This window comes from Centroberyx gerrardi, chromosome 17 (assembly GCF_048128805.1).
Source record: "Centroberyx gerrardi isolate f3 chromosome 17, fCenGer3.hap1.cur.20231027, whole genome shotgun sequence".
Lineage (NCBI taxonomy): Eukaryota > Metazoa > Chordata > Actinopteri > Beryciformes > Berycidae > Centroberyx > Centroberyx gerrardi.
The window spans coordinates 17,621,243-17,765,421 of record NC_136013.1 but is presented as its reverse complement, the minus strand read 5'-3'; the positions used below and the strand labels follow the sequence as shown (position 1 = coordinate 17,765,421).

At 44.7% G+C, this 144,179-nt stretch overlaps 2 protein-coding genes across 4 annotated transcripts; one reads left to right on the top strand and one right to left on the bottom strand.

Moving 5' to 3' along the window:
• The first annotated feature begins 34,931 nt into the window (after positions 1-34,931).
• On the top strand, positions 34,932-135,508 carry ralgapa2 (Ral GTPase activating protein catalytic subunit alpha 2). 3 transcript variants are annotated; one of them, XM_078289366.1, is made up of 41 exons: positions 34,932-35,125; positions 57,070-57,180; positions 58,432-58,481; positions 66,008-66,065; positions 67,496-67,539; positions 67,793-67,973; positions 68,206-68,321; positions 69,092-69,230; positions 70,350-70,558; positions 72,606-72,863; positions 73,158-73,340; positions 74,746-74,883; positions 75,874-76,022; positions 76,281-76,392; positions 77,016-77,253; positions 77,401-77,580; positions 80,632-80,754; positions 81,333-81,418; positions 81,521-81,611; positions 81,740-81,922; positions 84,240-84,410; positions 85,372-85,565; positions 85,778-85,876; positions 86,524-86,679; positions 90,865-90,993; positions 91,665-91,793; positions 92,113-92,171; positions 92,688-92,796; positions 95,493-95,603; positions 95,876-95,944; positions 96,273-96,410; positions 99,034-99,211; positions 100,683-101,526; positions 102,208-102,279; positions 103,238-103,361; positions 103,477-103,632; positions 106,522-106,680; positions 108,397-108,524; positions 127,864-127,988; positions 131,309-131,350; positions 134,138-134,267. In XM_078289366.1, exons 1-40 carry the CDS (start codon positions 35,020-35,022, stop codon positions 131,311-131,313), a joined length of 5,910 nt encoding a protein of 1,969 aa, XP_078145492.1. In that variant the 5' UTR covers positions 34,932-35,019; the 3' UTR covers positions 131,314-131,350; positions 134,138-134,267. The 3 variants fall into 3 exon arrangements, with proteins under 3 accessions (XP_078145492.1, XP_078145493.1, XP_078145491.1); XM_078289367.1 differs by lacking the exon at positions 131,309-131,350 and having other exon boundaries at positions 74,749-74,883; positions 134,138-135,508; XM_078289365.1 differs by lacking the exon at positions 131,309-131,350 and having other exon boundaries at positions 134,138-135,508.
• Positions 135,509-139,110: 3,602 nt separating this feature from the next.
• Positions 139,111-141,691, bottom strand: insm1b (insulinoma-associated 1b). Its single transcript, XM_071900170.2, has one exon. The coding sequence runs from the start codon at positions 141,582-141,584 to the stop codon at positions 140,130-140,132; it is 1,455 nt and encodes a 484-aa protein (XP_071756271.1). The 5' UTR covers positions 141,585-141,691; the 3' UTR covers positions 139,111-140,129.
• Positions 141,692-144,179: the final 2,488 nt, after the last annotated feature.

Sequence of the window (144,179 nt, the reverse complement as noted above, 5' to 3'; positions counted from 1 at the left end):
CACTCCTTTGAGGCTGGCTTGGTACAATGGGGCTTTTTGTTCATGATTTTCCGTGTCTTTTCCCTTGTTGTTCTTTGTTTCCTGGTTTCCCCATCTCTTTTCCCAAAACAGAAAAAGCACCCTTAAGGGCAGGGTTTTCAATGCACCATCTTTTAATTCCCCTTCCGACACCATCTTTATGCTTCCACAGTATCTCTCTCCAGTCCCAGCCCCCAGTCTCTATCCTCGGCCCAGCCCTTCCCTATCCCCACTCCCTGCCCCGGCCCTGCCTGTCCTGCAGCAGATTTAGCCTTTGTTGGCTAGCGTTAATAGGATTAAAATGGGTTACTAGCTCAATCACAGAGAGCTTCAAACCATCCCTAAATGTAAGTATCTCATGGGGGTCGGGGGGCATTGTGGCTCTGTCTTTCCCCCCTCCGGCGGCCCTCCTGGTCGGAGGAGAAACCCCGGGCCTGATGGGGGTGGCCGGGGTTTGGCCTCCAGGAAAATCCGCAGGATTATGTCAGCACTCATTACAATGTACACAAAGGCCACAGGATCAGTGGAAGCACAAACGGAGCAGTTAAGTCAAATAGGGTGGGCCAGCGGATTCTCTGCTTCTACCGCAACATTGATTAGCCTTTGTGCTCTGTGACTCCCCACATTCAGGCTGCAGCCACCGGGCTACGGATAGGCAATGTGTGAAGTCAGTGCTACACTAGCTCTCATACTGGCTAGTCTTACATCTAGAGCTTATTGTTAGACTTCACTATGGGGGGAATTATAGAATTAAGCTGACCTCTTACTATAAAATGCAGCATTTAGCTATACAGACTGATATTGCATCCAAATTCACAGATTTTCTCTAAGCAGACTAAAAACATTCACCCACCCATGATGAAATCAATTCAACCTTGGCAAGGTGGATATTGTGGGTATAGTGCACCGTGCCCAGCGCCCATACATGATTAGACAGTGGCTGAGAATAGTGGGGGATCTATTGTGATAATGTGAGGTCACATTGCTCTTGAACATCCATGATAATGACAGTATCCAATGAAGTTGTATCCATTAGGCTCGCTGAAGTGTCCAGTACCGCATTCACACAGCCCTGAGACTCACACACACACACACACACGCATGCACCTCATTTGCATAGCGCTTAAAAAAAAACGGAAAAAAAAAACACAGCGAGACAGGATTAATATTCCGCCTGTCATTAAAACGCCACAGATGCATCCTGGGAGGAGCGTGTGCGTGACCACTACAGTGTGACCCTCCAAGGCTGAAAACATGAGGGGCCAGCCAACGATTGATGTTTGTGTTCATTTCAATAGGTACTCAGGAGCGGTGTTACCCCCCACACTCAGCACACACACTCGTAGGTGATGACAACACACTCTCATCCATACACACGCACACATACACACTTGAAGACAGATAAACACACTGGCACGCACACACCATCCTCCACCCTACGGAAACGCTTGTGCGGATCTATGTGCACGCTGGTGTTAAGCTATGCAAAATGGCCACATTCACAATTCACCACTAGTGCTTGTGCATGCTAAAAAGGGCTGATGTGCCAGCAGCGTGTATGTTTGTCCACTATGGAGGCAGCACTGCAGTCATATTACAGAATCGGCACCAATGCCGAATAACAAGAACATGGATTCATTTTACTCACCGACAAATATAATACAATCTCCATGTAGCCCATATTCAACCCACTGCACAAATGTTGCATTGCCAATATGCCTTGGTTAAACAACAGGACGTGATTGAAGGGATTTTATTTCCAATTCTGCTGCATCAGGTTATAAAACAATGCACTTGGTCCCACACATACAGTAGATAGTGCTTCCTGTTAAAGTAGCTTCTCAGTAAAGATTGCTGAGGTCCTTTAAGAATATTACAGCCATATGGGTTTTCCCTCCACACATATCTGTTTATTTATTTACCTAGATTAGATCATAAAATCATGAAATTACCCTCAAATTGCTTTTTCGAGAATGCACATGGCATATATATATATATATATATATTTTGCCCCTATCCTCTCCTGTCAGCGTATTCATAAATGTTGCTGGAAAATTTCTTATTTTAGCAATCCTCCAGATAGCCAGAGCCCATTTCCATAGCTTTAAATAATGTCAATCTGGGCAAACCCTGGATTGAAGCCCCTGAGCCGGAAGGCACAATTTCTCCTTTGCCTACAGTCTGATAATTTTCGGAGCTATTGGCAACTTGGGAATTTTGCAGCCTTATCACTTGGGCTCAGCGAAGTTCACTGCCACTAATCGGTGCGGGGATCACTCATTCAAGGATTGCATGATCATGTTTTTTTTTCCGGGGCAGTGACAGCTGTCTGCACCGGGGCATTAGCAATGCAGATGAGGCAGCCTAATAGGTTAATGCGTAACACACGAAAATTAGGTTTAATCCCCCAGCGAAATAATCTAACATTTTCAAATTCCTTGATGTGGGAATAGAGACATTGCCTGTGACTCAATTAGGTGCAATGCGGATCAAAGCAAATTTACCTAGAGCATGTGCCCTAGATCCCCAACATGCAGGCATGTGTGTGTGTGCATGTGTGTGCGTATGTGTGTGTGCATGTGTGTGTGTGTGCATGTGACAGTGAGGGATATGGCAATGTGCCTGTCCTCATAATGCCGCAGGCAAACCCAGGGCGGCAATAACATCATCATGACAGGACCTCTGCCTGCTTATTTATTCCCTTTACTTACCCCACTGCTCAAATAATGTCAATACACACATGCACACGGACACACGCACGCACCGGCACACACACACCGGCGCGCTGACACACCGACACACACACACATTTGAAAATGAATAGCCCTAGCCGTGGAACCTGCAGAGAAGTGATAACTGAGACGGTGTGAGCAGCCTCCGTCACAGCGGCAGTGTTTTCAGCCTAATTGGAACTAAGTACCAGACGCATGTGGGAGCAAATATATGTGGCGATTCATATGCATGTGGTCAGGTTTGGATATATTTCTTATTCAAATCTAAATTGAATGGGGGTCGGTTGAATCCATTCCAAATGTAGCACTAATGTTGGATGCAATCCTGCATCATGCCCCGTGATTACTATTAATAAGCTCCTGCCATGTGTACATCGGAGACCCTATGCAGTGTCCTGTAATGGAAATAGAGCATCGGGATTGTGTGTGTGTGTGTATGTGTGCGTACACACATGTGTGTATGTGCTTGTGTGTGTGCGTGCACTTGTTTGTGTGCGTATCATTAGCAGGGTGCAGCTGGCCATTAGGGTCCTAGGGTGGGTGTTGTTTTGCTCTTCTCCACACTGTATCCCTGCCTGTGATTCTCTAATGTGTTACTCTGAACACCGGCACTTTGTTAGAGGACAAAAACATTTCCTCATCGCCTCTCACACAAGAGTGTGTGAGTGGAGGTCGAGACTGATTTCTCAAAGCAGGTAGCGAGTAATGAAAGACACACTCTAAGCCTCCACGAATTGGCAATCGAGAGAGGAGAGAAGACTTCAGAAATAAGCACTGTTTGGGGATGGGAAGCGTCAAAACGCACCAATTACTATCCCCAGACAGTACCCTTTTCCCCCAAAAACCACCCTGAAATCAATGAGGACACAAACGGAACAATCAGCTGCAACTAGCTATCAACAATGGAGTGGAATATGCAAAAATGCCAATTAAATGTGTTAGCATACGCACAGTTTTTTTTATGATATCCCAACATCTGTGGCATTAGCCGTGGCTCTCTTTATGTAAAACAGAGGCAGGGAAATGAATACGCAATCTACCACTGTGTTTTCATCATTAGTGCGCTCCAACTCGCGGCTCTGCTGCCTCCCAAGCCGCCTGAGTGGGGAGCGAGAGGAACATTTGTGTGCCCTCGCTTGCCAAATTAATTCTTGTCTTGACATCTTAATTCTCAGTTCTTGTGTGTGGTCAAATCAGTCTACTATAGAAAAGCAATCAAGCAATTATTCCCAAATTATATTTGCCCAACACACACTGATTGGTTATTCTTTTCTTATTGAGTAAGCTCATTAATTCTGAGCAGCTTGCTTGTTATGCCTCTGCCATTACTCCTTTCCCCTCTCATCCTCTCCCTCTCTCTCTCTCTCTCTCTCTCTCCCCCTTCTCTTCATCATGCACACTCACTCCCAGCTCTCACTCCCTCTTTCTCTCCCTCCCTCCCTCTCACCCCCCACCCCTCTCTCTCTCTCCCTCCCCCCTCCTCCACTCCTCTTTCTTTCTCTCTCTCTCTCCAACAGATGCAGCCTATCTTCCAGCCCCAGCCTGCTGATGTTTTGGAGATGACATACACTACAAAAGCCCCATGATCTGTGGCATTGTCTAGTCGGCCAATTACCATTCCCATCTCTGATTAACTTTGATGTGGAACCTAATGAGATAAGGCCGCTTATCAAGGCGGCCGCTGATAGTGGTCTCATTTATTCCCGTGCCTGGCACCCAAGCAAGTGACACACACAAAAAAAAAAAAAAAAAATACTAATGAGGAGGAGTTTGTGTGGAAGCTCAGGTCTAAGGGAAGTGAGAATTGTTCATCTGCAGTTCATCAGCTCCTATCTGAAAAGGCCTGGGCACCGGCAGCGACTGGGCAGCACCGAGACACTCCACATAACACAACACACTGCAGAACAAGAGCCACCGAGTTTGGAGGAGATAAGGAGCAATCTCTCTCTCTTTCTCTCTCTCTCTCCCTCTCCCTCTCTTCTCCCCAGCATCTTTTTCTCTTAACAGCTCCTTCTCCCTTTAATGGCGATGCTAATTGCTTGGGTTGTTTAGGTGTGAGGAATTTTGCAGGAGTGTGTGTACGAGGCTCTTCCCTTTGCCTTTATCTCCAAGAGCTAAAATCTTAATGTTACACCTCTAGCATCTTTATCTGCTTTGTGTGTGTGTGTGTGTGTGTGTGTGTGTGTGTGTGTTTTATTTTTCCACAAAATGAAACTCAGAGACAATAGTGAGACAATTTGATAATATTTTCTGCCATTGATTGGATTTCTCTATATATTTTTTTATTGTTTCAAGGACTAATTCTTAATTCATGTTCTGTCAAATAGATATATGTTTGAGATTTCAATGAGAAATTTGAAAATTCCAGACACATTTAATTATGGATTACAAAAAAAGGAATAAAAAATATATTTTTCATTTTCACATTGATTCCAATAAATAATAGTCAGTTGAGTAGAGGTAAAAAAAAAAAGAAAGAATTTATTTTTCCTGCTGAAATTAAAATGCGGTAGCTCTTCACTAGCGCCTGCTTTAAGGCAATGTAATAATTACTGGCCTTAAATAATAAAAGGGCTGTTAATATTTTCTTATCAACAATACCAAGTGTGTTATAATGAAACAGTCCTTTTAAATAATACTTTTGTTGTGAAGCAGCAGCACATTCTCGTAACGCGTTTGAGGCAGGAGGAGGAAAGGGAGAAAAAAAAAAAACACTGAAGTGAATTGAACTGTGAATTCTCCTGCACGGACTGTGTGTAGAGTAGGAGGAAGTGTGTGCCTTTTGATTTGGAGTATAAAAGTAAATAATATTTGTACATCTAACACATACTCGAAGTGAATGAGCAGCCCGTGAATGTGTTTCTATGAGCAAGTGGAGAGCTCTACAGACTTTAAAGCCGGAGCCCAATTAAGCCTCGCCTCATCGGGAGAGGGAGAGGAGCTGAAAGCTGAATACATAAGATAATGCAGCCGCACTAAAGCAGCCGGCTCGCTCAGTGTAAAATTAGAGAGGGAAGAAAAAATCTTGATAAAGAGAGAAGAAAAAGCAGGGACAGACAGTAAGGGGGAAGAAGAGGAAAAGAAGTTCCTTTGGGCCAATTCCCTTTGAAACTGGTTAACCAAATACAGCTATTCATATTCAACACAATTAATAGTGTCTCTTTCTTGTTCAGACGGCACATCATAACGGGCAGAGGGGAAGAGAGAGAAGAGGATTTCTTTCTCCCTCCAAATTGTAGCCAATTTAAGGACAAAGCAGTACCCTCTAGCTCCCCAGAATAGGAGTCGCACTCATAAAAGAAGACTGACAGTCGACATCCAAATCTCATTCAAGGACGCAATTTCCAAATGCTAATCATAATCTGCAGATGTTGGCCACTGATACATCCATTTATTTATTTATTTTGGAAGCATGTCTGGGTGCCCATTTGGAAAGGCGTGTGAAATTTGAAACAAAGAGGGAAAATCCCTTCTTTCTGAGGCATGTTGAACACAGTCAGTGTGCAAGACCAGCCACAGTGTGGACATCTGCACCATCTTCAGACGTTCTGTGCTTGCAAACGCACACACACACACACACACACACACAGAAAAAGTCCCACATTAAGGCACACGCACAGAGGGAAACGCACACACATACACACACACAGCCATCTCCCTCCTCTCTTTACCTCTCTTGCTCTCTCTTTCTCTCTGGGTCTTTTTAGAGTACCTCAGATGTGTCATCAGACGTTGGTTTCCATCTGAACTTGAGGGGAAAAAAGAAATACTTGACAGAAAGGTATATAAAAAGAGGGCACTGTGGATTTTTGACATTCTTTGCGCAGCTGCTTCAAAATGAGTAGGATGGAGAGGCAAGGAAAAGCAACTCCAAGATGTGTTTTTGTTTATCTGCTGCCTTTTCTCCCTCTCCTTTTTCAGGGGGATGGAGGCTAGCGCGAGGCCACAACTCACTCATCCTTGTATAGAGGGACTCAGTGCAGGGCTGTGAAAGAGAAATAAGCAAGTCTAAATGAATTCGGGGATCTGGTCTATTCAGACAAACTCAATAAAAAGGGTAACCCCTTTTTTCCATTGAGACAGAAAATGCAAGGTGAAATTTTCTATCAGCTCAACCTGTCAGTGAAGTTACATTAAATGTGATAAGTGGATAGATACATTAACAATACTGCACTCCCGTATGTAAAAGTTGAGCAAAAATCAGTTGATCGCCATGTTTGTTGATATGTATATGTTGATATGGCTTTTCTTTCTTTCTTTCTTTCTTTCTTTCTTTCATGTTTGTTTTCTTTTCTTTTGTAGGTAAATATACTGTTCCGTTTCCTTGATATTCTGTATGTTAATGCATTAGAAAAATATCTAACATTATCCATTTTTATTATTACTTTTCTACCATTCAACCACATTCTATTCACTTTTAAATATGAATACTGGCAGACACAAGAAGTCATAAATGCCTTAAGATTTCCTTGAGAACATGGTGACCTGTAGTTGTCACTGTTGTCAGTACCAACTACTTCAGCCTATAATGAATATTTATACTCCTCTGCATGTGAACCAACCTTCTGATGGCTATTTTTCTGATGTTATGGACCCATTCTGGCTAATGCTTTGCTACAAAAGCCATTGATTAGGGTGGCATTGGAGAGATGAATATTCTGTTGCCATTTTCTGTACTTCATGGTGGCTTGGAGGTGCTGTATAGATGCTTGTTTCCTTTGAAGACTGTCTCTGGACGTTCCCAGAGCCACTGCTGGCTCCTGACTCTCTTTGTTGACTTTGTCCTGCCTCTCCCCCAATAAACAATCCTCCCAGCTGATAGCATGCCAGGTTCTGTTTGAAACAATCGGCACTCGTGCCCCTCTCGAGCGTGCCAGGCCAATCAAAAGGCAGGGGAAGACAAACAGAGCCGTGCAGCTGTCCTCCCCAACAAAATGAAGCACTTCCGGGGGCCAGCGAGGAGGACTGGGATGCAGCCTAAATGGACCATTGTGCTCTCCCAGAATAACCTTCGGGATGACACAGCACTCGATTGTGGGCCGAGTGACACCCCCCCCCACCCCCCTACCCCTCGTCACCCCACACCCCCATCGCCATACCTACAAATCACACATCTACCTCCACCCCCGCTGCCCGTTTCTCCCTTATTCACCCTCTCCCTCTCTCTCCTGGTCGAGCCTTGTCTTTCGGGGAGGAGGAAAAGGCCCACCCTGCTGGAAACGGACGGAATGGCTCCGGTCCTCTCTTCAGCCCCACCCCACCCATCCAGGCCCCCCCATACACCCGCCCCCCCAACCCTCCCCTTCCCCAGTCAGCAGTAGACTCTGGGTGAGGCAGACTCCGCATGTCTAGCCGCCAAAACACTCAACATGCCACAGCAGTCTGACGGGGTGCTGAAAGCGGGTTTGCATTTTAATATTCAGTGCACCAATTCATTAACATTCTATTCTAGCCCACAATGGAGACTGGAGAGGCTCTGACCCTCCAGTTTCCCCGATCAAGGTCAGTAACTAAGAAAATAAAATCTGCATTCCAGCCTGGCACACAATTGGATCTTCCAGCCCTGCCATATCCCCGCTTAAGAAAATAAAATTACCCCCCGCCCCCCTCCCACATGATGAACGCATTCATCATGTTCTCAATAGAGGCACTTTGGAATGAAAAGAGTGTGCTTCAAAAGTAAAAATTATTATTTTGATCTTGCAATATGAAAGGCAATTTCATCTTCAGGACAAGCGTTTTGCACAGTACTTCTGTCGTTACAGTGACCCCTGTAAATTACAGATTTGTTAAAGGTTGAAGCTTTCTATTCAGACTCCGCCATGCCCGTTTACACACACAGACACACACACACACACAGGGGTCTGTAAAGGCTCTCTTTAAAGCTCCATGTGTTTGCGGAGTTCACCCCAATAGACGTCTGGTTTACAACCAATGGCAAACCACTGCTATGCAGTGTCCCACAAAGGTCTTTCTTAATAGTTACATCCTTGCACATATGGACACACACACATGGAGTCAAGGGAATAAATCTAGGCGACTGGTCGATTATGTGATTGGGTGGAGTGACAAAGGGCGAGCATGTTGCTAACACGTTCCCTGTCAGTAGAGGGGCTATATGTGGGCAGACACAAAGCCTCATTAAAATACATACAGAGCCGGTGCTGCTCCGGTGGGTGGGAAAGATGCTCCATCAAGATGTCGTTACAACAAGGCTGTCTCCACCCACTGGCATGTATCTCCCTCGCACTGTCCTCCCCCCATGCCTGGACGGCACAATGGCAAGCTCCTTTATAGCCTGTGTGGGCCATTCCCTCCATTCCCTCCGAGGTCAGGGCCTAATCCTCGGGGAGTTCTCACATTGTGTTTTAGGGAACCGGGGGTCAAACTGTTTGAAACGAGGGGGTTTAGTTAAACATCTATTAGGCAGGCACTGTGTGTTGGGGTGCGCTTGATTTATGTGCAAAGCTGTTGTGCTCAGCTGTCCCGCTACTCCACAGCGTATTGGGCTGCGTGTTCCACAAGTCTCGTGTGTCACCGCGAAACAAAAAATCCCACGGCGGACGTCATCCTGTATAATACGCTCTGACCCGCCGTTCACCTTAACACATGTCCGACCGCACACATCATGTGTGTTATCGTCCCGCACGGACAGAGGGAATATGTTTCGGAAGAGTTCGTCGGCTTCGCCACTGAGAGGCGCTGTGCTGGCCGGTGCTTAGCAAAAGGGAGAAAAAGAAAAAAAAAAAGAGTAAGGAATAAAAGTTGAAAGTGTAGCTGTGTTGTCCGTGGTGCAGTGCGGACCAACTGCCCTGTTAGCGAGGCTGACATTCAAAGAAAGCAGGGATGCCGACAACAATCCCACAGCCCCCTGCTGCGAGAAGACATTTCGCATGGTGGCCGAGTGCTTTGATACGGCTCTTGTGATCCTCGCTGGCGTGGCTTTGAGAAAGCTCACACACAGCACAGAGCACAGGCCATCGCCATTATATACCATTTGAACACCCTGCTTTTTATATATTCCAGAATTTCCCATTATTATTGTCCAGAAATCACCCTCTCTCAGCTGTGCGGTAAACGCGTGCTTGTATGGAAATTTGGCTTATTTGGGGGGGCTTTGTTGTCATCTTCACACCAATATTTGGTTTGATCTCTGTTGTCCATTTCTGGAATGCATAACAAATACATTACCTAGCAGTCATACATGAAAATGCAAAGTCTCAAAATACTTTTCCACAGAAATCCTTCCAGTGGCAGTGAATGTTCCCTCTTGTCTTGTTGATGCAGTAATTGTCCTAACCAAATAGAAAATAATCAAAATATGGAGCCGTCCTCACACCACCCATTAATTGCAAGCCTGTCTCTATAACAGTGAAATGTGACTGCGAGCAATAAGCAGTAATTCAGGTTAGTGAATATACAACCCGCTCTCAAGACTAAAGGCAAACAAGCTCCACTAATTACTGAGGCACTATACAGTCATTTTTCTGAGCAAGGGCTACAGAATGGTTGCCTATTACTTCACTCTCCCCGCACCAAATGCTTAAGATAATGACCAGTTACTAATTGGTGCTTATACCTTATATCAGTTTGTGCGGAATATAATTGCAGCTATTATGGTACTAAATAATCATTGGAATTAGCATCTTTTAGCAAAAACCGTGCTAAATAGAAGTATGGAGCATTTTCCAGGAAGAGGTCTCAGTGTCGAAGCACCGCCGGTTGATTCATCATTAACTAGAGGGTTCAGGGCAGAGGGAATGCCTTTCCCATCATATTGTGGTGTCAGTGCATCTTCTGTACCAGCTAATGGAGGCACTGATGTAGCACATTGACGTGTGTGTGCATGTTTGTGTGTGTGTGTGTATGTGTGCCTCCTTCAGTGGTATATCCAGGCATTTTTATGTGCATAATGTCCGTGTGGGTGCATGCGCGTGCTCGCAGAGATGTTTGTGTGTGTGTGTGTGTGTGTGTGTGTCGACGTGAAGTGCCCAGGCGCAGGGAGGGAGGCAGCTCTATATTCCATGCAGATCACGCTCCCCATGCTTCAGCAGCTCCCTCCTTTGTGTTGGCTCTTCCGTCAGCTGTTGACTTCCTAAGTGTCTCAGACAGCCGTGTTTCTGTCTGCGCCTCTGTCCACTGCCTTGTCCCGCTCACATTTCTGAAGTCCGCTGACTGCTAATGGCCGTGTCCAGACAAAGAGCCCACTCTGTGGCCACTCTGCGGGGCCGGGCCGGGGGCCAGGGACCACCAGGAGGAGGAGGAGGAGGGGGCCCAGGGAAGAGGAGGCTCGGGGAGGGCTGGGCGTTGGGGAAGAGGGAGGGCTGGAGCCGGGCAGAGCACCCGGCACTGCCTGCCTCTCTGCACCCATGTCACGCTTGTGTGACAACCACTCCTCTGTGCTTGTTTGAACTGTCCCTCCCAATTAGCGCTAATAAGTCGCTCTGTAAGGATGAGCAAGCATAGTGTGCCCAATCACCCCCAGTTCACGTAGGCATAAACACATTTGCACACAACGCGCAACGCACAAACACACACACATTCTCTCTGCTCCCCCCCCCCCCCTAAGCTTAGCAGCCCATGAAAATCCCAGGAGCACAACCCCGCTAATAGACACAGAAAGCCCAAAACGCATCTCGTTCCCGGCAAACAAGTGCCAGTAAAGAGGCAAATTAATGGCAAGTCGTTTGAAGGGTTTGCCTAAGAATAATTTTACTCTGGCGTCTCACCACCACTGAAGAATTGATTAGATCCCTGCTCAATCAAAGTGCCTGAATCAATAAAGAGAGGCAATGAGCGTGGTAGGCATGCTCCAGCCCAATTTATTCACAGCATCACTCTAACATAAGAGTCACAGAGAGAGAGGGAGAGAGAGAGAGAGAGAGGGAGAGAGAGAGAGAGAGAGACAGAGACGGAGAGCATCCCTGACAGGTGAAAATGTGAAGGCCCTGTTGAGACTGAAAGCCAGTGTGAGCTTCACACTGGCTTCCAGAAAGGCAGGTGTGACCCAATCCATGCCACGGCTTTGCAAGGAGAGGAAGAAATGCTATACTTTATTGCTGTTACTAAGGATGGATAGAGTTATGCATAGATTACCACTCAAATGCCTCCCAACCTCTCACAAAAAAGCATAACAAGTGTCAATTTAAATTGTCCATGAAGGCACTTCCATCAGCTATAAAATTCATTATGTTCATAAAACATGAAACTTTTAGGAAATGGTAACTGTTATTTTGTTGCGTGATACAATATTCAGCTCAGTTGTAATAACAGACTTATAGGGGAGGAGAGGAAAAGAACTCTGGAATAATGACTTCACTTGTATTTCCTCAAAGTAGAGACTGGGAGACTTAGTCAAGCTCGGCTGTGCTCGGCTGTTTATTGTTGCCTGCTTGTTTTTTGTCATGCAGAAAGCAGAGGAGGTATTAAAGGCAGATTTCGCCCTTATTTTAAAATGTGGTGCCGAAGATTAGAGCGTTTGCCAAACACTGTGGAAACACTTAATTGATTTCCTTTGGACTGTTTACCTCTACTGTAGCCCTCCTAGAGCCCAGCGCTCGCGTGCGCGTATGCACACACACACACACACACACACGTAGAGTACAACCCTGGCCCCATTGACGCCAACACAGGCCTGCCAAGAGCCTCATTAGTATTCACAGCAGTGGCATTTGCCAGCCTGAGCGTTGCCGTGGTGATGCTGCCCACACAAGTGATGATAAATGGTGCTTTCAGCTCCTCTGCCTTCCATAGAGCAGAGCAGGGAGCTGAGGAGTTGCTGGCCAGGACCCAGCTACAGCCACGGCGAGCAAGGCCTCGTCCCAACGCTGGGACTCTGACTGCATGGCTGCACAGGCCCGGGGCCGCTGTGAGGCCGGGGTGCAGGGGAGTGCTGGGTAAGAGGTTTGGTGCCGTGTGGGTCTGTGCGTGGATACGGGAGAAAAGAGAGTTAGGTTACGCTCTGTGTGTGTGTGTGTGTGTGCGTGTGTGTGTGTGTGCGTGCGCGTGTGTTGGGGGAAGTGGGGGAGGAGGGGGCATGTTGGGAAGAAGTGTGTGCTTGAACTTGTAATTGTTTGCTGGAATAGTGATGTCAACTTTTGTGTTGCTCAAGTGTGTTTTGTTCCCTGTATTTTTCAATGATGTGATATTCTGACCACAAATTAGAGACATCAACTGTCTAATTTAGTTGTTATGTATCTCTCAGAAATGTACCTTGGATTTGTGGCTATATATATATTGTGATGATGTTGAAGACTAACAAATTAAAGTTGAAATTATGGGGAAAAAAAATAAACTTCTGATTATAGTAATTATTGCCTACCAAGCCATAGTAGTTGCTTCATCTTTAATAAAGTTGTAATGTTTCTTTGAATATTTTTTATTAAGTTTTCCAAGTTACACAAGACACTAACGTTAAACATGATGTGCATCCTAAAAATCTAGCACAATTTTGTTAGTAAATTATCAAAGAAATTGCTCCAATAAATATTTTATAATTATTTGAAATCATGCATTATTAGACATGGAACATGTAGCATTTCATACCATGTTATGAAACACAGCCTTTAAAATAGAAACCATTCCAGTAGTTTGAAAGGGTTTTACAGGGGTGTGTCTAACTGTATGCATGTTGTCAAGTAAACAGGGTCCATCATAAAAACACTTTTTTTTAAAACAAAGAACTAGAGAGATAGTGAGGCAAAGGCCTCATAGGGACAAAAATGATTTGTTTTTATTCTATGTAATCCTGTAAACCCATGCCTGGTAAGGCAGACCCACTTTTAAAGCAAAAATACAGACTGTTTATAGTGTGAATGTAAGTTTTCTAAACTAACTGCCTCTAACAAGGCAGTGTGACAGTTTCCGTGTCAAATGACTGTAGGAGCCTCCATGGCCGATTCAGCTCCTCTCCTGTTTCTTGTGCTGCAGGTGCCACAGCGAGGTCTGGCTGAGCCTTAAATCAGCGAAGACAAACAGAGGGTTAAGGTATCCAGATACATTTGCCTTCCCCAGAGCCCACACATACAGATGTGTAGGCAATGAGGACGAAGGGGCTGGGCTGAAATCCTCCTGATCCTAGTTAAACAGAGAAAGTCTGTGTTATTCCCACATTAGGGTGCACCGATACGTAGCGCATTAAGGGCCCGGCTGATTTGAGATCAGGCGGCGTCTTATTGGAAATAGTGCGACAACATGAGACGAACAGAGCGTCTATTTAATGCACATATCCAGTTTCAGTGTAAATAATAGTGTGAACTGTATATTAAGTTTATGTATTTGCAGTGCATGTGTCTGCGTTTGTGTCCGTGTGTGTGTGTGTGTGTGTGTGCGTGTGTGGATGCGTTTTCATTTTCATCATTTTTCAAACATCTGAATATGTAACTTGTAAAATAAATATTTTTATATACGCAAGGACATATTTTATTTTTTTATTCTCTTTAAAAACTAAGCCATTCATCTTGGAAGCAAAAGAGAAATGTTTAACACATTATGAAAAACTGGATGAACTGTAACTATGTAGCCCACATTTTCTTCATAATACAATCTCGGTGATTTTTTTTTTTTTCTCTCTCAAGGCTCGATAGTCGAATCAATAGCAGAGTGGGGCCATTCTTCCAGCGTCAAAGTTGAATACACAGTCCCGACACAATATGTCTCCCTTACAATTACCCCATACCTGACAATTTGCATTATACAATCTTCTTATACAACCCCACTACAATATTCATAGCACGACCAAGTTTCTATCTACTCCAACACTTTTTGAGACTGTTAAATTCCAAACCGGGGTGTGAATACGGCTGATGAAATTACAGTAATTCTTACACAGACCCGACCACGAACTTGGGGATGACCGCCCCTTCACAAGATGGCCTGACCCCTCCAAATCAAGCCTGATTACCCATCTCTAGGACACTAAGAAGCGACCAACTTCAAAAAGGAGCAGAGACAATCGGGGGAAGGAGGGAGGGGGGGGGGGGGGGGGGGGGGTGTTCAGAAAGCTCGGCCCTGCGCTCTGGCGGTCCGGGCCAGACTGAACGGTCGCAGCCAGGGGGCCGGGGCTATTAAAAGATAAATGTATTTCTCTGTTCCATTATTCATGATGTGAGGATGGAAGGAAGGGGAGGTGTTGGGGTGGGGTGGGGGGGTGGGGGGGGGGGGGGGGGGCAGCGAGCCAGAGGCTTAGCACAGCAGTGGATCCCTTCTCGGCCTCGTCAGGGCCAAGGCGACAGCTGTGGGTGTGTATGAGTGTGTGTGTGTGTGGGGGGGGGACAAGAGAGAGAGAGAGAATATCCACATGTAATAATGTGTATCCCCACACACACATCAACATGTCATAATTTGTAACAACTAAATATACATGGTTAACTATATACATATACAGTATATGGGACAGCCACCTCCTGATAGAAAGTAGCATCTAAACGCTGATTTTATATATATTTAATTTTTTACTATCTCAGTTAATGCCTTGGACTTAAATAGACCCTAACATCATCTTAATAAGTATCTAAAATCTTAACACTTAATTGTTTTTTTAAATAATTTCCTTAGATGCAGACTGCAATTTAAACCATTTCCGTAGAATTGCCCATATACATTGGTTTTTTTCTCTGTCACATTCTCTTATGCACACACACACACACACACACACACCTGGAAGGGGCATCAGACTGTGGTGGAGCATCACCTCTCAGCCGCTGATTAAGTAAAGGGTTTGGGCAAATATTTTGGAGACGTATTGGACGTCTACACTGGAGTGAATGGGAGAGTGAGCTTTTGTCCAAAGCGTCTCTGATCTGCAGGAAAAACAGATTAGGACGACCCCAGTGTCACTTGGAGCTGAGTCACAGTCCAGATAAGACAAACACACCGGAGAGAATGTCAAACAGTACCAGGCCTCATCTCTCTATTGCTGTTGGTTATTTTAAATTATCAAATGAACAAAAACAAATTAGAAATATAAAAGCTTTTGCTTGTTTTGTTTTTAAACCTCCATGTGAAGAATTTTGAAATCTTACATTAAAAGACGTTAAAAGCAAAAAGCTAAATAATTCCCATATTTGCAGTTGTTTAAATAAGAAATATTTCAACATGGTGCTATTTTCCTTCAGTGTATTATTGGCAGCGAATGTATTTTTCGGAGATAAAAAATAACATTGTGTCCAACAAAAACATTTATCTCACATGGCTCATGATGGGAGAAACTACCTGTTCATGTTTTAATCAAATGCTTTCCAAATTGTCTCATAATTGCCTATAATTGAACACACACTGTGCAATTTTGCTGTTTCATGCCAGTATCTATTTACTGCAATTGGTAAAATCATGCTGGCATTATGTTTGTCTCAGCATTGACAATCACTGTCATCTCCGCTGTTCGTTTACAAAGATGCTTCCACAAAATATTTTTTTTCCTGACAATATCACCAAATGAAACAAAAACAAAAAAAATCCATTGTATTTACAAAAAAATGCTTAAAAAATGTAACTCTCACACACCCCAAACAAATTATTTTAATTTTCAAAATTCACTGATTCATTTCAAGTTAAGCCGTGACTAAGCTCACATTCATTCAACACCATTCTCAAACAGCCAGCCCAGTGCAGTCCTCATGTCCATTAAAAAGTGCTTTCCCCTCAGCACAAGTGGTCCCCATTGCTTATATTTACAAATTTGAGATACATTATACCGGCATAAAATGCACACCAATGCTTGGGAGAAAAGACAAGCTCTATGACAGAGTGGAGGGTGGTCTGAACACATCAGTACTCATGACTCCATGCTGGGATCATTTGTTTCCAGACAAGAGGGCACAAGGGTGGGAAAAAAGAATATAAGACGGCCAGGAGATGTGGGAGGTGTTGAGGGGCGGGAGGGCGGGATTTGGGGATGAAATGTGTGTGTGTGTGTGTGTGTGTCTGTGTGTGTGTGTGTGTGCACTTGGACAGACGAGTGTGTTTTATCTGTCTCTGTGTACTTGTTTATATGTGGATCGCTATTCTTGCTTTGCCACTTTAACCATTCTGGCTTGAATTAGACACAAGAGACAAAAGGCTTCATATTTGTGCTTGCATGTCAAGGATTACTTGTTCCATTGAATGTGTCCCCCCATTATCTGCTTATCACTCTCTGTGCTCTTTAATCTCTTTCTTGTCTCTGCTCAATGGCTTCCTCTCACTGTCTCCCCATCACAAATGTAGCCTTTCTCCCCCTCTATTTTTTAACACTTACAAAACTGAAAAGGCCTGGCCTGGTCTGGGCCACCTGGAAGCACCAGTGGAGCTTTCTCCCAGGCCTGGCTCCCTGCCACTAGCCAGCTGTAGCATTGTGAGCGGCCCATCTCAGTTAATTCCATGCATTGCAATTGTTGCTGGGCGCTGTTTACAGCCACCTCCTACTCCGCCTGGGTAGCCTCTCCGATTGTCCCGGGGCCTCCCTTGTTTAATACTGTTTTGCAAGTTATTAAGCCCTGGAAGTCCATTAATCACAGTTCATGGGCTGTGTAAGCCCACACAAGGCAGGCAGAGGTGGGGGATGGGGAGGCACACTCGCTTCCCTCAATGGGCTTAGACGGTGGTCCATTCAGATCCCTAACGAGATCATTACCACTAACTAAATACAAACCTGACCCCGCGACCCGCTGGGAAATTACGTAGGAGCTCCCTGGTGCAAGACATTAATATACCCCCCCACACACACACCCACCCCCACCCAACCCCCCATCTCCACCCCACCCGCTTTCTTGCAACAGTGCGTAAACGCCCACCCCCAAAGTCTCCCAACGCAACCCCACCCCGCTCCCCTACCCCCTCTTGTCCATTCTCACTTTCTCGCCAATGGACAGAAAACTAAACCTGTCATCAAAAGGGGCCTAATCACTGCTGTGATTGTGGTAAACCAAGCCTGACAGACATTTCACTGAGGCCTCAATGGCCACATCAGTGCCACCTCCCTAGCCAGCCCCCCCACACCCCCACCCCCCCCTTCTTTCTCCCTCTTTCTCTCAGTCCCTCGCTCTCCCTTTTTACCAGGCCTCTGGCCAATGAGCAACAAACACCCGGGGGCTTTTCAGATTACTTGACACACTGTGTCCACTTTTGGGAGGGAGACCACCTGGTAAGCTCATTTTAATACAAAACCAGTTCAGACTCCTCTCCCTTTTTCCCTGCTCCTCTAATTCCGCCTCTCAAGCCAAGCTACCACCATGAATTCTGTCTAATCCATTGACCCCCACAGAACATTCCTGGTTTTACACTCCTCGGAAGAGGCTGGATTTGGGCGGATTACATGCTTCCAGTTCTGTTTGGAGGCACCTGTGACTGGAAATGGAGGGAAGGACCAACAATGACAGTTCACAGTGGAACACAGAGAGAGAGGAGAGCGAGGAGCGAGAGATTCCCCCTTTCCCCCTCAACCTTTCACCCTTCATTTTCACTTTTTGGATCATGAGCAATCACCTCCCTTAATCTCTACCTGCAACTTTGCCATTGTGGAAGGCAGGTTGGATGTCCACAGAGCCACAGCGTGGCTACTGTGTGGCCCGGGGTGAGGTGGGGGGGTTTAAGAGGGATGAGAGAGTGGGAGTGAAGGGTGTGGGTGGAAAGAGAGGTTGGTTGGGGGGTTAGCACTGACTTTCACTTTAGCCCCCTCAGCTTATGTTAAGATGTTGTCACTTTCACCATCTCAAGTGTTGCCACTTCAGATGCCGGAGCTTAGCGTTCGCAATGGGCTCTGGGTGGGTGGGGGGGGGGGGGTGGAGGGAGGGAGAGAGGGCAGGAGGGAGGAAGTCTGGGAAGATTTCCATTTTAAACAAGCACAACTTTGTCACGCTGTCACCTGACCGCCACGGCACCCCCTCTTCAATGTTCCCCAACTTCCTCTCTCTTCTTCGCTCCTTTTGCGTCTCCTCCTCTTTTCGCCGCCTCTCCTCGTCGGTCTCAAGAACTCTTTAAGTCCGTGTTTCCGCCCTGAATTCCTCTGCCAATTTGATGAATTGTGTCTCACAGCCTTTTGAGTTTTGTGTGTGAGGCCCTTAATTGTTTCGCTCTTCTTCTTCTTCTTCTTCTTCTTCTTTTTTTTCTCTTTCCAGGATATCATGTTTAATAACTGGCGGATGCTTAAGCTGTGCTTGCAGGGGTAGATGTGCATATTTTAAATTAGGTGTAATATCCCCCACTTTAATCCATGATAAGATCTCAATTGTTCCATGATGTGAAATGGAGATGCAGCGACAACCGGGGCTGAATTAAATAGAAATCTTAATTTACCTGGATATTATCCTCCAGTGAAATATAATCACTGACTGGATAACTGGGCACACCAGCAAATTCTTAATTGACTCTCAATGATTGTCATGGAACATATGCTTCAATGTAGATGCCGAGATTAGGAAGAGGCAGCTATCTGCTATAGGAAATAAATAAATAAATTAGCCAAAACATATGTGCACATGCAAACACACACACACACGCACACACATTCTCAAATTATCCACTCCGGAAAACTATAAATACAAAATTACACGCAAAATCTCCCAACACAGGCTGATTGTGGAGTGTCTACCTGGCACTGTGTTGATTGTTCCTCAACACTGACCAATTGTAAGCTCATAATGATGATCTCTGGCATGACAAGTGATTTTAACCTGCCTGTGGGCCGCCCCCACACCGAGTCACAGATCAGCCGCCCCACGTAAACAAAAACATTAGGAGAGCGTTCCACATTTAAGAGCACGCTAATTACAGTCATTCCCATCTGAAGTACTTTCTCCTGCAATTTGCTCAGATCACCAAACCTCCAATCCCTCTCATGTAAACAAATAAACTCTCGCGCAACAAAGAGATAAAGCAAATAATAAAATAGACACTGGCGCTATCGGAACTCGCTGGGGGCACCGCGTTTGAAGTAGGCTTCAAATAGTATCATACTACTCTACAGCGCCGAGTCCTAGTGTTGTGCGTATCCCCAGTGAGGAATAATTACAAGGGCTGTTGTTGATGCGCTCAGGAAAACAAATAATTAACTTTCTAATGGCAGAATGGAGATGAATGCACTGAGGGAAATAAAGAAATACCGTGTTTTGTAAAATTGTTCAAAAGCAAAACAAAGTATTTACATTAAATACCTGTTGACTAGATACAAAAACACACACACACACACACACACACACACACACACATACACAGTAAACTTTGAATGCTTCATATTCACATTTCCATTTAGCTTATGGTGTGTTTCAACAGAAGGAATTTAAAGGTGACTAATTGATCTGACCTCAACAAGTGTAAAAGATACAATTGTCCCCCCAGCCGCTTCTTGATACAGAGGACCTAATTACCAGCTCTCCTTAGGATCCCTCCTTATTCGTACTTGGTCTGAACCTCTCACCTCTGCCCATAGGGAAGCACCAGGGCTGATCCACCGGGAGCAGATGGGGGGGTTGGGGGAGGGGGGGGGGTGAATGTCACCGCAGCCCTCTGCAGCCCTCCAGGTGAGTGTGTCTCTCCGCCGGTTGGGGGAAATGAAGCAAAAATGATGGAGTGTTTGTTTTCTGACATTTTGTCTCCCCGCGGCCTCATCAGGGCCGAGCCTCGTAGACGTCAAGTGTTAATTTAGGGCTCCTGCCGAGCGTGAGCCTGTCAGCGGCGAGGCTCGGAGGAGGGAGGTGAGCTCTTGCAGAAAATGACCCTTCTGGTCTGATTGTCTTGCGGCCCGCAGACTGGCGCTGAGAGGAAAAACAAAGACACGGGGAGAGAGGTGGCAGAGTGCTAATGCACCACACAGCAATTAGAGAGGCTTACCTGGCAGTGTGAGCACAGCACGCAAACACACACACACACACATAAAAGGTACACTCAGTAAGGTAAATTTCTTTAAAAAAAACCCACATACTGTACACTCAAATACATACACACCAGCTGATGTCAGCGTAAACCACATACAGCAACAGATACTCAAAAAGAAAGACCGCGGCCTTTTGAAAGGACTCGCTCGCTCAACCAGCCATGCTCTCTTACACACAAACACACACACACACACACTTTCACCCCTTGACTATCTCACTTAGTTACCATGGCCCTTTCCCAGTGGATGGCTTCCCTCCACCTTTTAGCCCAGTGATTAATTGGCCTGAGCTTACGATAGTCCAACCCTTTATTCTGTGAAACTTAAACAAAAAGACGGGGCTCTCTAAAGATTACAGCAGCGCATTAACCACAGAGTGAACCATGAAATTGCTTTTTCCCCTCCTGCAGTGTTGTGACTCTATAGTGGTCACTGCCAGTCATGGGGAATGTGCACGGGCATTAGTGTTACATCACTGACAGACAACAAAACAGGCCGTGTGGGCGGAGCTTGGCCCGCCGATGCAGATCAGCTGACCGATCCAGACCAATGACGAAACAGACACACAGGTACGGAGGTGAGGAAAATAGGCTTTCTGGAGATAATGGGTAATGCGGTTTCATTCTGCAGGAGAGTCAAGTTTTTTCCAAGAGAGTCCGGTACATCAAATTCATTGTGATAAAGAGGGTTTAGAGGGCCGTCACATTGGAGGAAAAGGTTAATTCCGTAATTATTTCAGTGTGAAAAATAAATAATGTACCCTTTGCCGTTTCCATCATTTCGCTAATTCGCTTGGAAATTCATTTTCTTTTCCTTTTTTTTTTCACTCCACCTAGCCCAATTCAATCACTTGAGTTCATCTGTCTGTGTTATGCAAATCTGAGCGGCTGAGATTGAACCCATTTGAATACCTGGTTCAACTCATGAGCGGAGGGGGCTGATAGAAAAGATGAATTCTTCCATTTCAATGTGCCTCCCTTTTTCACTCAATCGCGCGGTATCAAGGCTACCTTTTTACATGGTGCTCTCATTTATTTTATCCCATTGCACAATGCTGCTCACGCCGTCAAATGTATGAATAAGGAGAGGGAGTCTCTCTCTCTCTCTCTCTCTCTCTCTCTCTCTCTCTCTCTCTCTCTCTCATGCTCTACAGAGAGGCTAGGTCTGGATCCAAGATCATGGACACTAGCAGTAGAGACCAGAGAGAAGGTAATTTTGATGAAGCGATAAGAGGGTTCATTTGGCTCTGAGGATAGCCCTAAATATTCTCTACATGTGTAATTGCCAGTTTGTGTCTTGATTAAAATGAATATTTTTTCACTGCATATAGGTGAATCACTGGTTCACTGAAATGGGCAGAAGTGTTGGCTACATGACTTCCTCTCTCTCTGGCTGGGGTTTTGATTGACAGCGAGCCCCTGGCCTGAGGAGGGCTAAGGCCGGTGTCTCGGAGGCATGCGTATAACGCTATTATTCCAACTTATCCCTGGGAATAAGTCCAGGCAGCCAGGGGCGCAGCGGGAAGCTAATAGACTAGGCCAGAGGAGCCCCCCTGAGGCTCGGTGCATTGTGTCAAGGCCTTGTCTACTTCACACACATTAAGGATCACATGCCACAATTTCACAGTACAGCAGGGGGACCAGCCCCCAGCCCGGGCCCTGATTGGCTGGTGATGGATGGTGTTGACAGTTACAAGCCGAGTAGCAAGTGTAGCAACACAAAGGTCAAGGTTGAAGCTGCCAGTGTGGTCTGGTTAACAATGGAAGGTCTCCATGGTGGGAAAATGCTGTTTATACTAAACACTAACTATGCAGTGTGTTACATGGACACAAAGGGGCTTTAGTCTTTTGAAGCCACGGTTTTGGTTAAACAGCCAGTGTTACTAACCACAGTATTTACCATTTAGGCCTGCTTAAAACGCCCAAGTGAAAACATAATGGTCATTTAAAAAGTCCCATTATTAAAAAAAAAAACCTCAGTAGAATTTGACATTTGCATGAGGAAACCACCTTCTCCCCATTAAAGATAACACTGGCCGCTGTATTCCGTGCCACATCACCCCGAGAAGGGGAAAATAAAACAGTTGTTCCCCATGCAGTGTCCTGCAGGAGTGAATTTTTTCAATATACCACTTCAGGTTGAAGACATTTCTACTGTCATTTTCCTCCAGTACTTCAGTGTAATTCTTTTTTTTTTTCTCCCTCTCCCCTCCATTTTTTCCCTGGCGACTGCAGTATGTGGCAGTCTGAATTGTGTGTTATTACCCAGCAGGAGACAATATCATTACCACATATTTGCTGTCAAGGGTCTGCAAAGAATGGTGCTGTCTTGGGCCTCACTGATCTAACAACCTCACACAGGGCTCCAGAATTACCCACTCCTGGCTGGGGGAAGTCAAACACTACCAGTTAGAGAGGGGAGTGAACAAAAGAGAGTTACCCTATCTCTCTCTCTCTCTCTCTCTGTCTCTCTCTCTCTCTCTCTCTCTCGAAGATGGGAGGAGACACACCTCCACTGCGCACAACAGTGGATGCTATTCTCCTGCGCCTTGATAGAAATATATGTTTGGCTCAAGTGCTGAATGATATGAGACTGCAAGACAGACACAGACGGGCTGCATGTATGACAGTCTGTCATTTTAGATAAAGAGAAAAATTGCAATCTCTGCTGTATATTATTAGCGATGGATGGGTAGCTCATAATTGCCGCCACTTCTATCAATTTCCTGCTAAGTACTACCTCTAAAATATACAGACTGTATGCAGAAATAAGGGGGAAGCATGTCACACTGCGTCCAATCAGTGACAACGGGGGTGTGTGCGTAGACGAAGACATGTCAAGTTTTGTTTGTGTTTGTTTCCCTCTTAACATATCTCTTGGTGACAGGGGTTTCAGCTCCGACTATTGAGCATTTGAAACCGTACATGGAGATATGTAGTATAATGTCTGAGAAAAATAACTTCAGAATGGCCAAACAATCCCTTTCATGAAAACTACTATTCAGACTTTGTAACAATGTCTTTCTCATAAGACAAATAGAATTGCTATCATTTCCGTTGACAGCATACAACAAACAGACCAACAGTTTATGCATACTGAGTGACAAAGCCATCTATTTTCTTTCCAGAAAAACAGGCAATACACACTCTGGCAATTGAACCGCAAATGAGGAGTGAAAATTCAAACTTCCTTTCCCATCCACCATCATTTATACAAGCCATAGAAATATTTGATTGCACTTGCATATCTCCTCACGCTTACTGGCACTAAAGAATCAGCCGACCAATACACGGCTATGTAAACAAAGTCTGGAACTCTATATGAGCCTATCATTTAAGAATCCAAGAGAATCAAGTCTGCAAACAATCAGGAGGGGGAGGAAGAGAAACTCTGTGAGAGGTCCTTCTTCCAGTGCTTTGAAGGTGCAAACAGAGACCCTTATTTAAGGCGAGATGTGGCTGTGCATCCTTGATACACCTCTGCTCTGAAACAAGGCAAGAGTCCTTGATTTTTTCAGAACAATAGGGGCCAGCCCTTGAGAGAGACACATTCATATTCATGAATTAAACATCTATAGTGCTAAATTATGAGCATGCAGCTCCGGCTCGCCATCATTCTTCACGAGGGGTGGAGCGTCTGAGGAGAACGGCTTGTAAACCATTTGTGATACCAAAATCATGCAGAAGACTCATGATGGTCAGCAGGAAGAATATACTACATACTATACTATATTGTACATTTCTGGAGGAATTTCAAATTAATTAATTTTGATAACCTCTATTCTTTTTCAAAGGTGAAATATAGTGCCAGTATGAGGATATGCATGATAGGAGAAATGTGAATGCCTAGAAACATGTCATGATCAAGGTCAAGCTAATGTAGTCCAATGGCAAATACCTGGGCATTTCATTGTAGTGGAAAGAGGGATTTGCATCTACAGTGCAGTTACTTGCAGTTTATTTAAAGCTGGACCACACAGGATGCTGTGTGGACGTATAATTTTAATTAATCTGGTGTTCCTGCATTCACCATTCTGCAAGTGATATCCAAGATCACGCATCAGTCAGATACGCTATCTGACATGATATTAATTTTGAGCAGTTACACCCTACAAACAGAGAGCACTCAAAGACATCAGCTGATGGGACGATATGGAGACGTTTTGAAATTGTTGCCACTAAATTAACCTGATTCTAATAGGATTTGAGGTAGATAACATGGAAAATTACTATTTTCTTTTCAAGGCAATATACAAAATGGAAGCGCTACAAATTGATTTCCATTTCCTCCTAGATGCCCCCCCATCCACACATTTTCATAATTTGAGATGAGGCGATATGGCATTAATATTCCCTATCTTATCTTGTCACATCCTGAAATTGTTGGAGAGGATATGATTAGCTGAACAATGGCATGAGAAACGTGCTTTATGAAGGCTATCCAGGTTTTATGACAAAGAGAGTGGAGAGGTGCAGAATGGGCCAGGAAGCAGACATGATGGCAGTCAAATGCCCTCGTTTCTGGATCTTGATTTGTCACAGCGGGGATTTGGAAGAGCCCAGGATTTGACGATACATCTATGCCCACCGGTGCTGGCCATTCACACATGATTAGCATTTTATTATTGTTTATAGGCCATTTAGGAAGGGGGGAAGACAGCCCCGAGCCAATGGTGCAAGGAGCGCTCCAAAGCACAGTGTTTTGGACTGGTTAAATGCACCATTAAGCCTTTTAAAATGAGCTCCACCCGTCAGAGGCTAAAAACAAACGTGGCTTTCTGGCTATCAATGGGCACCACTTAGAAGAAACAATGCCCTGTTGAGGCCCACCAGTTTCCTCATCAATGAACATCAAAGATGAATGAGCCCGGGCTGACAGCTTTGTTTTGACTCCGATACCCACAAAGCCCCGCTCAATATCATCCTGGGCCCGCTCCTCTGGGCTGCCCTAACAGGTGCGACCCCTCTTCTCAATGCACCGTTTGACAAGACCAGGGACGGGCAGGGGTAGCGGGGGGCTTTGGTCCACATCCGCCTTAATCCATCCTACTATAAAAACACTTTGAAAAACAAACGTTTGTTTGGCCAAAGTCAAAGCCCTGGAGCCTGGGGCTCATCCGTCTGTCTGCCCAGGCTTTCTCCCCTTTATTCCTGGGCCTTTTGTCCGGGCTTCTACTCTTCCCTGCTCATTTGGACAGGACATTAAACGAGACCCGAGAGGATCTGATTTCCAGCCATTTCCCACAAGAGGAATACATACAGTTACAACAGCCAATTGTTTGGATTATGATAACAGCGCCTGGAGGAGAGGAAAGAGAGCGGAAAAGAGAGGGGAAAAGTCCAACAATCTCACAGACCAAAACACTGTGTAAAAGAAAAACAACAACCAGCGTCGGAAGAAGTACAGAAGAGGATCAAACCTGATTATCATTCAAGTTATTCTTTAGATGGGAGGCATTTTAAGCCGGTTAATTTCCGAGCACCCTTTTCTGTGGCGAGGACTGTGCGTTTTCTGCCAGTGATAGGCTCCCGCTACTTCATGAGGAGATTAGAGCTCCTCCACTCAGGGATATAGAAAGGCCTTCAGCCTGGCAGAGAGAGAGGGAGCCAGTGTTGAGCATTTTAATCTAGAGTCACAGAGATAAGATGCAATGGCAGATCAATATGTGTTCTATGGTGGCAGCTCCCTGAGACCTTGTCTCTCTGTCTGTGCACTGAGGAGCCTTTACCCTGTGTGCCCCATGGCTTCATTTCTCCACAGACCGGCTATCTGCACTGACTGTCTTTCACTGACATCTCACACCTGGGCACGCTGAAACCACAGACACCACGCAAAACAGACAGTGAATATCTAAATGGGATCGCCTGTGAAATTCGCAATGATAAATCTCTCCAGGAATCCCCCGGTTTGAATATTCGATATCGCATCTGTCCCCGGCTACCTCAGGGGGCGAGACAGGTACGATAAGGGATATTCAGTGGAGTGATTAGATAAAAGAATGCAAAATTCTTCTTGGATTGTGGGAGATGCATAGCAATGGTATTTGCACTCTGCCATGTCTGTGTGACTGAAGTAAAGTGTATAGGCAGCATTCAGGATGTCATTTCTACTTAATTTGCTCTCCTTTGCATCACTACGGCATTCCATCATTCTGGTATCATCAGATGCACTGTCGACGTGGGGGCCCAATAAAAAAGATAAAATGAAAATTCTTCTGTGCTTTTGAGAAGCTTCGCTGTGAAAAGTGAGACACCTTGAACTCCTCTAATTTCCAGCCAGATAAACTGCTCCCACAGCAAGCCATTATGTTTAAGGAGACACAAAACTCTCATTCACGTACGCTCGCGCAGACATCGTTAGCACACACATGTGGGTTATGACTTCTCTCTTTCATGTTGATTTTCAGCAGTCTTTCAATGCAGCCCACATTCTCCTGTGTTTACCCCCGTCCTTCACATTTCAGCATCCTGCCTGCTCTGATGCTTTTGACATGACTGTGTCCAGAACAGAAACAAATCATTAGAGGAAAAATGCAAGGTATTGTCTTGTTTTTTTGTTTTTTTCATCCTGGGCAACAGTTCAGATACGGCAGAGGCTCGGAGCCAACTCATCCCTGACAATCCTTAGCAAAGCGCCGCAAAATAGAGTACGGAACAAAACACACATTTGTGAGCACAATACATTTACTGTAGAAGACAACTGCGGTGCACCGGGTAAGGTTGGAGGGTGCTGGTTCATGTGCGCGTATGTGCGTGCGTGCGTGTATGAGCGTGTGTTTGTATGTGTTTGTGCGTTGTGTGACAGCAGACCTCGCTGAGGAGGACTAGCAATCACTCCATTCAGCATCTGCTGCCACACAGCTCATATTGTCAGTCCCCAGTTTAAAGAAACCTTGAGCGGCTTCAAAGATCTTTTCAAAGCCTTAATCCTAATAGGTCGCGGTTTGTTCTGTCACATCAAAAGGGGGAGAGAGGGAGGGAGGGGGAATAATGCGTCGGGGGCTGGCAGAGATTCTTAAGGGCGGAAGATTGGCAGAGGATTTGCAGTGCGGGGAGGACTGAAATCTGAAATATCGGCCACAGAATGCCTGCTGTAACAGATATGAAATAGGTCTTCTCAACAGCATGAAAGGCTGACATTTCCAGAAAGTTTGTCATGAGAAGGCCCTTTTATTCCCCCTCGTCTATCTGCGTTTGTACTGCCACCTTGTCCATAGAGGAAATTCGCAAGTGTCACTCTAACAGGTTATAGAACAGGATTGGACATTTTAGATTTTTTTTCTTCCACCTCTTCCCTTTTCATTGAATGTTTAGAATTTCCAGTGAGAGACCAATTGAGTTAGGGCCATTTTAGAAAACTGCCTTCTGCATGGCACTCCAGTTAAAAATCCACATTCAGCACTTGTTTCCTGACCCGGTGTTATAGCCAACCGAGTGAAATCTCACTCGTGAAAAGAGGTTACTATTCCGCAGCGTTTAATATGAATCCAAGAGTACGCTGTATAATATCTTATTACATGTATATATGTATCAAAAATATCATTTCCGGCATTTGCGCGATAAGAATGCTGACTTGATAAGCATATATAGTGCCCTCGATCTGAAATGCTTTGGTGACACGGGTGATAAAGTCTAAATCAAGTCTGCCAAAGCGTATAGTGGGTGTGAGACGTGCTACACCATGAGTGTCACTTGTGTGTTTACTCCTCACCTCTCTGACACTTTATCAGCTCTGAAGGTGTCTCTCATGCATTTCACCTGATCGACTCGGCAGACAAAGGGATCCGGCCCGTGTTTTTTCGACGGGGCACAAGTGTCCGGCTAATTAGGCGCTCATGAGAAACCGAGCATTGATTTCCTGTCATCGTGTCTCCCCCCCCCACCCCACCACCCCAAAAAAAGAAACAGGGCTGTTTGTCTTTGCAATGAAGCATCGGGCGCCATTGATAACAGCGATAAAACAGGTTTCCCTCAACAGGAGTGTAAAACAAACGCCAAACAAACCTGAACACACATACCTATCCCCGTGGGAAACCATATATAATGATGCTGTTTAATTGTATGGGATTTTTTTTTTTTAAGAAATAGGTAGGCTATGAATAGTGGGCAGTAAACAAAGTTTGCTGGGGAATGGAAATGGACTGAGTTGTCTGACAAAAACATATCTTTTCAGCCCAGTAAAAGCGGAGTGAAATCCCTCTTGTGCTTGTTATTTCACACCCCTGTGGCTACAACCAGGGCCAATGGCGGCACAGTAAACAAACAAACACATGTGAATTCACACAAGCACACACACACACACACAGTATACTGAGGAGAGGGGATTTTAGCGGAGAACTTACTAATGATCTCACATTTCCAGTATCCTCACTGCAGAATCTGAGAACATGTTTGCAACTTAATCCAGTGCTTCCTTGCATTAGCAAAACAACAAGTTACATTTCCCACACACCAAATTTGTCTCATGTCCAGCAGCACTATTTCCAAATGGCCAAATTACATCTCTGGGATAAACAGAGGCCTGATATATTCTCTATAATTGCTAAATAGCAATATCATCGAACCCCCATACGTTCTCCCTGAGGTAGAAAACATGGCTTTGCTGAACACACAGACTACTGTTATGTCTAAATAATGGTTTCAGTATCACGCCGGACAGTGTGCCAACCACCTGCTGATCCAACCACACACAGGTAGAGCCAGGCCGGGTGGCAGAGGGCACTTGGCCACCGTAGACACACAGGCATTCATTCTGCCAGCAAACTAATCAGTGAAAGGGATGAACTCCAAGCTTATCTGGAGGGGTCGCGGATGTAGGTGGAGGAGGCAGGAGTGGGAGAGCAGGGATGTTTTGCTGCAGCAGGGTGACACAGCACCTAGGATGGGAAAAAAAAAAAAAAAACGTAGAAATCTCAGTCTGGGGAGGTTGGAAGAGCACAACCCTCGAAAAGGTGAAGGAAGCCGGGCTGTCTGCCGCCCACACGTTATCTGAACTGGACATGTCAGACTCGGATGCTGACACCTTCAACCTGGCTATGATATCATGAATGCCAGGTTCATTTACCATGCAATGGATATCTGACGGCCACATGGCAATCACTGTATTACTGATGAAGGGTATATGTGTGGGTCTACATCCCGTGGCAGAGAGCCGTGTATAGCATGCTGAGAACTGTTGGAGTTTGGTAAAGTATTGGAGAAATTATTTTTTAAAGATGGAGGAAATCTTACCGAAATCGCTAGTAGATGCCATGAATCCTATGGCTGGTGCTTACAGGAGCATGTTTAAGTATTGCATTGTCTCTCAAGCACTACCCTGTTTAAAACTACAATCCATTTCACCAGATAAATGTCTGTCTTTGAAATGCAAGGCCACAGATTGAGCAATTTGTCTTTAAATTCAAGAGTGTTCTTTTGCCTTTGCGCAGAGATGCATTGTTGAATGGAAGCATTATTTCAGCTCCTTAACTGATCGACACTGGAAACCGTTTCTGTATCAGCCTTAAAAGATACAAGACTCTTATTCGGGAGGTAATTTTACATCTTAACAGAATCCAATTAAAAGCACGGGCATTTCAATTAAATGGCCCCTCGCTTGTCGCCGCAGTGTCAGACCACAAGTTAAATTGGAATCAGATTACGGAGAGGGAGACTGGAGAACTATTTTTCAGCATAACATGGATCATGCATTCCAGATAGAGACCCCTGTCATGCATACTGCAAAAAAAAAAAAAAATAGCCTTTCTTAGCCAACATTACTGATTTAATTCTCCCTCCTTATTAATTTCACAGCAGATTACCTGAGGAGATACAATATGCTGTCAGCATAGAGTTTTAATTAAGTATGGGGTATGTTGCTATGAGTACCTTATGTGAAACTCCAGCCTTATAATGCTCTTGTTTTAATTACTCCAGAGTGCCCCCTCATTAACCTCTATGGAGATGTGCTCCAAACTACAGTGTGCATTACAGTGTGCATTACAAACACTAGACTCACAAATTGCTCATATCCATGTGCTGAGCTTCATACTTGCACCGATATTGTTGCGAAAACGAGTAAAATGATAGCCCAGGGAAGAATTTTATACATAAATACATGACGCTTCCTGTTTTTGTTGTTTTAAAAAATGCAAAATAGGAGGTATTCTGTAAATAAAAAGAAAATGCAGTGCAATTATGCATGTGGGGCTTTGAACTTGTTAATTGAGAGATAACCTTGGTGGTTAAGGGCACTGTGACGACCCCTGGTGGGAGCCACTATCTCAAGTTACAGGCTGCCTCACCAGAACCTCCTGCCTCACAACAACAGTTAGTGAATTAAATAATGTTTCAGTGACTGCATCAAGATTTACAATATATTACTTTGAATATATTTAATTCAATACATATATTTATTAAATCTTAATAAATGTGATAATTTATTGTAGATGGTGTATAGGCTTTCACAAACCCATAGCAAACGCAAAGCAAGCCTAAGGATTTAAAAAAAAGAAAGCAAAAAAAGGACTGGTTCTACTTTAACTTGACAGAGATTTTGTGATTGTTGATTGAATCTTTTGTCTTAAAAAGGAGTACAGGCTTTGGCACACAACATGCAACTTAAAGCCCAAGCGGTGATATCTTATTGTGAGTGTGTGAGCCTTGTTGTGTCCTGTTCCTGCCCAGATTGCCCCCTTGTGCATATGATCTCCATCCCATCTCATCTCGTCGCTCCGCAGCTCGTCTGCCTCAAACCGCTGTGGGTGGTCTCACAGCCAGAGGATCTTCTTGTCTGCTACAAGCCCTGTAGACATTTCCCTCTGATCCCTTTCATCCTGAAGTTTTTGAATGGTCCAATATGGATTTCAAAAAAAAAAAAACGAGACTGCCCTGAGACTGGGCTCCTATTCACAATATGTGGATGGATAACTGTGCCACCGTCCACCCCAACACCTTAATGTGGTTTAATAGGATACATTAGCTTTTAATGGCACTTAATTGTACAAAAAGGAAATCCATAACCACACAAGGAGAAAAGTCAAGTATTTCCAAGCTCTTTATAAGAACAATTTAGAGCAGACAAGTGCTTTTCAAACCTTGGATTGGATTCAGTCCGACAGCCTGGCCATGAAAAGCTCGGTCTGCATTTGTGAGGCTGCAGTGCCACCATTTGGTCGTGAGGCCTTCATTTCACACCCAGGGCCCGGCAATTGGCAATTCCACGCCTGTATGGAAAAGAATAAATTATGTTGGTTTACACTCTGGAAATCCCATTTTGAAATAAATGATCCCATTCAAAAATAATGTCACAGTTGGCACCATAATTGTCCAAGTCTGCACTTTAGTCTCTTTCTAGAAAGCAATATAGGGCTCTACAGCAGACTATAAAGTTAAATTGTCTTAGCCTACGGTATATCATCTGAAAAACGAGCAGGACCCCGAATACTAACAGGTGCAGGATTAGAGAGTGAAGAAAACATTCAGTCCCACTGTTATTGTTGATAGATTATCGTAGGTCCATGCCATCTTAGATAATGAGCAATAACCTGCACTTCAAGAACAGGGGAGGTTTGCCAAGAAGGAATGGTGATTACAATCAATTAAGACTGATGACAAAGCACCAACAATAACCCTGTATGTGTGTGTGCGTGTGTGTGAGCTTGTATTTTATTCATGCATCCTTCCAAACTACCCTGTTTTGTGTAATCAACATCTGTTGTGACAGGCAACCTCCCCCTTTCTCAGAATGGCCCACTTCAGATAATGAGTGTCATACCAAACTGCAGGGCAAAGGCTGATTTTACTCCTCTTTTACTCCTCCTCTTTGGCCTCCGCTCTCACTACCCTCTGTTCCCTCTTCCGCCATTCAAGACGTCCATTGTGAAGAACCTTGAGAAAGAGAGAGAAATGGTCTCACAACATTGTCCGTGATCAATATGTGGAGGTGGCAGCGCAGCTGAAATAGAATACACTATCTTCTTCTTCACTGACAATATAGACTCCTTCACAGCCAATACTGACCATCTCAGGGATGCACTATACATACATATACCTCTAAGAATTGACTTTTCCAAACAAAACTTACTATTATATGAGCCTTTTCCATTTTTTTAAATTTTGTGGTGGTGTCTCACTTTAGAGTGCCCACATACCCAGATGTGTGAACGTCTGTTTCCTTGCTTTTCTGCAGTGATTCACCATGTTTTTTAATGAAAACAACCGAAACACAATCATATTTGCAGCTTGGATTGATATCTATCCATCCATCCATTTTCCATATCTGCTTAATTCAGGGTCACAGGGGTGCTGGAGTCTGTCCCATTTAGATTGGTATGTTCATCTCAAATTGCAACACCTGTGACTTAGGCGCCACCTCCTGGTAGTTTTGGCCATCTTTACCATATTGGGTGCTGTTTTCACTTGGGGGTTTTTGTGACGATAGCAAATAGCCAAAACGTGTTTTATCAAAAAAAACATTTGTATATTAGAAGACATGATTTAGTCTATCATTGAGTCTGAAAAGACATATTAGTCACAAACTTGAACTCCATATTAACACTACAGTATAGGCTCCGTCTTCAATGAGATGTGTCTAAGATGTCTGCCTCAAGTAAATAAAATAATTTTCCCAGCTTAGCCTCAAAATTAATTGCCTCCAAAATAAGACAGATAGGTTTAGACAAGCGAAAGTACGAGATTGCATGGAATGTCAATTTATTGGGGTTGATTAATGAATGCATCCAATTTCTTCAAACTTAAGATTCGTCTCAGAACATTAACACTTTTTTTCTCATTTCCATGATGGAATTCACTCTGTACAACCATGTAGAACAATTTATTTTGAAAATCCATTAAAGTCATCAGCACGCTGAACTCTTCAATTTAGCATAATCTAAAGTTTACTTTAACTGCAGGAGACCTCTCCTATTTAACATTTTCACTGTATTGACTCATAAAAGCCTCCAGTTTACAGCATTGAATGGCAGGAGCTTGAACAAGCAATAAAGCTTCTGTCTTTTCCCACTTTATATGTGTCATCTTTGCTTTTGAATATCAGCTAGTACAGGTCTCTTTAATGTGGGAGAAAGGCTATCCAGTTCATTCATAGATGCATTTTAATATGGGTGCATCTAGCTAGCTATGTGTGTTCCCTATTAAGGATTAGTGGGCAGACAGGGAGTATTTGTAACACAGGCTTGGTTGTCATCATTTTAAAAGGCAGTCTGTCATGACCTGTATGACCCTCTAAGCTAGTTTGGAATCATCAAAATCGAATCAAAACTAATTTCCATTAGTTCAAAATGAAATCTTGGTCCTCTTTTCTCCATCTCATGCACATCGGCATGCCTATGGTGCCCAGAAAAATAACCTCTATGTACAAAGATATGCACATTGGTGCTAAACAAAATTAGTCATTCATAAATGCTGAAAACAGCTATGTGTTGTTGGGAAATGCCGATTTTGGTTTCTTTTTAAGCTCTCCACATGCATGCAGGTGCCATTGCATACACACAAAGAGCATTGTTGTGCTGTTGAGCGATGTTAAAACACACACATGATCAAAACACAATTTGATTATATCATTATGTGCACTCAATTTTGGTTCTCTTTATTATTTGCTACAATTAACCCTGACTGTTGCTGCATGCACATTTTCTGTACAGGCCTTGGAGAAGTTGGGAGAATTATCCCAGACACGAGCTTTCACTTGTAGTTCCTTAAAGAGAGGCCAATCACCCTTGCAAGCCTCAAAAAGATAACTACACAATGAAGTCTGAAATTTACTAAGGGGAAATGGGGAATAAGCCAAGTTTCACATTCATCTCCTCTACTGTAGTATTTCTACTCTTTCCAAACACCAGAGGGCGCTTAGGAGTCACTGCAGCTACCACACTCCAACCTCCTTTCATCAAACTTCCTATAATCCCTAGTTCTGGCTCAAGGTGGATGTCAGTTGTCAACCTCAAATTTGTTTGTGGCCAGTACACTGCACTTTAACCTTTCTCAATCCCAGATGTGGTAAGCGAATAAACAGGACGAAACAACTCTGTGTACTGTGCAATAACTTGGCCTAAAAATATAAAATACACCGAGTGCCAAAAACTATTTAAGCGACTGACAAAAACTAAACAATTTGTTTGAATATTTTGTATGTTTAAAAATGGTAATGCATAAAAAATGACAAAATCCCCACTAAACGTGCACGGTGTAATATTATAAACAAGGAGGCGTACTCACATCATCTGACCACTCCTCTATGTCAGGCTGTGCTTCCGTGTTTACACACCCACAACAAAAAAAAAAAACAGGAGGAGACTAGCGGCTGTATGTTTACCGAGCAAGCATAGAGTGGTGGTGAGGAAAGTGACACTGTCACACAGGAGGCTTGGTGCATGGTAAAAGAGAGATAATTTCAGTTTCCACGATTGCATTTTACAGCGGAATGTTCACTCGAAGGGGCCATGGAGACGTCAAGAAATCTACACAGAAAGTTCTGGACCCAAAGAAGGATGTACTGACCCGACTGAAACACCTCCGGTCACTGTTAGGTGAGTGAAATGTCACCAGGCTTTTGATGCAGCATCGTCGAGCCTAAGCTAGTCGAGCTAGCTAGCTGGCATCTGCCGACAGCTAACGTCAGTGCGTTAGCTGGCTGGATGACTGGCTGTCACTGCCTTTAGCAAGCTAGCTGGGCAGGTAACGTTAACTCGCTGGACAGCAAACATTACCTTTCTCATTTGCAGTGTTTGCCATACACAACCTGTGTTCAATGAGTATTATGAACGTACTAACAATACGAAACCATTCACACTGGGAAGGCATGGATGCTAGCTAACGTGAGCTAACCTTCCTTGCAGCTAACTAGCCAGCCAAACGTTAGCTAACGTTAATCTTGTCTTGTTAGGACATCTGTCGCTGTCAAAAACAACCATTGCGTTTATTTAGTTCTGGGTGCGCTTGACAATGTTAACAGTGTCCCAGCTTCACACTGACTAGCCATAACTAAGCGTGAATCCAGGCTGCATGGAGGTCTTTCCTTTTTAGCTAGTTGGCTGTGCTGCTGTTGAGTTTCCTACCCTGTAGAACTGAGGGGAAATAGATTTAGCAAATATGGCATTCATTTAACTAACCCTTACAGCAAAATAAATGTTGATTTGCAATACTGGTGGCGTCCTCTGTCCCTTTAACTAGATAAGGAAGTACTGTGATTTATGAAATCATAAAAGTCTTGTGTAACTGTGGCTCCACATCTGTCTTCCTTCAGTAATCATAAGAATTGTATGTCTGCTGTGAAGCTGCCTGACCTGTGCTGCACACAAGAGTTTTTGTATTACAGATAGAAAGCTATTTCATCGCTTGCAAGGGTGACTGGGTTCTGCTTTAATGAACTATCCCATGATGCTCTGAAGAGTCAGTTGCCCTTGTGAGTCTGGAATGCCCGAGTCTACTTTGCAAAAGTTTCCTCTGTTTCAGTAGAAGGCAGATGGCATCCAAGTGAGATAGCATCAGTCTTATCTATTTCGACATTACTGAACCTGAGCCCACATGATCATGCACAGATGCTATAGTTTTACAGTATTACAGAGTAGAAGCCTCATTCTATCACAACAAAGATATCCCTCAAATATCATATTGGCCTTTGGTGACTGTTGACTTAAATTAGGAGGAATGCAATTTAGATGTAGGTTTAACTCTTCTGTTATCCTATCCTTAGTTCTTTAAATTTGTTGCGATTTGGGCTTGCAGAGTTTGGCAGTAGTTAATTTGCAGAAGCTCATTGTTTTACTGTCTTACTACACAATGTCTTGATGCTCTGATTATCTTAAAACAGACTAAGGACGTGGCACCCTCAGCTCCATTTTAGGCCCCTGCTGAGTTAGTCACTGGACGTAGCAGAATATTACTACTCAGCATTCAGTTGAACTTTCATTCCTTATGCAATCTGTATTTCACATAGTTCAGTTACTCTGTAGCCCTCCCTGAGTAGTTTAGACGTTTGTGGTAACATCTAGGAAGTCTACATGTCTTTCGGCTGTCATAGCAGGGTCATTCCGTGTCAAATCAACCAAATTTCAGAAACTTCGGCAGCTCGAACTTTTGATTTTGATAATTTTTCTCCCGGTGGAAGATATACATAAATGATGAAGAAAGCCCAAATATTAAAACTCACTGATCATTATTTACTGAGTTTCCCCCAATTTTGTAGAGTGAGGGTCAAAACGATAATTTTCGCCTATGATTTGGAGCAAGTTTAGGGGTCTAAAAGCGACACTAAGAAAGGTAGCAGCTCCACTATTTTTCTTTTACAGAAAGGCTTGGAGGTAGACTACAAGATTCTGCCAGTTTCAGCACTTGATTTTGTAATGTGTGCCTATGGCAGTAGCTGAAAAATGAAAAAAAAAAAAACATCACAAGTGTTTTTTTAAGAGTTTATATGTTAATCACTACAAATCTATCACAGATACCTCAATATCCTTTTACTTCCTGGTTTAAAATAAAAATATCTTGGTGTCTATGCATTTGCAAGGACCTGGGTGGTTTATTCTCTTAGATAATGACCTGTGAATATAGCTCCAGAATTAGGCTAAGTAGTCAAAATTGACATGTCAAAAACCAACTGTGTGACACATGGTAGGAAGCTAGTCTTTTGTGTCCATAAAGAAGAGGTTCTGAAGTAAAAATAATATAAAATTTGGAAATGTATCTTTTTCCTTCATCTAACTATAAAGCGAGGAATCTCTGTCTGTGAGTGAGTGAGTGTGTGTGTGTGTGTGTGTGTGTCCTTTGCATATCTCAAGAACCATTCGTCCGATCTACTTCACACTTGGCGGGTGTATTGCTGGGGGCCCAAGGACGTGCAGTGTCGGATTTGGTGCAATTTGGACACGCGACATGTTCAATATTACTAAACTTTGAATAAACAAGCGGACAGCGCTCTGTGCAGCAGCGGGGCTCAAGCAGTACGGGCACACGCGGTTCTCGAGAAAGCTGCACTACGGGCACGAGCGGTAGGGGCACGCACGGTTCTCGAGAAAGCTGCAAGCAGCAATCGGCCCGTTCCGGACAGGCACGTTTTGAACGGGCACTGCACTAGTTAAAACAAAATTAGGGCAAATGTGACAAAAAACAAGCACAGATCCTGTGCAGACCCCATGGTGCGCCCTCTAGAGACCATCTGACTAAGCGCAGGATCCTGCAAACCGTCCATGAGTGAGTGACCTGACTTTGCCACTTTCTGCCCCCACCCGTGAATTTCATGAGAGGAACAGTTCTTATTTCAATTTACAGGCCCTCTGCACAACAATGAATGTATTGGTTTGTCACACATTGCCAATGTAGTGTATTTCTGACCCTCGAAAACATATACTTTTTTTGTCGTATTTGCCCTATTTTTTTTTAATGAAGGAAAAAGATACATTTCCAATTTTTATATTATTTTTTACTTCAGAACCTCTTCTTTATGGACACAAAAGACTAGCTTCCTACCATGTGTCACACAGTTGGTTTTTGACCTTTGAAAACACTAGTGCAGTGCCCGTTCGCCCCGCTGCTGCACAGAGCGCTGTTCGCCCCGCCCCGCTGCTGCAAAGAGCGATGGCTGCTTGTTTATTCAAAGTTTAGTAATATTGAACGTGTCACATGTCCAAATTGCACCAAATCCGACACTGCACGTCCTTGGGTCCCCAGCAATACACCCGCCAAGTGTGAAGTAGATCGGACGAACGGTTCTCGAGATATGCGAAGGACACACTCACTCACTCACTCACTCACTCACAGACAGAGATTCCTTGCTTTATAGTTGGATGTCAAATTTGACTAGTTAATTCAGGAGCTATATTCACAGGTCATTATCTAAGAGAAAAAAACACCCAGGGCCTTGCAAATGCATAGACACTGAGACATTTCTATTTTAAACCAGGAAGGAAAAGGATATTGAGGTATCTTTGATACTTTTGGAGTGATTGATATTTAAACTTTAAGAAAAAGCACTCACTCGTGTGTTTTTTCTGTTTTTCGGCTGCTGCCATAGGCACACATCACAAAATCAAGTGCTGAAACTGCCAGAATCTTGTAGTCTACCTCCAAGTCTCTCTGTAAAAGAAAAATAGTGGAGCTGCTACCTTTCTCAATGTCACTTTTAGACCCCTAAACTTTCTCCAAATCATAGGCGAAAATTATCGTTTCGACCCTCACTCTACAAAATTGCGGGAAACTCAGTAAATAATGATCAGTGAGCTTTAATATTTGGGCTTTCTTCATCATTTATGTATATCTTCCAGCAGGAGAAAAATTATCAAAATCAAAAGTTCGAGCTGCCGAGCTCTGGTTGAGTTGACACGGAATGACCCAGCACAGCTTCAATGTCAAGACTAGTACAACCAAGCTGGAGGTCAATATTGAGCTGTGGCAGTCTGTTTCTCCCCTGTGTTTTTCTTGCCCTTATGTGCAGTTAAAGATAAGGCTGGTCTGTTTGTCCAGCAGCTGATAGTAGGGCCGACACGTTGCTGTCCCCCAACTACCTCCCTCATTTCACAGTGCTTTCAGCCAAGGAAGGATTTCCTCCTGGTGCTGCTGGTTCCTGTGTGGACAGGAAGCAGTGATGAGAGATGGGGTGCTGTCGACAACAGGGACCAGAAGGAGATGAGGTGGCCTCTTTTTAGTGCTCACAGTGGTTTGTGTAGTTGTAAATCATACCACATGTGAAATTACCACTGTCTTCACAACAAAAGCCAATGTAACCTTTGACCTGTAATGGAGCGATAGTCGGGCTAACTGCCAGGCCTAATTCTCAGATATGATGATGGTAACATATCAAGAGTCCCGGTGTATTTCAGGAACATCATGAAACATGGGAAAAGATCCTTAAGGGCAGGAAAGTTTTTCATTAATCAGCAACACTGGCTAGCGGTTTCCAAAATGCATTGAGTAATATAACTGTTTAACCTGACAATTTGATTTTTAGAATGGGAAAGAACCTCTGAGCAATGGTTGGTTATCTGCAAAAGAGATAGTAGAGCACTGACCAGCCACAGTCTAAATTTTCCATCCTTTGTGGCTGATGTTAATTTCCCATGTTGTAGGCCTAACCCCTAATTAGTTAATACTAGAAAGGCCAAGCGCTGTCAATTGACTGCTGTTCTGAATTTTCAATCAAAGTATCTCAGCTTTCAAAATGTCCCTCCACTTCCTGTACAAATCAGTGTTTAGATTTTAAAAACTGCACAAGAAAATAGCACTTATCGATGGCTTGTTGGCTTCCTCTTAGACCCGCAAAATAGCTTTTCTATTAAATCTGAGTGCAGTGTCTCAGTGTTTTGGTGTCTCTGTGGCTTTGTAATGTCAGGGCCAGAAATTTGTTGAACCATCTTGTTGAACCAAGTTGTAGTATCAGCGCTACTGTACTTGAAAGGGCAATCTGTGGTCTAGGCTATTTTCAGAGTGGCCCCGTGTTGGTTTTCTGCTCACTGAGCAGATCTGTGGGATAGAGTGTGAAAGCTGCTGCATGTTAATTTGCTGGTCATGCCTGGCTGGATTTGGCCGAGGCTGTTAATTACAGGAGCCCAGCAGACCACCTGATCACTCGCTGCTTCTCTCACTGGATGCACAAAGGGCTATTCCTGAGACTCTTTACTGCTCAAACTCATTCTCATGCTCTGCCCAAACTCATTCTGCCTTCACTGTTGCATGCCACTGCTCCAGTTCCTCAGAAAATAGGCCTGAAGGTGATGGTCAAAATACCAGCATCAGTGTAGGAAATCATCCACAGTTTCAGCTGTACAGAGGACTATTTATTTTGGGGGTTACTCACACAGGGAGGTCAGAGGTCAGGTCAGCTACAGACCAGCAGCCCTGGAGCTGGTAGGATTTTAGTGTCTGGCTCAAGGACACTTCAGCTGGGTGGATGCTTTGCTGTCACGGGGGCTTGAATCCCGGGCCTCCCGGTTGAAGGACAGTCTCCCTAATCACTACACCACCCAATCAACTGAATAGAAAAACTGTAGCCTAAGTAACAATTAGGTATTGTTTGCTTTCTTTTTGTTTTCTTCAAGTGCTGTAAACATGCTGCTCAATTTGAAGCTGTAGGTGGCTTGCATGGGAACAACAGTAAATATGTGCAAGTGTTTTTAGTGATAACAGTCAGGTGTGTTTGTGCGTGTTTGTTTGTGGATGTGTGGTGGGTGTAGGTATCTGAGTTTAAAAAGAGATCGAAGCCAAAGGGAGAATTTCTAAGCCAGCTCTACACTAGTCTTTGAGAGAGTAAAAAATAGTAAGTGAGTGTTCACATCTTCTTACTTTCCTCTGTGTGCGAGCTCTGGAGTGATGCTGGGGTCAGGGTCAACCAGAAGAGCTGCTGTTATGAGAGGAAATCACGAGGTGAAGCACCAGAGAAAACAATGAGCACCACAGTGGAGGCGCTCTCAAGAAAGTCCTCTGCCTGGCTGAAGTAAAGGCTGAGATCTCTCGACTTCTGATTTCTCCCCTTTTGGAAAACACTCAGCATAGAGATGTGGATAACTTCAGCCTCTTGTCGTCTTTTATCCTGCGCTGTGCAGGCTTGCTATTGACACTTTGTGTAAAATTGCTGTGTAACTACCATAGTAAACAGTCATGAATAGGGGTCTGTTGATATTTTTTTAGTCTTGAGGCTTTTCTTTCTGCAGGCTAACGCAAAAGTTCAAGTTGATAGTCTGCACACTATTGTGGCAAAGGAAAACAATCCTCAAGTCGATGTGTTCCAATGAATGACTGAATGAATACAGTATTAGGCAGTTACGGGCTTATTACACAGACATCAAGAGATCATCACTCATCGACTTGGGGTGTCTCCCGCTATTTTGTCACATCAAAGAGTCTTACTGAGAAATGCCTGATAAACCTCCGCTATGTACCATGATTTATTGGAATACCAAGGCAGTGTCAGGGAATTCTAGAAAACTAAACGTGATAATGAGTCTGCGAGATTTGCTCAAAGCGTGCAAATCTCTTATGTTCTTTGAAGTTTAACTTGATATTCTTTCATGCTGCCTCACTGCTTTAACAGGAAAGTAGGCCGGTCTGAAAGTTGATTTACATCTGGTTCAGTTTAATTGTTCTTTTTTGAATTGTTTGGTTAGCTGTTTGTTTTTTTTTGTTTTTTTTGGAGATGTATCGCCATTTCTTACAGTTCATGAGGTGTTCAAATGGCTCAAGAGATTCTGTTTTGACAAGTTTTTAACCAGTTATTTAATCTCATCACAAAATTTGACAAAAAAAAAAAAATTTTGTAACATGGAAATATTAGAAATTAAACTATTATCATGACTCCTTGAAGAAAAAGTTGCAGTTTTGCTAAAGGAAAACTTCGATGGAACATAGTTTATATTATTCAATAACAGAGATGCATTTACTCTTGCAGACTAGCAAATTAAAATTTATGCTTATAATTGGAGGCATGGTTTATTATTATCCAATCACTGACATGAATTAATGCTCAGAGTGAATGCCTGTTTGTCCATCTTGATAACATTCCCTAAAATATCAGACAGCACAGCTCCCAGATCACCAGATAAATTGGCAAATGTCTGAATATTGCAAATGCAATAGCCTACACTTTTACAATACAATTTTAGTCGGTGAGTAAATGACTAAAGTGAATCTCCACTTGAGCAGTTGGGGGTCAACTGTCTTGCTCAAGAGCACCGCAGCGGTCATTGTTGAGTGTGGGAGAGAATTACTCATTCACTTTTCCTGACCAAATTCACCACCCACTCACAAGCCCACCTGAGTTTAACCTTGAGGCTTCTGCGGTGAAAGTCTTGTTTTGGCAAGAAGCAAAATAGCCTAGGTTTGTGGCATAGCCTAGCCATAACGCCTGCTTAAGCATATTTAGTTCATCATACCCATTTCAGTCAAATCAGAGTAAAGTAAAAGATTTGCTCTAGGAATTGGTAGATGTTAATGTCCTATAATGCACAGCTGGCATTTGAAGCAGCATTGTGGCCCAAAGGTTTCTAGTTTGAATCAATTGCTGTTAAAATGTGGGTGTGGAAAGTGATTGAGTAATGTTTTCTCATCCCTCAAAACCTGAGCAAGGCAGTGAACCCCTGATTGTTCTTGTGGCTGTTCAGTGGCTATCACTAGGACACTGTGGTTGTACCGGGCAGCACCCGGGTGTGAATATGTGTTACTGTGTGAGTGTGCAGCAGGGTGTTACTGAAAAAGAACATGCATGTTCAGCGGATTTTCCTTGTACAATTGGAAATGAAAAATCGACTGTTGGCTTTGTTACGTCATTATTAAGGCCTTTACCAGCGATGCTGTTGATAGCTATTGAGTGGGTTCGTGTGCTGTTGAGGTTTGGTGACAGTAGACGGCCATTAGCAGGTTTGTGTCTAGTGATTCCCATTAGGATGACGGCTTCTGTCACTATGGTCCTGACAGTGTGCATCTTACCTCCCGCCCTGAGCGTCACTACAGTAGATCTGCACAGCTGAGAAGGAGGTGTGAAACCAAGGCAGAGAAAAATAAATGCCTGAACCGTTTTTCAACCTTGGTTTATCCAAACCACTCAGTAATACAGGTTATTGTGGAGAATGAACTGTCCTGAACATTACAATTCTGGATTAAAGCGTGGGCTGCATGGCTAAAATCATAATCCTAATTACTTTCGTAGATTTTGTCATCACCATTGTTAATCATTATTATTAGTCTTGATGATGTGAGAAACAAATTTATTTTACTGCTCTTTTTGCATCTTATATCAACATCTTGTAATATTTTAAACTACAACGGTGTTATAAATGAAGTGAAACGCTTCAGTATTGTTGATGTGCCAGTATTCTGTGTATTAATTGTGGAAACTAAAATCGTGATATACAATTATACACGATTGTTTGTGCAGACCCAATTCAAACCTTTTCCAAAATATGAAACATGCATAAAGTCTGAAATACTCACAGTTTGCAATTTAAATTCTTTTAGCCACATGTATACTGAAGCCCAACAACTGGCATTATAAAGTTATGAAGTCTAGCAGCAGAGCCTAACATCAGATGACCTAGAATAATCATTATTGTTTCCTAGTTTCCTATTTCTCTTTATCTACTGATAGTATGTGGATGTAATATTAACTAACCCCTGTTCAGTTAATGTACCAAAACTCACTCTTGTGACACACCGAGTTAGGCAATTGGATGTTGAATGAATAATCAGAAAGTGTGTAGCACCAAGATGGGTTTAACCAAGATGTATAGCTTATATATTGAGTTAGTGCTTTTTATTAACAGTTTGAGAGCAGCAGAAACATAGAACAGCAGAGAGGAGTGAGAGATGAAAAACAGCAGCCACATCAGTAGAAAAAAGGCGAAAAAAAATATGTGCAGAAAAAGTTGTATGTTATGATGAAATTAGTTTTTAAGTGAAATCCAAGGGTTAGGATTTGATGGATTGTAAATATATTTATCTAGTTTTGTAAACAGCCAGATAAAACCAAAGTGACCCAGATTTACCTTACAGAATTATAAGGTTCTATCTCTGTTTGGGCTCTTTTAAAATATTCAATTTCGAATTGTCCTAGGATTTTGATATTTTGCAGGGGTGCCGGCCGTGTTGAGCTACAAAGACAGATTTCACTATATAGGCCTAACAGTTTTGCCAGGTGGGATGTCAAGACATTGCAGCTCAGTATCTCAGAACTGCACTCTACCCAGATAGAACTTAATAATTCCAAGCCCACGAACTATAGACAGTCAATAGGATAGCCTTTTATCTTTCAGGCTTATTCTGCCTGTTTGGTTGACTGTTTTTTAGGAAGTGTGAGGCCTGCTCTATCTACAGGCCTAACAAGAGTTTCCTCTGCCACTCCCATTACGTTTGTCAATACACTTATTACTCTGTTGTTCTACCTGTCTGACTCAATTTAAGTCTTGAAGAAGGGAGGGTAATGTCAATTCTGTTATTTAGGGATCCGTTTTCATTTGAGCTACAAGTTTTATTTACTAGGCTTACTGTTAGGCCTAATCATTTATCTATAGAGATTGATTGTTTTCATACAAAGCAAAATGTAGGAATAATAATAATGCTAATAATTGTCGGTTAATAAAGGGACATTGCATTGCCTTCAGTTCTTTTTCTCTAATGGCCCGTCAGTTGTGTCCTCTCTCATTCCTGCTATTGAGGTGGCATGGGTGTGGCTTCCTCTAAACTGGTGGCTGTATCAAGATAAGCATCTGGCAGTATAAAGAAGTCCTGTGCCATGATCCCGAGGCAATTAGCATTGCAAACACTGTGTGCCATGATAAAGCACAGCAGCCAGCTTCCAAACAGCTGCCTTCTGGTGCCGTGTCACCACATCGCATAATGTCCGGTGGGTCTTGCCAGTAGTATGTAGGTGCTACAGCACATAAACACTTTGATAATGTTTTGTTTTGGGGTTTTTTTGTCAAATTTGTGAACAGGTCCTGTCTGTTAATGCATTAATGCACTTTCAGCAGTAACCTGGATGAGTCGCCAGTCCACCACAGGGCTAACAGTTAACTTAATTAGTATTAGCAACGTATACAATGAGTACAACTGGAGTAAAGACAAGAAAGGCCTCGTTCCACATATCAGTTTTTCCAATTATTATTTCTTCCACTGATTTGTACCTGTGGCATTTGTTTATTTAGCGCTCCAGAAGGCCAGTTGAATCATTTATGATCAGTCTCCAGACACTTCAGAAGGCAGACTCTCTAATAGGCTGGAGCCTTCAAGCAGATGGGAGTCAAAGCTTGTCACTGACTGACAAGGAGGGTGCTTTGGACTGATATAAACAATTGAATCTATTTCACCATCTTATGTCCTTCCTTATTTGTACTTGAATTTTTTTTTTTTATATATATATATATATATATAAAGCTTTGGATAAACCTCTGTTATTGGCTATTTTAAGACTTTTGACTACCAAATACTTAAACTGGTTTTACCTAATATGTTTGAGGAATTTTGATTTAATTTATTGTTTATAACTACTGGCCTCAATTTTATATATATATATATATAGTGTTTTATAATCAAATCCTTTATTTGTAGTCTAGACATGTTGATATCTTGATATTTCAAAACTGAAGGGGAACATTTGGCAATGTTCCGAAGAGGTTTTGAACGTCATCTCATTGCACAAGGTCTCTTGGCCTTGTTTTTGCCTATTCAGTCTGTGTTATTACTGTCATGTGTTTGGGAGCTTCCTTAAAGCCCAAATTTCAAATATGACATAGTTCACAAGGTTTTGATCAGTGCTGAATGAAAGGCCTTTTTCTTTTAGCTGCTGGCCTGCTGGAGAGCTAGAGAAAGGGAAAGACCAGAGCTCTACGTGTTCTGCAGTGAATAATATCTGTGTGATTTTACACAGCACATGAAAGTCAACAAAACCAGTTTGTCCAGTTACGCTGGTTACCTGGACGCAAGTACAACACTGTTTTAGAGTCCTATTTCGACAGTAGCCTAGCCCAAGACCTGTGGTTTATTACGGTATTTCCTCTTATCAAGATCTGATCTCACAGTGGGATTACATTTTATTTTGCCTTCCAGCATGCCCAAGCTCCCTCTAATCTGCAGTGGTTTTCCAGGTTTAAAGCCTAAGGAAAATAAACACTCTGGTATGGCTTAATAGCAGATTTGTTACAGACTCCACAGAAAAATACTTAATCAGGCATTATGGCTAGGCTGTGCCACAATACTACAATGCCGTGAGTCTGTACAACCCTGTTTTCAGCTCCCTTAAAATCAACACTCAGGCTGACCTTAGCTTGTGTTTGAACCTTGCCTGTTAGCTGCTTGCTTGTGGTGTACTTGCCACTTTGGCTGCTAGTTGCTTGCTAGCTGATTGAAACCCTGTGTTTATAAAGGCAGGGCTACCTAAAGTGGAAGAGTGGCAGTTGCCAGTTTAGCAGCTCCACAGTGCTAAGCTGCCAAGATAAGCCACTCTCTGATCTGTGAGCTCAGACTGGGATAAGGTCAGGCCTTTGCCAGTGCTACCATGACTGGTTCACGCCGTGCTCTGCATGGATGCATAGGCCTCAATCTGTTACACAGCTGGACACTGACTCCAAGTTGAGAGGCATTCATGCAATGTTTGGCACAGTGGCATCATAATGAAATTATACGCACCAAAAGCAGTCTGATTGCAGAAAAGGCCTTTTTCATTATGATTAAGTTTCTTGGATTTGTTTTTAGTGCAGTTTTTGATTTTGTACTGGACCTTGAGTAATTATATGATGACACCATGCAGTAGCATTTATCCTGAGCATCACATTACTGCTTCAGAGGCATTACAAGCCTGTTGACATTTCATTGCAAAGTGGGGTTATTTATTACAGATGAGCGCACCACATATAAATTGTAGCTTGCACTGTGCCTCAGTTAACTCAGAGCGAGCGAGGATACTTGGCTCCATTGCTTCAGTCTGACAGTATGTTAATCATTCTCTGTGAATACACTGCTCAGAGAGGATGATGCATGGCATGGCCAAGCCAGTTATTAATGTTCGTCTCCCTTGACTAGCAGTGGCAGCTCTAAATCTGCCAGCCTAGTCGGTGCTTATAGGGCCGTTAGTCAGGGGAGGGCCCACACTTACGGTATGATGCGGGCTGAAAGCTTTATCAGCTCAACCAACCCATAAATCAGATGAGTGTCCTGTCAATACTGATAGAGAGTCGAATGAATTGGCTCCAATCGGCCCCCTGATAAGGGACACCAATTTGTCCCAGCGAGTGATGAATTATGATTGACATCTCCAGACCAGCGCCGCGTGGAGTCCATTCAGCAGTATTAGGAGCAGCTGTGTGTTATCAAGGCCTGGGAATGAGGCTCATACTGCCTACTACCCAACTCTCTGTAAATTGCATCATGTGATAGACTCCCCTCCTCAGCCTCAGCTGGTTGCAATGGATTTATGATTAACCTCCTTTCAACAGTGGTCAAAAGTCAACCTCCTCACCCCGCCGTGGAGAGCTGTCTGCTGCTGATTTGAGTGATTTCTTGCTGTTTTTCTCCTCATCATCCCTCTTCCCTCATCTACTCCCTGGCACTCTGTTTTTAAATAGCCTGTCTTGTATCACTGACCAGAATTGGATTGACTGAAACACTCTGTTGGCTGCTGTCAGGAGAAGAGAGGGGTGGAGAGTTGCAGGGTCCTACATTGTAATATCTAATGAAAGTGTGACGATATCGTAGTTACTGGGCCCGGCAAAACTTCTGTCCTGTCAAGATTTGAGTAAGTGATGGCCTGTTCTATTCTGTTCTCCCAACTCTAGACAGGTGTTCTTGACTGAGACACGCTGACTGCAGTCATACAGACCAGACTGCCGAGTGACATGCTCCCTCTCTGGCTCTCTGGCTGCCTTTTTGCCTGGCTGCCTACATTGCTCTTTTGGGGGTGGGGTGGGGGTCTCTCTCTCTTTCATCTCCCTCTGGCCTCAGGCATGCCACCACATTGACTAAAAAAATTCATTGTTCTTGAAAGAAAACACCTCTCTGCTCTCTCAAATGAAATTATCCATCTCCTACAATCACTTTCATTTTCCCGTGGTCCCCTGTGTGTAGACAACCGTAATGGGAGGGAGGCTACCATCTACGGTGCATCCATCAGCTTCCACATTAGCTGCCACCCCCACGTCTCCTCAGCTGTGTGTTGTTGCCCTCCAGGCATCCCTCCGCCTGGTCCCTTAAAGAGCCCTCTGTGTGCTGCTGAGCCTCCTGCCAGAGAAACATATCACTCTTTCTCTCTACCCCGGCTCCACTCTGCCAAGAATATAGTGCACCTGCAGTGCTAGCTAGCCTAGAGCTAATGCTAATGAGCTAGTGTCTGATCAAAGGCCTGATTAGGCTCCTTTTTGAGTATGACATGGCATATTAATGATTCTGCTTCAGGTGGTGTAAATGGCACACATTTAAACTTCCCCAGGGGGTTAAAGATTGTTTGACACACTTTTGAGCAGTAAATGTGAGTTCTTATCATCGCATGTGTTGTGTGCTGTTTGAGTTTGAACAGGGAGCTGTGGGCAGAGTAGCCTGACGTTTGGTTTTGACAGTGTAAATATGCCATAGGCTTCAGCTGACTGGATGACCTTCACCCGTTTAGCTAACATGGTGGACCAGCACACACACCACTGTGTGCACTCTCACTGTGCTAGTTAGGCAAGCCCAGTTTCAAGCCAGTTCATTAGATTAAAATAGCAAGCAACACAGATTATGCACCAATTATGCAGTAGGCTATAATCTTAAAAATTATGCTCTTTAACCCAACAAATGGATTCTGTAATTTTGGATTACATTACAAAATGTTGGATGGATTTTGTCAGCAGTTACCTTGTTATGTCCAAAACACAAGTTAGGGATGGGACAATATATTGAAATTCAATATATTAGCTACATTATATTCTGATGTAGTAATCAATGAACTTTGTAAACATTTTGAAATTGTTTACATTAGGGCTGCACGATATATCGTTTCAGCATCGTCATCGCGATGTGCGCATGCGCAATAGACACATCGCAGGACGTGCGATGTCAAGTAAGGCAAATTAACTCAAACACGTCATGCTACAACTTTTTTGCTACTTGATACAAAAGGAAAACTCGCACGGTTCTCATTTTCCATGACTAATCTACAAGAGAATTCTGTCTGATATAACATAATTTACTCCGATTTAAGGGTTTGTTATAAGAGTAGCGTATGTTACCTTTCCAGCTTTCGCGGCTCCGAACCGTAGTTGGGAAGCCTCTGGTGTTGTGCTAGCCTATTTTAGCTTAGCCTGGCTCGTAGCTGGTAACAAGCTTTTTACTAAGAGTCCGGACCAACTCTGCAGTGGAGAACTGGCACTTTATTTCGGTACAGCAGCGAACATAATGCACGGCCTCTCGGTGACGTTCTAAGCTCTTTTCTGCTAACTATGGTAACTTTACTCACTTAGCATCCTGCAACTCACTCTGGCTGCGGCTAAAGCTAAAAACACACTCACTTCCTACTACGTCACTCGCGCAGGTTGCCCACAAGGCCACCTTCTTAAAGGGACAAGGCTTGATAGAGCTATTCAAGTCATTTGGTGAAAATTCCTGTATTTTTTCATATCGCAATATATATCGCAGAAAAAAAAAATATTGCAATGTCAGTTTTTTCCAATATCGTGCAGCCCTAGTTTACATTCTAGCAAGCCAGTGCCATTGCTAGACATATTTGTGTCTTTAGAAATAAACATAAAACTGCACAGTCATACTTTGTTGTCACTGAACTTTTATTTATTACATCATATCGTGGTTGTATCGAATTGTCAACCCCATATCGTGTATCGTGAGATAAGCATATCATCCCATCACTACATAGAGTTATGTGGTACTATAAGGGATTCGAGAGTCAGTCCTAACCACCCGTTCACCCTTGGGATCAGGGGTCACAATGACGCACAGGGAGAAATCCACTGTGACGTGATGACATCTGACATATCAGACCTCCATGTTTAGCTGGTCAGAGGTCAGAAAATCATGGCATTTACATCTCTGCCCTGACATTTGTGTGGGATATTTTTCCTGAGAGAGCAATCGGTAGGAATGACAGCAGCCTCCACAGAACATGTTGAGAAGATGCTGTGTTTTTCTGCCCTCCTGAATATTTCATTATGGCCATCAGCTCTGGCTGCAGGTTATTATTTTCCAGCTGGTTTTCCCACATGGGGGAGAGAACATCTGCTCTTCCCTGACAACTAACAGGAAACACATATTCTCCACATCACAATGAAGAACAACCTCATCCAACCCAAACCTGCCGTGGCTCTATCTTCTTGGCTTGAATTTATTTATTTTTAATTTCCATGAAAGATGATTGCAGGTCTCTACACCATTAAGTTAATACTGCCAGCAGTATCTAGGCCATTTATTTTTATTCATTTATATTTTTTAGTCTGTTACCCATAAGACTGACTTAATGATTATCTTGCAGAGTAGTCAGCCTAGTTTAGGCAGCTACTGGGCATTAACTCAGTATTTAGTCTCATAGTCAATAAGAAGTGGATTACAGATTGACCAAGTGGAATTACTCGGAAACCATTTGGAGCAACAATTGACCCCTGATTTGTCCTCTGTTACTTAACTTGGCCGGGTTTTCTTAACAACTCCCCCGCTCCTTCTCCTCTCCCTTATCCTTGTTTTTCAACACCCTCCGTTCTGCGAGAGGTGCTATTGTGTGGGAGTCGGATCACTAAATGTTGGCACTCACTTCACGTCCACAAACCGGGGTTCTGAAAACAAGAGCACAAGCTATCAGCTCCTTCAGCTCCAATCACCAGTGTTAAGACACAAGGTTTCCTCTCATAACAGCAGAGGGGGGATGACAGCCCTCCACGGCCGCTGTTGCTGTGAATCAGCCGACCGTGTTTTCCCTCTCTTTGACATGAGACTTCCGCAGAGGGAGGGGTGTCAGTGGAGGGACACAGTTGTCTTGTTGTGCTCAGAGGATACGGTGTCATCCCCTGCATTCCCAGGGCCCGCAGAACAGGTTCTGCCTCTGTCTGTCTGCGTGCTGCTACCTGAGAAGTCAGAGAAGCCCATTGAATGAAGGGTCCCACTGGATATAGCCCACTCACAATGCTGAGGATCATTGTACAACTGCAGCCCTTCAGCCAAACACGTCCTTTGAAAGAAGCAGGGCCTAAACCAGAGAGGAGGAAGAAGCAGAGCACTTCTACTCAGCCTTTTGTGGGTCCCACAATATGACGATTTTACATTGTCACTGGTTAAAATTTTGGCACAATATATCATTAGTAGCTGACACTCCCCACATAGTCTCCATCCATAACTGCTTTCCATTCATCACTTTCACTGTAGCTGTTTTCACTCATTGCTTTCACATGACTTTTCACTTAAGTAAGTGCATAACTCTTCTGCTAACTAAAAGCGTAAAATTGTGTGCCTCAGCATCTCGCTCAAGTGCATCGATGAGAAAAGCCAAAGGGACTGACCTATTCTGCCTGGAAGTGCTGTCAGAAATATAATTATGCGTTGAGTGCGAAAATATTACTGTGAAAGTCAGGATTTTCTATGATACAAGTTACAGAGTTGTGACATTTAGTATATGGAGAGCTTGGAAGTTGTGTCAACAATTGATGGCAAGAGTGATGTATTTTATGCTGATGATGCTGTGTATTTTAGTATTGTATGTTTCTTTTTTCACTCTTTAACTTTTAGTTGTCATGCATTTTTGTTTTTAATAAATTATTGGTTACGTAATGTGATTGTTACCGTGGTATACAACTCCCAAATTCGGAAGTAGGAGCTTATGAGGAGCACTTGAAGGGAGTATCTGACACTGCTAACCAAATCATTTGATAGAAGTGCTCCATATGAAAAGAAAAGCAAACAATGGCAAGAGGTGACGAATGCTATAATGTTTAACCAAGCAAAGGATGGTTCCATTTAAAACAGTTGAAAATGAAGGTTTCAGTAGATTGCTCATAGTGGTTTACCCTTGTTTTAAAAAGCCCTGCCTGGAAAACAAATTCTAAAATTGCTATTCCGCGACTATAGTTGGAAAGCAAGAAAATGAAAGGTCAACTTAATGGATTTATGGTGTAGCTATAAACTAATTGTAGTTAGAAGCTAATTAAAATAGGTCTGAAAATCTCATGGACTTTCTTAAGTTATTCTTTTACTTGTTTAAAAAAAACCTAATTCTTTAAGGGTTACAAATACAGTCCTGTACGGTTACCATTTGGGTTGTAACTTTCAGTAACTTGAATCAACGTGAATCATGAAAATATCTGAAAATATTAGGATATGATATTTTTTTCATGCAAAGTGTGGCAAGGAAAAAAATACTACATGAGACAAGACACTCGTATTCTGACACGTGCCACACAGGTGCATAGCTCTGAGTTGGGGCAGTGCAGGGGAGAATATTTCCCTCTCTTGCACCTGCCCACTATGTTGCCAGGTTTCTTACATTAGTAAGTTTTTGCAGATTGGCGACCTCTGCGGGCTAGTCACAATCTCCTAGAGAAGCACTTGCCTTTAATTATAAGAAATTGAAAATTCTATAGGCCTAAAGAGAAACATAGCATAGATCAAATAGGCCTAAAAGCTGTGCCATATTTGCAATTATATGATAGCTTTTTATTAATTAGCATGTTGCCGTGTGTACTACATCCCTGAGATGTCGGGGGACATATTTTAGGGAATATCATTTGAGTTAGGCGACATAGCTTTGGTTTGATCTCGACATTACCATGCAATTCAATGTAAAGCTTTATTTACCATGTGATTTCACATACTTAGTAGATATCACATGATATATATTGATATTGAAAAATGTTGCTATGATTATTGATATATAATTTCTTTCATATTGCCCAGCCCTAATTGGCGTTAATTGAAACATTGCAAGAACTGGGCTTCTATTGCACAAGGTTTATTTGGACCAAAGCCAATAGTATTGTTATATAACTCCCACAACTAACATTACTTTTTTTTTTTTTTTGGTTTGTTTTGTTTTGTGTTTTTTTGTGGTGAGTAGTTTCTGAGAAAAACATCTGGCTATGCTTTATGCATAAAGGTAAAGGCTTACCTTTGACATTTGCAGACTGGAATGTGGGCCAGTTACTATTGACTGATTTCCATACATGGACAGTCTTTGCCTAAACTTCTCTACTAGGAAGGGCAGATCAGTGTATCTTATTAGCCTGTTTCGAAGCGGTCAGCGTCCACCTCCTGAGATCTCAGCTTGCTGTCATAAGTCTTCTCATCTTCTTCTTGCATTATGCTTTTTTTTCCTGAGGCCTCTCCCTCCATCCGTCATGCTCCAGGGGCTGGCTGGGGGGATTTGAGCAGATGGAGAGCAGTGAGTCTGAAGGCTGGAAAGCGCAGGATGACAAGCTCTGATGGCTCTCTGACATGCAGCATGTCAAACAGAACTGACCCCCCTACCCCCCGCTCCACACACTCACACACTCTCACACACACACATGCGCACACACACACACACACACATGCTGCATTTTAATCCACAAAATTATAATCAGTTAAATTATACACACTACCTCTCTCTCTCTCTCTCTCTCTCTCTCTCTCTCTCTCTCTCTCTCTCGCTCTCTCTCTCAGATTCAAACACACATCACAGACCTGTTTCATATCCATGATATGCTATTTGTTGATTGTTTTATTAAAAATGTGATACTCTTGAAATAGGAGTGGCTATATTGTTTTCTTTCGGCATTGGTTTGAAAGAGACTGACTTCAAAAGTTGTCTAATTATAGAAGATAGGCCAAGGCTGTTTGATCAATGTCTTTTCTGTGACAGTTTTTGGTGAACGTTAAGTTCAAGTTATGCATTCCCAAACCCTTAGGACAATTAAAGCAAGTCAGCTGTAATATGGGAGTAATTTGCTCAAGCCTGCTTTGTTATCTGACCAGCAACCCTCCTTTCAGTGATGCATATAGACAAACATGCTCATGCTTTCTTAATTACCCATGTGCATACACATTACACACATGCGTGGCCATGCAAGCAAACACACACACTGACCCAAGACCCTCCAGATTCACTCTTTCTGTGTGGATTTTCCTCTCCTATCTCCTCTCCTCTGCTCTCTGGGCGTGCATCAGTTCTACTGAGGAGTCAGCATGTTTTCCTGAGCTTACAGGCCAACCAGCAGGCAGGAAACCCTCCAACAAAATAAGCAGCGTTGAAAACTGGACCATGTGATGGGCCAAGATAAGAGCCCTGTCAGACCCCAGCCTTGGGCTCTTGGTACCGCTTTGGGCCTCACTGCTGGACCTCAATGAACTCTAGGGGTTAGACTCCTCCTTCTCTAGTGAGGATAGATTTATTGCAGAGCCGCATGCACAGCTGAATTCCGCTTGTATTAGGTTGTTTTGGTAGCAGTTAATGATTTAGGCTAGAATTTGTCTCCAAAAGATGCACGCCAGATTATACTCTTCATCTGAGAATTGTTTTTTACCGGTAATTATCAGCTATTCCATAGCCTTTGTCTGTTTTTTTGTGCTGTTGTGCTGAGAGGTGTTAAGGTTCACGTTGTGTGTGTATGTGGGTGTGTGCAACGTGTGTGTTACAGTGTTTGTGCTTAAGTGTGACAGAGCCGAAGTGTGAATTGAGCAGATGTGATTAGCTCAATGCCAGTACCCTCACTAGTGCAAGCCAGCATTGTATACAGCAAGACTTGTGGGAGCAAGGAGGATTTAATGAAGTGTTGCCTCCTTTGGGAGATGGAGCTTGAGCAAGAGGTGTGTTCCTGTGTGTGTGCGAGAGACAGAGAGGCTATCTAAAGTGCAAATGAGAGATCTAGAGATCTGGCTCGGTGTTACACAGATGCACAGTGCATAAAGAGCTTGTTGTAGGATGATACACATAGACGCACACGCACTAGAAAAGTCAATATTTTGTGGCAGATTGAAAAAGCCATTATGCGCTCACTCTGATGCTAGACTGGCTTTAAGAGGCATCAGGCATTTCATTGCAGATCTAGCTAGGCTTTCCCTAGTACGAACAAGGAGCACACAAAAGAGATGAGGAGTGTGTGAGAGGGTTGCACCTAACAGTTGACTCCCTTCACAGAATATTGTCAGATATTTCAATGATGGTTAAAATGACGGTCTTTTCAACTCGTCAGAACCACTAGGTTATGATGAAAGCAGCATCTCATATTTGACCCTCAAAACCACCAGTATAATAGGAGGATTTGTCACTGACTTGCAAACTTTCTCTAAAAGACTTATCTTTGATGCTTAGCCCTGGCAGCTTAAAGCAGTATTATGTTCAGAAAAATGTAATCCCACCAGCCTGAATAGGCCTATCTTCTGTAATTTTGTAAACATTGGTCATGGATTTTTGAAAGAATGCCATGTAGGCCTATAGTATTACATCTGTGCATTTTATACATTATACCAGATTTCTGCTTCACAGTACAGGAAGAATCTGGCTAAGTTGTTCCAGTATCTTTTCTTGTAATGTTCAGCATTACAGTCCTGTCTGTCTTTTTTCTTGCATAGCTCCTGTCGGCTTTGACATGATTAGCCTACATCTTACTGTTAAGGGAATATCATTCCCAGCCTGAATCACAAAGGGGGATCAGCATTATGAATCTGGCTACTAAGCCTGTGTTATTAAATGTTCAAAAGGCCTATCCCCTGTATTTACTGTTCCTCAGCACTAATATGGGACTGTAATATAGATGTTTAGCTTCTACATCAACCCTTATTCAATATTCCAAATGAGCCAGAACTGAAATCAGATCAGGCCCGGGAACAAAAGCATTCTTCTTTGCCTGGTACCAAGTGCTTTTTTTTCTTGTTTTGTTTTGTTTTTTTGAGATAGCATTGTAATTGCGCTTCTCTATGAACCCCATCCATTAAGCAAGAGTTCAAATGTTATTGTGAGGGAAGTCTTCATTATCTGTGCTTTAATCTCAGGGATAAGATAAATCATCTGAGTCTTTGTCCCACACTACAAAATGCCAGCACTCTCCGTGAGCTGGGCTGCTTTTGGGAATCTTCCAGTGTGCCATGTGGTAGAGGGAGAATCGCAACAGAAGGTGAGCCTTAATTGCTCAATTATTATGCCAGGACTCCTCCTGGCCTGTATCTGATTATTCAGACCAGGCCTATCTCATTACCAAGGTGGTATGAGTACCTGCAAACCTGGGATGCATCTCTCAATGGTATGTCACATGAAGATTTGGGGATTTTCTTTGTTCGTGTAAGGTCTATTTCCCTCCTTATCTACTGCAGCCTGAGTTTGTGTGACCATTCCCATACCTCAGCCTGGCCTCAAAACAGGCCGCCCCTCGCCATTTCCAAAACAGCACACCAGATAATCCTCTAACTCATACAAGCCTGGCTGAGTGCTGTACTGTCAGGTCAGAACATTTAGGAAATAAAACCCCAAACTGTCACTGAAAACCTGAGGGGGATGTGGATCAGCCTGCAGGCACCAAGGAGGGCTGGAGAACCAACATGCCCGTGAATACGTGTGCAGTCAGGTTTAGTTTTGGCTAAAAGTAGGGAAAATATCTTGGAAATGGAACACACACACACACACACACACACACACACACCTCTTGTCTTGTATGTGAATCAACATATTGTGGAGCAGTGAGTGTAGGTCCGCAGCAGTGAGAGGAAGTGAGGATGTCCTAGATACAAGACTCAGACGTGCGCACAGTGGCACATTGTGAGGCGAGTCCCCGTTGACAGGTGTATGTGTGTGTAGCTGTGTGAGTGTGCTTCTCTTCCAACACACACACACACACCTACCATGCTCTCCTAGATCCTAGATTCCACTTGACAGCGAAGTATATCCACACTACCAATTGTGCTACTTTCATGTAGACATCCTCCTCCTCGGCTGTCCCTCAGTTAATTACTCACTATAGGCTCCATGCCATTTCTCAGCTGTATTTTTAGATCCCTTTCTCAACTTATTTGCATTCAAGAAGTCATTGACAGTCTTTCTCTTTTTCTTTTTTTGCAGATATCATTGAGAAGAGTGAACTGAAGACGTTCTTCGAGAGCAACTGTTCTCAGATTTATTTTATCTTCTATGAAAATTTCATTACACTGGAAAGTAACTTAAAGCAAAAAGGTGAGGACGAGCAAATGTGTTTGTTTTTAACTGTGAAACTGTTATCCATTGACTATCCCAGTAACCTGAAAACCACTATTATGGTATAATTAGCTTGGCAATGGCATTTTCAGCTGGTGTCAAGTTCACTGCTACGAGCTCTGTGGTTTTTATCCCTCCCTCATGCCGTAGCTGCCGCAGGCCTATTAGCTGAACATGAATTCAGATCGCAGCATGCAGTGAAACAGTTTGGATTTACAACCAGGGAACAGTCTGATTTAGGGACCGGGGGAGGAAAGAGTGAATTGAAATAATCAGTGGGAAAGCCCCAGAGCTTACGCACTTCATTATCAAACGTAGTTGCACCTCAGGCCGCACAGACACACTGTTGGGAATAAGAGGGGCTTTCATTATTTTAGAGAATCATCTAGTTTAGTTTAATAGCTGTAAGTGAGCTCTGTGGATTCCTGCAGAGTTTAGGTTATATTGAATACTGATTGTATGGTAATATAGGCATACATAATGTAAGTGGCTGGTACGAATGTAATGAATGTTGGGAATCATTATCATCGTCACACCTGTAATAATGGGTAGCCTTAAGCGCAAGCTCAGGAAGGTAATGACAGAAAGAGGTGAGGAAATTCAGTGGCCTCTGTTCAGAAACCAGCCTCACTACCTATTTTTTTCCGGAACTCACTCACTCACTCTTCCACTCCCCCACTCCTCATCAAGCTCACATCCCGGACAGCCCAGTCTTCTCCTCCTCCTCTTCCCTCTTGGTGTTTTGTGAAAATTGATTTAGCACAGTGTGACACACACTGATAGACACTTTAGCAGTAAGGCAGTGGAGCTTGTTTCCACCCTTCATCTCATAAGTACTAAAGGAAAAGAATTAGCTAAGCTTTTACCTCTTCCGTTCCCCCCTTATTGTGAGGCTGTTAAGTAATGCATGGGCCCTGTAATGCACACTCACAGGTTGATCCTCCTTATGTCCCTCCTCCCCCCGCCACATTTACAGAGTGGTGAGCTTCAGCCCATACAGAAGCATTTGCTGGACATGTGTGACTCTATGGGTTGAGCCTGGCACTAACACTGCCAGGGTTAGGGGTTTCATTCCCAGTGGGAGCATGCACTCATGGTGTAACATAAGTTGCTTTGGGTAAAAGTGTCCACCAACGGCCTATATTATTATTGTTGCATTATTGATGATAACGCTGCACTATGCCTGCTAGTTTTGTGTTTAAAAACCCAACTACCCTCCTTCTCTTCCAGGGAACAAATCGCAAAGGGAGGAGCTGGACTCTATCCTCTTTATTTTTGAAGTAAGTTGTTGTCTTTTTTCCATGCTGATGTCTCCATGTCTGATTCCCACTGATAGTTGCTGCAGCCTCAACCTGTTTACTGAACTCTGCAACACTGGGGAGGGACCGCGGTTTCCATGGTGCCACTACTGCAACTCTAGCTACTTCCTGAATTTGCCTCAAATAGCCTAGAAACCAATTGGAGGTTGAGTTTTAAAAAAAAGCCTCAGTGCGATTGTTTTCCAGCCTCACAGAGGTGGTGTGGGGAGCCTGCAGTTTGTTGTTTTTAAATCCCAGGTGTGTATGTAAAGCAGAAGAGGTATGTCGTTGTGTTTGTGTGCGTATTTGCAACGCATGGTTGGCTTTACTGCCCAGCCTCCCTCTGTCTTTCTGAGCGCTCTTATGCCACTCCTGGAGGTTAAAGTCCCCCACCTTGTTTTCCCACCTGACTGCGAGGGCAGCTCCAGTTTCCAATACAAACAGTCTGCTCTCCAGTTACATTTGCTCAGGGCAGGGCTGTAAGGATGGCAGCAGATCAAGAAAAGAGAGGAGGGCAGTCTATTTGTCCCTCTTTCTATGTCTTGTCTTAGTGTTTCAGATTGCCTGAGAGCAGTGTGTGGGAGTGTCCCTAACATTGTCAACAAAGGCCAGTCCAGTCCAGACAGCACAGAGGAAGAGGATCCTTAAGTCTGGATTCAGGCCCACTGACCCATCCATCAGTCTGGGTTACAGTAGCGTCAGGCCAGACACTCTACTCTGTCATTAGCTATGGATTCCTAATGGACTATGCAACCCTAATGCAACCCAGGCTCTGTTTTCATGTTATCATGTTACATCTTTTTAGGTTCTGTCTGGATGATGTATCATGTACTTGTTAGCACTGTTCAGAACATGCAGTATGTGCCATTTGTTTGATAGTCTGCTGATTATACAGGTAGTGTTTATCCAATGACTTGTTCTAGTGGAAAAGATGCTTTTAGCTTGCTGTTAGGAATATAAGTATTTAAACTAGATGAAAGCATTCATTAAGATTGGTCTTTCCTGTCTGTTTACAAGGAAAGCTGGGTTTCCCTCCAGCTTTCTCGACCCCTCTATGCAAAATAAGAAATCTCCCTGCCTGTCCACACGCATCCAGTCAGCTGACCTGTAAATATAGCCTGGATTCACTCGCCTCCTACATATTTATGGAGCTATCCTTTCAAAAAGAACTAATATTGAAAGCAGCTTAACCCTCGTGTGTCCCCTTTTAGCCCCGGCCTGCGACGACGTGTGCTTTTACACTGTGCTGAGAAGATAAGCTCGCTTTGAGTAGCGTGTACAGGACAGATACAGGGTTGCTTTGATCCTCAGCTCCGGTACATTGTGTGGACTTTCTCTTTACGCCATATGAGATTAGGCATGTTGGATCATATATGGTTGTGAATATAGTATCAATGGATACATTTGTGCTCACAAATATGCAGTACTAATGTGTGTGCTACGTTATCCCTCCGGCTGTATTATGTAACACAGGAGCATGACAATGGTGAAAAAGAGCGAAATGAGCTTTTGAGGCAAGCCGTGTGTTCATCCTAACCATCTGCTTTTGTGCTACTTCTGTACTACCACAGTAGAGCATAGTCTATATTGAATTTAATATAGTGGCATTTTATACCATGAACTCAAGTGTCCCTATTTGCAGGGTAATGCTTATTGTAAATCCATATCATTAGTTTTAGTCACGGAAGTCAATCAACCAAAATACAAGCACTTACGTCCCTTGTCCAAGAAACAGAGCTGTGTGTAGCTTAGGCTATGTATGGGTGGCTGCCGGGACAAAAGCCATTTAGCAGCTCCATGCTTTTGCGACACACTTTAATGCTGTATGACTGGCTAAGAAGAGCAAACCCAGCCCAACACCACCGCCCCTCTTATTCTCGAAGAATTTCCCTGGAAAGCTACAGTCTTCATCTCATCCTCCCAAGCAGATGGGTAATGTGGCCTCCCAGTCTCTCCATCACCTAGATCCCTCCTTGCATCCCTGTCTGGCTGACACGTATGTCTCCAGTGTGTTTGTGCTTTGAGCCGGCTGCGTGGGGATTACCTTACCGTCATGATGAGGTATGTGACCCCCTTTTTTATGGGTTGCTGTGGGGGAGCATCATCCCCCATGCCGAGCCTGCCGGAGTAATGGGTGCCTAGAGGGGGTAATCTTTTGTCCCTCCCCCTAAACTCTGCCGGAGCGCCCCCGCCCCCACCGCCACCAGCAGCCATCACCATTCCATTCCACGATCTCTTTGTGTCTGGTGCCACAAAGGCATCCGCTATAGCGGCTAGTGATGCTGCACCAGAAGTGATGTGCATCTCTGTGATAATGCAGCAGCATTACCGAGAATGCAGCAGCATTACCAATGATGCAGCATGGAGAAACCTTTGTTTCTCATCCTCATCATTCACATCCTTAGTAGCTTTGCTGTTGCTTTAGGCCTTGGTGTCTTTTTATTTATCACATAAAACCAGAGTTGACCAACAAGCCCAATCAATACCTTTCCCTGCCTGAATAGAGGGTTAGGGGGGAGGAGCAGATATTGGTCTATTGGTACGATCACTAAAGGCAGTCCATGTTTTGAGCAACCTATTAGCAGTTCAGTCTCACTCACTGACCTAAATGCTCAGCTGATAGACTTGTGTTCTCTGTTCTTTTCATAGAGATAGTCACTAGGAGGGAACCATCAGATGACAGTTGGACATAAAAGGCACTGGATTTGTGCTTCTGTCAGCCTAGCACGCTTCGCTGTTTGCCGAGTCACCTTTTAATTACAATCTGTGTTAAACTTAATCAAGCCGGCCGCCCATGAAAACTCTTGATTGACCAGTATGGACAATGAGCATAAAAGCTGCTCATTCATTCTCAATTGCGGCTTTCAGTTAAAATGCTTTGAAAGCTGAATGAGAGCAGGGACAGTCATTTCCAGGGCCTCTGAGCTGATATTTACTCTCATTTCATAGGGAAGCAGACTGGACAAAACAGAAGGGAAATTCACATGGCCATCTTATCTATGTGGAATTAAGTGTAACCGCTGCATCGGCCCTCTTACCTCTGACTGCGCAAACTAGGCAGACTTTCGGAGTAGTTGATTTTGCCATGGGTCTTTTGTTTGCAAGTAGGCTTGAGATGATTAGCGTTGATGTGTTTATAAAGAGTTTGGTGTGAAGAACTAGTACACGTTAGGTGTGTGGGACGTGTCTTTGTCGCTTCATCTCACAGCGGTAACTGTGGATAATGTCTGTCTGCCTCTGGCCTCCGTTTCTATGTTGAATTGGTGTCTAGGTACATTCTTTCCAATCAACCTCTTATGTTTTTTTCTGCTGTGCAGCTAAATTGCAAGCAAATGTGAGTAGGTGGATGAGAAATGGTAGTGAAAAGCTTTTGAAGACCGACACTAATCACTCAGCAAGTGTGTGTAGGTGGAATTTTGAGGATGAAAACCGCTCTTTGGTCTAGACTACTGTTGTTACTGTCACAAGACCAGATTGAGCTCCTCAGTCAGGTGACTTAGGTCTCAGGCCTTGAGGGACTCTGGTTTGTTTGCCAATGTCTGTGAGAAGTTCAAGCTGCCCCAGAGGTTGTGGGACAGATGAAGCGACGGCTCCGTGACCAGAAAACCTTGGAGGGAAGTCTGCGCGTGTCCACTTCCCTAGACCGTTTCTCTCCAGGATGTGACCTCACCGTGACCTCAGTCGTCTGTCACCCGGACCTGACTCAGCATTCTGAATTCCAGACCACTCTGTCATCCACACTGGGAAAACCCCCCATGTAGGTTTTAGACTCGATATTACTGTTGCCTTATATGGGTAAAGCCTCGTCAATCCATCATCCTTATTTTTGGTAATTCTCTATTTCACCCCACTTTGGGACAACGCAATAACTGGGATATTTTTTTGTTGAGGGTGAGACAGCATCTTTTTGAAAACTCAGGCTATAGTATAGTAATCGGAGGCTGTTGAGAGAGATAAAGACTCATGAAGAAGGGAGATAACATAGCACACATTATTTACAGTCTCCTCCTGCCGTGGCTCATGGCAGACTGACGATTGGACGTGATTGATGTCCGTTTAAAATGCAGCACGGAGACGCACCATTAAAGCGCTGTATATGTAAATGGTCCTAGTAGGTCATGAATAATAGAATGTCAACCTGTATCATGGGCAGCCATCAGTTGCTCTTCTGTCTCTTTGTCTTCTCCCCAGGCTAATGGCCTCAGATCCCCCTTGATGCACGTCCAAGGTGGAATCACTGAACGTCTCCTCTACATGCTACCTACATTTTTCTAGGGTGAATAGGGGGGGGAATGAACCAAGGGCCATTAGGCTAAGCGATTTTTTTTCTCCCTCGCTTGTATTGAATCCTGTTTAAGGCTGACAGTTCTGCAGCAGGAGATTATTGGTTAATGCTTAAATGCAAATTTACTAAGTGTAGCCTGGATCTGCACATGGAACAGGCAAGGCCAAATGAATGGTGACGTTTGGGCCCATGCTTCAACCTGTGCTTATGTTTGGCCTTAGGACCTACAGTGTACAGGGAACTGAAATGCTATGGAACTCTGCATTAGATTCTGCAGGTGGCTATTTTTTTTAATCAGATATGAGCATTTATTTGTCAACTTTCGGTGGATTTCTACATTTAAAAATTGATGGTTTTGCTGACATGGAACTGAAGTCCCTTCCTTTTCCCTGTCCAAAACCAATTATGCCTGATCGTCAAAGTAATTCTAAGACAGAGGAAGACTCCTTGCAGCTTGACTTTCACATAGAGAAAAGAGGAACGTTAGATTGCTGAGCTAACTGGCAGTGAGAAGCCTGGGCAGGAGTTGAATTGCTTTCTGCTGCTGCCACCCACTGGTCACAGAGCGGAATGAAAACATTTCTTAATAATAATTCATTGTATTCATAGTTAGGGTATTGAAGTTGATAAAGCCCCAATAAAACTTCAGTGTTTCTGGCATTTAAGCATTTAATTTTTAGGTTACAGGAGATATGCACTGTTAAGTCTGATGAATTGGCAATGGCCTTTCCAGTAAATAGTGAGGGCAGCTAAGTAATTTGGTTAGCATGTAAATAAGTAATCCAGTTTGGTCCACACTGTGTGGACTGACCTTACAGAGCATTTAAACAAAGAAGCACTATTTATTACACTGGTAATGCAAGGCCTAGCTCCTTCTCTTGAGTGACTGTAGCTTCAAGGTCTCATTTCCATTCTAGGCCAATGTACAAAAGATATTTTGCTGTGATGCGAAGAGGAAACATCATCTTTATTAACAATGAACTTTGACTTTACTCCCCACACTCTATTTGACTGCCTAAGGAGTGCCCATACTATTCAACCATAAACCTTGTTACATACTGATTGTTCCAAGTACAGCTTATGTTAGTAGGTTAGCTGTATGTTTGTAGGTCAGTCCTTTGTTTCTCCAAGTATGTCCAGGCTTTAGGATTTGAGGTTTCATTACCCTTTGTTAAAACCATCCCCAAGTTGGATCAAAAACCTAAACACACACACCACAATGTCTAAAGTTTTACTGAGAATGCCTGTCTGTCACTACCGGTGTAAAGCCCTTGCAGACCACCTCTGGGAAAAGTGTATTCTGCGTCATGTTCAGGCCCTGCGGCTGGAAACCTAAGTGCGGATCATGTAAATGTGGCGAGGCTGCAGTCGTACCACAGTAATGCCCCCATCTTTATGCTGGAGTATGGCTCCAGATTAGAGTAACTCCACCAACCTCCAGTCCGCCAGACTCCGCATTCACCTCATATCAGCCAGTAAATTCCCCATTGTTGCGGCAGCCATTCCGGCTCCACGGGGAGTCTTTCTGAGCCAGCTTCTCCTTCTCATTCCCCGCTCTCCCTTCCCGGTGCTGTGTAAGGAGAGAGAAAGAAGGTGTTATTGTGTGTGCGTACACACACACACAGGGAAAGGCTTAGGCAGGCTTCCCCGCTGTGTTACCACCTAGCATAATGTGTCTGCTGCTCCAAGGAGACAGAGAGTGAAGGAGGCCAATACAGAGCCTGTACGGGAGATGTAATAATCCCAGGCGGGATCAATGGCGAGGTGCAGCCGCACGCCTGTACACGCATGTCATCACGTCTCTGGATCAGAGAGGAGTCGGAACAGGACAGATAGTCCTCCAGCGCCCCCTTAAGTGATGTCTGTCTTTCCCTATCTCCGCTGTCGCTGAGAATGACAGGGATTTAGACTCAGAGGACAAGGAGGGAGAGAGAAAGATGGAGAATGACGAGGAAAGGGGGGAAGTTGTTGACAAACTGAGACGTGCCGCACTCCAAACATGAGATGAGTTCTGGACCACACCAGCTGTCAGCATAATGGGGCATGGCTGTCTCCCTCTTCTCCCAGGCCACTAAGCCATACGTCATGGTCTCTCCAGCTCTCTCGCTCTCTCTGTCATTCTCTCCTTTTGTCTTTCTCTATCTCATTCAGACGCCGCAGTGAATTCACTTCACATCTTTGGCTGGGGAGGACTTAATCTTCGCAGCTCCCTCGCACGCACTTTCTTTTCTCATCCTCTGTATCTTCCTCTCCCCTGTCTCTCTCTCCATGGGAAATGAGTGTTTTATCATGCCGGCCAGAGTTGGTTGCCTGGTCGGCTGGGGCAGAGCCGCATACGTAAAGCAGTAAAGGACGGGCTTGACCTGCAAATTGCAATCATGAAGTCTTAGTGGGTCAATGATTAGGGCTTGATGAGTAGTGAGCCAAGTGGGGCATCAGTTGCTCACAGTGCACTGATCATTAACCACTCGCGCATGCACATACACGCGCGCACACACACACACACATCCCCCAGGGTCTTTTTCATCTCTCCAAAGGGACCCAGTTAACCTGTCGCTCCATTCAAGAATATTGATAGGCTGCTGAAAGATCAGGGCGCTCTAATTGAGTTGTAAAGCGGCGGTTGGCAAGGTGATGACATTTCTCAGTGCCGTCCTGTGTCACTGGGGTCTGCAGACGCGCTGAGAGAGAGAGAGAGAGAGAGAGAGAGAGAGAGAGAGAGAGAGAGAGAGAGAGAGAGAGAGAGAGAGAGAGAGAGAGAGAGAGAGAGAGAGAGAGAGAGAGAGAGAGAGAGAGAGAGAGAGAGAGAGAGAGAGAGAGAGAGAGAGAGAGAGAGAGAGAGAGAGAGAGAGAGAGAGAGAGAGATGCATTCCTGAAGTGCACGCTGCTTTGGTCCAGCAGTGTCACTTAACATAGCAAAGTCGATTGTTGGTCCCTCCTCCATTCTTTGTATTGATCCTTAATGGAGAAATTCATCAGAGCACAGGATCAGCTGCAGAACGACGCTCTTGGAGCCAGTAGGGATTTAGTGTCTTGCTCAAGAACACTTCAGCAGGGTGGATACTTGCTGTCACAGAGACTTTACACCGGAAATGGCTCCCTCCCTACTCGCTACACCACCCTAATGCTGTCCATGTTGCCAAAATTTGCACAACTCTGCATTCAATTTGGCTATATTTAATTACTCTTCTTTACTTATTCTTTACTTATTATCTTTCCCCAGAAAATTCTACAACTTCTACCAGAGAAAATCTACAGTCGATGGCAGTTTCACAGTATAGGTATGTATCTGACTTTTCCACTATATAAAATACAGTCCACTACCTGGAAGACTTTGAATCTCTCTGTTACATAGGACAGGTACAGTAATACAAGGCCTGGCTCTTTTTCTCCTCATGCCACTATAACCTCTAAAATAAACTGCGAGGAAAAAAAAAAAGATTGTCCCCACAACCATGCTTAAGCCTTCCATAGTAGGGAGAAAATAATTAGTCTTGGAAGAGGATGTAAATGAAAAATGCAAATGAGCACTTCATTTGAAATGCAAATAAGTAATTGAATTATGCTGGCATGATTTCAGTCCCACGCAAGCAGGAAGACCCTTGCAAGAAGCGATAACCCCAATTATAACTGTTGTGTTTGTCAGCCATTCGCAGCTAAATGGTCTAGGCTTAGATGGGTGTTACAGATTGACCCTCCCCTTGGGCTTGTAACACCAAATACAAAGACTCATCCCCTGTAGAAGGTCCCAGACACATTCACCATTTCATCCATCGTCCACAAATCAGCAGCAGCTTTAAAGCTTTTCCTCAACCACTCCTTTTTGGCTCGTCAGTTCACATGTCAGTGATGCTGTGCCTCTGTCCTGTGGAATGGCTGGTTGTCCAATAGATTGACATCTTAGCTACACTTAAGGCCCATACCTGAGCTTTAATTGAATTCCTAAGACAACTTCCCCTTTGCCTATGAACCACTATTGACACATTCTATGTCCTGTGTACATTGCTGAAAGCTTTTAATGCCCTGTGACAGAAATCCTCAACAAAGAAGTTTCTCAAAGCGCATGAAAGGTAGCGGGTAGTGTTGGCCAGTACTGACATCAATGACGCTTAGTGGTCCTGTCCTCTTTGCTGAAGATTGCAAGGTCACAGACATTTAACACAGACCATTACTAGCTGAAGAAAATCTATCTTCCCGCTATCTTTTTTTTTCCCTCCCGCTACCTGCTTATTTCTAATCCCCTCTCTCTAAGCCCAAGACTTGTGAAGTAATTTCTTTCCCCCTTATTTAACCAATACAGAGAACGTCATTGATTTAACCTGATGAGAGGAGAACAAAAAAGCACCCCTGCACACACACACGCACACACACACACACACACACACACACAGACCCCTTCCACCCAAGGCATTTAGCAATCAGAGCAATGTTTCGTTTGATTACAGCGGAACTAGATTGGCTTCATGAATGCATGTTGCTGCCAATTGATTTTTATTTTCATGAGGAAAATGAGCAGCATCCCCACAGTCCTGGCTGGTTTGTCAGTACCACCCATCAAGGTCAATATGCCTCAGTGGAGATGACAAGTAGGTCCCTCCCTGTCAGCTTTGTGTAGTGCGTTGTGTCTGTGAGCATCAGCTGGAGGGCACTTCTGTCGGATATTTCAGGGTTGCAGAAGTCTTTGGCAATTGCTCCTTTCCTCTTTTTCCAGGTTCTATTCTGAAAAAGCTTTTGCACACTGGAAACTCGTTCAAGGTAAGTGCAGTTTTCTTTGCCGCTAGATATGAAAGAAATCCTCTTACAGCCACATGATACATTCAGACACATACACATGGATGTTGCACGCAGAAGCTCTCAAACCTGGCTACATTATGAGTGACAATTAGCTTTAGAGGACATGATTTCTAGTCTTTCCCTGTCAGTCAAATTGTTGAAATTAGCCTCGTTTGTCTCTCCCTTCCTCTGTCTCTGTCGCTTCTTCCTTCTCACCCTCCCTCCTTCCCTCCAGATCCGTTGCGAGGGGATCCGTCTCTTCCTGCTGTGGCTACAAGCCCTGAGGGACAACTGTGCCGAGGAGCAGTTCCTTATCTTCGCCTGTCTGGTGCCGGGCTTCCCCGCTGTGCCCTCCACCAGAGGCCCCTGCACCCTGGACACCATCATCTACAACCCCTTCTCCAACCCCCCTGATGGTGAGGCAGGCCAGACACACAGGAATACACACACGTTCAAATGTACACATACATAATAACATGGACTCTCCTGAGACATGGATACAACCACAGCCTAATGTGATTGGGAAGCTCATGGAGGTAGCGCAAACCAGACTAAACTTAAACTTCATAGGTGCCTTGTGTAAAGATGTATTGTTTTGCTATTCATATGACACTCAACTCAGGTTTTTGTATCTGCCTGTCTGAGCAGCCAAGGTGGTGCCTGAGGAGATCACCCCGCTGGTGCCAGCTGTAGTGGGAGAAAAAGTGGCTGATGACCAGACCTGCTACATCCTCCAAACCCTGCTCAAGTTCATGGTCATCCAGGTAAAAACATTCAAGCTGGGGACACAACAACACAGCTGTTTGCCATCACAATTTTGCATCACAGCTGATTTTCAAGATTCGACAGAGTATGTGCTAGTATGGGGCAGTCGCAATGGCCAGCTGGCACAGGTTATCTTGTAGTGCAGGGATGGGCAGCCATGTGCCATGGAGGGCCAAGAGTTTGCAGGTTTTCATTCCAACCAATCACTACACCCGTTGGTTTCACTGATTAGTTCCTCCTCTCTGGTTGACGGTGTGCTAATCAGTGAAATCACCTGCTGTTGTCTTTGGTTGGAATGAAAACCTGCAATTCAAATCTGGACAAATCGTAATGTGCTCCTGTAGTGTGAGCTGGTCAGCCACACAATACGAACAGACACTGGCAATAGAAAGAAAAAATACACTGTACTGTAAACAGAAAAATGCTCCATGTATGGTTTGGTTCCACATTGTAGTAGTGTGAGAGCTTGTGTTTTCATTTCGTCTTTATCGTGTCATCAAGTGTGTGATCCCCAAATCCAACTCATCGTAAAGTGTGTGTGCCTCTACAACAGTCGTTTGTTGTGCGATCTTTTCAGTCTGTTAATCCTGTGCGTATCTAGCCCACACCAAAATCTTTGCCACTGCACACTGCAGTAACACAAGTTACTGAGAAGAACCTTCACACTATTGTGTTGCAAACAATATACTGTCACTAGCTGAGTGATGCTGGAACCATCTCCTCTCCCTGTAGACTGACCTTGTCTGCATTTGTGTTGTCTGTCTGCCAGGCATCCAGTTTAGAATGGAAGAACAAAGAGAACCAGGACACCGGATTCAGGTTTCTCTTCAGCCTGTTCAAGAAGTACTACCTTCCACACCTATTCCCCTCGTTCACCAAGCTCACAAATCTCTACAAGCCTTTATTAGGTAAGCCCACATGTGTATGTTTGCTCGCTTGCAGAGGTCTTCCGTGTGAGTACTCTATTATTGTAGAGCTGCTATTTGAGGAGTAAAATCTCAGACATTTTATGCCATTTTCTTCTCTGCAGCACATATTGACTTGTACATGACAATGTCTGCATATGCTGCCCTCTTGTAAGGGGAAGAAAATCAGCAGCCTTTTAGGTTTTAATATTTACAATACAACCGGAAAGAAACGGTGACAATGTTTTTTGAAAATCAATTAGCAAACTGAAAAGGCGAATCTGGAGAAGAATAATGTTCTTTGTAATGTTTTGCAAATAAATGTAATTTAGTTAAAAGTCAAACTGAATTAGTTAAACGAGTTTGAAGACTTATAGTGTGTTCAGGTGCTGGTGGGTAGGTCCAACATCCAGGACTTCCAAGTTGGCTGCTAAACAGAGTTGCATTCACGTTATATCAGAAAATCAAGCCCGGAAGACAAAGGATAAACAAACAGCTTGACATGCTAATTTAACGAACTTCATTTAAACAGATGTTAGTTATGATGGTTAGTCTGACTAACTACATAAAGGTATAATAAAAAAATGTAATAAAGGTTCATGTGGATATAAGTGTTTTATACTTACTTTTCAACGTCATCATCCAACTTTGAATGGTGTTCATGTAAAATTTGCACATGAAAGCAGGGTAAAGCCTCACAGGCAGAACAGTCACAATAATGGACCCTGAGTGGCGGACAACACCAGATCCTCTGGGTGTGTCAGGTCAGGTCAAACCTATTTGGTTTAAGGAGGAAAATTTGAAATCCGATAATATGGGACCTTAAACTCCAGAGCCATAGTTTGATGTGGCCTTAAAGTAGAAAACACTAAAATAATAACTTGCCCATTCAGGTCCTGGGGCTAAATTGGTCGAGTGAAATCATCAAATTCAGCTGAAGAACTGTGAAGACACTCACAGCCAGACATTTGGATTTTGGAGCTCTTTTTGTCTTCCTGTGTTCCTCTCTCTTTGTCTTTCTTTTTGTCTTTTTCTTTGTCTTTGTCACTTTCTCACATTCTCACTTTCTTTCTGTCTTTCTCTCTTTTTCTCCCGCCCTCTTCCCATCCTCCACTCCGTCAGACCTCCCCCACCACAGACCAAAGCCCTTGTACGTGCCGGTGACGCGGAACAATGAGAGCACCTTCTGCACCAGGGACCAGTACCTGGCGCCCCGTGTGGCCTTCATCACCTGGCTGGTCACCTTCTTCCTGGAGAAGAAGTATGTCAGCGCTGCTGCTGCAGCGCCGAGTGCCAAGAACGGCACCGAGGTCATTCCCAAACTCATCCAGGTGAGCGTGACCGTTCTGTTGAATTCTCATTCTGTCATTGTGGAGGGAGGTGGGCTTGGCTTCGGGACAAATGGCTCCTTGGATTGTTGTATGCATAATGAAACATAATTCTAGTCTTTTGTTGTGGGACTATGGATCGGTTTCCATTAGTCCGTCACACGCAATATCTCAGACACTGTTAATCAGATTTTTATGAAATTTGGAGAAGTGATCTCTCTGGTGCATCTCACCACTGGATTCCAGCATTTTCAATATTACACTGATAAGCTCAAGGGGGCAGTACATCGCTTCTACATTCGTCAAGTGTCGTGTGTGATATCTCAGACACCGCTGATTCCTTTGTGCAAAAGTGTTTCAGCATTTTCAAAATTATGCTGATTGGCCCAAGGGCGGCGCTACAATTACAGAACAAAACAAGGTGGCATATTTGGCACTGATTTGTCCAGAAGGGGACTGCAACGTTTTTGGCGGACAACATTTATTATATTATTTGTTTAACCTTTATTTCCCCTCCGAGTCATATTGAGCCGAGTTCCATAGCAAGAGCAAAATGTACAGCACCCTAACACTTCTTCTGGCTGGGTGCTCAGCCAAAAACTACAAACTACTACAACTACTAACCCTAACCCGACTTTCAACAAGTTCATGAAAAACCCCAACCCTTAACCTCAATTATACTACATGTTTTATTAATGGCCGACATCAGCCTAACACGTTTTGGCAAATAAGCCTTCATCAGAGCATGTCGGCATAGGGAGGGAAAGTTGGCATGTTTGTGTTCAAAACTGGCCATCAAAATAAATCGGATGGTTTGCGCATTCATTACACAACACAAGGTGTGATTATGCCTCTTTTTTTCCTGTGAAATCGATCGTGTTTCAAATGATCTGGTGCCATTAAAATGCAATACAATCATTTTCATTGAGATTTTTCCAAAATGGACTACAAAGCCTGTCGCACCAATGATGTCACTGCCACAGTTCACTCCAGCATGCTCCAGTGGCCTGAGCTCCAGTCATTAGGGTCCATACTTTGGATTTTATCAAAAGCATCGAGCGTGGTGAAAACACATAGAGGGCACATAGAGGAGTTTATGTACTGCAACATCTTGATTGCTCTCCCTCATTTTAGAGATGTGACGCAATCATACAGTGCAGTAGAAAGGCTGCGGCTGTAGTTCTTCTGTACAAGTATCTGCACAATTGGTTATGCCAATAAAATGCCAAAATAAAATGCCCAAAAAAATGATGTTGTCTCATATCATTAATAACTGATGTGCCTTAATGATGCAGAATGACTGACATATAAAACTTCAAGCTGTTACCAATTTATAATCAATTATTTAAAAAATTCCCTATGGGAAAATGAATGGTTTTTTGTTTTTGTTTTTTTGTTTTGTTTTGTTTTTTCTCTGTGAATGCTACCAGCAGATGGCGTAAGTTTACTGTGCTGCCATTCTTGTGTTTTCATGGAAAATAATGCACCAAAATACACCACTAAAATGAATTAAGATAAGAAATATACAAAACATTCACCAAAAAGAATTACATTTAATCAAGGTAAGATTTAAAATTAGATTTTTAAATTGATCCAGGTTAACCAGTACAAGTTTCAAAAAGCAGTCTTTCCCAGATCAGTTAACATGTGGTACCTGGAAAACCAGCTAGTCCTGAGAGCAAATGCAATAAGCTCCAAATCAGCTCAACTCCCTTGAGTCAGTTAACAACACTGTACAACAAAGGAACATTTACGTTTACTGTTGCTTTGTTTTCATTTTGGCACATGACTTGCATCAAGAGTCAGAATATTAAGAAAACTGAAACCTAAAATACTATGCTGACGCTGCAGTGGATGGATTTTTTTTCAATGCAGTGCTATTTTTAGAGGAAGACCTTTTCCTTTTAATCTGCAGATTTCTTTGAGCCCAAGTCATCCAGCAGTTAGATCCAGTAGTGGTCTCACTATTCTGTCTCTGGAAACCCTCAACCACCTCGCTGTAAATCCCTCTCACCTCTCACTGCCACTCTGTGTCTCTGCGTGTGCCCAGACTGTCACTGCAGGCAGTAGCAGCCAGGAGAAGGAGAAAGAGAAGGAGAGGGAGAAGGCGTCAGAGGGGGAGACCAACGGGCCAGCGGGGGAGCCGGAGAAGAGCCACTCCAACAGCAGCACACTGTCAGACCGACGGCCCAGCGATTCCAGCTTGTGTAGCATCGAGGAGGAGCACCGCTGTGTGTACGACATGGTGCACGCCATCCTGCTTTCCACCAGGGACAACGTGAACTTTGTCAACGAGGTCTTCCACCAGGTACAGAGGGGATTTCACACAGGGATCATTCATGTAATTCTCCAAAAGTAGCAAGCAATATAAGTTTATGTGAAGTTGTATTATCATTGCATTGCAAGTATTTCATATAGTTTTCATATTGGCTCAATATTATGATGGCAGCCTGCGTAGCTGCCCTGCCATAAGTTGTGCTATGTAGCCCTCTAGTGGCTGCTTGTTCACATTACTTAAAGATCTTTACTCGAAAGCTGCCCTTTAAAACTATTCAAAGCTTCATTAACTTTGACGTTAACTGTCCATGGCCTCCCTCCCCAGGCCTTCCTGCTGCCATCCTGCGAGGCATCAGCGACCCGAAAGGTGATCAAAGTGTACAGGAAGTGGATCCTGCAGGAGAAGCCCAGCTTCATGACAGAGCCTGACAAGAGCAGCCAGGAGGACGAGGTGGATGACAGCTCTGAACAGATGCTCAGCACAGAGGCTGACAACGTGCATGCACAGGTACGGGCACTGATGCACTCCAGTGTTTCCCATGGAATTCAAATGTATTTGGTGGTAGGTGGGTTGGCGACGGGGGGGGGGGGGGGGTTGAGTGCCTTTTTATTCTTGTATTCTCTTATATTGTCAATATATAGGCTAATATAATAAAGGATCCCATTACCTGGATGGCTGAAAAATTATCTAATGTAGGCTACTCCATTTTAAATAGTTCCATTTGTCAAATAAATAACTAACCTATTTATATCTAAAGTACGTTGTGTCAAAGATAACATCATTTAAAAATATAAGCAGTGCTACACTGTTCTGTTTGTTGCTTGCTTTTGACTACAAGGTACAGAAGAATAGAAATGAGGCCCCTTTTACAGAGAAATCTGCTTTTCTGCCCCTCTGCCCTGCTACATCTCTCTGTGCTGTAAGTTTCACCTGTATCTTTACATCGTTACATTACAGCCTTTAACATTGTTACATTATCTACTCTGTTTTACTGCTCAGCAGCTCCTCTGGTCCAGACTGTCCTGCTCCTCCTCAGGACGAGTCCTGTTCCTTCTTTGAAAATATTTTTCAATATTAATCTGGATTGAGGGAGCAAACATTCAGAGTTAAGAGTTAAAAAGTTAATATTAACGTTATCAGTCCACTCCGTGGATACTGACTAGCAGCTAGGCTATACAGCATGCTAATCTCGGAAACTCAGCTGTATTCCGAGTAACGTTAACTGTTAGTTCTTCTTTTCGGGAATTCAGTCAGCCGTCTTGTTGGCATGGAAAAAAAAAATATCCCACATTCCCGCGTGTGCAGTGGGAGGCGAACAGAAGGGTCCGGTGAGAGAGAGAGTGAGCGAGAGAGAGACAGAACGAGAGAGAGACAGAGACCCGAGCAACAGAGAGAGAGAGGGAGTGACAGAGAGAGCAAGCGAGAGAGAGAGAGCGAGAGACAGAGAGAGAGCGTGACAGCGTGTGGAGCAATTAGGGGCTGAGCGAATCAATGCGCTACACAATTAAATAGTGAAAAAAAATTATAATTTGTGGCGGTCAGTGCTGATATTGTGGCGGCCCGCCACAAAGTTTTCTATGTGTGGGAAACCCTGCACTCTATACTGTCTGAACATCAAGCACACTCCTTCATAGCCACTAACAATACTTAAAATACAATACAATCCCAGTAGGGTATAGACAGATGGTATGACAGTTCTCAACATTACACCTAATCATTTCTAACCCCACCCTTGGTGTCAACAGTAATAAGGCCGATGGGGCAGCCGACCCTGCTGACTTGAAACAGCCTGTCCAGCAGTTCAGAAACCGAGCTATATCAATAATCATAGGCTAAAGGACATGTATGGTATTTGGCTAGCTGGGCTTAATCTACGTCTCTGGAGCCACTGACTGGCCTGTTTGTCTTCTAGCAGACGTTGGAGAGTCATGGCCACAGACGGTCGTCTAGCTGGGGGAGGACCTACTCGTTCAGCAGCGCCATCAGTCGGGGCTGTCTCACCGAGGAGCAGAACAGGGACATTAAAGCTGGCATCCAGCCCACACTACAGGTCTGTCTCTCTGTGCTCTGAGGTGTGTTTTATCTGAGCATGTCATCAGGTGAACAGAATCAGCAATATTTATTAGGTTTGGGTTGGTATCAATGTTTTCACACTGTTAAACCCTCTCCTAATTTTACAAGGGTATAAGGTATTACCGGGTAATTAAAACATAACAGTGCCGGGGGCTGGAGGGAGCCGTCTTTGCAACACCGAAATGCTGAATTTATCTCTGGCCAAGATGTTTTTCATACAAATCTTGCACACCGTTTCATCCTCTCCTTTTTCATTTGGTCGATATCCGAAATGCTAAGATTGTTTTTTTTCTCCTTCTCTAACCTTACCTTAGATGAAGAGTAACAATTTTGTGCAATAATTCAACTGTGCAATAATTATTTACTTATTTACACTGTTGTATATATTATAGTATGATGCACATATTTGTACATATTCTTATTTCTCTTATTTCTATATTATTATTGTTATATATTGTAGTATAATGCTTCTTATTATTTATTATTTATTTTCTTATTTCTATTTTCTTATAATTTCTCTATGCTTATATATATTTCTCTTTTAGAATGTTAGCAACTGCAGTGTAACCCAATTTCCCCTTGGGGATCAATAAAATATTTCTGATTCTGATTCTGAGGTCACATGCAACATCCTCAAAGTTACACAATATGAAACACTGTAATTCTTTCTCCGACCACACAGGCAGCGCTGTTGTACAAATGGCTCTTAATTTGGCAGTTTATTAGATAGATATGGAGCAGAAATATTATGATGGTGTTGAAAAGGATACGTCATTATTTTCAAATACTTCAGTTTACCGTATCACCGTGAACCAACTGCCCAACCCTAATACTGATGTCCTGTGTATATGTTTTAAAAACGTTTCTAAATGAATAGTTGGTAGCTACATATTTCACCATGTGAGCATGTCTTTCTCTGTTTGCTCTGACCTTGACTGTCTTTCCCTGCGATGCTCCGTGTGTTCAGGTGTTCCTGACCAACTCATCCAATGTGTTCCTGTTGGAGCCATGCCAGGATGTGCCTAAACTCCTGGACAACCAGGTGGAGGTGTGCAAGGGTGTGCTCAGCATCTACCGACACATGATCATGGAGCACACCATGAATACACAGACATGGTCAGTCACATATCCAAACACACATAACATGGAGGATCATACTAGCCACACAACCTTATTTTTTTTCCAGCTATTTTTGTTATTTATTCCTCCTACACCCTCAAGCTTAGTCTGATTTTCTTTCACAATCTGTTTCTTAGTATCTTTCTGTACACCTGTTGATGGCAATTTTGTTTGGCAATATGTTGCTTGAATGCCTTGGACAGGGAAGGTATCATTAAATTGACTCTGGCCTGCCTTATTGCGTGTGTTCTGCAGGGAGCAGATGTTGCAGGTGCTGCTGAGGATCACTGAGGCAGTGATGAAGAGGCCACAGGAGAACCAAAGAAAAGACGTCTTCGCTGAAAGTTTAGCAGCTATTCTCTTTAGGGTAAGTCTGCACCTGCTTGGTTTTAGATGTTTTCAATTACCAGTACACAGGATCTCATATCACTATCCCTTGTGCTATTAAACTAGGGCGAACGCCTACGTGGGAACTGTTAATAAGAGTTAATAAGTGGGGCTGTCACAGATGTTTCACTGAGTTAAGCCCACAACACCTCAGTAAATATCTTTACATAGCAGCTTATAAAACTTCAAAGTGATATTTTAGAGCACATACCTCCTATACAGTTTCATATGTGGTCAACCACCAAAATTCGCTGTACAGGAAGCTATATTCAACAGCAGTTTTGTACTTTGATTTTGAAAACCTTGAAAATCATATTTTTATCATATCTACAAACTTACGATTCGATACGCGATATGGGCTTCACGATTTGATACAACCACGATAAGATGTAATATATAAGTTCAGTGACAACAAAGTATGGCTGTGCAGAATTATATAATTACATTGTTTTGCTAGAATGAACTACGACTATACCAAATCAGATGCATCAGGGTGAGATGCCTAGTGTCCCATCTTATCAGGGGGACCTGGAGTTCCTAGCAGTGTCCCTGTCCGTCAGTGCTGATGCTGATTCATCTCTCGTTCTCTCCTCACCCGTCCAGACCATCATCGTGGCGTGGGTGCGAGCCAACCTGTGCGTATTCATCTCCCGGGAGCTATGGGACGAGCTGCTGGCAGTGCTGTCCTCTCTTACCTGCTGGGAGGAGCTGGTGACGGAGTGGGCCAGCATCATGGACTCGCTGACGGCCGTGCTGGCACGCTCCGTTTATGGCCTGGACATGGCCAACCTGCCTCTGGACAAACTCAGCGAACAGAAGGAGAAGAAGCAGAGAGGACGCGGTAAAGAGGGAGGGATGGGGATGGCAGATTGTTTGATAGTTTGTAGCAGTTTCTGTTGGTCCTAACTCCATACATAAAGCTGAGCGATGCCTCCATATTCAGTAGCCTCAGATGTAATGATCAGTGTTGTTCTCCTTTGTGTGTCAGGCGTGATCCAGGACTCCCAGAAGGCAGCGGCGGTGGCTCGCTCCTTCTCACTAAGTTGGAGGAACCAAGGGGAGCAGGGGGGCCAAGGGGTTCAGGAGCCCATGAGGTTTCGCTCTGCCACCACGTCAGGAGCCCCTGGCGTGGAGAAGGCCCGCAACAACGTCCGGCAGAAGGCCTCCGGTGAGCACCTCATGCACAGAAAACGGCATTTGATTGTTGCATCCAGTGTGTATTTCCTCTACCATCAAAGCAGGCATAAATAAAATGCGAAGGGAAGACTTGTGTAAGATCTTACGCATGTATGTACTTTAAGTCTGCTTTATCCATGCTGTATTCATCTGTACAAAGTCAAATATTTCCATTGCCTCTGTGTGGGCCAAAACACGGTGCTGATAAGCCTATCTGTTAGGGCACAGGATCAGACCACAGGGTTTAGCAGACGTCATATTGACTGCATGTGAAAGCCTCCAGACAGGTCATGTGTACGTTAGCCCAGGTGCCGTCGAAAGGCCCGACACCAAAGACAAAGAAGCCAGCAGATGGCCCCCATTGTTCCCCTCGCATGTCACCGGCCAATGTCAACATGTTTCCCTGTCAGCTCGATGGCAGGCACGCACACAGACTCACGCACTCCCCCGGCGACATGTCAAAGGCCGGCTTTAGATGCTCATTGTCATTAGTTCAATTCAGACACAGCAAACACCTCTTATCTGATGGGGATGTGGCAGGCTAATTATAAGTTGAGCTGGAAGGCAGTAGAGTAGTAACTAGTAGAGTTGCCTGTCTTGCTTGTCTTAATTTTGACTAGACAGAATATTAATGGGGAGGATAAAAGAGAGAGACTATCCCTGTTCGTTTCCTGGCCCTCCGCCTCCCCAATTACCACCAATCCATCTCTCCAAAACGAAGAGCTTGTTGAGCTAGGAGCAGATGCATTTGAGCCCAAAGGAAGTCTTAGAAGGTGTGTGTGTGTGTGTGTTTGCACATCTGTCGCGTGTCTTGTGTGCGTGTTTGTGCACCTATTCTGTTTGTCTGTTTGTTTGTATCTGCGTGTGAGCAGAGATGGACATTAAACACCGCCGCTTCAAATTCCCTTCCCTTTCTCTGGCCTAATTGGATTTCTCCCACATTGATCTTCAAACGCCCCGACGTCCCTCCTCCCCACTCCTCAAGAGAAGACCCGCACATCAATTGCACGGCGGTTTTTGATAGTTTCATTAAGAGTGTAATTAATGCTCATTAATATGCATAAACGGGTAACAGTGGCGGGCTGTAGCAGAGCCGATGTTATCTCTCCCAGTGAAAGACGGTAATTAAAGTGTGGCGAAGGCAGAGAATAGAAACGTCCTCTTTCATTGCTCACTTTGAGATTAGGCCTGAAGTGCTATCCAGACACAATGGCAATGCCTCAGCATTGACAACTGTCAAAACTTGGCTGCACTTACGTATGCAAATACAACCTAATATTGTTCTGAGGAGATCTTGTCCTGATAAAGGAATAGGAGGCTAAAAATACAGGATATTTAGGTACGGTGCACACACTCATTATGCTTCTACGCCCATGGAGACCCACTTGAACCAGTTTACATTCTGCTGTTGCAGAAATGGTCATTAGTGGTAAAAGTACCAATACGGATTTGTGTCTGAATTATCATTTAAAATATCATTTGAAAGTGTGGCCTGTACATGGGCTAATGTCGGTTTTCTGGTGCACCACTCAAATACAGCATCCCTGTTGAGAGACAAATCCACTCTCTCCTCTTCTGTCTTAAGCGCGAGAGAACTAATTAAACTAGTCTTGGAAACAAAAGCAATCCACTGCATAAATTAAGTCTCTTAACGCAGATAGTCACTCTTTTTTTTGAAGATTTAATGAAAAAGAGAGGGATTTTTTATGGTTCGACAAATCTGGCAGAGCAGGATTGCTTTGTTTAGGTGAAGAGCCCTCAAGTGACAAATTGAAATGAGTGCTATGCTCTGTGTGAGGCTGTTAATGTATTTTCACTGCTTAGTTGTTAATTTCCTGTCTCAGTAACTTCACTCTGAGTTTGGTTTCAATCTTTTTTTTTTTCTTTGAGATTCATTGACAGAGCCACAATTGTGAATTTTTTGCTGGAATTTCTCTGTTTAAGTTTTGACACAATTTGACTGTATTTAGACCAACCTCTGGTACTGCTGTGCTTTTTTTACTCTGCTCTCCACATCAAGAACATGTTTGTTAATGGAAACACCCTTGTGGCATTCTGTACTATGCTGTCATTGAATGCTCTCTTCTTCCCTTCTCCCTTCTGCCTCTTTTCTGTTTTCCCCCCTCTCTCTCTTTTCTCCTTTTCTTTCTCTTTCCCTGATGGAAGCTAAGCGAAGCCAGTCCATCAGCAACTGTGTCCATCTTTACGAGGCTTTGCCCACTACTAAAAGTGTTCCTATGCTGCTCCACACTGTGAGCTCTTTCTTGCCTGGTATCTCTTCTGGTAACTCTGCTTGCTCTCACAGACTCTCAGGTAAAGTGTGTTCTGAGAGCTGCATGTGTTTGTGTGTGTTTGTGATCTCCACCCTGCCTTTCCCATCCATCTGTCAGTACTCGGCCCGTCTTTTGCTGCCAGTGTCAATGTCCATTTGGAGCAGAGATGTTTATGCTTACAGGAACGTAAGTCTGGCATGTGGTTTGAGAGTGGGAAATTGTATTGTTGTGACCGCTGCTCTGTGCAGTGTGCAGGAATACAGTCTGTAACGAGAGTGTTTGCATCACCACCGCATGTGTTTGTCTCCTAATTTTTTCCCACTGTTCTCATAAATGTCTCAAATCTTCATCTCGTATATTGTGCCTGCAAATCCCCTAAAAGTAACAAATGACATAGCCCAGTGTGTTTTGACCCATTTTGAGCTCTGTGTTATAGTATGTGATTGTTAAAAGTAGGAAGTAAGTAGTAGGAAGGGAAATTGATTACTTCCAAACATTAACTATTTATTCAAGCCAAAAAGTCAACAACAGATGCATAAAATGGCACTGGAACAGACACTATGGCTATTCTTGCATGCATGCTACTGCAGGTGACGTGTTTCGAGTGAGTACACTCTTCTTCAGCTGCCTGAAGAAGAGTTCCCTTCCTACTATGTGTTTTTTTACTTTTCAAGTTTTATGCCATTTGGGAGCCCTCTACCCCGTCCCTGTATGTGATCGGTCATGAGGCTCTGGCCTAACTCTGTGCCCTCTCTTCTCCTGTCTGTCAGATGTGGAGGAGTGTCAGCTGTCGGAGTGCGGGGGAGAGGAGGAGCTGGGAGGCAGGGATAGCCCCCTGCCACGTAGCAGCAGCACCTCGGACATCACCCAGCAACTGGCCGACACTTTACCAGGTATGTACACACACGGGCAGGCTCCTAATTTTTATGCCCCACAGTAGACCAGTTACTCCATACGTTCTGTAGGCTCCCTTTACACCTCGATTTAAACATGCGATGATTTAGCTGGATTGCATCTACACCTTGCATTAAAATGCATCTCCGCTATACACAATGAAATCCCCACAATAATTTCCCTTTCCCTTGCCAAAACACAGATTGCTGCATATGACACTTCTTCTTGTAACATTTATGCCCCTTAAAATTGACAGTAAATATGTCTCACCATCCATGAGTACCCAGACAATATATTTCTAAGTATGTTACTGTATGAGCTGCCTGATTTGTGTATGCTTTACAATTTGGTGTTAATGAGGTGACATTGTCTCTGACCACGTCCAGAGATAGTTTTGGGGGATCAGATCTTCAATGTGTCCTGGGTGTATTTACACCTGGATTTTATGCATTTTTGCTCTATCCAATTACAACCCAAGACACATGTTATTGCCAGGTGTAAAGGTGGTTAAGACTGTTGTAGATGCTTTATTTTAGTGAGCTGGCCTCATGACTAACAGCCCCTGTTTATACTCCAGCCCAGAAGAGGGAGTGTTCCCCCACCTCCTGCGGCTCTGATAGCAGGACATCAGAGGGCAGGAGAGAGAGCAACGAGCCACCAGTGGTGAGAGGAATAGTCTTACACTACAATTTTCCTCTCAGAGCAATTAAATAAGTTTGGTCCCTAGAAGTGTCTCCTCTTACTTGTTGGTTTATATGTTCCTAGATCCTGATCCGGCGGAGCAGCAGTCCAGCTGAGGTAGACTGCAATGCTGAAGGACAGACCAACTCCACCAGGCCCAAGCTCAGAGAGAAAAGTCAGACTCCACACCACTAATTATTTTTTGAAAATTGCACAACCAGTACCTTCTGTCTCACACTCCTCTGACCTGAGCCTCTTGCACTTTTGTGCACTTTATTAACCTCATTGTCCCTCCCTAATCAGGCGAGAGTGTAAGCAGTGAGACGTCTAACGGCTACCTAACAGAAGCTGAGGTTGCCTGGCAGGCCTGGCAGGCCTTTGAGGAGGAGGCCGACACCCAGTCCACCCAGTCGGCCCACATGGACGTGACGACTGACCCCCAGAGCCAGGGGAGTCTGCTGCTCAGCCACAATGAGGCTCTAGCAGGTATAGGGCCTGATCAGAACCCACTCTGGACTGCTGAGACAGCATTTCACACTGCACTTAGTCCAGAGCTTACTGTATTCTAAATCCTGTGCAGCTCTGGGCAAACTGGAATCTTAGTTTTGGGATAAATAATTCCACAGGCAACCTTCAAGCTAGACTTTATCCCAGGACTAACTAGATGTGATCTGGTTATCCCTGGCTCTACGGGGTTAGCAATAGAATTCTATAGTATAGCCCTGGTATAAACTAATGTTTTGTGATGATGAAATAACATAGCCTTGGGCAAACTCTTAGCCTATAACTATTGATAAACCAGGCAAAGAAATGCAATATAGAAAGCTCTTGGGAACAATTAGAGGGAATTTCACTTTGGGAGTGTAAAACGTTAGCCTGGTAAGACCATCCTGATCACGTGACCTCACATTCTGTTTCGCTCCACGGATCAGTCTGGACTTCCAGCCTCCCACATCGATTTCAGTGGGCGGGAGTACTTGCCTTGACAGACAAACTCATTCAGCCAATCAGCGAATCCAAATTCAAATCCAGTCGGAAGAACGGCGAAAACGTCTTTTCCGCCGAGAAACTCCGCTAGTGCATACTCTTGTTCTTGTTTAATTGTTGTTATTGAGTCTATTTCTGCAATAACTGCACTTATGGCTGTGTTTACTCTACAAACGTTAACGTTAACGCTCGTTGCTTCGGGAGACGCCATTACTGTTTTGTCAGCGGCGGCCTGTATTTCACGTCATCAACTACGACGCAGTCCCTGATTGGCCCGGTTACATTGTAATTTCAAGAAATCGATGTGGGCGCCTGGAAGTCCAGACTGATCCGTGGAGCGAAACAGAATGTGAGGTCACGTGATCAGGATGGTCTTACCAGGCTAGTAAAACGTGACCTGGGGAGATTTACTTGGTGCCCATGATTTAGCTTTTTGGTTCAGCATTCAGTTTTACAGTTTGCCTTTCAATAATTTGTATTCAATTAAAACAGTAGAGATGAACGTCTGCTGTCTGAAAGGGCTTAATTACACAGAGCAATGTTTTGTAAAGCTTCAGCACTGATGCAGGTGGAGATCCACAGTTTCATCTGAGGTGTGGGTCCTGTCTGCTGGCTGAGGGCTTTGGTGCCCCCAGCAACCTCACCTTTCCAGGGATTAGCCTTAGTCATAGCCTGGTAGAGTGGGCCTGGTAAGGAAACTTGAGCTGCTTGACGGTGTCTGCTACCTCAATGAAAGGCGTCTTTTCACCTCTAGCCTTGACTGAGACTCAAGCCCTGCTTTAACCAGGCACTCTGGCTAAGCCGTCTGATCACCTGGCAGCTGCTGACAGCTCCTATGTTTATGCATTGGGCTTTTTGTGAAGGCACAGTGACCTGTGGTCTATGGTTACAGACTAAATAAACATAGATGCAGACAGAATCAGTCATATAAGCTTACTGGTGCCAGTGAAAAGAGAATAGTAGTTTTGTGGTGTTGTTTTTCCCAAACGATTTATTTTGAAAGAACACACAAGCTTTCAAATGTCTGCCATGTATATTTTCATAGGAAAATAATCAAGAGGTTCCCTAAGCATTAAACTCTTCAGCTTTTAGTTTAAAGGATAATTCCAGTCATTTTCAACCTGGGCCTTATTTTCCTAGTTTTTGTCATCATGACAATTTATTATAATAATTTATTATTTATCCTACCTACTTGTAATTGCCAATAGGAGGTTGAAGTGAAAGTTTTTTCCCAGTCAACAACATTCAAAGTACTTGAATGGTCTACTTGCCAACTCCCTTAGGCTAGTTAAAATAACAGTCTATCTAACGCTGCAATATACGCAAGTTTCAGGCAATGGATAATCTGAAATCGGATGTAGGCAGCTCCCATTGCAGTGTGTGGTTGTGTTGAAAGGACATGTTTTAATAGCTTTTTGGGTTCTACTGTTAGAGATTATGTTGGTCCTGTGTGTGTGTGTGTGTGTGTGTGTGTGTGTGTGTATATTGAAGAGCAGCGCCCTCAGTGAACTGAAGGTACATCAAGATTTACAGTGAAGTAAGTAACAAAATTTAGAACACAATGAATCATCTTGATGGCAAAAACAAGGAAAATAAGGCCAGGTAAAAAAAATATATATATCCTTTAACGCCCCTCTCTCCATCAACATTGATGGACAGGCTGTTGTTACCCCACTCTCCTTCCCACCTTGTACTGCTGTTTGTGTGTAGTCCTACATTGTGATCATTGTGAACCTCCCCCCTCCCCCCCTCCCCCCCCTTTGTCCCTGTGCTCCCTCCCTCAAACCCCACCTTATCCCTGTCCCCTTGTTTTTAGGTCCTGAGTGTGCCCTCCCTCCCCACTCTGCACCCCCGTCCCTCCACCACCACCACCACCACTTCCACTACCCCCAGAACCCCCCCGCCTCGCCAGCCCTGCTGGTGCACACAGAGTGCCCCCTGGACGACACCATGCATCAGTCTGTCTTACACATGCCACACCACTTGGGTACTGCTCCCTAGCTGCTACTCTTCATGTAGACCATATTCTCCTCAGTTTACCATAGACTCTCCATACATGTCTGTTTTTCAGCCTTAACTCGACTGATGACTACCTTTCCTTTTCCTTTCATAGCCTGCATTACACCGCTCCATTTCTTTTTTTCAACCTCCCATATAGCAGATCTGGGTCTACTACTTAAATCTTATCCAAGTACTTTTCCAGGATTGTTTTTTTTCTGGTCAGGTGTAATATGACCAGATAGATCTGATTTATGATATATGCATAAAAATGGCATATGTACTGAGAGCAGCCAAAAGCTTTTCATTTATGAATTACCTCAGATCTGCTACACATAATATGGTTATCATCCCTTTCTGTCTTTTACTAGGCCTGTACTCCCTCTGTCCCAGCTCATCCTTCTCCTGCCCACTATGTGGCACTCTGTTCCTCCTGTTCAACATTGTCCACCTGAGTTCATCTGCATGTTGCATGTGACCTGAGCTTGTTTCCCAAACGTATTTTGGTGCCAAGATCAATTCCAATGGACAAAGATCTTCTCAGCGCTTGGTTACATTTGGGAAACAGGTCCCTGGATTTCTGTTAGCGGTTTGATTGCACAGCTAGATTGAGGATTCAGTCAACAACTGCTTAAACAATAACAGGCCTGCTTTGACGGATTATTTGCTGGCAGTGTCATTATTATTATATTCTTTTTATGATGTTACACAGTCAAATTTCGCCCAAAATTGTAATTGCTTTGTTAAAAAGTGTTCCACGCTTGTTGATTGAATCCCATCTCTTCAGTTAAATTAAGTTCACTTACAGGTGTTCACTTTGTAGTAGGTACCAGCATTTCCAAATATGGGTTTTTATCAATCAGTTTGTTCTCTACCCAAAACCACCCTCCCACTCCCCCTTCTCCCTCCCTCCCTCCCTCCCTCCCTCCTTCCTCTGTTGGGCCATGCAGACAGTAGCGAGTGTCTGGCTGATGACGTCAGCATCATCGCGGGTGGGAGCCTGACCGGTTGGCACGCCGACTCAGCCTTCGTCCTGTGGAGGAGGATTTTGGGTATCCTGGGAGACGTCAACAGCATCCGCTGCCCCAAGATCCACGCCAAGGTCTTCTCCTGTCTGTATGAGCTCTGGCACAAGCTGGCTAAGGTAAGGTAGAGAGGCACACACCACCTACATATGAAGCGTTTCATTACCAAATGAGATTGGAAAAAACTCACAGCTACTCTGATCTGTCCATCTATCCATCCATCCATCCCTCCATCCATCCATCCATCCTCACGCTCCCACATACACAGAGGCTTACAAAGATTGTGGATAATGCTTGTGCTCATTGACTGAAGTTGAATGTGTGCTTCCAGATCCGGGACAACCTTGGGATCAGTGTGGACAACCAGTCCTCTCCCCCCCGGCCCGCCTTCATCCCTCCACTACGAATGCTGGCCTCCTGGCTCTTCAGGGTATCAACAACACATATGCACAACAGACTATACAGAATATACAGAAAACATAAGACACGTTAAATAAACATATTAAGGCACAAGAATGATGCATTTTACATTTGCAGCAACAACAACGGTTTGGAATAAATAGAAGAAGAACTGGGTAGTTAACATGAGAAGCATGCAGGCAAACTTCATCAACAGAAAATGTCACAGTACTGTCAACATTGTTTGATTACCAAATTATCTCAAGGAAGTGCAATGCAAAAACACTAAACACCAAAGATGTCACCAAAATCAGAAAAATAAGGATTTTGCAAATTAGGGTTAATTTAATTGTTTGACATAAAGCAATACTAAAAAAAAAAAAGAATATTGTCTATATTGTGAAAAACAGTTAAACCAGGGCATGTGAGACATAAAAAGTTGGACACACAGTTACAAACGAAATGCACACCTGCAGCTTGGTACCTCATCCCCTCCCATCTTTTCTTCAACTGTCATTGTATTCTAACTTATGATTATGATGGCCAACGTGTCGTAAAACATGAAGAAGGTGCACTCGGCTTTTATGCAAACAAGCCATAAATACATCTTAAACATGATAAAGTCTTTGACCGCTCACGATAACACTGACCTCAGTTTCTCTCTCCCTCTCCCCTCAGGCCACCATGCTGCCAGCGGAGTACAAGGCCGGCAAGCTGCTGGCCTACAAGCTGATCTGTGAGATGATGACCAAGCACCAGGATGTGCTTCCCAACAGTGATTTCCTGGTGCACCTGTACCACGTCATGCACAAGGGCTTCACCAGCGATGACCAGGTACGACCATCAGGGGGCAGCACACACTCACGCATGGAAGACCAGTTACCGTTCTGGCTGCTCTGTGGGGAGGCTTGTTCCTCTCTGCAGCAGTAGATGGCGCACCAGTCAAAGCCATGTTATATTACGTGCATCGGTCCTCTCTATAGACTGAAAAATCATGATTTACAGTTGCCATTATGGTCGTCTGCTTTTTGCCTGCGTCATGTGTCATTTTCCTGTGAGTCATAATGATTCCTATCCACTTCTTGGGTCCTGCTTTGCCTTAGGTTTACAGTTTATTAACTAACTAATATGTCTAATATGTATCCAGTCTCAGTCCCTATTACAGCTAGTCAGGGTCAACTTGAGGACAGTTGCAGACAGCAGTGAGGACTGGGGGGTCACATAGGTTCAATGCAGTTTGGGGTTGTCGAGGCTTCCAGTCAGCTGGTGCTGTTGTAAACTACCTGCCGCCTGCCAACCAGTGGTAGTGAAGAATGCTACTGTGTTTTGGCATTTAATTCCTCTTCCTCCTCTTTTAGCCACACCCTTGCTCCTATTTAAATTTGGCCCAGCTCCACTCCTACCAGTCCAGGCTGAATGGAGACGGATGGAGCCCCCCAAAACAAAGGACAGGGATAAAAGTGGGGGGGTTGGGGGGGTTGGGGGGGTTGGGGGGGGGGGAGAGGATTGTGATTAAATTCCTTTGTTTTGGATGTGAATGTGTGTGTGTGTGTGTGTGTGTGTGTGTGTGTGTGTCTATGCCCTCCTGGCCGGGTTTCTATTGCGCCTTGGCAGTGCGACAAGCTTATTAGAATGTTTTCCATGTCGTTAAATAATGTTTTGAGCCCCCGCCGCGTATACGTGATTAATTAAGGATTGACGTCTGTCGCGCTCCGTTAGACTGACACGTCGGACGGGGGCCCAGAGTGGGCCAGCCTGTGTGTGTGTGTGTGTGTGTGTGTGTGTGTGTAAAGGAGCGGGAGGCGAGCCTGGGGAACGCGGTATAGAGTAGAGCAATGAGGGGGGCACACTGAGGGACGAGGCAGCATTCTCCAGCTTTTGTTGTGGCTCTGTATAATGCGTCGGGGGGCCAGAGCCAGGTTGGCCACTGAAGCGTGCTCAAATTGGCCGGAGAAAAGAGTCCTCACGCCACACAATGGAGGACAGCCGCACGCCTGCTTAACATAAGAAAGTGGCTCTTACTCTCCCCCCCTCCTCCTTCCTCTCTGCCTCTATCCCTCCCTCCTCCCTCTCCTCCTCCTCCTCTTTCTTTCCTCCCCTGAACCCCCTGCCCACTATCACATATACATTTTCAAGTCCATCACACTCTCTCTTTCTACTCCATCTCTTCACTCTTTTTTTTTTTCTCTCGCACTCATCTTTCGGTGGGGATATTGAAAGCAGCATTCAATACAGGCCTGTGTGCAAATTATCCAATATATGTGTGCATGCTTTGGAGTGAATTAAATATGTAACTCTTGTTAAATGTTGCCTTTTTAAACATTTTTACATATATTTACATATCTAATATTGTGTCTTAAAATCCTCTAGCGTGCAGGTGCATTTTCTCTAGATTACCTGATGTTAATCATGTAATAAAATCCACAATCTCCTGCCATGTTCTGTAGACAACAGGGGGAATCCCAGTGTAAATCCCCACCAGCTAAATGTGAATAAGCTCAGAGGGAGATGACAGTTCCCTCGGAGGGATTCTCCTTCCAACTGACAGAGTGCCAAGGTCAGGTCTATTGTCCTGAGTGTCTGTCTTTCTCTGGTCACTGGGCCCGCAAAGGCACAACCACAGGACAATAGCAGTAATCTATCTAATAGGACTACTGTCCTACACTGCACTGCTCAGCCAGCACCACAGTTTGTGTAGTATAGCGAGGTGCACACAAATGAAATACAAATAAAATGTAGCAGTTTGTGTAGGTGAAAGCAAACATGTATATCAGTCATGCATTGCACCATTTATCCTTGCAAGGAGTAACGTTTTACTTGCCTCTGTGATTCTGGTTGCCTGCAGTGAAGCTGACATCCTTGTGCCAGGTGTGAGTAGATAAACACCTTTCACACCTGCTTTCTCAGAGCAAAACCAGCAGCTCCTTTACTCACTTCAGTGTGGCACTGGGAAGAAGAAAGGCCTTGTTTCATTTCCATACTGACAGATTAAAATGTGACAGTTGACCCTTAAGTCCCAAACTTGGTTGATGATTAAACCTCTCACCTCATAGTTATACAGGTGGACTATAGCCTACCTATCAGTAGTAGTAGTAGTAGTACTCATACTAGTAGTGGTAATATTACTACTACCAGTAGTTGTGAAGGGAAAATCCCAAGATTTCCTGGTGATAAGAACTAGTGGTGAATTGAAATGGGAATTCAGTTCCATATTGAACTGGAAGGTTTAGTAGAGGAAACAAAAATGTCCAAATTCTTTCTGGACTAGAGTGGAGTAATGCCGGAGTGAACCCAGTCACCCCAGGAGCCAGCAGGTGGACAGTGTGTGCTTTCCTGGAGACAAGGCCATATGAAAAGGCCTGAGGTGGCTCCTTTCAGAGTTGCGTTAATGCACCTTTTGTTGAAGCAGGGGCCATTCCTGCTGCCAACACAGAGCCACACGCAGGGCCCAATTCCCATTTCTATACACATACACCTCAAATCAGGTTCCCTGTACTTACACATACAATAGAAAACACTTTGTACTCTACGTTTGTGGCTTCCTCTAAAATGCTCATTTCAGGCAATCAAGCAACAGTTTGTCGCATGCTAATTACCACCGACTGCTCTGCGCATTATGCCTCAGAGGTCAATTACCAGCGAAATGAGGGTAAAATGGGCCTCCAAGCCTAAAGCTCTCCCCACCAATTTTCCACATGCGCTGCAGCGTGTTGTGTTTTGACTTCCTACTTATTGCCCCTGCGTGTTTATTCTATTCCTCTTTTGTTCGCCTGCGCTCCCTGTTTACCGAGGCTTCATTTGAGGTGATTAATGTCACAGGTAGGTAGGGGGTACAGTGCTGTGTGTATGTGTGTGTGTGTGTGTGTGTGTGTGTGTGTGTGTGTGTGTGTGTGTGTGTGTGAGAGAGAGAGAAACAGAGAGTGAGATTGTGTGTGCGTGTGTGTGTGGTGTTTGCTAAGGTGCCCTTGGGCTCAGCTAGAAACGGGCTCATGTTTGAACTGTCCGATTTACACACGTTTATGGCTGCCAAGAAGGCAGGTGTTTCTAGTCTGGACCTTGCCTTTGTACACAAACATGCACACGCATGTCTGAGATAAGAAAGAGAACAGTTTTCCTGCCATCCTTAGATACTGCATTCTCATACCATGAAGAATTTTTTCTGCAATATGAGAATTTCTTCTAGACAAAATAAATGAACTTCTCTCTATCCAGCTAAACATACCATGCAACAACCAGTTAACCAGCTTTCAGTGCACATTTCTAGTAAGTGTTACACTGTATGCACATACGTTGGCCGTTCTATAGCGAGAGCTCATGTTTGTGCAGAACCCTCTGCAGTACAGCATATGTCAACGATGAAAGAGCACCCATCTGCCACTGAGCTGCCTGTACCTCAACAATACAATACCTTGTCCCTGGCTTTAATTACAGGTTTGTGTGCATGAGTGTGTGTGTGCGCGCGTTTGTGTGCGTTTGTGTGTGTTTGTGTGTATGCGTGTGACTCACGAAAGTTGAGGTCTTTTGTTCCCCCCCTCTCATCCTCTGTGAACAATCCATCTGCTGCCTCTGCCCTCTTGTCTTTCTTTTCCACTCTGTTTTTTTTTTTCTGTCTTTTAGTGAGATGGACTGTTGAGTGCCTTACTCTCCTCAACACACTTACAATATTTAGCCTACCTGTTGGAGGGAGGAAAAAGCTTTCTCTCTGCCATGTCTCTCACACGGTGGCCCATTTACAAAATGTTTCTTTCCGTTACTGCTCCCCTTCTCACACTCTTTCACCAGACCTCATGCTCGCACCCAATACAAGACCTCATACAGCAGAATTACTAATACTTTCAGTTTTAGTTCTGATGGATGAATGGGAGTTGCTTTTATTCTTATATCAACTCTTTTTGATACCCTATGGAGTTTTTGCTCCTGGGCAACTTTTATACTTGACTGGATGCCACGAGATTAAAACATGTTGATGTCCAATATACCTCTCTCTGTGTGTGTGTGCGTGTGTGTGTGCGTCCCCAGGATGTTCTGAACACCATGATCCGTTCCTGCTCTCCGCGGTTCTTTTTCCTCGGCCTGCCAGGCTTCACCATGTTGGTCGGAGACTTCATCACTGCTGCTGCCTGCATCCTCAGCTCTCGCTCCTCAGAGGTACACACACACACACACACACACACACTCTTTATATTCTCCTCCTCCTATGTATCCCTCTGTCTCAAGTCCAGTGAACATCTCCACTGTAGCCTCTCCTACCGTCATGGAGAAACTGGATCAAGCCGGAATCTGAAAATTATGTTTTGCAGGACTGGAAAAGCTCTGAAAAATGCTACATCCCTTTAATGAAAAATGATACATATCTAAAATGTTTTAGAAATGTAACTTATATTTGTTCAGAATCTCTTTTATTCAGTGGGTCAAGTTTTGCTCAAGATACCTATTGAAGGACAAATAATAACCCAGTTTACCTATTTCTTGATGGCATAAGTTGCAAGTGATAGCCATAGCCAGCCAAAAGAAGGGACCTGGGACATTAAATCCAGCTATTCACCAAAATAAAGGAACTATGTCTGCATTAGAAAATCTATTCAAGTACAGATATTGCTCTGAAAAAATGCTGGAAATAACATTTGAGCATGATCATTTGAGTTTCAGTTGAACATCTTTCAGCAGAATCATGAGTAAAGACACAATTAGTTTTGCTGGATCCATCCGATGCTATTTCCCTGGATAGTGAGCTCATGGTTTTTCCTGGAAGTGGGCTGTTTTCATGTAGCATTAGAGAGTTAATGATATCATGTTGTTGTTTTTGTCCTCTCTGCCAGGCTCCCAGGACGGAGGCTCAGACAGTCCTGGGCTCCCTAGTGTGTTTCCCCAACCTCTACCTCCAGATTCCACTACTGCGGACCATGTCCGGCTCTGATGACATCGCCATCGACCACGAGGACATCAAGGTGCATAGTGCGCATGTGCCATACTGGGAATACACTGACAATGCATGAAAATTCTTCACCTGTATTATAAAATGTATCATATAGGTACTGCACTCAGTACTGTTAGTGGGGTATTAACCTGTAAAGTGCATCCATTGTACCTTTATTACATTAATAGTTACATTAATAATACCAAGTAGAACAAAAATGTACCTTTATGGTGCAGTGATTTCTGAAAGAGTCTGTAGTTGATGGTATCAAACTGTTGTCACAAACTGGATGTTGCATAAAGTGGATGGACTAGACTCGATGAAATCGGTGTGTTGTCTTGGTCGTTCAGGATTATCTGGTCAACGTCCTGCTGGCGACGGCGACGAATGAACACTGTGAAGGAGCCAGGTATGATGTGGGCTGTATTAGAGATGCTTGTTTTCATTTTTGTTGGTATAGATTGTTTTTATTTGTTTATGTGTGTGAATACATATATATACATATTATATATACGGCCCAGATAATGTTCATTTATGTTTTACAAACTTAACATTTACTAACCATTGTAAAACATCACTTGCAACTTTGCAATAGCAACCCACATAATGCTTATTTATATTTTACAAATCATTTGTTAATCATTAACAAATACTTGTAAAGCATGTTAGTAAATTGATTTACTAACATGTCATTTAACAATTATTAAATAATGTACATTGTATCATTTACTGTTAACTAGTAAACAATATATGAAATATACTAATCATCAAATAGTTGTCACTTATTGTTATTAATTCTAATATATATAAATGGTGATTAATTCCATTTATTGGTAATCATTCTTAACTCTTGTATTTCAGTGAGATTTTGTCTGTAATTTTCCATTGATCCTAAATATAAGGGTGTGTTCAACCTGTCAATCAGGTGCATAGCTGTGTGCAGTCTGGGTCTGTGGGTGTGTGAGGAACTGATGCAGAAGAACATCCACCACCAGGTGAAAGATGCCATCAACGTCCTGGGAGTAACACTAAAGGTCAGTGATCCTCTGGGGCCGCAGCTTGTTGGCTGCGCTGCTGGTAAAACTCTGCTGAAATATGCAAACGCTATGTTTTATAAAATACAACAGCACTTTTTTTTTTTCAAGCACTTACCTGTATCGTGAGTCGTGTCCCAACTGTCCCAGAACTTCCTCAAGGGCATAAAGCACCAACGGCCATCTTTGAACGAATACACATTGTAACCTAGGATTTCACTCTTTCTTCTTTTTTGTTTCACCACCAAACACACACAAGCCCTATAGCATTTAGCTCAACCAAAATGATAGTTGATTACATAAAAGGACTGCAGAACAATTTCAGTGTATGCGAGGGGAGAGAGGGAGAGAAAGTGTGAGAGCGAAACATGCTCAGTGATGTGACTCATGGGTATATTTTGGAAGAGCCCTCTTTTCCCTCTCCGAGTGAAGAGATGCAGAGAACCAGTGGTGGATTTTTTTTTATTTTTTCTAGAAAAGGCTTTGGGGTGGTGGCGTAATTTCCAGGCCGCTCGCTCTCAGTCGATGCGGGCCAATTTAAGCAGCTACATCTCCCAGCTTCCTGCTCGAGCAACCCCCCCTTCTCTAATGGAGCAGTAATCACTCCCCTGCACAACTTGACACACAGACTCGGCCAGCCCCAAAATAGAGGGTACGGGGTGGGTGGGGGATCTGGGGGGGAAGAGTGGCGCTGAGAGTCTCTTTTCTAAAAGCAGGTGCTGAACTCTCAGGGCCCCTTTTTGTGTTTGGCCATTTCTGCACTCCCACATTGTCTGCCCTTGTTACATGTTGAGAGGCATTCAGCTGGAAGAAATGGGAAATTCTATTTCTCTGCAAAGAATTTCAAATCACTGAAGAAATCCACATTTGAAAGAAAATTGTCAGCAACTCAAGTCTTTCTTCCAATGAGTCTGGAGAGAATGAGGCTGGGTTTGAAGTGGAAACAAAATTATGCTGATTATCTGCACAGTGAGTGAAGAGGTAATCTTGAGGAAAATGACTCTTTCAGAACTTTGTCACAGGCAATATGTTCTTAAACTTTTCCTCCCCATCTTCAACCAGCAATGTCCCTCTACCTTTTTTACATTTTAGGCATTTAGGCAGAGTCACATCCAACAAGGGAAATAAAATAATGATCAAATAATTTTCCTAAATCTCCCACATTAAAGAAAAAAAATTAAATTAATTTTCAGGTCTTGAAAAGTGGCAAATAATGTAATTGTTTAGTCTCAATTCACATCACTACGCATTTTACTTTGTTGTAGACCCCACTGTCATTTCACCTGTCATAATATTTATTGTAGTGAACAATAATCTCCAGCTATAGAATGCTATGGCCTAGCTGACAGTCATATCACACAGCCACCATTGACATACATCATACCAAAGAGCAACCTGAATCTTCAAATCCAATCAAAAAAAGTACATTTGTAAAGAGTTTGGAATTTTGAAATGCGTAATGTTTAGGAAGCCTGTAAACAATAACAAGAACGTTAGTGTTAAAGCCCATAGAAAGGCAATTCCAGGACTCCCTTGCAGATATGTAATTTAATTCTCGTACATTTTATATGCAAAAATATAGGAGAATTCAATTTCATTCTAATTTTGAACAATTTTCTCTCTTTTCCTGACTGGCTATAAATAAGACGAATATATACAAGGAGATAGACAACATTAGCAATCTCCTGCAAATAATTTACTGTTATTTATTAATACTTAGTGTATAGCCAGCATTACAAGTATAGCTTTGAGTACAAATCAGGTGTCTTTGCTAACATTGTGTGTGTGTATGCTTACTAATTCTATCAATGAGTAATATGGCTAGTTTGTATAGTGTAACTATAGTGTAACCACTGTGAAGTTGCAGGTGGCAGCACCTCTGCCTCAGTATTTAGAAAATCAGAATCAGCAGGTTCATAAAAATAAGGCTGAACCGCTGCACCATGTGTTCGGTCTTGTTGTTAGTAGTTCACACCACCAAATTAGGTAGCATTAAAATAAACAGAAAAACTAAATAAAATTATTTCAGAGCTTACCATTGACCACAATAATGGATGAAACTCCAAACATAGTTTTTTGAGACATTTATTCCGATCGTCTTTCAAATAAAAGCTGTAGAGAACTGGGAAGATTTGAATGGCTGGAATCAACTTCACGTCCATTTTGCACTTGCCAGGTGGAACTACTGTTCACAAAAAAATTAAATTACATTGGTAGCACAGAAATCTGATTGGCTGTTGACGGCCAATGACCCCATAAAGTTCAGCCATGGCCAACTTTTCTCGGCCGACAAGCTTGTTGACCGTCCACACACTGGCCAAGTTTCCCTGGTCGTTCCACTCTATAGGGAATGAATGGACTTCTGGTGAATTGTTGATTATGTTGCTCGCAGTGTGAATGCACAGTAAGTCAACAGTAAGTCAACAGTAGGGTCAAAGCAACAATGCCCAGGCAGTGGAATTAAACAAATATTCCTCTCCTGAGAATATTCATGTGTAATAGAAAAATACTAGGTTAAGAAGTAAAAGCCATGTTGAAAATCTTTATTTCTTCTACATTTTTCTCTACATTGATGCTGTTTCTTCCACATGGAGCCAAGCCCTCTGCATTGTATGTAGTGTTGATCTGTTCTCATCCTGTCCCCTTGTGCGTGTGTGTGTGTGTGTGTGTGTGTGTGTGTGTGTGTGCGTGTCCAGTTTGGGAACAAGGCAGTGGCTCAGGTAGCCTGCGACGTGTTTCAGCTGCTCATCTGCCACTGGGAGCATCTCCAGAGGCTGGAGTCCACTCTGCCCAAGAAGATCATCGAGGTAGGATACACATACACACACACACACACACACACACACACACAATTAAATTACAACCAGCCATTAGGGACCCGTGAAGGGCACATTGTAAGGAAGAAGAGAAATTGCGATTAAGCCACTGTAGCTTTTGGATGAAAGTCTAATATGATTTACTTCACACACACACTGGACACCCTGTGGTGGCCAATCCATTTCAGCACACGGCCCTGAGTCACCTTACAAATATAAGTGTGCCATCCAAGTATCTGTCTCCTTGTTTTGTCCCCACACAGATCTTTGTGGCCACAATAGCCTTTCTGTTGCCAAGCGCAGAGCACTCAACGGTGGAGGCAGACAAAAAGGTACCTGGTGGAAATAGAGGGAGCATGAAATGGCTGAGATCTAAAGGACCTTCCTCTGTCAAGTTGGAATGGTGCATTTGCAGAGGAATTTTTACACTGGAGCGGCTCTTTTTATGTGGAGCTTTTGCTCTGTAGCTCTTTTTATGTTTCTTCGCCCTTTACAGCTCCCATCTATCAGCCTTCATTTTGTCCTTCTTTTCGATGCAACTAGAACAGTCTCTCTCTATTTCTGTATAGTAAACTGTTGTTTCTGTGTCTCATTGTTGGCTGCCCCAACTGACTATGTTAAACTAAAGGAACTGTACTTCCCCTCCTTGCTCCTCCTCAGTTGATGGTGTCCCTGCTGCTCTGCCTGTTGGACTGGTGCATGGCCATGCCCCTCAGTCTATTGCTGGAGCCCATCACCATGCCTGTGCTGGACGACCCTGCATCCCACAAGGCCCCACTGCTGGACTACATCTACAGGGTGGGTAGCCCGACTGGCAGCTGAGAGTTTTCACTCAGCTTGTATATCCGGGTACCACAAATGTCATTGGAATTGCGGTGGGAAATATTTCCTGACCATAGTCTGCTTTCAGTGAATTTGTGTTAATGGAAAAGTTGCAATATTTGGCCTAGTGTTGCAGAAATCTTCTGTTTAAAGACATCTATGGTTTATTTGGACCAATTGACACTCAAGCTGAAAGAGTTATGTTTTTGTGAGGAGGAGGAGAGCGCGTGGTAGGAGTTGGCGCTCACTTTTGCGTCCCGGAAGGTGGGACAGTTTTTTACCATTGACTGATTTATTTTCTAAAACATAGATGGTCGTTGCCGGCAGACACAACTACCTCGGCTTCGACACCCTCCCACCCCCCACCCCACTACAAGGGCTGAGAGCTTGTCACAATAATTAGTCTCACCTCCACCGTGACCCCATGAATATGCCTCATTTAGCGTCATAGTGGCACCGGCAGATACCTCCGTAGCTGACGCATGTGGTTGGTATTTATCATAATGCAGGCATCCCTCGGAATCTGCCGTGTAAGAGCGCATATTGCATTCATTTGAAACGGGCAAAACACTCACGTTTCAATCTATTTCTCTGTATTTGTTCCTCTAACCCCTTATTTTATGGTCTGACCCAGAGGATGATGGCCAAGCTTCAGGCGTAAATGAATGAGGTATTATTCAGTCCCGCCTATCTGGGCAGATGCGGTCAACGGCAAACCTTTGTAAGGATGTCACCCCTGATAAGAAATGGTCAAATTATTCAAACAGAGCCCTTTGTCCACTTGATAAGCTCAGGCTATAAACGCTTGTCCCGGAGATTTGAATGGAATATGTCTTAATATGAGAGCGACTGCAGCTGCTATGAAAGAAAAGACAATTAGGCATGATTGGTTGTCTAACAGCACACAAAAGACATGACCCCTCTGGTTTTAATTGGAAGTAATATATTATGCAAGGCGTTACAAGGTGTGACAGTATCAACGCAGTATGAAGCCAGAAAAACATACACTTCCATACATAGGCTAGCTGCTATTTTTTCCCCATGCCAAGCAGAAAATAGCTTCTCTAACAGAAAACATCTCCCATTTATGCCATCATGTCACAGAAGATGTATTTGGCTGTCCATTTGCTTTGCATGCTTCATCTTCCCTTACTTTCAGCTTCACATAAAAAATAAAAAAAAAACTTGAAATGTGTCCTTTACCAAGTCCTCAAATACCACATTATGCACAATCCATGCACACGCTCATGAATAAAGTTGTCACGCTTTGCATCTTGGCGTTGCGAGAACTTGTGTGTTCTGTCTGTTTGGTGACTAACAGCATGAGGCAGCTCGCTGTAAAAAGCAACATTGCACTGGACCTCATTGGTTCACTGGAGCTCTACTCAAGCTTCTCCATCTGCTCTCCCTGCCTGCCTCAGCAGCCAGCTGCACCTCCACTCTGTCTGTGTGTGTGTGTGTGTGTGTGTGTGTGTGTGTGTCTTAGAGAATGTGCATATGTGCATTTGTGATTGTGTGCACACGCCTGTGTGTCTCTATTTGCGTTTCTCTTTATTATTTGATGTATGTGTGTGCAGAAGCGTACCCATCTATCCATATGTGCCCCTGTAACTGCAGTATGTTTGTTCCACAGTGTATTACCTTCCAGGAACTGTTGCTATGCGAAGTGCAGCCACTTAGTTGTCAAGCACAGCCGAGGGTTTTCCCCCTCCCTCTCTATCTCTCCACCTCTCTCCACCTCTCCACAGAGGAGGCTCTTTGGGGCTTTGGTGTGGCAGCTGTTTGGTTCTGGTCTTTTCAGCATCAAGCCTCTAATCCTTCCCCCATGCACCCAGAGGTCTGCTTGGTAGAATCATCCACATACTGTCTACATTGCCCCACACAATACTGTTTCAGATGACAGGGCCAGCCTGCCTCTCTGTGTGTCTCTCAGCCAAGTGTGAGTGTATGTGTGTATTGAATGGGATTAGCCTTTGCATGGCTTTAACCAAGTTGCTCGACTCTGAATGAGAGGCCCCCACATATGCATACACTAGGCGTATGCTCTGCCCCCTCGCATGCAACTTGCCATGCATACCTTACCTCCAGACAGATTGTACAGTATACAGGTGTGTGTGTGTGTGTGTGTGTGTGTGTGTGTGGTTGAGTGTGCATGTTTGCGGTGGGAGCTGAGCACAAGGATAAAGTCTTAATTAAATCAAACAGTGTAAACCTGTCCAATGGCTGTAATCAACTGCCCCAGCGCGCCTTATCTAGCCCTGCCAACGGATGCTCTGCCATCTGTTATGCAGATCGATACACTCACACATCACAGGAGAAATGGATTAGTGGCAATAAAGACCCTCTCCTCTCTCCTCCCCCCCCCTTCCTCCACTGGCTTATGATGTAAATGGACCATATTTTCCCCCTCCGTATGCTCCTGGATCATCTCGAGCCAAAACAGGCCGAGCAGGGGAGTCACTGTTGCAGTTGAAGTTTAGCCACCATAGTGCCACATCTGCCAATCATTGCTATAGTGTAGAAATGCTACACTGAGGCACTTCATCAGCACATAATTACTATAAGTCATACCCCCCTCCTACTTTTTCTCCCCTCTCAGGTGCTGCACTGCTGTGTGTCTGGCTCCAACCTGCACACCCAACAGAGCCACTACCTCCTCAGCCTGTCGGACCTGTCCACCGACTACGACCTCATGTTGGGTCAGGTCAAGAGCTGCGAGCCCCCGCCCTCCCAGACCACCACCACCGACTTTGGCAACCTTCTCACCGTAGCAGAGGGTAAGGACACTTGGCCATGGCGTCTCTGCATTCACAGTGGGAGGGCAGGAGCATCCTGATGCCCGTTTACTACCTGCTGCGTAGGAGATTGCACCGGGCTGGCAGATGAATGATGGGTCTAGATTTATTGGGTGTGCATGTGCATGCGTCTGTATGCGCAGGTACGCGTTCACAAGAGAGTGAAAAATGGCAGTTCATGGTTAATATCAGCTGTCACCCTCATAGCTTATCCCCAAATGGCAATCCCTGGTCACCCATTCGCACACTACCCCATTTTAGCACCACACTGGACCTCTCACAGACCACAGAGACATATATATCTGAAAATCCAAAAGGGATTACAGGGAAATGTAACCTCTAAGTAGTCCATCCATTTGGAGCCTCTCCGTTAAAATCTTATTAAAAGTATGAAAAGGAAATCAACCATCACAGGGAATGGAATGTTCGCATTAGTGCTCAGCCCCAGAGAGAGGACCCATTATGGGGTTTAGATAAAAATGTGATTTTTTTTTTCTTCATTTTTTTTTTTTTTATTGTGACCTTGTGATTCCATTAGGCAATGTATTCCTCTCTCCTGCATGTCCTCAACTTCAGAAAAGTCCTTTGAGCCCAAATACACAGTGCAAATGTCCACTGAAACAATGTAAGAATTTTTAGCAGTAGCTTTTGCCTGAAAACATCTCACCACGCCACGGCTTTTTGGTGCACAGCTGCACAGAGTCTTAGTAGAAACAACAAAACGCTATCAAAAGGGCAAACCAAAGAGTGCCGGCCTGGTTATATGCATTTCCCCCCCCACTGCCTCATATTGATCAAGTCACATCAAAGGACCAGCGCATCTCTAATGCAGCTTGGCCCGCTTTCCAAAGAGCTTTCTCCACTTTGATGGGGGATGATGGTATTGATAGCAGTGTCACAATGCAGGAGTGCGTCTTCTTGTTTTTCCCGCATCACTGCAGAATAAAGCACGGCATGCCTTTCACTTGGGAGTAAAAACCTGTGCATTTACATAAATGCGTCTCGCTAAGTAGTGTCCTATTCAGCGGCCTGTAAAGATGGTGGTTCTCATTAGCACTCGGCCAGTCTCGGCGTTCGCCCATTGTAAGAAGACTCAATGGGCTTTTCAAAGTTGTCTCTCATGATTAGATGCTACCTACTTAGAGGTGTGCTGGCCAGGCCATTGTGAGAAATGAATAAAGTACCCCTATTAGTGATCATAAATTAGATTTGGCTTTGTATAGAAAGGGCCGACAGCATGTCTACACACGAACGTTGGGCTTTTGAAATATGGTTGTCAAAGTCTGAGTTGGACGTATTATAAAAGATAACCCCATGTGCAGCTTTATTCTGACCGCATCAGAAACTTGTATCATAGATCACATTTTACACTTTCTCACATATATTACCCTTCAAGGATTTTCTCAGTAGATGATCAGTATTTTTCTCCCCCCGCCCCCTCCTCTTCCTCCAGAAAAGAGACGTCGGAACATGGAGCTGATCCCCTTAACGGCACGGATGGTCATGACGCACCTCGTGAACCACCTGGGCCACCATCCGCTGAGCGGCGGCCCCGCCCTTCTCCACAGCCTGGTGAGCGAAAACCACGACAACCCATACGTGGAGTCGTCGGAGCTGTCCTCCGAGGTCTTCAAAAGCCCCAACCTGCAGCTGTTCGTCTTCAACGACAGCACGCTGGTGTCCTACCTCCAGATCCCCGCCGAGGCCCCTGCCGTCGGACAGCCCCCGCACCCCTCCTCCCAGGTGCGCGTCATCGTCCGCGACATCTCGGGCAAGTACTCGTGGGACGGCGCCATCCTCTACCGCACCACCCAAGAAGACGATGGTGTGGGGGTTTTTAATGGCGTGGACCGCCCTCTTTCCACCTCCACCACCACCAGTACCGTCACTCACAGCAGAAAGCAGCCCGCCTCCCCAACAAAGGGACCGTCCGACCACCGCTGCTCGGTCTCGGACTCCCTCTCTGGCTGCTGCGAAGAAGAGGAGGAGGTGGATGTTCTGGACCGGCTGCTGGAGGATCTGGGCCAGAGCAGCCCGGAGTGCCTGCCCCAGCCCCAACTCAGGCTCAACCAACCGGCCCCCTCGCCCTGCGGCATGAACCTGGAGCAGGAGGGAGCCATCCTGGAGGCCATTCTCCGGCAGACGCAGCAGGAGGAGGAGCAAGTGAGGAGGTGGGACGCCGACGTGAGCGTCCGGGCCGCCTGCCAGAGGGAACCCACCCACCAGGAGCCCAAAGCCCCGTTCTACTTCTGCCGGCTGCTGCTTAATGACCTCGGCATGAACTCCTGGGACCGCAGGTATACGTCAGACTAGAGTTATGTACCATCACGGCAAAGAGTGGCTGTGAAAAATCATGAATCGGTCCAATGCTTATTTGTCTCTGTCACCATGATTCAACATCCTGTCAATAAACTACACCTTAAATTTAACTAGTAGGATAGCAACACAAAATAGTGCTAAGAATAGCCTCTGTAGCCTGTTAATATTACTATTGTATATCCGTTACTTCACCCTCATCCTCAAAGTGACCCAGCTGTAGACTCGTTTCTAGAGCCCCCTATGAAGGGAGAGAAAGAGGAAAGCTGTTAAAAGCACGCTGGGGTCTGGAGTCTGTTAATCTCCTCTCCACAGGGTAAATGTGCCCAGCTGTTTTCACTAAGGTCTACCTTGGTGTGTCACATCTTTGCAGTGCTTCCCCGTAAATTAAAAGCTCACACCTCTTAATGGTGAAGGTGCAACGTGCGCACGGCTAGTAGGAGATTGCTGTTCGCACCTGTGCCTTCTTTGCCTCTGTTAATATTGAATGCAAAAGAAAACTCGAGTTGAAGACAAATTTATTTTCACAATTTTCCAGTAAATTACCAACTTCATTTAACACGGCTGTTCCTGCTTACCAGCATTAGCAGCTTCATGAATTCTATTTTGCAGGTGGTATTAGGGATTGCATCTGTAACCGAGTCTTTTTTCCTGTTATGCAGGAAAAGCTTCCATCTACTGAAGAAAAACTCCAAGCTCTTGAGGGAACTGAAGAACTTGGATTCCAGGCAATGGTATGCTCTTTTAGATTGAAGATTGAATCTGGAGTGTCCTTTGCACAATGTACCTTGGAGAAATTAAGTATATCTAAGATCCCAAAGACATTGCAAGCATTATCTCAGATACAGGCTTTGTTTTGACTAATTAGAAACTCAATGTAGATCTAGTCAGCCAAGTATTATAGCTTCTTCTGTCCATCATTAATCTGCTACTGCAGCCCACTAATGAACCTGCCTCTACATGAGTGAAGTTCACACTGTAAAGGCGACAAGTCTTTAAATTGTCAGCATCATCTTGTCCCTCCCTCCCCTCTTCTCCTTCCCTTCCTCCCCCATGTTTTTCCTAACCCACACCATCTCCTGCTGATCACAGTCCTAGTCTCTCTCTCTCTCTCTCTCTCTCTCTCTCTCTCTCTCTCTCTCTCTATCTATCTCTCTACCTCTATCTCTCTGTCGCTCTCTCTCTCTCTGTCGCTCTCTCTCTCTCTCTCTCTCTCTCTCTCATTCTCTCTCTCAGTGCAATCAATAGGCACTCCACACTGCTGATGACAGGGGCTTATTAAAGAATGCCCCAGGATTGGGCCTCATTCTCCCAGATGGCCATACCTGGCTGGCTCATAGCAACCTGTGTCCAAGCATGCAAAATGCCCCCAATTTACCCCAGCGCCATGCACCTCCATGGCAACCGCAAAACCAGCAGGCGGACTTTGCTGTCACTCTTTTTTTTTTAAATCATATTAGAGCAGGAGAGGTACAGGAGAAAACTTATTTTTTCATAATCTGTCTCTCCTGATTTCATTCACTGACTCAGATACACCCACGCATTCAGTTTACCTTGCTAATTAAAGTGTAGGGTTTTGAGTCATTGGATTCACATTTCAAAGCATTCTCATGTTAAGGGGCTGGAGTAGTGAGAGGCTGTTCGAGTTGTGTTGTGGCTGTAACATTGGCTCCTGTGTGTTTCGTCCAATAGTCGAGAGACGCACAAGATTGCTGTGTTCTACATCGGAGAAGGCCAAGAGGATAAGTGCTCCATTCTGTCCAACAGTGCAGGCAGCCAGGCCTACGAAGACTTTGTATCTGGGCTGGGATGGGAGGTACTGACAACCACATCAGGAACACACACACACATACACACACCCTACTTAGCACTCCTATGACTCACTCTCCCAACGATAGATAAACACGCTAACTTGTACATGTATCCCACAGGTGGACCTGGCCACACACTGCGGCTTTATGGGCGGTCTCCAGAGGAATGGCAGCACAGGCCTCACAGCTCCCTACTACGCTACCTCCAATGTGGAAGCCATCTTCCACGTCTCCACACGTATGCCGTCCGACTCTGATGACTCCCTCACCAAAAAGGTAAAACATTTTGCTTGGTTATGTTCACCATGTGAGATGATCTGTTAGCGTGTAGATATTGACAATTCATGCCCATCCATCATATTTAGATTATCGTAAAGTATTGAATCTTCATTGCTCAACGCGGTGCAGAGTATGTGGAGTAAATGGAGAAAATGCTGCTTTGCCTAAGTTTGATGCAGTGAAATGGCTACACAGTCCCGCCTGCCCTGAGCAGTGTGTTGTTGCAGCTTCCTGCTCTGTGTTAAGCTGTGATCAGGAGGTGTGACTCCAGAGTGCGGGCATTGATTAGTGACCCTTGCCGGGCAGGCCTGAGGAGTAGAGAGGTAGCAGGCGCGTGAGTGAACAGAGGGCATGTGCCGCTGTGGTAATGACTATGATTCTGCTAGCCCCTGCCCCCCTCCCTGTGTGCTGTGACCAGGGCCTGGATTCAGCCATTAGCTCTCCCTGCCAGGGCAGGCGCCGGCCGGATGCCGGCAGGATCCTTTTATCCAATTCCTGCCGCCGCCACAGGAGCGATCGATTGGGCTCTGCAGTGGGATTCTGAGCTGTAGTGCACCGGCAGCAGTTAGCACGAAGAAATGAGCCGCAAGGCCCCTGCCCGTGCTGCCAATCTTCTCATACGGTACCCTGCCGAGAAAGGAAATTCATCAGGCTCTCCTTATATCCAACCCTCCCAATCCTCCACAGATCCCCTCCTCTCCCCTTCAAAAATAACCCCCTACTCCTTCCGACCCCATACTGAACCTGTGCTCAGTGGCTGCGAAAATTTGTTAGACTGACTGCAGATTTGATTTTGGCCGGCCAGAGTGAGGCGCTGGAGGGGCGGCCAAGGCCTGACTGGAGTGTGCCGCCGGCCCGCTTCCATTCATTTGACCGGGAGCTCCTGTAATTGCTCCTGCTCCCCTCGCACAGATCCCCGCACTAGCCGCAGGCCGCGCAGAAATTGGCAGGCCGGCTGCACGCGTGGAGGCTTTAGAAAAAGATGGGGGGCAGAGGGAAGGAAAAAGGGGGATGAAGAATTGGGATGAGAAACAGGCTTTATCTATGTCCAAGCAGGAAGTTTCCCTGTCAATTTACAAATAAAAGTTTTAGTCCAGCAGCCACCCGCCTGGCTCCCTGTAACCATAGAGGCATACTGTGGGGGAGAGACGGGTGGGGGAGCTTTCACTGGCCAGATTGTCTGTTTGAAGGCGATGGAGAGAAAAAAAAAACTGGTCCCCAGCTAAATCGAAAAGAAAAGAGGAAAAAACATGAATTCCTCAATCCAATTGTGGGCTTTAGGGCAGAGCCGGGCCTAGCAGCAGCAGCTGGCTTCAGTAATGCGGTTATAGGAGCGACCTGCAGGGTTGGGGTCAGGCCATGTAGGCTTGTGTGTGCGTGTGTGTGTGTGAGACAGAGACGGGTGCCTTAGCTATCACACTCACCACCCTCAGGCACCACAGCTTAACTGGCCTGCTGCACTGTGTTTTTATAAGGAGGCACTTGTGTTCTGGGGACCTTTGGTCTGCTGTATCCGTGAGTGTGAAGCCCACTGGCTTGGTGGGAGGTCAAAGAGGGCTAATTGGACAAGAGCCTTTGACTTAGGTCATATTTTATAAAAAAAAAGAAAAAAAAAGGTCTGACACATTTGGACGTTACTATCAAGGGCTTAAATAGATTGATGCAGAAGACGAGTGACTGAAGCATAAGCATCCTCATTAACCTTGTGATTCAGCTCATCCAAATGCAAATATCCTAACCCAAATTAACATCCCCAGGTTGATTGGCTACCGCAAATGCATATTCAACATTTTCTCTGAAATTGTCCCAGTGACTGACCTGCTTGGTACCTGCTGATCCTTGGACAGACAAACTGAACTGGCGAGCGCTGGTGTAATCAGCATGCCGTGGATTTGTTTAACATTACCGTATTACCATAATTAAGGGCTTATAATAGAATGCGCTAATTGCATTTTTGGTGGCGAGGGCATGTTTTCTTAATGGCTCATTAGGCCCACAGTACATTGGCAGATGTTTTCCTCTCCGAGTAGAGGCTCACTCTAAGCTTCCATGATACCACAGGATAGGGAAGGACAGCTAGATTCAACATCACTGGGCTACTAGCTCGTAAGTGATCTACACTTGTCAGAGAATATAATGTAGCTGTGTCCATCTATTTGCTTTGGATGGGGAAGGTGTTTACCCATTTCAAACTAGCATCAGTCAATTTCCTGTCATTTAAGTGTATCTTTTTGTCCTGGCCAGTCTCATTTGTGTTTGTAAATAGAGTGGAAATGGGAAGCAATTTAATGTCTGATGGGGAAAGTTAATTGGATTTGAATTATTTGGTTTTAAAATGCTCAATTTTGTGCATTTTGTGTTTGTAATTTGAATTTGTAATGAAAAAGCTATAAAAGGACCCAAACCCAGAGCCCATAACCCATATTTAGACCATTTTAGAAGTTTGTGATTTAGTTATAAACAGTCAACTTGTACTAGCACCTGCTGTCTTAACCTTTTATCTTTACGATCCGCGAACAGTGATTATAGGGAAGCAGATGGAACAGGTAAGCTGTTACTGCACGTAATGATCAAAGCCCATTACTTTATTTATGGAAGCTCTACTGACCTGTCAGGAGTGAATAATATTTAATTTTTAGTCATTTCCTTATACAACCATCATACCCTCTATACCTTAGTTCATTTCTCAGCCTTCTGGAGGTGTTGTGGGTCTAATTCAATGAAACATCTGCAACAGCAGGTGCTTACTTGATAAATGCAATGACATACCTGCCCTATCCCGCCTAAATGTTATTCAGCGTTCGTTCCCGCCCGTTATCACCATAGGGATGAGCATGATCTGCATTTCCCAGGTACCTGATTGGACTGATTTTGTTTGTGTGGCAGCTGCGTCACCTGGGAAACGACGAAGTGCACATTGTGTGGTCGGAGCACACCAGGGACTACCGACGTGGCATCATCCCCACCGACTTTGGAGACGTGCTGATCATCATCTACCCCATGAAGAACCACATGTATTTCATCCAGATCATGAAGAAACCACAGGTACACCACTGCAGTCAGTGGATTCGGTTACAACTGTTGTTGGCAATATGCATATCAAATAGATGAACTCATGGGAATTGGGAAATTATTTTTACAGCATGTGCTAATTGTATTTCTTTCTCTTTTTGAATTGAGATAACAAATAAAGCGAGTTATTATCTTTGCATACACACTAAACACAAAAACCACACGGGCTATTTTCAGCATTGTTCCAATTTCCAGTCTCCGTTTTGTGGCTTAAAGCAGGCCCTCCTTCCTGCTGCTTGTTCAGACTTTCTTGTTGGTTTTGTAGATTCTTCCTTCTGTCTGTTGCTGTCTGTCTCCCAGATGAAGGCTCTGTTTCCCCCACTCCAGCAGTGCATTATTACCCACACTGTGGGCATGTGCTCTCAGAGCTGGTTACTGTCCCTGCCTCGGCTAGCTTTCATCTTGGCTACTCCATAGCACCGCACTCAGTGTGTGGCCTGCCGGAGGATATTGAAATGTCTTTGTCTGAGAATGGCTGGCTTCAGATGTAGTGTAATACATGTCCCCAGTACTTTCTCCTTGATCATTTTTCAGCTAAACACATCATTATTGTTATTATACATACAGTTATTGTCCTAAATCATTTGATTCCATATATTTAAGTCTGGGAATTAAGTTCTGTTTGGTATCCGTCACTGTTCAGACAATGATTGTCCTTCACTATGTCCTTCAAACATGTCCATTTTCCAAGAGATGACTGACCAGCACGTAATAACATCCAAGAAACAATAGGGACTTGGTCAGTGTGACTTGCCCTCTGGCAGCTTAGCTTTATGGGGACGGTCCAAACAATAGCCACAGCCCCCATCTAAAGCAGAAGAGAGCTTCTCTGGCCAAAGCGGGGCTTTAGCATGGTGGGGCGGAGGACAGAAGACAGCCAGGACACACAGCAGCTTTAGCGGTCCACTAACCTGCCAATTTGCCTCTGCCAGTGTGGTGATAGCAGCCTGTGCCCCCTGTGCCAGGCCAATGCCATCTTTCCAAAACTCCAAAACTTTTTCCATTTAAACTCCTACCATCGCCAAGAACCCGTCAAGCCATCTGGTTTCTCACCTTACTTCACACAATGTCAATGAGTTTTTTAGCATCTGATTAAGTTCATTGATCTTAGCTGTATCTTTTTTGTCTTTATTTATTTTCTTGTATCTTATGAGTAATTATTATACTGGTGACTGGGCAGTCTTTATGAGTTTTGCTGTGTTGAAGACAGCAGGACCTTTTGGAGAGACTTTGACATTCACGTCAACTTCCAGGTCAACGACCATTGAGCTCCAGTGATTAAGGGCCCCTCCGATATGCCCGAACAGACGCGTGTACCCACACACACTCACACACGCTGCCGCTGAAATGCATATTGCCCCTTTGTATTTGCTCGGTAGCTCAATATGAGACCATTGTTTAGTATTGATTGTCATTTTAATTTCATTTACCCAACATTGATTCACATTAGATATGTGTGGTTGTCATGCAAAGTTAGGCAAAATCCAATTTCAACTTGAACCCTGGCCCTAAACAGATGGAGAAACGGTACCTCAAAAGAAGATTTTTAATCAACCCTGTCCAATTTTTGATGCACTTAAGTAATGAGAGTACACTGACCAAATTAAGTTTGGATCAGTGTGTTTTAATTTTGAAATGCCTAACTAATTTTCTTATTCTTTTTTCTTTTTTTTTCTCTCCCTCCCTCAGGTCCCTTTCTTTGGGCCTCTGTTTAACGGCGCCATCATCACTGGTACGCTACTGCCAAGCTTAGTGCGGGCCACCTGTATCAATGCCAGCAGAGCTGTCAAGTCCCGGCTGACTCTCTACCAGAGCTTGTATCCTTTACCCCCGATGCCTTCTGCTCTGTTTACTGTTCGCTGTCCTAGACGGGGACCGGCTCGTGAGAAGAACACAACAATTCCAACCGTTCGTACAGCTGTGACCATTAAAGGTTGTGAGAATACATTCAGCAATGTTTGTCAGATGATTCCTGTAGCCCTATGATTTTGTTAATAGCTTTGGCTCCTCAACATTTTGCTAACAGCAAAGAGCTTAGATGAGCTTAGATTTTCAGCACCACCAGTGGCCCATTTGGGTAAATTCATTCAGACATGTGGTGTGCGTGTCACGTCAGCCAACGTACACGGCTGAGTGCTGACACTGATCTTTATGGGCTGGCTGATTTACATACAGCTATTAGACCAGGGCTGTTTCACAGCCTGGAGCAGCATGTGAGGGTGTGTGGGGCTGTTTTGGGAAGGAGCGCTGATAATGTGTCATCATCTATCACTGATGTTTTATGGAACACAAGGAGAGCCGAAATACAAACGGCGTCAACAAACGCACGCAAGCAGACACTCACACATACACACACACTCATCCCTCCACCCATCCATCCGACAGTGTGCCGTTAAGCGCCTGACTCCAGCTGTAGTTGTCAGTTGGTTTAAAGGGAGTGTAATCACCAATGGAGATGAATTAGCATGTGAATGCCAGCAGCTCTGGGGGGCGGGGGGCGGAGGGGTGGGGGGGTAGAGTGGGGATGGCCCCCGGAGGGAGAAACCTGATCTCCCTTAACGCCCCGCTCCGCCTCGGACAGCATGTACAGCACCGCCTCACCAGAACCACGCTGCCCCTCTGGCGGTTGCTATAGAAACCTCCCCCAAGGAGGTTTAATTTGGGTGGAAGTCTAGTATCTATTGTTTTTAAGACATCGGCATAGTCCAAGTTTAAAAACAGTTGAAAACGGGAAAAAGTTGTTCAAAATAAATATCAGCAAGTCTTTGTATTGTAGTCATTTACAACACAGGTATTCTCTCTTTAATTATCCCACAACAGTGTGTATTGTTTACAGTTGGGTGTGTAAGTATGTGTCTGCCTGCATGTGTTTCACAGTGCATCACACCCCCTGCCACCCCCCCCCCACCCCCCACCCCCACCCTGTATCAGGCCTTGTCTGCGTGTCCCCGGGGGCATCCTGAGTGACAGATGTCTGTTACCCGACGCCAAGTGAATTACCCCAGTGTGACTCGCAGTGCCGGAGGGGGGCCAGCCACAGGCCTGCCTGCCTCTGCGAGCCTCAGGGGTTGGTGGGGGAGGAGGGGGGGGGGGCATTACTGGGCCTGTGCTGGGCCAGAAGAGCCTTACCTGGCATTCCTTAGCAGAGGAGCCGGCAACACAAAGGCATGATCTATGAGAGGAGATAAGCGCTGCCTCTGGAGTTCTGGCACTGATAGGCTGCCAGGCCCCACACACTCCAAGAGTGGAGATGAATGGATGCGCCAAGCTGAGCGCACTGCCAGCGTGGGTGTCTGCATGTCTGTCTGTGTGGGCAGTTTGTCTGCCTGGCTGGAGGAGCTGGCGAGGAGAGAGGCAATGTATAAACGAAGGAATGCACTCAATGTTAAGTTTGGTGTATGTCATATATCTGAGTGAAGCCACTTTGGGAAAGAATTAGAATCGAGGAATGTCTTAGCCGACGCAATTTACAACGTTATTTTTGTGGCAAAGAACTGCAATGGCAAAACAAAATGAATCCACAAAAGTCTGACCCGCGAGTGCAACCGCTCTTTTATTTGCTTTCATCATTGGAGTAGCTATTGTATTGTACCTGGCCTTTTGCACTTTCCTCTTTTCCTTTCCCGTCGTCATTCTCTCGTCTTCTCGGGATATATGGCTCTTTCTTTTTCTTTCACAAGTCGGAACAATGACCCCAGCCTTCTTTTTCTAGAGATGGCTGTTTTTGTGCAAAGATGAAATCCTCATCCTTAGTTTACCCCTTCACAATGCCTCGGCAATCCACAATCTGCTCTCTGCCTGCGAGGCCGCTCTCCAAGGTAATTAGTTGAATATTTCTTCAAAGAGAAGCTATATGACCCCCGTGTGTCCAGATAAAAGGCCAGTATGGCGCTGTGGCCCTCTCTCCCGCTTCGTCACAAGGCTGGAGAGGACTCCAGCAGCCTGCCGCAACGCTCACAGGATCTCTCAGGCTAATAGGATTTGATATTGAAAAATGACCACCAGCCACATTTCCAGAAAATACACAAACACACACACACACACAGATGGGCTACATGAGTGTTTTTCAGATAGACAGGCACTCCCTCTTTTCTACCTCTCTCTTTTTCTCTCTCTCTCGCTCTCCCCCTCCATCTCTTCCTCTATCTCTCCTTCTCTCTCCTTCCCTCCCTTTCTCCGTTTTGTGAGATCACTGCACAGTTCTGTGTTTGTCGCATCTGTTTCCTTGCGCAGTGACCAGCTCTCACTGTTGGTTAGAATTTGTGTCAATTTTGTCTGTCAAGAGACAACCATGGCCTCATAGACATCATATCACAAGCCTCTCACAGACAACTCATAATGTATCATCTATTATTAATACGCCTGATGGAAAAAGCAGCTGGCCTGGCTTGGTGTGTTCTAAGTGTATTGTCTGCGACCAATCCGCCCTTCACAGTTGCATTTTGAATATTGGTGAGCACAAAAAGTACAATATGTAACCACTCTTTTTTTGTTGATTTATAACAGATAGCAACAGCGTAAGCAAATACCATTCATCGGCGCTTCTGTTTGTGGTAGCTGTCATTGCATGCAACTGATGTATGACTGATATATTGACTTGCAAGAGATAGACGGCCCTTTTGTCTCATGCCCAGTTACATGAACCTGGCCTTGCCACTGGATGGCCTTGCTGTCTGCTGCCACGTAGCACGAAGATCCCTCGCACCGACACTGTCACTGCAGAATAATGTCTTTATCCAGCGGCCAGGACTTGTTTCTCTCTTGAACAAGCACTTGGGGTTGATGTGCCATCCGTCACTCTTTGTGAAGTGGGTATTGTTAGGAGCAAAGACGTGTGCGTGCGTCTGTGTGTGTGTGTGTGTGGGGGGGGGGGGGGGGGGGGGTGTAGCAGCTTCTAATAGGTGAGACAGAGCAGGACTGACCTTGATTCAGAGACGTAGCCTCCCTGCCGGACAGAATCAATAGCTTTTGCACGCTGCCCTTACTCCCCATCCTCTGCTCTCTCTCTCTCTCTCTCACACACACACACACACAGATCCATCTCCAGGCAGCGATCAATAACCATAATCTGTTTCTGCCCATCGCCAGTCATGCGAGCCAGGCTTTTAGGTGGCTGTGTGTGTGTGTGTGTGTGTGTGTGTGTGTGTAGTAGCAGAAGGCGGAGAGGGAGGCCTCATCCTTTCAGTGGAACCCAGAAAGCCCACTGAAGTCTGTCATGTTCCCTCATCGCCTCATGCGAGCATATCTACAGTCCCCCAGCAACGCCGCGCGGCCAGAACGCCTGAAAAGGAAATGTAAATAACAATTTCAATGGATCTATACTGAAAACATAATGGATATGATATCCCGTATGCACTCCTTTGTGTGCTGTTGCCGCACTCCCCGGACGCCATCATAATCATTACAGTCATTGCATCGACAATGACATATTCTCACACCCCTTCTGAGCAAGTCATTGTCCCGCTCTCTCATTGCCTCTTTGTCCGACAACAGCGCGTTCTTTTGTATACTGTAAGATTCCTCACCTAGCAGAGATGAAAGCGCGCCTGTACGCACGATAGGGTGTCATGAATAGGATCTGCCATGTTAGTGTTGTCTCACATGCATTATTTAGCATCGCTGATAGGTCTAATTTGCCAGCTGTTGTGCCATAACTGTCGGCAGTCTCATGGATAATACTCAGCAGTCCATATCGCTGTGGAACACGGTGCTTGGCTGGGCACAGTGAGGAGCTAAGCACGCCGGATTCATATAATGGGCTGAGCTGAGCTGAGTGTAACTAGCCAACTTCCTCTTTATGGAAAGCAGGGCTGCGGGGCATTGACCAACTAAAAGCTCTGGTAAATAAAATCCCAAACAATTGGAGTTCTCAAAGTCTTGCAGGGAGGTGTTTCAGAGGCTTAAGGCTTGTAGCGCCATGGATGCCATTGACCATCCAATAGGATATCAGTATTTCTGGATGCAAGCCTTTTGGTTGGAAGATGCATGGAGGCTGTTGGCTGTTGTTGGGTGGGGAGGATGGTGGGGGGGCATTAGGGGCCATTTTTGAGTTGAACTGTGCCTGCTTGGAGTTGGCCAAGGCGGATTGGGCGGAGGCTGGCAGTGGCTTTGATAGAAGGAGCGGTTGAGAGTTTACGCAGTATTTGGGGGGCTACAAAGGGAGGAGGGGGGTCTCGAGTTCCCCCACTGAATGTTTTAACCTAATCCCATTATCAGTGTAGCGCACTGCCTCCCCCCCCCCCCCCCCCCCCAACCCCTACCCCCTCCCAACCCCTACCCCCTCCCACTCCTCTCTCCAGCTGACCAGCTGTTCCTGCCGGGACTCGCGACAATGTCCGATGTGTTCAGATCACTGAGTGCCCCCCCTACACACACACACACGCACACACACACAGCACAGTCCGCGCACAACCAGAGCAATAGACAGGGGCCTAGGAGGGCCTAGAGGGAGGTGGGGGGTTAGTTAGGGGAGAGGGGGTGGGTTTGGGGGTGCGGAGGGGGCAAGCACAGGCCTGTCAAACCCCGAGCCCTGACTCAGGAGGCAGCCCGGCTCGGATGGCATATGGCGTCTAGCTTCATACAACATGCAAAAGTATTCTCTCCCTTTGCCCCCTCTCATCCACTCCCTCCCTCCCTATCTCCCTTCCCTGCTGCTAATGCAGAATGACTCATAGCATTACTCATTTTTTTTTTCTCCCCTCCCTCCCTCCTCCCCCCCACCTCAGTTCCTCCTCCCCCCCACCTCAGGTCCTCCTCCTCTCGCCACCCAGCCTGTAACAAAAGGCGTCCGCTGCACGGCACCCACACACTCAAAGCCCTGGGGGCCCGGCCCTGCCCAGCCCAGCCTGCGCTCTGGGCTTCATGGGGGCCGGCCCTCTTAAACACAGGTAGAGCAGGCGTGGAACCAGACGGCCAACAGCAGGGACCCAGAGCCCCGCCTGGGACACCGTGCACACACTGCTGGTGTCAAACTGTTGTGTGTGTTTGTGTCCCTGTTTCTATGTGTATGGAAATTGCCTTTATTTTGTAACGCCTCTGGCAGAAAACCAGTGTGTTTGTGTGTGCGCGTGTGTTTTGTGCGTGTTTGTGTGTGTGTATGTGTTTGTGTGTGTGTATGTGTTTGTGTGCACATGCATACTGTATGTGTCTCACTGCATTTGTAGAATATTGCAGAGTAAATTGGGTAGCCTTTGTGCTTTCGTCCATTGAAAGGATGTGCTTCCCTCATTGTGCACAAGTGTAATGTGAGAGCAGCTAGATAATGGCAGAATTTGCCGCATTCGAAAATTGTGATGCATTTAATAATTATTATTTACAATGGCTAAATTATTATTTTGAATGTCAAGAAGCTGTCATATCCGAAACAACACAGTTTTGTTCCAGTATATGAAATGGTGAGAAACCTTGGAGTTTCAGCTAGCATCAGTAAAAATTGCATAGCATAGTGTAACCCAAAGAATGTCATGCTCTGTGTATTCTTAAACTTGAACCCCCGCCCTCCTGCCCCTCCCCTTCTCTCTCCGTCTGTTACGCATTCATGCCTGACATCTGTCTGTTTGTGAGCGGCAAAGTGAAAGCCAGGGAGATTGCCAGTTTTGTGTGGGATCGCCCTTTCTCTCCCATCCCCAGCAGAGAGGCAGAAGGTGTCAGGTAGCATTATATAAACCAGACCATACCATTACAGTCTTGTAATGATTTTGTGTATTGTGTATGGTTTTATGTATTTTTATATGAAACACTTTCCGGGCTTCTATCTATATAAGTTCATGTTATTGCTAGTTTAATGTTGTTACTACAATGTTAAAGCCCTAAGAATTTAATTTGCCGTAAAATTTATATTCACGTAGATTCTTGAAAAATTATGAGTGGTAAAAAAATATCTTCAGTGTTAAGAATGAAAAAGAAATCAAGACATAATCATTCATAATCATCAGTCACATCAAGAAGTGGGGCAATAGTGTTTCCACAGAGGTGGGTGCTATGTTATTTTGCCTTTATCCTATTTCAGCTACATTTTGGGTATTTATTTCTATTTTGAGATATTTGATAACCATTTTGTGGTGAGTGATTGCTGTCGTAGGTCTCTAGTGTCAATAACCACATTAGAGGAAAATTCCACAGTAACCTCTGAGGTATCATTATTTTCTCAGAGAAGTTGTTTACTGCCTCTGAAGAGGAGTCTGCTACTTCTCCCATTTAGATATTATTTTAAGGAACTACAGATTTTCTGAAGTTTTTTACAGAAAAAGAGGCGATGGTGTTTTCGTCACATTTCACATACACTGGAAGCTTATTGCAGTGATGAATCAGCCCAATATGGCTACCTAATACATAATGGAAAAGCTGGGTGGGTCTGGGTATTAACTCTCATCAAGGCAAGAATAACATCGGACGAATAGAAATGTCCATGCTAAAAAAAAAAAAAGAAATGTGTATAATAACTATCTTTGCTAATAGAAGGTCATTGTGTCTGTCCATCAGCCAAACTCCCTGACCCCAGTGTCACCACAGGACTAGTAGTGAGTGCATCGCCGTTGAGAAGACATGTTCATTGTGATTGATGTGCGGTGGTGGTGCTTCTAGCACGGGTGTAAAAACCTGTCTGTCTGCTTTAAGTGATTAGCATCCAGCTAGCCATTCCATCTGTTCCCCCTAGCCCTGTTTAATTAATGAACTTTCTTTCTCCGCCCTGTAGCCAGCCAGCGCAACACTAAAGCAAAAGCTGTTAGCCCTCTCAGGTTATCCAAATTGATGTGTGTTCTTGTTTTCCCCCCACAATGGGTGCGTTCTCATTGATTAGTTATGTTTTGTTTCCCCCTCTTTTGTCTCAGGGTTCTTGAAGGGAGGGTTAATGAGCTTTCCTGGCAAGCTGTAGCACTTGGAATCCGAGGATAAATGGGAATAATTTTGTTTTGTTTTGTGATGGGCTTGGCAGAGATGTGAAGCCTCATGCCACCGTGTGTATGTGTGTGTGTGTGTGTGTGTGTGTGTGTATTTGTTTGGATGTGTATGAATGGGGTAGGGGAGGGGTACATAGCATTTCATCCCTGCTGGTCCATTATTCCTCTTCAGAAGCAGAGAATCTGGAACACTCTAACAGTTGGCTCTGTCACTATTCAGCTTCCAGCCATCTCAGCAAAACTCTTGTCTTGTCCTCCTTTTACTACCAAGTCCTCTCTCCCTTCCTCTCTGTCCCTTCTTCCTTCCATGTCTCTTGTTACAAGGCAGCGGACAGCCCTTTGTCCGGCTAAATCTGCCCTCCTTTGTTTGCGCGGCCTTTTTTATCCTTGTGCTAATCGCCATGGTCGTGTGCCTGAGTTGGAGCCCATATTTCACGCTCGGCTCTCCTTTGTTTGACACACCGCCCCTGATAAGAATCCCAATTCTAGGGCCTCTCTGATATTGAAATCCGACAGCGGCGTGGAAAGAGCCTTCAATCATCCATTATCTGTGCTCCAGTGATTACCATTCAATCTCCCAGGGTCCAGGCTCCTCATCACCGGCCCCAGAGCTGAGGCCGTCCCCTGAAAGAACCCGCATCCCCTAACGCCTGTGTCACATTCAGCCATATCCATAGATATTTCTGACGCCGACTTGAGACGGCCCTGCGTTGAATGCTGCTGGGAAATGTCAGCGAAATGTCACTCATCGTTCTCCCCTGGAATCTCTCGGTCTCTGATGTGGCCCTGGGTTTTTGGGGACTCTTTTGTGAGGACACCTTATGACATTATTGGGCTCCTTTGTCCATAAATGGCCATTAGTTTTTCAATTCTCTTTTATTATAATGAGACTGGGATTGTGCTTTTTTAAACACAAGGCCACATTGCGTTTAATGTCACAGACTTAATTGGCTGTTTTAAGAAGGAATTAGTTGATTATTTATAAGTTGCACATTAATGCCTCTTTAAATGGTTCAAAGGCAGTGTCTGCTCCTTCACTGGCCTGTGGCCATTGTTCTCTTTTAGAGGATGTCCTTGTACCTCGCAGCATTTGCATTTTTGCACTAAATGGAATTTTCTGCATTGAGAGACAAGGCAAAGCAAACAAAGCAATAACAAAAACAAAACATTTAAGTGTGCATCGCTGTGCATTGTCTGCCTCTTCTTACAGGAAGCACCCTTTGATGTGTTAATACTGATAGTCTGTGTTTCATTGTCAAGTGGTGGTTGTGGCTGAAAGAGAACCACTGAGAAATATTGGCCAGGTCTTTCTGTATCTGTCCAGTGCAAATGGCTGCAATAATATTGTGTTTGATGTCAGACAAAGAGAAAGTATTGTTGGTTGTAGAAGCCGGCAAGTATTTCAACAGATCCTGCTAATCGGCTCAAGACGCGTAACTCTTAGTAGTGCAGCTTTGTCCTACAATATCATAACATTAGAGTTAGGATTCATACAACACATGATTAGCAAATCAACATTTTGGTCATTTAGCCTGCTTGTTCTTCTTGGTGTTTCCTACATTTGCTAATCAAACTGAACTTGAGCGAGTGTTATGTAGGAAAAGCTTTGTGCCGCAGACATCCACTTATCCAGCAACCTCTGTTTAGATAAACAACAGCTCTCAGCGCCTTTGTTTTATGTAGTGTGCACATCTTCATTAGTTATGTATAGCCTCTAATTACTATTGATGAGACTCTAGCAGATTTGGGTACAAATCTATAGCTTTTGTTATTCTAATGAGTGTTATTTACCCTCAGATCTCCAAGCCAGGGGGCTTTGGAATGGAGGCTTTGTGCAGGCAGATATAGTCAGGGCCGCTCTAGCTACACCCACTTGTTTTTGTATCTGCCGACTTTGACAAAATCCAGTTTCCCTCCCCCCACATCGTCACCCGTCTGTGTGGATGTATAGCACTTCCCGCTCCTCCATCTGTTTTTGTCCACCCATGAAAAGGTCCATTATAATCTGCAGGATGCACAGTGGACGCGCCGCGAGCTCCGCTCGAGCCAATCAGGACGGAGAACAGAACTTAGGCCGCGAATCCAAGAGGCCCTCAGCCCCTCGCTCAAGTTCAGTTTGATTATCTGGGCTCCCTCTGCGAGATCTTCAGTTGAACAAGTTTTTATAACAACATTGTCTCCATCATCCCTATTCCCTATAAAAGCCCCCCGGTCTGAATGGGCTCCATACATGCCCACTGGGTGACGGCAGGCTCCTGATTAACCCTGGAGTGACTAGCTAATGTCATTGAAGGAGGGCCACCTGGCCATGAGACTGTACAGTCAGCTGCCACTGAAGGGCCAGAATTGGAGAAGACCAGGTGTTGGGCTCCAGTCCCCCTAATTGTTGCCATGTAATAGCCTGCTTGACTGCACAATATAGCCCAGGGGCGAGGATTAGGAAAAGCTGTTGCCAACACAGAAGTCCATTTTCTTTCTTGCCCAAGGTTTTGTGTGTGAGTGTCTATCTGTGTGCATGCGTGTGTGTGTGTGTGTGTGTGTGTGTGTGTGTGTGTGTGTGTGTGTGTGTATACATATATACGTCCCCCTTTGCCATCCTCATCCCTCAAGATTATTCCAGGTAGATGGCTGGGCCTCCATCACTGGCTGTCTCCCCGTACCCACCCACCTCATTCACTCCAGGCGAACCCCACCATAAGCTTGCTTTCACACTGGGAAGGGGGAGGAGGACTGAGTTTTCTACAATCTGGAAAGGAAGAGGGGAAGAATGGATAGATAGAAATAAATGAAAGGAAGAGAACAGTGTTAGACCGGTGTATGTAGTCCTGTTTGCCTGAAAGTACGTATCCCAGGCTTATGTCAGGGGTTCGGGGCGTCCCTCTCCTTACACTACAGAAGAAACAAACTCAACAAAATCGCCTTTACATCTTGCAATCATCTTTGCATCTTTTGGGTGACAGTCATTTATTCCTTGGCTCTTCAACAGCATACAGCTATTCAGTGAGCATTGTCATTTCCAACATATTGACAAAATCATCCAAAGAACAAATTGGCCCAACAGTGCTGTCTCTGCATATGTAATTTTTAGATAAGAGCTCAAACCTCATTATAATCACAATGGCATTGATTGAAATATGTCCAAAATGCAAATATGAGGGCAAATGAAGTCACCCTCGTCCCTAAGTAACTATTCCTCCCTTCTCCATGCCTTCATGACAACTGTGATCATATGTAACCTGGCGCTAATCATTATCATTCCCGCTAAATGCCTGGCATTTTGCATATGGCCAGACAGCTTAATTGGCCCGATGAACCTTTCATAGAGGGGGCAAGGGAGGAACAAGAGACTGCGCCGGCAGCGTGTCTTGGCGGGGAAGCAGACAGAGATTCCTGCCGTTAACGCATCACAGTCATTCCCCTGCACATGCCACAAACGTCATTAAAATTGCAGAGGCCACCGTTCCTTTTGTTTTAATATTTCATCAATGCTTGTCTGAACAGGGTTATCATAGGGTTAAAATCAGAACCATTTGGCACGACCCAGAGTTAGCACGCTCCTCTTGCAATTGTGGTGTCAGACTCGTTTCTTAGACGTGTCAAACAGGTTAAGGGGCATCAAGGTGCTGACTGCGATTGCTGCTGTGCTTTGAGATGGGTACAGGTGGACCGACCGTGGGTGCACCTTATCTGTAACTGTAATTATCAGGCTGTAGATTACCTCATGAAAGAAAGATGGAAGGGAGAAAGAAGACGTGACATGCCTCATAGGTCATCAGCTGGATTTAAACCCAAGACTAGGGTCCAGGATGTCCTTCCCTGTTTCATCCTTGACTTTCATTAATAAGCTCAAATTGAGAACAGATAGATGCTTCAGTTCCATGTCCCGATTCTGATCATTTCAAATAGGAGGAACTGAGGGAAAAATATACCTGTATTTATTACAGATGATACATATTTACCTCAGATAGCTCTTATGATACCCACCTTTGTCCTGACCTAATAATGTATCCAGAAGGCTGAGGCATTCATCTCACTCTGGCCATCATAGCCCACAAAGGAGATCTTCAAAGAAAACTATCGCCCAGCCAGTCACAGCACTGTATCTGTTAATCTTCAGCCCTATCAGCCTTTTGTAGCTCATCTTATTATGACTTTCTGTTAATGCACGGTGGAGGCCTGTGTGACTGTCTGGCTATAATGGGCCTGTGTTTGATTAATCATGTCTATCCATTGTGTTTCACATCTAAGGCTGCTCCGTTAGTGCTCATCAATGGAGACCAGAGCCCTTTGAAAAGGAGATTGGTTACAGACACAGCTCATCTGAATACACAAGCCCAGTGGCCTTTGATGGCAGTCATGTTGTGTTGAACAAATCATCTCACAACAAATGGTTATGATGTCACTAGGGATGAACTTTTGTGGTTATGTTGTCATGTTTCTCTGGGGTGTGAGGATGACTTGTTGCTTTATCATTTATAACCGAGTCTGTGAACCCACAACAATCGACATCATCAGTCTTCTCCAGCATAGTTTAGGAGGTCAACATTGACTTTGGTATAGGTGCTGATCTTATGATTTGCTGTGTAGCGCTAATCGATTTTTAGTGCCCCCTGGGGGAACGGTGGGCTGCCAGAGACTTGGCATGCTTGAGAAAATGGGCGACTACTTCCTCCAGTCAGCTCGTAAATAACCTGGTCATGCCAGCTAGCAGACATCAGAGTTTGTCTGCAACTGTGGCAAACCTGTGTGAAATCACTGACGGGCAGTGATGATGTCACAGGTTAGGAGTGATGTCACGGCCATAACTCCCCATCCCCCTGTCTGAATCCCAGATGGACGGTGGTGAGGTGTGGAGGTTGGAGCTTAGAAGCTGTCGCTGTGGGAAACTCACCCCTCAGGAGGTGTCATTAACCTGGGCTTACAGTTTGACCCTACTCCTTTGGGGCTCTAGAGCTCCAGTTTCCTGGAACTGCTCCTAATTAGGCTACTTGTTAAAACTCACTGAAACCAGCTATTCCTCTAGAGCATCTGATGTTGTGTATGCCCATGCACACACAGAAGACACACACACTCAGAATAGACATGCAAACACCTCCACTCATAGTAATGCATCTTTGACACGCTCAGACGTTTCCTGTCCTGATGCTGTGTCTGCAGCAAAAAGCTGTTTAATGAGACACCAGGGTTTGAGTGGCTGCCATATAGAATGGAAGTGTGACACACACACACACACACACACACACAATGCAATCACACTACTGTGTTTCTGTCATGCACACTTTCACTTCATCCACCTTAGTCTGTTGTTCCTTTCCACTCATTCCATTATTCCTGAAGCCAGATTTATTGCCACATTCATGCTCCCTGTCCCTCTCCTTCTTTCTCTCTGTCTAAATGTCTCTCTCTCTCTCCCCGTTTCCCATAATCACCTCACACCTCTGAGGCCCTCTGCTGAGACGAGCTTCGCACCTCGGTCCTCGCTGTGACAACAGGTACCGCTGGCACTCACCGCCCGGCCTCTCTCCAATCAACACCTGCTCTGCTCTATCCCCCCTTCTCTTTTTTACCCCCTCTCCATCTTACTCCCCCCTACCCAATCTCCACTTCCTTTCTCAATAGTTCCGTCCCACGTTTTTGTGTCTCCACTCCTCCTCTTCCTCCACTCTGTACATTTTCCTGCCTCTCTCCCATTTCTCTGCCTCTTGTCGCCTTTTCCATATTGAGTGACAGCTCATCCATATGCCATCTAATCCATTCCTCCATACCAATAACTCCTGGAGATGGCATTCTGATGCTCTGCTGATTTAAACATCTTCACGTTACACGAAGCTGCTTCCATTGCCACCTGGCCTCCGGTGTCCAATATAGTGATTGGGAATGGCAATAACAGGCTGTGTGCAATGACTCATTTCATAGTATGTGTCTTGTGACCTGCCTATGTCACCGATCACTTCATCCCAATTCAGGCACTTTCTTTTCTTTTAGCAACTTGTTCATTGCCTGAAAATGAGCCTTAACCCTTGAATGCATCTATAGGGATGGACAGTATTTGTGTATGTGTGGAATTCAGTAATACTGGTATGAGGTGGGGTACCATGCCTTTCAACAAAAAATAATGACCACACGCTGTAGCCTGCCTCTGCTTTCTTTTTACTCTGCTTGCATCGGCACCCCTAAGCACCCCCCATCCCTTCCCTCTTAACAGGCCAATTATGTGACTGCTGGGAGTCAATGGCGCTGTGAGCTACTCCTGGGCTCCTCTCCTCACCAAGGTCAAGCTGATTGGCCCAGGTTAATGGGCAGATGTGGGGCTGAGAGAGGAGGGGGTCAAGCACCTAGAGGCACCCTCCACCTCATCTCTAAACTGTCCCTCTTCACCACGAGAGGCCCTTTTAGCACCAGCGCTTCTACAAACAGGATTAACCTTGGCTGCTGCCTTGGAGGCCTGAGGACCGCAAGAGTGGCACTCTCCCCACACATAGCGGAGATGTTTTTCTTTCTTTCTTTTTTTTAGGTGTTGATTTTTTTGAGTGTTCTTCATCTAGAAAACCCTGAATTTTGAGCTGGGATGGTGTTTCTTTTGTGAGGATTATAATCATCCATGTAGAAGTATATCATGAATGGGACTAGGTTTAGTTTTCAAGTTTTGTCTTTAGCTGAATGTAGAGCCCCATCAGTCTGTAGAGGGCATTCCTCCACTGACATTGGCCTATTTCTCCTTAAGAGCCTAAGGCATACTGACCCTGGTGCAACACTGGAGACCTTAAGAGCTAACTGACTTCTGTGTTTTATAAATGGACTCTAAATAGTGAAATCTCAGAATGGGACATTAAAGACCCCTTCTTTGCTCGAATCCCTAATCTGGCTCTGTGGAGACCCCCCCTACTGTGTTTCCTATCTACAGATTAAGTGTGTGCGTGTGTGTGTGTGTGTGTATGTGTGTGAATGTTTGTATACATTGTGTCTGAACATGTCCGTTTGTGCTGTCTATAAAAAAAAAAAAAGAGTTTAGATTGTTAGCAAAAAATTGCCTCCTATTCCCAAACTTTATTTGTTTTTTGTGTAAATAAATCACTTGCACCATGGGTAAATCCTAATGGCACATATATGCATAAACATCCCTGCTGGCTTAGTGTGTGTGTGTGTGTGTGTGTGTGTGTGTGTGTGTGTTTGAATGATGTTGAGTGTAGGTCAGGGGCCAGTGGCGGCGTGAGGCCTGCTGTCGGCAGGGGGGCTGAGGGACACAAAGGCAGAGGCTGGACGGTCAGGATGCTGCTCTCCAGAGAGACACCAGTTCAGAGGTCAACATAGGCTCTTTTGGAGAACAGAGTGTATGTGGGTGGGTGTTTGTGTGTGTGTGCCTGCGTGCCTGCGTGCCTACTTATGCAAACGCCTGTGTGAGAGCATGTGTGTGTGTGTCTGCATGCGTTTGGGTGGGGCTGCGCGCGGCACAAAACGGATCCCAGCGGACGGGCATTTTCAGGACAGGTCCCTGTGGAGAGAGAGAGAGAGAAAAGAGAGAGAGATGATGATGAGGGCTGGTGGCGGCGGTCGGCCGATGGGGTCCAGCAGGGATGGAGCAGCCTGCTAATGAAGAGCCATCTGAGGCCTCCATTCACCTTGAACATGGGCCACTGCAGCTGCCCTGACCTTGGCTTTGATCCACAAAGATGCTTGACCCCCACCATTCCCCCATGGCTACCCCCCTGCCATCTGGACAGCACACACGCATGCATATGTATGCATACGTGCACACACCCACAGATACATATGCATGCACACGTATGTAGACTTACACATGCACAGACATGTGCATACAGGTATGATGTTGTTTAACTCTCCTGTTTGGTGCAGACGCATACACACAAAAACACAAAATCCAACTTGCGTGGCAAAAATAAGTGTGTAATTGACCTGTGAGTTTGTGTAATAGTGTGTCTTTTTTTGAGATTCATGTGTTGCACCAGTGGGTCACGCCGGTCACTACACAAATATATATGTATGCACACACAGCTACACTCACTCAGACAGCCACATCCCAGCCATAAGTTACTGCCTTTGTCACCGCTCGCGCCACAGGGGCGAAAGGAAGGGAGGGCCAGCAAGGGACGGGGTGGAAAAGGACCATTATCTGCTAAAACCACTTTGCCAAATGTGTAAATGTTGTCGCTAATGTGGAGTAGATTGGAATTGTGCTCTTTCTTTTTTTGGCTACAACCAACCAAGCCTTTGTTCCGCCCATTTCTCTAAATACCAACCCTGCTACTCTACCTTGAAAGTTGTTTCACATTAACTCAGACCGGGGAGACTTTTTTTTTTTTCCTTGTTACTCTCCCAATGGTTGACACGCTCCATAGACATTACATTGGTTTTCCTCTCTTCTCCCTAATAGGAATGCAGCCACTCGGAACGCGGGGGGTTCTTTGGAAATTCCCAAAGTGGTGCAACACGCTCTCCTCCCACACACTGCCTTCTCTTGCTTGTCCGCACAGTTCAGCTGTAAATGACAGTTATGTCACGGGTGACTTGGGTTGCAGTCCATCTGAGGAAATGTAGACCTATCTGTGCATTTCCCTTTTCACATATCATCCCGAGCTGCTTGAGAATCTTTTTCAGGCTAAAATGCGACGGCGGGCGATGCCATTCAGCAGACAGTGATTCAGATTGGCTCTCATAACCCAGTTATTACCTACATTACATTTGAGATGAACATTATCGTAAGAATGTCTCTATGTAAATCTAGCATCTGTGGTCCACCTATCCAGAGAAACTTGTCACAAGCGTGTAGCATTTGCCAGGCGCGCATCACCGGTAGCTGTGGGGTATTTTCCCCCCAAAAGGAGGTCAGTGTCAATGGGTTCAGTGTCCATGACATGGATATAGTCTTTGCGTCATTGTTGGACGTGTCCCTTGATTAAGTTACTGCGTGGAGGCAGCAGCCTCTGTGCATATGCAGGGGAACAAGCTGTGCCCATGGCTTAGTAATTAGAGACAAGCAGAAAGATGAGGGCGAGCGAGAGAGAGAGGACAAGATTACCCCTCACTGTGCATTAGGTCTGATTTCTGTGCAGCAATTTTTTACACAGATAGCATCGTACATTTACTCAAGTGAGCTGATTACGGCTCTCCCTTTCACTCGTCTCCAAAATACCTTTTATTACCGTCTCCCTCCCTCGCCGCCTCTGTCTTTCTCTCTACCATCATTATCTTTTCCCCTCTTCTCTTTTATAACTCTACACTATCTCCCTTCATTTTATTCTCCAATTTATTTATTTTTTACTCTCACCCACTATAATCCATTTCTCATCCTTGGATAGAGGGCAGCGGAAGGAAGTAGTGGAGGAGAGGCGTGTGTCAGAGTGAGAGAGAGCGTCTGCTCCAGCTGGAGTCAATATTTGCTTTAGGAATCTCAATAACAGGCCTCCAGTCATCTGCATCTCTGATAATGGACAGCCATATGGCTCTGTTGACCCACGCTGGGCTGAGGTTCTCTCTCTCTCTTTCTCTCTCTCTCTCTCCCTCCCTCCCTCTCCTTCCCTCTCTTTCATTTGCAGGTTTCCCTCTAACTTCTCTCACCTCTGTTCATTTAATCCTTCCCTTTCCCCTATTTTCTCCTCCTTTTATCGCTTATCTTGGCACATTGCATCCTCTCTTTTACAAGCTTCCTCTCTCTCTGTTTCTCATCCGTAAAACCCTGGGTATGACCCGCCACACAGAGCCGTGACCCAAGTTGCCATGGCAGCAGAGCCTGGGATGCCCTCTCTTTGTCCAGCACCGTTTCCAGCAAGTGACGGGAAAGAGTGACGTTGCATGTCCGGTTATGACTTTAAAAGACACACAAAGCTCAGGAGGAGATTACTTTGATGCGTTTGATCCAGGAAATTCATGCTGCTCTACATCTCTTGAGTGGAAATGTTGGCTTTATAAAGAAGTTTTATAAAGATTTCTGTTTTTTGGAGGTTTAGGGGTGGGAAATTTGAGGATTTTGTCTAATGGATTACTTGTTGATTTGGCCTAAAGTACTTTTTGTTTGTTTTTTTTTGTTTTTTTTGTTTGATTTTTGTAGGTTAAAGCTCATTTTACACCCATAGCCTTCTCTGTCTCTGGTCTGTTTTACATAGAACAAGTCAGGCTTTTCTCTTTGAGGAGCATGGTTGTTTTAACCGTCCGTCTCTTTTTTTTTCCCCCTCTCCTCTTTTTTTTTTTTTTTCCTCTCCAACTTGCGCCCTCCAGATCAAATTAGCGCTATTCAGGGTTTTTGTTTTTTCTCTGTTGTGCCATTGTCGGCCAACATGATAAGTGTCAGAAGCGTAGCCTAATGTCGCCCCGCGTGACGACGCTCTTTGATAACCCACAAGCGTGTTTTCAGCTGTTACCATGGTGATAGTTGTTTAAAAGATAAAACGTTTTACACTACCAGTCAAAAGTTTGAACACACCTGATTGAATGTACTATGTTTTTCATTCTCTTAAAGCCATTTTCATCTAAAGGCTTATGCTTAAATGCTTGAAATTAATTTCTTAGACAAATATAAATAGTGAAGTTGATGCCTATGTATGAATTTCTTTCCAAAGCCTTTGCCTTTCCATCAAGGCAAAGGGGTGACTACTTTAAAGAATCTAAAATATAAGATAGCTTTGATTTGTTTAACACTTTTTTGGTCACTGCATAATTCCATTTGTGTTATTTCACAGTTGCGATGCCTTTAGATTATTAAAAAATATGGAAAATAAAAAAATACAGAAAAATGTGGTGTGTCCAAACTTTTGACTGGTAGTGTATAAGCAACAATTAAACCTGATATGTAAAGGGTACAAAACTGCTTTGCGATTAGAATATTTTCTAACTGAGTGAATCGTTTCCCCGAGTATACACAGTACCACCCCTACTCTCTACCTTCCTCTGTCTCCCTCTATCTCCCTCTCTCTCTCCGTTTCACCCTCTGTCCCTCCCTGTGAGCAGCTTGCCCACAGGACGCTCTGGCGTGTCCCGGCTCAGGTGCCCGTCACCCCCGCTTCACCACGGTTCCCCTCACAGCCATTGGTCACGGCTGCCTTGGCCTCCGCTGTGGCGGCATGTGCCCACCGCCGGCCCCCTGCCCAGTCGGTGTCTCGTCCTATCTATCTAACCCAGACCAGAGCCGCTCAGCCCGGTCCAGCCTATCTCAGCTCAGCCTGGTTCAGCTTTGGCCTTAGCAACAGCCCAGTGCCACTTCCACCCTGGCAACACACTCATAATGAGATGGGAGGAGGGAGAGTGTTGAGCTGTGTGTGTGTGTGTCCGTGAGTGTGAGGTTGCATGTGTTCGTCAGGCAATTTGTCAGGTGTCGTCCATCTAGGAAGCATGACCGCAACAGACAGCCGCGAGCGCAATTACAGACGCATTCTCAAACACCCTTTTGCTCCAATAGTTTCCCCGCACTGCATTTCATCCAGCACTTGCCTCCATTCCACAACAGACTTACCATGATAAATCCATGATAATGATATGATAACGGCTATTAGAATGTTTTCCACCCTCGCCCGGCAGCCATTTTGCCGGCATTCATTTTATCTTTTTTTTTTTTGTGGTTCCCCATTTCCAGTCCGACCATCCGTCCTGCATGCTGGCTCCTCAGGCTCCAGTCACTGCTTGTCACTCTGAATTTCAAATGGCTCCAATTTTCCCCCTGATGGCACGGAGAAGTGGCAGGCAGCGCGTCGGGAAGGGTGGTCCTAGACACGCCGCCTCCAGCAGGGGTTCTATTAGAGAGGAGAGAGGGAGGAGAGGAGAGGTTTGGGAGCGTCACGCCTGTAGTGATTTTTTTTTTTTTTCCCTTTCTTTTTTTTTTATGATTATTTTGGAGACTGCTTTCTCATTTGGGGCTGTGTGGCGCGGCTGATTGTTCCATCCCTGCTTCTGGCCTGGTTGGTTATGGCGGTGCCGCTCTGCCCAGTGAAGCTGCCTCTCATTCTCCCAGCTCACTCTCACATATATATGAGCTGCACAAACCTAGGTGGCTGTTACACTGAAAAGATTTGGTTTGTAACTGCTGCTATAATGTCTTCCTCTCTGAGGAACTGTGCTATGCAAGGATGGACTGATAGATTTGATTATAAAAATGTGATTATTTAGTGATTGTTTAAATACAAATAAACCCAATCCACCCCTATGAATTGGGATTAAAAAATGATGGATTTTGTAATGTATTATGTTGCCTTGTAGTTTTTCTCTCTCTCCTGTCATTGCGTTTTGTCCCTTAACGGCAGCCAATTAGCTATGAGGAGCGGGCGCTCTACCTGGAGGCCATCGTTCAGAACCACAGAGAGGTCATGACCTTCGAAGACTTCGCCTCGCAGGTCTTCTCCCCCTCTCCCAGCTACTATCCAATGAGTGGGACAGGTGAGACATGGACCACGCCTCTGCACCTCTCTCTCTGTCTCCATATTCCCTCCGCTCCATCTCTGTCCATCTTCTGTCTCTCCCTCTCGATATCGCTCCATCGCGCTTGCTCTCATCCCTCGCCTTCTTCCCCCTCTCTTCCTCTCTCTCTCTCTCTCTCTCTTTTTCCACATCGGTCCCCTCTCCTCCTCCACAGCACACCTGTTTGCCCTCCTTGCCTCCTCCGTCCCCTCAGTCTCTCCTCTTTTCTTCCACACCCACGCTCGCTGATGAATATCAAACGACAGGCCGGGCTCTTCACGCTGTCTGACCGACTTCAAACACTCCGCTTTCTCCCACTTCCTCAAGCCCCGCTCTCGCTCCTTCGTTCGTCCCTCCTTGTTTCACACAAACTGCATCTTTCCGTCCGATTACCCTCCTATGAATATAAGCAGCCTTGTTAAATGGAGGTTGCAGTGTGGTTGTGTGTGTGTGTGTGTGTGTGTGCATACATACGTGTGCGATCATGACATCTACCCACGCCGACAAACACCAGCTAGCGAATGTCTGCACAGCACTCTTATCAGTCCATGATGAATAGGACGGAAAACATATCTTATCTTCCCGCTTGTACCAGCTCTGATCGATCTGCAACAGCACCGAAATCAATACAGGATCGCACTTTTCCACTCGATTGGATCTGGACACACATTCTGTTTTGACACGGAAAGCACTCCACAGATGTCTTGTCATTTTCAAATCTGTCAGTGTGTGTGTTTTTAAAGGTGTTTTTAAAGTGTATGTAGTCTTCGTATCGGGCATGTTGGCATGTGAAAATTAACTGTCTGGATTCTTTAGACTGTGTGCTTGTGCGTGCCTGTTTATGTGTGTGCAGGACTTCAAATTCCCAGGAGGCAGGTGTGATCCTCAGGCTGCTGGAGGCAGGCAGGAGGTGGCCAGCCACATTACCATACTGTTGGCCCATCTCTCCTTCAGAGGTGTAAAAACTCCCCAGACTGACCTCTAGTCACCTCTTCCTCTTCCACAGCACCAAACAGCTCAAAGAGAAGCGCACACTGAGGTGGGGGGGGGGGGGGGGACAAAAAAGAAGAGAATAGATACAGAGGAAGGAGAAGGAAGGGGGAGCGGGTGAGAACGTGTGATCGAAAAAAGGAGAGGAAGAAAAGCTTGTAATTACCCAAAGCCCCGGTCATTCATGTCTGTTAGCTGATGTTGTGGGCTGTTTCAGCCGCGGGCTCTTTTGTGGCCGGGCGGAGAGAGGTGAGAGAGGTTAGCCCAGCCTGAGAATAGAGTAATTTCTCTCGCCACTAAATGAGGATTTGTTTCGCAGCACGGGGCATGTGCTGTGGCTTATGTGAGAGGCCATAACATAATGAAGTCTGTGAAGCTGTTGTGTCACCCTCAGCGCTGCGGAAACTCACTCTGAACGGCAATTTGTATTTCTCCGGAATATACTTGTTTAAATAGATTAATAAATGTGTGTGTGTGTGTGTGCGTGTGTGTGTCTGTCCATCCATATTGTATCTAGGACTCTTTTCGTCTACAGAATATTGTAACTCGGTTTCCTCTGTGCCCACCGTTATAACAATGCTGTTGAGCAATTTCACAAATCCCCTTTGCCCGGCAATCTTCTAGAGAAGGGGGATGTTTAAGCCAACTGTGTCCACACACGCGCGCACACACACACACCATACACACCATACACCAGGTGCGACTGCTCTCTGCTGCCACAATTTTCTTGTTTTTGTTGTGTTTTATGTATTCTTGTCAACTGTATTTCTTGTATTTACAGCAGCTGTGAAAAATACTTACATCTTTTTTTGGTACAAGGAACCCACTTTGTGGCTAAAAGACAATTTTGCTTGTTTTCACAACCATAGGTATGATGTCGTTAAGGTCTTAGGCCACAAATTTAACACACAGAAATGTCCCTCATCGCTGTGGTCTGTCATAGCTGATCCATTGTGTCCCATCAAGCGTAGCTTCAATGTGGCTGTGCTGGCTGGCTTAAAAAACACTGCTCCTCATTCTCACCCTTCTGAAATGTGCTATTGCCCTCCCATGCCTTTCATCAGTGTGTGTGTGTGTGTGTGTGTGTGTGTGTGTGTGTGTGTGTGTGTGTGTGTGTGTGTGTGTTGTGCGAGCGTGCTAGTTCTGTCCATCCATCTGTCTGTCCATCCTTCCTGCTCTGACTCTCATTCCCGCCACTAACATGTCATCCATGCTCCATGACAGCGTGCAGGCGTTGGCCGGGGATGGTTTGGGACATGGAGTACCCCTGGGCCAAGCTGGACTGTAAGACTCTTTGCCTGCTTCCTCCACACTAGGCATGAAGCCCCGCCACAGTCCACCGCCATCCATCCATTCACTCAGTCACTGTGAATCCTCCCATCATCAAATAACTCAGGGGGGGGGGGTGCGCTTGATTTAGCTCCTCAGGTTTTGTGAAAGTAAATCAGGTCTCTCCTTTAAGTACAGACTCTGCGTGCTAAATGAAGCGCGCCCCACAGTGTTTCAGTCTTTAGGTCTGCTTTTGTCAACCGCCCCTCTCTTTACCTGTATGGCTTGTCAGCATCTTCCACAGCTTCCTCCTCCATGATCCTGAATGCAACCTCACTCTCACCCCACAACCTCCAGTCCAGCGTCTCGGCGTCCTGCATGAGCCGGTCCATCTGTCATACAGACCCTTGCTGTTGACGCACTACATTGCTTTGCTCGGTTTTCATTGTTTGTTTGTTCTTTTGTATTCATAAACTAAACCTGCTTTTTTTTAATTTTTCAAAATAATGTCTGCACAGGAGTGGGGAAAATAAGTAAAAACAGTTATTTTCTCCAGTAGTTCTCATGAACATCCAAGACACTCCCGCATCTTTTAACTCTCTCACCCTCACCTTCCAACTGTAGCATTTGGTGGTAAATATACCTCAGACTTATCTCAGCCTGCTGTTGCCCTATGAACTGTCCACCATTCATGCTTTGTAGTTCATCAGTTTCTCCTTCCCGAAATCCCTGGGAACCATGAATGGGACAGATTCATCAGGTACCATCAGACATTAAGTCGATTAACTCATCACCCATATCTGTTAACCCTGTGTGACTTTTGATCCTTCCAGTGACAACTAACCACGACGCCACACAAGCTGTCTGAATGCACCTGCACCCCCCCTACCCCCCCCCCCACCCCCCCCACCCCACAAATTACCTACTTTTCAGCAGCGCTGTGTTGTGTTCAAGCTGCGGTGTGGTATGGTGTGTGTGTCTATGTGTTAACTCTGCTCTTACATGATGCTCTACTCTGTTTTTTTTTTTTTTCTTTTTAGATTAAAAATATCTTAAAGGTCCGATAACGGTATTTGACGAAGGTAAGCCCCGAGTCGGACCGGAAGCTTGTCGTTTCCGCCCAGCGGCCTACCGACCCTTCGCTCGTTCGCTCATCCTGGCTGGTTTCCCCCACCCCTCTTTTCTTCATTCAGTACTAACCAAGCTTTATTTACCGAGCGCTCTGACAAAGGGAAGGGGACAGAGATACCAGGCTGTTTATTTGGGGGGTGTCCTACTGTTTTGGCCAGGCTGATAATTGAGAGTGATGCACGGTGGGGACAATTAGCACCTGACTAAGTAGCAGCATGAACAATACGGCTACACTTCTGGCCCCCGCTTCTGCATGTGGCGCGCCTTTATCTCTTCCCCCGGCAAACACTTTTCTCTTTTCTTTCTTTCCTTTTCCCCTCCCCTATCCCTCCACCTCCACCCCCCCCCCACCCCCCCCACCGCCCCCTCCTCCTTCCCCGTTTCCTCCTGTTGGAGTGTGCCTGTTTGCCTGAGGCAGACTCTGAGACTAACACCTGCCGCACTGGAAGACGTCTTTGTCGTCTAAAGCCTTGTTTGAACTGCTGCAGGGGACCAATGGGGTAGCAGGCCCATTTAAAGACTCTCTTTGTTTTCACTCTCTCCCTGTCTCTCTCCCTTCCTCTCTCCCTCTGAAATGAGCCTTCACCACAAGGCAGTTTGGGTTGAGTAAGGAGCGGAAACGCTGGGTTGTAATGACGATAATGATGACACATTAGCCTCTCCCTCGTCTGGATCTGGGTTCTTTTTTTTCACTCGGTAACTTACTATCAAAGTTCAGTTCTTACATAAGGCCGTACGATATAGAGCATCGTTTAGAAGCTGATGTGTGGCAGTGGGAGTGGTGAAAGTATAGTACAGTACGTTTTAATGGCTACTAAGGAAAACGGGAAGGGTGGGTGGTGAGCTGTACAACACTACTGTCTAGGTATGGATCATCTTTGTTGGGTCGTCCCACTCCACAGCTGCCTTGCTCCTGTCTATCACATGCAGAGGCAGCTGGGGCTCAGAAGGTGTAGGACAGGAGAGAGTTACGAGGTTATTAGTGTAGGAATGGGCAGAGTAGATGGATGTGGGAATGCCGGATTTGTTCTGTCCATTAGACCCAAAGTTAGCCCAGCCCACATCTTTAGCCAAGCCCATTCCCTTTTTTTATATTCATATGCAGATTTTGAGAATGCATGTTAGAAGCCCCCCCCCCCCTGTACAATACACACCCAATGTTCCCTCCGTAAGCCAGCCTCCTCTCTCTCCCAGTAAGCAGAGGTCCTGGATGCTGCTGGTGTCCACTGTGCTGCTGAGTGTCTGTTACTCCAGCCATCTGCCGTCCCTTTTAGCCGCTGCAACTTGAGATGCCTCAGAAAAACGGCAGGGAGAAGGAAAAAAAAAAGGGATGGGAAAGAAAATAGGCAACCAGATGCCATCTTGACAAAGCAGGAAAGTTGTTTAAACTCGAGGCATGGCTGAGATGGGTGGGGGTTGGAGGGGGGGGTTTGGGTTTGGGTGGAGGCGTAGTGAGGAAGTGGAGGAGACGTACAGAATATTTGTTTGTCCTCACCAGCTTTTCATGCCCCGCCACTTTTCACTGTTTGCCGTCCCGTAATCATTGACGTGGAGGATGGTGTTCAACAAAGGGAAGGCTCCACATGTTCACCACAGCAACATGTGAAATCTTTATTTTCACCCAAAGCATTTTGCTCTCACATCGCCCACTGAATATTTTTTTTAGCATGCAGCTGCGAGGGCTACCTCTCTTTTTTCACATCATACAAGCATCTGGAAGAATATACTTGTGTTGGGACAATAAGCAGCATCTCTTTTAACAGGCTTGATTTCTCTAAAGCATGTGAAGAAGGCATGTCATTCACTTTACGCTGAAATATTTTGATCGCTTTCTCACATCTTCATTTTAATATGATTGCAAGGGTGAAAGAGAATCAAGTCCAAACAGTATACAGGGTTTTTTTTTTTTTTTTTTTTACAGTTTGTAATATTTGTAAAGCAATATTCCACATAGTTTTAACATGGGGGTTATTCGGCACTTGACCACCATGAAAACCAGAATATAATCTACTCACCAAGATCGGATGCAGCTGGACGAGTTTGTAGCGTTCAGATTTTTACTTCCCGTTCATTTGAGTGAGGCTACGAAAATAGGCTGAAAACTGACATTTAACACGTTTGTGAACAGATTCAACAACAGATCCTGCTGCTGTGATTTTCAATGGACTGTGGGTCCAACATTTTAGAACATCATTTCGCTGAATAGCAAGAGAACATAGCGGAAGGATATCATTTAGGAGAGATAGTTCCTGTTTGGGAGACCGAATCTACTTTTATTTTTAAATTTTAGTGTAAACCAAGAATAGAAATGCAAAATGACAACGGACCCAGGACTGCTTTATTGTCTTAAAAGCAGGAATTGTTGTTGAATCTGTTCACAAACGTGTTAAGTGTCAGTTTTCAGGCTATTTTCGTGGCCTCATTCAAAAACTACAAACGCTACAAACTCGTCCAGCTGCATCCGATCTTGGTGATTAGTGGAATATTGCTTTAAGTTTGGTGACTGTTGGTGGAAGTGAATGATAGTGTGAATCCTGTAAACGGCAGTGTGGGTAATCTTGGTCGGGGGGCGCAGTCACTTGCATGACAGAGCATGCTGGGGTATACAACGGTTACACAAAGCCCCATGAACCCCTGCCACATCTGACCAGCTCTCTCTCTCTCTCTCTCTCTCTCCCCCCCCCATCACTCTCTTCTTCTCTCCATCGACCGACTCCCCCTCCGTCTCTCTGTCCCAGGCTCCTTCACCGGCAGCACGAGTACCGAAGTCGGTACCGCCGCCGGACCAGCGGATTCCGTCGACCAGGTCTCCCCCACCATGCCCCGTGCCACAAAGAACCGAGTTTCCGGAAAACTCCGCCGATCAGCCAGCGCTATAAGCAAATCCTCCAACTGAGCTCTTCACCCCCCCCCAAACCCCCAAATGCAGCCTTTAATCTATTCTTGAAGAACCTCATATGCCCCGTCGTGACTGCAAGAGATTTGGCGTGTATCGTCGTTCTTTGTTTTGTTTTTGTGTCATGTAAACATGTAACTGGAGCACATTGCAATTTTTAATTTAAGTGGCAATTATTGATTACTTTGATACATTTCCATTTTGTTTTGATGTTTAACTGCTTGAGATGGACATGAGACTAAGCTATTTATGTTCATTCTGATGGAGGTTTCACCTAAAGAATCTTAGCAGCATAGGAATCCTTGACTGATGAGTCTTAAATCAACCTGTGATAAAAAAAATGTCATTATTCTCATTTTCTGGTGCAGTTTTCATGCACTAGCAAAAACTTCCACAATAGTAAGGGAATGGGAGAGTGTTTTACCCTGTGTTTCTGTAGCTCGTCTAGCTCTACACTCAAATAACAAAGCACTGAATGATACAGCTGTAAATGGCATAATGCTAAAACTGTGCACAACAGATTGGTATCCGTATATAAATATGTCTGCCTTTTGGCCTCTCAGTGGGTTTCTCCTCCTTGCCCCCCACACACTGCTGTGTCAAACACTGCTTGGCTCTCAGCGTTAGTGACAGGATGATATGTCTTTTGTTTTGTGGCGGTCTGATGTCCTGCTCACCAGTTTGGACCATGTTTTTGGACCATCTTCCTACAGTGGAGAGGAGAAAAGACTGACTCGTGATCTGCACCCACTACTCTACTACACAGACTTCCTGGTTACGGAGCACTGGTAGTATGTGCAGCCGGAGGCTCTTTTTTTAATTGTTTTGAACCCAGAGTGGACAATCAATGACATCTTTCTAACTTGAGCCGAATCGAAATTTGTTTTTGGGTTGTTGTTTTTTTTATCACTCTAATTCTCCTTTTTAAATGAATTCCGATGGATTCTGTCATGCTTTGATTTATGCAACTCCGCTGGAATGAGAAAAGACTGCGTTTGTAATTGTTTTCTGATGTCGTTAACTTGGGCTCATGTCCGGTAATTGAATAAGTTCCCCCTGTCTCTTTCCTCTGCCATCGTTTTCCCTGTCCCGCGAAGCGAGGATTATGACATTCCAACGTTCCCACCGACGTCTTTTGCACTCACTGTCATTGATAAACTAGCATTGAATGTTTCTCTCTTTGTTCTTGGATGTAAATTGCTTTAAAATTTTATTTGCGGATGTCTGTTTTCTAGATGTGTATATAGAGATTACTATTTGATGAATTATTTTGCTGTCGTGTTGTATTATGTATTCATGTGCTGTTTAGAGGAAAAATGCCGCCGGAGCCTCAGGTGAATCTTAACTCCATGCACTGGTGTGTGTGTGTGTGCGTGCGTGCGTGTGTGCATGTGTGTGAGTGAGTGCAAGTTTCTGAAGGAGCTTTTCACAGTGCCTGTGTAATGTCTGTCCACGAAGATCCTGTCCCACACCCTCTCCCCCCCCTCTCCGCCACCACCACCTCCGCCGCCCATAATCAGATTTCTTTTGTTTCTCGTCTTCATTGTGTGAGACAAACCACGGACGGCCGGCCCCGCCGCCCTGCATCACATCTCTTCGTTAGCAATCTAGAAAGAAGTGTTATGCTCCCCTGCGACTGAAAAGGTCAGTGTCTTGTGCTTCCCGCGACAAAAACAGACTGTCTGGATCCTGGGGTGCTGTGTTTAGTCTTTATTACAGGTGGCGCGCTGCTCTGTCTCTCTCTCTCTCTCCCTCTCCCTCTCTCTCTCTCTGTCTGTGAATGGGAATCAAATGGCACCGACTCCTCCTCTTTCCCATGATCCGCTCCCCAAGTCGCCTCATGAGGCCGGAGGAGGGGGGGGGGGGTGGCCTGGGTGAAGGTGGCATGCCGGAGCTGAACTCCTGCAGCCCTCTTAGCAACAGCCAGGCTGGCACTCTACCTCCCCACCCCCACTCCCCCTCCTCCTCGGGTTGCCATGGTAGCCAGGTGTTCCCCACACACGTATATACATAGACTCACACCCTCTGAGGGCTCCACCCAAGCTGCAACACTATCCCCATCTGTTGCACTACTATGCCTTATACTTTTCCCCCGTTCTCTCCTCCTGTCATTTTGTTCCGTCTCTCACATCTCTCCTTCCTTTGTCTGTTCACTCCCCAAGCGAAACGCAGGGGGTGCAAACAGCGGGAGTTTGTTGAGAGCGAAGTCTATATTTGTGCTTTTTTTTTTTTTTTTTTTTTTTGAAGAATGTATAGACATATAGACCTGGGTCACATTAACGTTTTCATATTCCCCCAAAAACCACTTGAAGGAACCACCCTTGTTGCTGATAGAATATGGGGGTCAAGATTTCAGGGTGTAGATGTTAGTGGACGGGGGTCCATGTTACTCTGTGGGGGCTTAGGAGCTGGAGACGTTAGTTTGGACCAGGATAAGGATTGTGTGTCTTATGTACTGGTTTATACTTGTGAAGCAAAAGAGCTAGTGTTAGTTCTAGTATGTTTTTTTGTTTTTTTTCTTGGTTTAGGAATCCTTGTACATTGTGTCAAATCGAGGGCTCCACTACCCTCTGAATATAAATATATTAATGCCTGTAATATAATCTTTGTATAAGAGGAAGAGGGAAAAAAAGCTTGAAGATTTCATCATTACTTGTCAACATATCGAACTGTTTTTAACAACCGAAGTCCTGCTATCTTTATTAGAAATGTGAAAATTGAAACATTTCATTAAATCAATTTGAAATTCTACATTGTGTTTGTGCTTTTTGCCCCTGACTAGAGACTGACTGTGTAACTTAATAGATTTTGTGGAGTAGTGGGTGGGGTTTTTATTAGGAAAGGGTATGGAGGATGAGTGTGTGTGTGTGTGTGTGTGTGTGTGTGTGTGTAAGGGAGGGGGTGCTGACATGATGATGCTGTTATCATGGGCTTTCTGACCCTGGCCCTGCCATGCTAGCAGCAGCAGGGGTAACCTGACCCCGCTCCCATCTGTCTCTCCTGCTGCTCAGCCCGGCTCAGGGAGAGGCCGGCATAATGGAGCCTCACCAGGAGGTACAGGTGCAATGGTTGCAGCACCTACGGGTGCCCTGCCCTGCCAGGCCGCCTGAACATTTTACAAAAGCACTTGACCGTAATTGCAGCCCTAAAACTGTGCGTGTGTGTGAGGGTGAGAAAGCCTAATGTTGCCTCATTTTCACCCAGCCCACCACTATTTGCTTCAATCACTGATGCAGGGAGAGTTTGGAACAGAACAGGCAGAAGCTGGATGTTCCTGCCCTCCAAGACATTCTCTATGATTACTATCCCACACTTTATTATTATTATTTCATGTGTTACACTACTGTCCGCAGTCTATTTTTACACTCGAATATCTCTGTCTTGATGTCAGCACTGCCTTAAGGTGGAATCACACTCATTTATGAGAATCTAAATGATCATTTCCCTGCTCAGACTTTGCTCCTATTGACAGTCAATGGGAGGATGATTTTGTGTCATCCTACCAAAGTAGTCAAGATTGAACTGAATGCAAGTGCAGCTGACTTCATACTTACAGGTTTTGGAGGTGAGGCAGGCTGCTGTGTCCTAACCAGCTGAAAGCACCTAAAGAAAATCGAGCCGCATGAGTCTTCCGATGTAGACAGATGTTTTCCTGCTCCAGAGGTGAGCTCTAATCCACCACCTCTTTGTCCTCCTGTCATGTCCTGACATGGTATTAGGGGGGAATTTATGATTGGGTCCTAAGTGCTTCTCTACGGCAGCGAAGCAGCGTCTATTGAGCCACTGCAGCTATGATTTATCTGTGTGGCCCAAATAAGCTTGATAAATGGAGAATCGAAAGCCAGCGTTAGGCCAGGGGTTCCCAAACTTTTTCCAATCAAAGGCCCCTAAATAGATCTGCATTAGACCACGGACCACCGTTTGATAGGACTGTGACTGTTAGAGGGCAGTGGGGAAAATGAAACCCAAAACAGTCATACATTCTAACATTGTGAAAACTTATAGGGAGTGAAATTAAACTACTCATCATCTTGCTTAATATACCTATCTACGACCCCTGGAGGTCTCCGGACCCCACTTTGGGAACCACAGCTTTAGACCATCTGATCGGCCATAACAGCCTCATAAGAACTGCACTTGTTGTCCTGTGAAACTTCGACTCAAGTCTCAGTGTGGGATATCCACAGAAAATGTATCCTATAGTTTTATGAAATGGGGGTAATATATATCTTAAAGCCATGCAACCTTCAAGAATCATACATTATTATAAAGGTAGGCTATAACATATTGAGACTTCTTGTAAGTTTGAATTATTTAGGCTTGGGATAATTTTGTGTGAAAGGTGTGACCAGAAAATGAGAGGAACTACTGAGAGGAATTTGGGGCAGTTTGAGGTTTCTATAGAATGCAAAATCTCAAAATACATCATGTAGGCCCATACATTCATATCGGTGTGTAGACTACTTTTCTTTTCTAAGTAGTCTTGGTGTGATACAGTCTTGGTATTCCCGTTTGTAGACTACTTATTATCCCAAATAGCCAAAAAAAATCCGAATAGAAACCGTAGGCCTATGATAAATTTTAGCAGAGCAAATAAAACTATTAATCCCAGTAGGAATATTACAGTCATACCATAAGATATAAAAAATATAAAGTACAATAAAGTCACTATAAACTCACTATTGAGTACCACAGACACTTTAACTCCTTCTAGGAATATGATGGGAATATTACAGTGATTTTCGTTAGAGAAGACAGTTCACTATGTGGGATGTTTTTACCCAGTGAGAAAGTTCAGCACCATGAGACCAAGTGTCCTTTTGAAAATATTTTATTTCGATAGACAACAACGATATACACATACAATCAAAGCGCTATAAAAGCCAACATTTAAGAAAAATAACTTGTCCTTAAAAAAGATTGCATCTAAGGTAAGAGCTTTACGTTTGTTTGTTTTTGTTGGTTTTTGTTTTTTTTCTTTTTGTTTTTTACAAGAGCTGTGGAGATTGAAGATTGAAACCCGACCCACGACAATTATCACAACTCATAAATTTGACAAAACATTTTGGCTATACGACATGTAAACTGCCAGAACGATTCACAGAATAATCACAACAAACACAACAATAAGTTACATAAAATAATTAGAATAAATAAATAAATAAACTTATGATGAAAAATATTGCAACAATCTTCCATAATAAAATATGTGCCAGCATTCAAAATTAAAACAATCTATGTTGACTTTTTAAGGCAGTTATACAGCGGAATTTGGATGTGTATGTAGGCTATTTCGGACTAGGCTTATATGTATACTAAAGGCATTTGTGGTTCTACTAAAAGGGAATGCTTCAGTCACTCTATTTCTTCTCATCAAAGTTGATAAGTTCTGTCACTCACAGACTAGCGTAAAGCTACAGTGATACAGCAGTCACAGTCGGTGAATCCAAAAGGCTTTGATGGGGAAAAAGATTTAGGAGAATTCAAAACATTTCTTAGGTCTAGAAGCTATCATTGAGCACGTGTGCTGTCCTAGAAAAATACCCTTTAACAGTCAAACTAACGCTTTGTATTCTTTTTTGATAAACTAATTTGAGACACAAAATCTCAAAATAGGCCTATGTAATTCAAAGATAGAGAGAAGCATTCAACAATCACTGATTGGCATGGAAAAAGACACCTCATTAAACACCATTTAAACATCAAGCCGCCCTGCCTGTCATTGGCCTACAGTATGGCGATGAGCATCACAAAATCTTTTTTTTTTTTTCCCCCAAAGCCTCATTTTTCCTTTTTTTTATCCCCCAGTCAAAGGCACGAGTTTTGTCTTGTATTTAGCAGGCGGGGCGCACAGGCATTTGAAGCAGGATCACCTGCCTGTTCTCCGAGGGGTGGCACTTGTTTATGTGCCTGGTGAGTCCCGGCGAGCTGTAGAGAGTGGCGGGGCAGTATTTGCACGGATAAACCTGGGAGGAGTGCATGAGACGCAGGTGTCTCTCCTGGCCGGCCCTGCTGGTGAAACTCTCCCCGCACACCGGGCACAGCAGGCAGTCCACCGGGCTCAGATTAAGGGGGCTTTGGTTTGACGCTTCCTCTGAGGAAGAGGAGGAGGAGGAGGAGGAGGATGAGGATGATGAGGAGGAGGACACCGGAGCCTGCTCTTCCGCCCGCTCGCCGGTTTGAAACCCGTGCTCCTCCAGCACTTTCTTTTGCAAGGCCTGGTGTCCCATGATGTGTTTTCTTAGGTATGCCTGGCGCTTAAACCTCTTCCCGCAGAACTGGCAGTCGTACGAGCCGTCTTCAGAGCCCGACTCGGACAGACCGGGACTCGGGGTGTCTCTGTCGCTCATGTCTTTGGCTTCCTCGGAGACGGACTTGACACCTAGTGGGGGCATTTTGGCCATTTCGGATTTGACGCCCTGTGCGGGTGGCATCCCCGGCGCACCGGTGGTCCGGGGCTTGTGCCAGCGGCGGTGAGAGGCGAGGTTGGCCGGGCAGCTGAACATCTTATCGCACTCGGGACACCGGTACTCGACCCGGACAATGCGGGAGCACTTGTGCTGGGCCAGGGAGAACGGGTCCGCGTACGCCTCCTTGCACAGCTGGCAGACAAACTCTCCCAAAGGCTTGTTTCCTCCGGATGATTGCGCCCTCGGTTTCATCTCCACCGGTCCCTCTTTGATTTTGAGACCGAGCACGGGAGAAGTCGTCACCTCGTCTTCAAAGTTGAGTTTTCTAATGGCTTTGGGTTTCTTGGAGGCGGGTTTGGACTTGCGCTCTGCGCCGTCAGCTGCGGGCCTTTTGGTGCCGACCCGGTTGGTTGTGGCCGGGATGCTGCTGGTGGTGCCGCTGCGGCTGCTGTTGCTGGTGCCGATTTTCAGGTCGACCGGGGCGAACAGGAGATGGTCCAGGCCGGAGAGGGAGGCAGGTGTCGGGAATGACTCGGCAGAAATAGGCGAGCCCAGATTGAAACTTCGCTCGAAATATCCCCTGTCGTGCTCCTTGCTGATGGGCCGGGTGGGGCTGTAGAGGGCTTGGTACACCGCCTCGGGGTTGCCGAACTGCGCCGGCTTCTCCAGTCGTGGCACCGGCGCGTCTGCTGCTGCGAAATCCGGCGATGCTGCGGCGCGGTCCGGGCTGGACGCCACGGACACCGGCGGGGAGGAGTCCGCCTGAGTCGGCAAGGCAGCTGGGGTGGGAGGCTCCTGGAGGTCATCTTCGTCAGACCGAGTCCTATAGGAAACATGTGCAGATTTCTTGTTTCTTTTCACCAGGAATCCTTTGGGCATTTTTGCGAGTAACGGCGGAAAGGCACTTTGGAGAGGCGGGCGAAGTCTCGAGTATCCAGGTTTGTTTAAATTATGGCCACACTAGAAGCTTATAGGACTTTATCTCTCCACTATATCGATCCCTCTGTTGCTGAAATGTTTTCGTCTCCAAGGCATAGCTCCACTCTTTTTATGCCGGAATGATGCTATTGTTCTCGCCCCCCCTGTTGCAGCATCCCCGACCAATCGGATGAAACCAAGATCCCAGTGGATTTGGTTGTGGGAGGGCTCAAAGCCTGGGTTTGGTGGATTTCGTTGGAGGATGTGCAGATAGCTTAGCAGATGTACTTGCGGTTTATTACATTAATGTGTGCGCTCGGCCCCTCCCCGACAGAGGCACACGCCGGGACCCTCCTCTTTTTACGGTCTGATGGGCCCCTATACAAATGCACACGTGCCACGGCTTTGTGGCTCTCCTCCGGGGGCCCCGGAGCTGCCAAAAGGAAATGTCCGTCACTGCCACAATCATCACAATTTAGAATTAAGACGGGGATGAGAGAAGCTTGGTTAAATACAATCCCAAAGCTCCATTTCATTAGATTTACGTTGTGATATTGCTCAGAGCGGCAATTTACCTAATAGACAATTGTAGATCTATAAAACCACGCCTGTTGTGCAGCTCAAGTCAGTTCGGTGCTCCGCGTTGTTTTCATTGTTTACTTCTGCACGCTCTTCAGATGTTTATTTTTTCTATCCATCAGCCTCTTTTACGCGTGACCTTTACGCACACGACGTCAGGCCGACCAAAGAACCCCAACAGCCTGTTTTGTTTTAAGATCTTTATTTTATTATGTGTTGCATAAACACTATTTAGAGGGAGTGTTTCTTTATTTTGGGGCACGTGTCTGTCTCGGTAGTTTAACTCGACATATAAATCAGACATCTCGCTGCATACATAAGTAATAAGAAGGCCCTCTGGTCTTTGTGCACAATAGCCACGTCTGCCCACGCTTGGATATCCCTGTTTTTTTTTTTTTTCGTTTGAAAGGCAAATTGACCTCTTCACTGTGAAACGGGACTCACGGCCAATCTGGCCCACAGCTAGACGCGTGCTGGGCGGAATCGGTGCGCCAGACAAAGAAGGCCGCAGCCGAGGCTTGTGTTGTAAAATGCTGCACAAATTTCCCAAGCAAAATGTAGCTGCCATTGTTGTCTGCTGCTGGGCTGGGAGCAGTGTAATATGTAGAAATATACGCTTGTGATGTGCTTTATCTTTCAGAATGTGTTAATTTTGGGTATAGGCCTATTACTCTTCTCTACTCTAAATACTGGGTTTCAAGATCCAAGCTTGTCATGTCAACAGAGTATGGGATCAAATAGTTAGTTTATACTAAAAGATGACGCATTATTCGTTATCCCCTGACTTATGATAGATTTTCAAGGTTCATTTCTTAAAATAAAGCAGTTTAAATCAGTTTCAACACAATTGTAATTGCTTGGATTTTTCAGCTTCCTCTGCCTACAATCAACAAATGAGTAAATAAGACAACTATTTCTAACGGATATCTTTATAAACTATAGCCTACACCACACTGTACTTATTGTGCATATTGTACACTTGTCTGCTTTTTTTTCTTTTCTTTTTTTTTCTCCTTTTTTTTTGTTCTTATAGTGACTAAATGTAGGCTGCCGTGCGCCACTTGGCAGAGGGCGCATTCTTTTTCCTTTCAGTCGCAGACCAGGGAGGAATTAATCTCCATCGTCGTGCATTGTTCCCCTCATTTGCATAAAGCTGCAGTATGACCAAGTCAAATAATTACACAATCGGAGCTGAGACGTAGGCCTACGCCTTTCAATGGGCCTCTCTGTCCTGGTGCCTTCTCACCTGCCTGAATGCACACCGTTATTTTTATTAGATTTGTGTTAGGACGCATGGTTTGTTAACTGACAGAGTTGCTGAAATTGTTTTAATAACTTGTGTGTTTTCCTCGGTGGGAAAAGGACTATTTTGCATAAGCCAGACCAGAAACTATATGCTCATGAAATAGAAACGGAAAATTCTGTCAGAGTGAAATATTTTAATGAATGTGTATGACTATACTGAGTTGGGCGTCATTCATTTAACATTTCTTTTTGGAGAATTTATCAGGTCTGCCTGTAAACACTGTTATTGATCCTAACGAAAAATCACTATAATATTCCTGTAATGACTTATAGTGTGTTTGTGATACTTAATAGTGAGTTCTAAGTGACGTTATCATACTTTATGTTTTTTATTTCCTATGGTATCAATGTAACATTTCTATAGGATGTTGTATATAGTATATATTTTGCTGTGATGTTAATTTAGTAGCCTAACCCTATCCTAACTTTTATTATAGGATTACAATAGTTCTTTTTCGTTAGGAGAATCATGACTTCGCCCTTCTGCCTCTGCTGCGTCTCTTTTAAAGTTGTAAAAGTTTAGCTTGCAGATCTATTAGTCGTGGCTTGTTGGGACTACAAGCTTTGATGGCATTTTAACGAGTTCCTCTTTCCCCCGTGATAATTTCTGTGAAGCGCGTGAGCCAGTGTGCTGGCCTTGGCTACGGACGCATGCGCGTGTTTGCTCAGTGG

Coding starts and splice junctions, on each gene's coding strand:
- insm1b (XM_071900170.2), bottom strand. CDS start 141,584: ATGCCCAAAGGATTCCTGGTGAAAAGAAACAAGAAATCTGCACATGTT.
- ralgapa2 (XM_078289365.1), top strand. CDS start 35,020: ATGTTCACTCGAAGGGGCCATGGAGACGTCAAGAAATCTACACAGAAA. Junction 76,393..77,015: donor TAGCAGCTATTCTCTTTAGG/GTAAGTCTGCAC, acceptor TCACCCGTCCAG/ACCATCATCGTGGCGTGGGT. Junction 81,419..81,520: donor AGAGCAACGAGCCACCAGTG/GTGAGAGGAATA, acceptor ATATGTTCCTAG/ATCCTGATCCGGCGGAGCAG.